This window comes from Diadema antillarum, unplaced genomic scaffold, assembly GCF_040938485.1.
Source record: "Diadema antillarum isolate AM-2024a unplaced genomic scaffold, OU_Dant_1.0 seq00000091_RagTag, whole genome shotgun sequence".
Taxonomy (NCBI): Eukaryota; Metazoa; Echinodermata; class Echinoidea; order Diadematoida; family Diadematidae; genus Diadema; species Diadema antillarum.
Window position 1 is genome coordinate 153,029 of NW_027271181.1, and position 128,904 is coordinate 281,932.

A 128,904-nucleotide genomic window follows, 5' to 3' on the forward strand; every position below is an offset into this window, starting at 1 on the left:
ACATTTGGGAATGAATCTAGAGTTAACAAACACATATAGTGATAAACAAATTTATTCAACTATTCACCATTGTTGATCATTGGACAGGCCTGTACATAAGTGCTTCATAAATTCATATATCATAATCATAATTATTTCAGTCATTTACTAAGGTCTAAGGGCTCGAAAGCTTAACTAAATTACACTATGCATTACATATAGTCAGAGACTCCAACTCTCCCGTTTTCGACGGGAGATCTCCCGCCGAAAACCCACTTTTGCAAAATCTCCCGTTCTCCCGTTTGAGATTTAATTTCTCCCGCCCTGGCTCTTTGTCTCCCGTTGGAAAGGATTTCTTACATATTTCTATCGTATGTTGAAAAAATAAGCCTTTCAGATAGCACCAGAGAGCATCTAGAACCCTGGGAATTTCGCGCTTTGCACACATCAAGTTGGAGTCTCCCGTTTGCTAGGGGTTTCAGGCGGGAGAATCTCCAGATCAGAAGGTACTTTGGGTTGGAGTCTCTGTATAGTGTACGTTTAGTACAAGTATGTCAATATACATACATGTGTAACACATGACGCACACAGCATTGTTTCCTACAATCTGCAATTTTGGATAATTCATGATTGCCCTTGAATGATGTTTTACATTCTGCAATCAAACTGCAAGTACAGTTTGTACACCCTACAGATTGGGGCAGGGTCTTTGATGATTTCAGACTGAGAGTTCATTTTGATATACTTTGTTATGAAATTAAAGGGCAATTAAAGTTAACAGAGAGTATGACATGTACACCGGTACTGTACTGTATACTATATAGCCTTACCAAGTGCTGTGCACAGCACGTTTGTGACTTGCTGAGGCAGCAACGACAAGGCTGTGTTTATTATCGACACAGATTAACAAATGACGCACTGCCGGATAATCAAATACTTTGTAGCACTAGTCTGCAGACCTGAGCATGAACATGTTACAGCCTCATACAGTAACAACTTTCAGTTTGGAGTGCATGATCGATCATCACATAAATACTCGGACAAACATGGATAAAATGTTAATCACCTAGTAACCTACATGTAGAGAGGGTCACTTCAATGCATTGCATTTGTTTTGTGTGTGTGTGTGTGTTTCTAGACTACAATTTCTGTACAAATCTCCAAGAACAACTGATCAATCTAAGTTACCTCAGCTCCACTTAGGCCTTATTGTTACAAATCTAGAGTGCTATACTCCTGGCTTAGTTAGGTAATTTCCATGAGACTAGACACTACGTCTACTCTAAAAAAAAGTTTGGGAACAGTTTGTTTATTTTTTGTCTAGGATCTGGATTCATACTGCTTGTAACTATAGCAATGGATCTCAATTACAGTGTAGGTCTAACTCCAACGGTTAGAGTTCTAATTCCTCTAACGTTTGATACAATATAGGTCTAAGCCTACGGTTCTAGGGTTAGACTTGACCGAAAGATCGGTCTGTATCTGTCCGTCGGGGAATGTTCCGCGGAGACTGCGTCTGGCTTCACGGGTCCCCTCCGTATACAGACCGAAGTCAATGATTGCGGCTCCTGTGTGGAGCAGTCGCGCACAGATCGAACGTTACGATAAACCAAATTTCAGACAGCTTTTTTACATTCAAACAAGTATGACATGACATGACACATTATGCAGCAATATTTGGGATAAATTTCTCACATTGTGCAATCGAAATACTCACATAACCTCGGTTATAATGCAGAAATTTTATCGATATTGCAACATCGCCGTTCGCGAGACTGTCGGCTAGCGCCAGCCGTGTTGCCATCCGTTCATTGGACCGTTAAGGACGTGCGCAGCACGTGTGCGCGGTAGACTGAACGGAGATTATCAGCGTAGAGCTGTAGCAATCACTTCGTCTAACTAACGCAACGTCATTGGGGTCAACTTGATATGAAAACGATCATAAAATCCTACATATCACTGTATCATTCCCAAGGAATCGATTTTCATCAATCACTTCTTTCAACCACGGTCGCAATCACATGCTAACAGAATGTTAAAAGATAATTCTCAGCATGAAACCATCAGTCAGTCTCCGTACTTCGCCACACACACACACACACACCGCACACCAGCGCTAATACGTATACTACACGCGCGAAGCTTAGATCTGTGAACCAGTCGTTTTCTTTAAATACTCACCCGTGTGCATTTTTCTCTTTTCCTGTCAGGCATGCTGGGCCGCGGCCGGGGTGCCGGTGGCAACGCGGCGGCCGGTCTCGTTATGTCCATCTGTCAACGAGATGGCAACTCGGCTGTCTAATGTTACGATCAGTAGAGTGCATTTCTGTCTGTAGTACGTTTTTATATGTCATTTTAGTACATCTTCATGGCTGTCTCTTATGAAGTACATTTCTGATATCTGTCTCTTATGAAATAAAGTGCATTTCTATACTAGTATGTGTCATTGAGATGGCAACACGGCTGTCTCTTATTAAGAACATTTCTATCTGACATTGTAGATGGCAACACGGCTGTCTCTTATGGAATAAAGTGCATTTCTATCTGTCATTGTAGATGGCAACACGGCTGTCTCTTATGAAGTAAAGTGTATTTTCTATACTAGTATGTGTCATTCAGATGGCAACACGGCTGTCTCTTATGAAGTAAAGTGTATTTTCTATAGGTGTCATTCAGATGGCAACACGGCTGTCTTTTATAAAGTAAAGTGCATTTCTATCTGACATTGAGATGGCAACACGGCTGTCTCTTATGGAATAAAGTGCATTTCTATCTGTCATTCAGATGGCAACACGGCTGTCTCTGATAAAGTGAAGTGCATTTCTATACTCTGTCATCAGATGGCAACACGGCTGTCTCTTATTGAATAAAATGCATTTCTATCTGTCATTGTAGACGGCAACACGGCTGTCTCTTATGAAGTAAAGTGTATTTCTATCTGTCATTGAAATGGCAACACGGCTGTCTCTTATAAAGTAAAGTGTATTTCTATCTGTCATTGAGATGGCAACACGGCTGTCTCTTATAAAGTGAAGTGCATTTCTATACTCTGTCATTCAGATGGCAACACGGCTGTCTCTTATGAAGTAAAGTGCATTTCTATACTAGTATGGATTGTGTCATTCAGATGGCGGCAACACGGCTGTCTCCTATGGAATAAAGTGCATTTCTATCTGTCATTATAGATGGCAACACGGCTGTCTCTTATGAAGTAAAGTAAATTTTTATCTGTCATTGTAGATGGCAACACGGCTGTCTCTTATGAAGTAAAGTAAATTTCTATCTGTCATTGTAGATGGCAACACGGCTGTCTCTTATGAAGTAAAGTGCATTTCTATTTGTGTCATTGAGATGGCAACACTGCTGTCTCTCATGGAATGAAGTGCATTTAGTATCTGTCATTGAGATGCAACAGGGCTGCCTCTTTTGCCCAATATATTGCTACGTATTCAGTATCGAGAAGAACATAGCACAAAGGATGCTTAATTAAGCTGACTTTGTAATTAGATGATGCAGATATGACAAAGGATGTTTACGAATACGAGACTTTGTTTAATTAGATGATGAAGAGAGCACAAAGGATGTTTACGGATACGTGATGATGAACGCAGCACAAGAAAGATTTTTTCATATGAGTGATTGACCATTCGGTGACTCGCCTGGGGGCGCAATGGAGATTCAACTAATCAGAATGCCGGATTAGCTGACAGCTGTTGTGCCTTGAATACCAGGGGGGCGGGGCGGCTAGCTCGCGCTCCAGTGCCCCCGCACGCCCTCATCAGTCAATCCAAGCATGAATATACTCAGTATAAATTCCGGGACAAACCACTGTATCGGTCATATACCACTTCTCATCTTCGCGTTGGAATCATCCAGGAGACCAGGACCATCCAGAAGAGGACCAGGACCAGGATCACCAGAAGAGGATCAGGAGCAGGACCACCAGAAGAGGACCAGGAGGACCACCAGCAGAGGACCATTGTCGCAGCTCTTAACACTCCAGTGTCCCTTACGAAAAAGTCCTGTGGTACTTCTGTGGTAATTACCACAGGACGGTACCACAGGACAGTACCACAGGAAAGTACCACAGGACAGTACCACAGGAATTGTCCTGTGGTATTTTGGGACATACCACAGGACAGTACCACAGGAATTCCTGTGGTATTTTGGGACGTACCACAGGGCAGTACCACAGGAAAGTACCACAGGACCGGTACCACAGAACAGTACCACAGGACAGTACCACAGGAATTCCTGTGGTATTTTGGGACGTACCACAGGGCAGTACCACAGGAATTCCTGTGGTATTTTGGGACGTACCACAGGGCAGTACCACAGGACTAGTACCACAGAACAGTACCACAGGAACTGTCCTGTGGTATTTTGGGACAGTACCACAGGACAGTACCATCACAGGCCGATCATTACCACACAGCATTACCACAGGGCAGTACCACACAGAATTTCCATGGTACCACAGGAGAGTACCACACAGGATAGATCGAAAAAAAAATCTGGGAGAATTTTAGCCACATATCAAGGAATATTCCTGATAGGTGAGTGATGGATTTCAGGACAAACATGGCCCTACTTAATAACCTGTCCTACTCCTAACATATAACCTCAAACGAGAGTCTAATGGCCAAGTGCCAATCTAGTCCTATAATAGATCTATAGTCATATTCTATTCCTAGGTAGCCATCGACTGTATCAGTACATATAAAATGGCCGTCTATCCGTAAAGCATTAAGGCATGGTTACTAACTCGATTATGCTTTATTATCAAGATATGAAATTACACTTTCATAACAATATCTATGATATTGGGAATAACATAACATAATTAGACAATCTTTCATAAAGTTCAAAGTAAGTTCCATCATTAATACTTTGACTTTTTAAGCCATATATGTATTTTCTAAAATCTAGAGTGCTTTTTATGAATATTCATGAGCTATGTAAAAATTTGTACCACATGAGTACCACAGGAGTACCACAGGAGTACCACAGAAGTCCTTATGAAATTTCTCATGCTTTACATCAGCACTTTCACATTGTGTGGTACTGACAAGTACTACAGGGAGTACCCTACAAGCCTGTGGTACAGTACCACACAGTTCCTGTGGTAACATCATAAGAGACAGCCGTGTTGCCATCTACAATGACACAAATAGAAATGCTCTTCACTTTATAAGAGACAGCCGTGTTGCCATCTCAATGACAGATAGAAATTTACTTTACTTCATAAGAGACAGCCGTGTTGCCATCTATAATGACAGATAGAACTGCACTTTATTCCATAGGAGACAGCCGTGTTGCCGCCATCTGAATGACACAATCCATACTAGTATAGAAATGCACTTCACTTCATAAGAGACAGCCGTGTTGCCGTCTACAATGACAGATAGAAATGCATCTTATTCAATAAGAGACAGCCGTGTTGCCATCTACAATGACACAAATAGAAATGCTCTTCACTTTATAAGAGACAGCCGTGTTGCCATCTACAATGACAGATAGAAATTTACTTTACTTCATAAGAGACAGCCGTGTTGCCATCTGAATGACAGAGTATAGAAATGCACTTTACTTAATAAGAGACAGCCGTGTTGCCATCTCAATGACAGATAGAAATGCACTTTATTCCATAAGAGACAGCCGTGTTGCCATCTACAATGTCAGATAGTTAAGAGACAGCCGTGTTGCCATCTCAATGACACAGTATAGAAATTTACTTTACTTCATAAGAGACAGCCGTGTTGCCGCCATCTGAATGACACATACCAGTATAGAAAATACACTCTACTTCATAAGAGACAGCCGTGTTGCCATCTACAATGACAGATAGAAATGCACTTTATTCCATAAGAGACAGCCGTGTTGCCATCTCAATGACACAGTATAGAAATGCACTTCACTTAATAAGAGACAGCCGTGTTGCCATCTGAATGACACATGCTAGTATAGAAAATACACTTCACTTCATAAGAGACAGCCGTGTTGCCATCTACAGTGACAGATAGAAATTTACTTTACTTCATAAGAGACAGCCGTGTTGCCATCTGAATGACACATACTAGTATAGAAAATACACTTTACTTCATAAGATACAGCCGTGTTGCCATCTACAATGTCAGATAGAAATGCACTTCACTTTATAAGAGACAGCCGTGTTGCCATCTCAATGACAGATAGAAATGCACTTTACTTCATAAGAGACAGCCGTGTTGCCATCTACAATGACAGATAGAAATGCACTTTATTCCATAAGATACAGCCGTGTTGCCATCTACAATGTCAGATAGAAATGCACTTCACTTTATAAGAGACAGCCGTGTTGCCATCTCAATGACAGATAGAAATTTACTTTACTTCATAAGAGACAGCCATGTTGCCATCTACAATGACAGATAGAAATGCACTTTATTCCATAAGAGACAGCCGTGTTGCCATCTACAATGTCAGATAGAAATGTTCTTAATAAGAGACAGCCGTGTTGCCATCTCAATGACACATACTAGTATAGAAATGCACTTTATTTCATAAGGGACAGATATCAGAAATGTACTTCATAAGAGACAGCCATGAAGATGTACTAAAATGACATATAAAAACGTACTACAGACAGAAATGCACTCTACTGATCGTAACATTAGACAGCCGAGTTGCCATCTCGTTGACAGATGGACATAACGAGACCGGCCGCCGCGTTGCCACCGGTACCCCGGCCGCGGCCCAGCATGCCTGACAGGAAAAGAGAAAAATGCACACGGGTGAGTATTTAAAGAAAACGACTGGTTCACAGATCTAAGCTTCGCGCGTGTAGTATACGTATTAGCGCTGGTGTGCGGTGTGTGTGTGTGTGTGTGGCGAAGTACGGAGACTGACTGATGGTTTCATGCTGAGAATTATCTTTTAACATTCTGTTAGCATGTGATTGCGACCGTGGTTGAAAGAAGTGATTGATGAAAATCGATTCCTTGGGAATGATACAGTGATATGTAGGATTTTATGATCGTTTTCATATCAAGTTGACCCCAATGACGTTGCGTTAGTTAGACGAAGTGATTGCTACAGCTCTACGCTGATAATCTCCGTTCAGTCTACCGCGCACACGTGCTGCGCACGTCCTTAACGGTCCAATGAACGGATGGCAACACGGCTGGCGCTAGCCGACAGTTTCGCGAGCAGTAAGTCGCCATTTTGAATCTGTAACAATTGCTAAGCCAATCACATGCGAGGTACGTGTTTTAGTAAAACAAACACGTAGAAACTACCTCGCATGTGATTGGCTAATAGATTCATAGTGTATGTTTCTGCAGTTTGAATGTGACGACGCGACAGGCTGTGTTTTACGTTGAAAATTCTCCTAAAATGTTGGATTATTCATTAATCTGGTGAGTGTAACGTATTCTTGAAAAAATAATTTCACCATACAAGCTTAAATTTGCCGACCTAGGGCCGTGAATTAGACGCAATCGAGAAGGGTGAGGTACCTCACCCAATTTTCCATAGAGACAGTGGTTAAGAACATCCACACAGCAATGGGTACTGCAACCTTCCGTCTGTCTACGGAGCTGAGGACAGCGTTAATGGCAAAATATAAAAGAGTCCTCCGGACAGACGGATCTTTCTGTCTAGGGTTAGACCACAGCCAAGGACAGGAAAGGCTAGCACAGCTACTGACAATCTAGATCCAGTAGGTGCCTAGGCCTAAGTAATAATCGACACTGTATTTCTGTAGCCATCACTAGCTTAACCAGAGTAGACCAACCGTATGATTTGGAAATCCATGAGCACATTTTGGAAAAAAAAAATGTAGACCCATCTAACGTTAGTACCCTTACGTTAGATCACCGTAAGGGACTAACATTACTATCGTTTAATGTTGTAGAACGGGTCTAAAACTAAGAAGAAGCCTGCTGACTGCGAGTAGTGCTAACGTTAGTGCATGCTACGACTGCTAGCGCTAGACTAATTAACTGTTAGATCTAGTGCTTAGGGTCTAGACAGACTAGTTTAGGTAATCTATATAAGACTTTAATAATAAAATGTAGATTTCTAGAGATCTTATCACTAATAATATCAGTTACATCTTGATGGGCTAGACTTTCAATTATCAATATCCTTTCCTATCAACGTGTAAAAAATATCTGGATCTGTTTCTGTTTCTGTTCCGGTTCCGTCGGTATAGAGGTCTACTCAGAATTAACTGTACTCCACCAACGTTTTGTAACTGTGTGTTAGTATGGTCGTATGTGCAGGGCAGGAAGAATGTTTCACATTTGAAGCCTCTAGACTAGACTAGATCTCTAACTGTTGGTTACTCTTTTTCAACGTTATGTCGTTAGACAGAAACCACGTCTAACGTTAGGCCCTAACGTTATGTGTTTACTGTTACTGTTACTAGTGTTAGTGTTCACGTCCACGTCAGTCGATCCAGTAGCAGTGCAATAGTACTAAGCCATTATGGTCTAGACTTACAAGAGCCTGTCCAGACCAGGGGCCTAGCCCTAGTAACTTAGTTTATACAACGTGTACTATAGACTATGTCGATTTAATTTATAAAATTCGACTGGAACACGTATGTACATAGATCTAGGGCAGACTAGGCCTAGAACCACTTCTAGGCCCACACACGTATTTAGGCCTAGCTAGATATGGGTCTAGTTTATAGCATACTCAGTAGGGCCTAGGCTTAGTATAATTCAAACATTAGACTAAAACACTTAACAAGTTAGTCCAAGGCTATGCATATGATACAGTACCGGTCCGGTGGTACGCAAACAGAATTTTAACCAACCCACAGACTGTGTAATCTGCCCTCGTTCAAACTCTATACATGGGACTACGTATGGACAAAACGGCTGCAATGGACGCGAGAAGCCCATATTCATGGTAGAATTACTCACGATTGCACTCTTAGTCGTTGTAAAACTCCCTCCCCATCTCATCTTCGTCATCATGTTAAGATAGATCAGTAAGCAATTGTGGAATAAAGGAAGCATATCCAGCCAAATCTTGATTTGTACTTCTTCTACCACCTTGCTTCACTGAAAGTTTTCGATCATCGTCGCAAGCAATTGTCGCAGAATTTTGAACATGTTCAAAGTTCTGCGATGGGGCTGCGATCCCTGCGATATCCCCAAATCGCCGGTTGTCGTATCGCAGACATCCTCACACTGTGCGATTTCTCGTCGTGCGACATCGCAAAGGGTAAATCGCAGTAAAAATCGCACAGTGTGAGTCCGCCCTTAAGCGCACTGCTGTCCGCTGGGTAACGACATGGCGTCCAATTCATGAGTTGGCCAGACTCTCTTAATATACGGCACTGACTTTACCTAGCTAGTTGCATGTATCGCGGCCTTTACACCTACTGCTGTGTTTTTACTTTTGACTCTGATCTGCTACGTGGACCACAGTGATCCCAAAATCAAGACTTCATTTCAAGTTGAGAAACCGTAATTTGATTATTTTTCTGTGTTTTTATACAAAATCATTTTCGGAAATAGACAAAGTCTAGACCTACTACTAGATCTACCGACATCTCAGATCGGCCTAACAACAGTCAGGCCTAACTCGATCTAACGTAAGCGTATAATGGGTATAGACCCTGCGGAGGTTGTGATTCCTGTGACTGTGTGGTCGAATCATGACGAGTGTTTGAAAGCAGTACACAGGGTGGTTTACAATTCTCTGCCTGATTGTTACATTTATTTTTGGGCCTTCCTGAGTTAGCGGTCACTAATTTAGTACTGTGATTGTGGACAAGGTGTTGTATAAAACGAATAATTTATGATTTTGTTCGTGCATTGGGGCACGTAATACCGCACTCGGCGCGAGATTCGCCACTGGTCTATTCAACGCGGCGCTACGCGCCTTGTTGAATAGACCAGTGGCTTATCTCGCGCCTCGTGCGATATTCGTGCCCTATGCACTCACAACTCATAAATTATTCGTATATAATGTACTAGTACTTGTACCTACCATCGACCATTTGCAAACAAACGCTATTGACTCGAACAGTTGAGTTGGTCTTGACCCTAACAAAAAAGTCCTGTGGTACTCTCTGTGGTACTTGTCGGTACCACACAATGTACCACACACTTGTAATGTTACCACAGGAACTGTGTGGTACTGTACCACAGGCTTGTAGGGTACTCCCTGTAGTACTTGTCAGTACCACACAATGTACCACATAAATAAATGTTACCACAGGAACTGTGTGGTACTGTTTTACAGGCTCATGTGGTACTCCCTGTGGTACTGGTTGGTACCACACAATGTACCACACAAATATATGTTAACACAGGAACTGTGTGGTACTGTGTCACAGGCTCGTGTGGTACTCTGGGATGTACCACAGGGCAGTACCACAGGACATTACCACAGGAAAGTTCCACAGGACAGTACCACAAGACAGTATACACACAAATTGTCCTGTGGTATTTTGGGACGTATACCACACAACAGTAGGCCTACCACAGGACAGTACCACATGAATTGTCCTGTTGTATTTTGGGACGTACCACAGGAGAGTACAACAGGAAAGTACCACAGGATAGTACCACAGGACAGTACCACACGACTTGTTCTGTGGTATTTTAGGACGTACCACAGGACAGTACCACAGGGCAGTTCCACAGGACAGTACCATAGGAAAGTACCACAGGATAGTACCACAGGACAGTACCACAGGAATTGTCCTGTGGTATTTTGGGACGTACCACAGGACAGTACCACAGGATAGTACCACAGGACAGTACCTCACGACTTGTCCTGTGGTATTTTGGGACGTACCACAGGACAGTACCACAGGGCAGTACCACAGGACAGTACCACAGGAAAGTACCACAGGATAGTACCACAGGACAGTACCACACGACTTGTCCTGTGGTATTTTGGGACGTACCACAGGGCAGTACCACAGGACAGTACCACAGGAAAGTGCCACAGGATAGTACCACAGGACGAGTCGTGTGGTACTGTCCTGTGGTATTTTGGGACGTACCACAGGACAGTACCACAGGGCAGTACCACATGACAGTACCACAGGACAGTACCACAGGAAAGTACCACAGGATAGTACATGACAGTACCACACGACTTGTCCTGTGGTATTTTGGGACGTACCACAGGAAGTACCACAGGAAAGTACCACAGGACAGTACCACACGACTTGTCCTGTGGTATTTTGGGACATACCACAGGACAGTTCCACAGGAAAGTACCACAGGATATTACCACAGGACAGTACCTCACGACTTGTCCTGTGGTATTTTGGGACATACCACAGGACAGTACCACAGGGCAGTACCACAGGACAATACCACAGGGCAGTACCACAGGACAGTACCACAGGGAAGTACCGCAGGATAGTACCACAGGACAGTACCACACGACTTGTCCTGTGGTATTTTGGGACGTACCACAGGGCAGTACCACAGGACAGTACCACAGGAGAGTACCACAGGACAGTACCACACGACAGTACCACACGACTTGTCCTGTGGTATTTTGGGACGTACCACAGGACAGTACCACAGGATAGTACCACAGGACAGTACCACACGACTTGTCCTGTGGTATTTTGGGACGTACCACAGGACAGTACCACAGGACAGTACCACAGGGCAGTACCACAGGACAATACCACAGGAAAGTACCACAGGACAGTACCACATGACTTGTCCTGTGCAGTATTTTGGGACGCCACAGGACAGTACCACACGAATTGTCCTGTGGAATTTTGGGACGTACCACAGGACAGTACGTAGACAGGAATTCCTGTGGTAATTTTCGATGTATACCACAGGAGAGTACCACAGGAACTGTCCAAAATCCCACAGGAAAATCATAATATGGTGCTATTCCACACAGAAGTACCACACAGCAAATTAAATTCGTAAGTACCACAGAAAAATGCTACAGGATATTCTTTTTTTTTTCTTAACATTTCATACCAGAGGACTATCACATCAGGAGAATATCACACAGCAGTACCACACAGGAGTACCACACAGGAAAATCGTAAGGCAGAATCAACTGAAATTTATAACAAAAATACAAACAAAAAAACACATATTAATATTCCTCAATTAATTGATAGATGAGTTATGCTGTGAATTATGACAATTGATTTGCCATTACTTATCCCGTCCTATACTCCAACAGTATTACCTATTTAGTGAAAGTGCTGATGTAAAGCATGAGAAATTTCATAAGGACTTCTGTGGTACTCCTGTGGTACTCCTGTGGTACTCCTGTGGTACAAATATTTACATAGCTCATGAATATTCATAAAAAGCACTCTAGATTTTAGAAAATACATATATGACTTAAAAAGTCAAAGTATTAATGATGGAACTTACTTTGAACTTTATGAAAGATTGTCTAATTATGTTATGTTATTCCCAATATCATAGATATTGTTATGAAAGTGTAATTTCATATCTTGATAGTAAAGTATAATCGAGTTAGTAACCATGCCTTAATGCTTTACGGATAGACGGCCATATATATATGTACTGATAGGGTCGATGGCTACCTAGGAATAGAATATGACTATATAGATCTATTATAGGACTAGATTGGCACTTGGCCATTAGACTCTCGTTTGAGGTTATATGTTAGGAGTAGGACAGGTTATTAAGTAGGGCCATGTTTGTCCTGAAATCCATCACTCACCTACCAGGAATATTCCTTGAAATGTGGCTAAAAGTCTCCCAGATTTTTTTTTCGATCTATCCTGTGTGGTACTCTCCTGTGGTACCATGGAAATGCTGTGTGGTACTGCCCTGTGGTACTGTCCTGTGGTACTGTCCCAAAATACCACAGGACAGTTCCTGTGGTACTGTTCTGTGGTACTAGTCCTGTGGTACTGCCCTGTGGTACGTCCCAAAATACCACAGGAATTCCTGTGGTACTGCCCTGTGGTACGTCCCAAAATACCACAGGAATTCCTGTGGTACTGTCCTGTGGTACTGTTCTGTGGTACCGGTCCTGTGGTACTGCCCTGTGGTACGTCCCAAAATACCACAGGAATTCCTGTGGTACTGTCCTGTGGTATGTCCCAAAATACCACAGGACAATTCCTGTGGTACTGTCCTGTGGTACTGTCCTGTGGTACTTTCCTGTGGTACTGTCCTGTGGTACTGTCCTGTGGTAATTTGTACCACAGGAGTACCACAGGACTTTTTCGTAAGGGGAAGGCAGATGTCATGCAGGCCGGAGTTTTTTGAGGGCATGATCTGACGGAAGCTTGACCAAGTTGCTTAAAGGTGAGCATATTACTGTATGAATGCTTAAGAATGTGTTTGATAACTCTGGGACTCAGTAACCAAAGATAAAAGATGTTAAGATGTGCACTAACCGCCCTACATTTTTGGCGAGTTTGAGCCTTGCCGCTGTATACAGCGCTGTCCATCCCTGAAGCGCCAGTGCTAACGTTAGCTGTTCATGGCTTTACATGTAGGCTAACCCCGTCGCGGGGCGCTGTAACACAGTAACGGTACGTATTTGTCCGTATGGGGTCGCTGCTGCGGTTACATGTAGGCTAACGTTATACTAGTATTGTGGGGGCTCTATTTCGGTGAAAGTGCAAGTACAAGTGTAATAATACAGGGACTCTTATAAAGCGCCCATTCTACCTAATGATTTACGATGTTGGTCTCTTGACTGAAAGGTAAAGCTATGGGCATAACAGGCTACTGTAGCGTAGGCCTAACTGTCGTCTAACACTGAGTAACAGTATGGTAACAAGTTAGTGTCAGTTCACCCCTTCCTACACTCTTGTAAGGTTTAATTTATCAATTTCTACGTAGAAAGGCACAGTTCTAGGCCTTATCATGCCCCACTATGCTGTGATAAAATGTAGGGCATATGCTGTTAGATGGGTTTTATTTTTAACGTTGTGTTTAGGCCACCAATAGTACGTAGACCCTATGGGCGCTACAATAGAACTGCGACCAGCCCAAACACGAAGCCCCCTGTGTGATGAGCGCCCCAGGGTTTAGGGCGCCAATGTTGCAATGCCAGTGCAGTGGCGTCAAGCTCTGAACTGTAAAAACTTCTATCGCATGGGCCATATTGGCTGACATCACCAATTTCCATTGACTCCCATATTAAAATAGGGGGTCTACAATTAATAAACAGTTTCTGTTCCATTGCATGACTAGGTCTACTGAGTCTGATGTCACAATAAACAATTACCTTTGGCGTGTGCACTCAACACTATTACTATCAAGCGTGCATCATGTCACTCATTTTACTGGAATAATCAACTTCAATGCTACTTGCACTCGGCTGCGTACATGTGTAAGTAATGTGAATGTGCTACTGATTTGCATTCCATGAAAATACTTCTACTATTATTACTACCACTCAGTAGTAGGCCTGGACACCTAGGCCTTATGGTTGCCATTTCTGCACTGAATTCAAGACTCTTTCTTGAACTAGTAAGTCTGTTAGTGTTATTGTTGAAGGCGTTGTATGAAACAAATAATGTATGGGATTAACTCGTGCAATGGAACAAGATTTCGCACCTGGATAAAGGTATTCTACTCCAGTCTTTCTCTTTGTAGCATAATCAATGTGGTGATCTGTGTTTGAGTAGAAGGATCTAGACTTAAAAATTCTACAGATCTATGCACTTCTGGCTGAGATGTATGCATTAAGCATCACATACACCAGTGAGAGAATGTAGTGAAGTTTTACAATATATGAGGCCTTTTTTTATTTTTTACTTTTAATATTTTTTAAGATAAAGGGAATGCAAATTACCTGTTATTTGTATAATTTGTACTCCAAGGAGTACTCTGTCAGGACTATCCCTTCTTGGTGTTTAGATATGCAAGACATCCCTGGTATTTCTAAAAATTGATTTTAACGATAACATCTGAAACAAAAATCAGAGATATCGGTCTCATTTTTTCCTCCAGCATGAAATACAACCCTCGAGACCAATAAGAAATAATTAATTACATAAAAATCTAGAAATGTGGCTATGGCGACCGTTTATACCCCCGAAGCATATTTGTTTTCTTCCTTCTTTTTTTTTGTCAAGCGTTTCTGTTTTTCATTTTCCACTTCCTTATCACTGATATTTCACAGTTTTTGTGTTTATTTTCAGATCAATGCGGACTTTGCCCAGTTGTACCGAGAAAAGTGCAGGAGATGGTGAACAGATGGGGGCCATTTTACGTCAATAGAATCTTGCACTTGCCAAGCGAAACCACCCTTAGTTGCAAGACATCGTAAGAAGATGTGAAGACATGGATGGAGACAGTAAGTCCTTCCGCCAATCCTCATAGATCTTGTGGCATTGATTATAATTACTGGAACAATTTCTGTCCAAAGTGTAAGAGTAAAACTTACTCATTTGTTTATGCTTCATTGCTATTACACCTTTCAGGAAAGTGAATGTGTACGAGTTTGCTCTTCATAGACTGATATTGATAATAAGTCGAAAACTGAATGTTAGGGATTGTCAGAGCTGATACAATACGTCATATCTAATATGTTAAAGAGAATGGGTGAAATACTTAAAGTTGAAAAAAAAAATTGTATTGTGTTCCATTCTATAGGAATTTTGTGGAATGTCACTACTTGCAGCGATGCTTCACAGACCCAACATCCCCATGTAGAAGAAAGGGAGAGGACCTCTCATGCTCCCGAGGGATGCCCAGCAGTACCTGGTGCAGAATGACTATGTGCCTGTAAGTACAGTATATGCTTAATGTTTATAGACTTGAAATCAGTTTATGATCAAATCATTGAGCTTCCAATTTTGAAAATTATCAATATGCATGTTTCATTGGGCTTTTAAGTACCAGCTCATGTTTAGAGAAGAATATTTGAGCTTCGTATCTTACAAAGCAAGACTCGTGTAGAATCTGCATGTACTCAGTAACAGGTGGAATTTAAAAATCTGAATTTCTCATGCTGTCGTGAGAAATGCAAAGTTTTCTTCTCTGATATATCAGTGTTTTTGAAGCGATTCTTCTCAAACAAACTTTAGAACATTCAGCAATGAGTATTGTGTAGGGGTATCTACCGTGTTTTGACAGTTTTCTTTTAAATTCATTAAATTACGGATTAAAAATGCATGCTGACTTCTATTGATTTGTAATAATACAAGTATGTACATCAAATATCTTATGAGTCTGGAACATGTAAATATCAAGTAGGCCCCACCCCGATGATGGCAAAAAGTAATCTGATTTCTGGGAATTTTTTTCAAGGCTTTGAGGTTTACCAGATGAGACAAAATGTTTTAAAATAATATGTTCCGAAATATATCAGAAATATTTACTTGTACATCACAAACTAAAAGTTATGTGATGAATATGTTATTAGTACATTGTATTTAAGATCAATATGTAAAATTATATTTTAATATTTTTTCGCTCCAGAGTGCCCTCTCACTGAGAACTTAACTTCCCTCTATGTGATGCAAAGTTTATTTGATAATAATTGTAGCCTTTGTCATTTGCTCAAACGATTCAAGTGAAATTTAGTTCGAAATATCAGTAGTGCTATACATGTTTAATCTCTTTTCAGGTAGGAACCAATGTTCATGGCATTGCTGATGCAGAGACTCCAACCCCAGCCCCAAGCACCTTCTGATCTGGAGATTCTCCCACCTGAAAGCCCTAGCAAATGGGAAACGCCAAGTTGATCCGCGCGAAACGTATACATCACGAGCGAGAAGCGCGAAGTTCAGTGGTGCTAAAGATGCCACCTTCAGCCAGCCCTGCTTAGTCAGATAAGGGAGTGACTAGACGTACATCCAGTATTTTCTCATCCTGGACAAGACCATACTAAGTCCAGGCTGGAGATGACCGGAAGCAAGAATTTGACAGACTCTTTAAAGCCCACTGTGTCTTCATCGTCAAATATGCTTGGGTGCTTGAAGCATTCTTTGATTTTGTGGCGGCATATTCATGTACTGCTACAATCCCAAGTGAGGGCTTCGTTCTGGGCATTAGCCACGAACTTCAAGAACACGTCAGTGTATGATGCTAGTAAGATTTTCCGACATTGTGCCACAAACCCATGCACACAAGAAGCATATCTGACTTGCCCTGATGTGCAGCAAAGTTTTCTTAATTTTTGGTGAATTCTTAAATCAAAGTAACACAGGTAAAATGCTGCAATGTTTCCTTTGAAGATACTATCATGCATAATGTTTGACTCATGGATATTGAGTTATGTTATGTGTGCCTCACTTTTCCATTTATATTGAGCTACAAATCCAAGCACACAAGAAGCATGTCTGTCATGCCCTGGTTGTAGTAAAGTTTCCTTGTAAATTTTTTTGTGTGTGCATTTTTAAATGAAAATAACACAATAAGGAAAGTTAATGCCGCAATGTTTCCTTTAGAGGTGCTATCATGTATGTGTGTGCCTCACTTTTGCATTTGCATTGCTACGTGAACATTTAAACAATATTTCAAGTTTTTATACATGTCCAGTTTCAATTTATTTATTGTTCATCTTTGGCTTGTTTTCTGTATATTATGTCTGGTTGATGATGAAAAAAAAAGTAATGCCAGATCAGCATTGATTTAAATTGAAAGAAGAAAGTTTAAGTTCCCCTGAACACTTTTGTAATTATTCAATGATTACCTAATTTTCATCACTCCCACAGTGTTGTTGAGCCATTGTCCATCACATTGAGCGCTGATTTGTTGCTATTTTCATTATGACGTTGTGGCTAAACACTTTAATATGAAACTCTCTATTTATAAAGAAATAAACTTTGGTTTTCCAGCCAAAGTATGTGCTTGAACCCACGAGGAAGGATAGATTCAGCGCAGATGGGCACCTTAAACAAATTTAGAGCATTTGACTTGAAATTTGGCACACATGACCACTATGGTATATAGATATGGAAACAATGTGGTGAGCAATGTGTTGCCATGGTAACAACTTTTTTTAAACCAAAAAACATACAAAAATATTGTGGATTCAGCTAACTTCCTTTAGTCTTCGAGCATTTAGCTAGAAATTTGGCACAAAAGACCACTGTGGTATGTAGATGTGTAAACGTATTCTTTCGTAAGTGTCGATCAATGTGTTGCCATGGTAACGGCATATTTTGAATGAAAATCATACAAAAATATTGTGGATTCAGTTAACTCCCTCACTCTGAGTAATTGGCTTGACATTTGGCACATGCAACAACTTTAGCATATAGATGTGCAAACTTAATCTTTCATCAATGGTGAACAATGCGTTGCCATGGTAACAGCATCTTTTCACTAAAATGCATACAAAGATATTGTGGATTCATGTAACAACCTCAGTCTTTGAGCATTTAGCTTGAAATTTGGCACACCTGACCACTATGGTACGTACATGTGCAAACTTAACCTTTCGTCATTGTTGATCATTGTGTTGCCATGGTAACAACATAGTTTGAATGAAAATCATACAAAAATATTTTGGATTCAGGTAACTCCCTCCGTCTTTGAGCATTTGGCTTGAAATTTGGCACATGCAACCATTGTATTTCAGAAATATGCAAACTTCATATTTCATCATTGTTAAACAATGTGTTGCCATGGTAACGGTGCATTTTCAATGAAAATCATACAAACATTTCGATTCTCCTGTCTCTGTTTAGAGCATTTTGGCTTCAAATTTGGCACATGTTACCTCTACATTACCTAGATGTGCAAAAAATCTTTTGTCAGTGTGGAAAATGTGTTGCCATGGTAACAGTATATTTTGCATGAAAATGATACACTAATGTGAATTCAACTAAACCCCTCACCCTTTTAGCATTTAGCTTGAAATTTGGCACATATGACGGCTATGATATAGGGCCTATAGTTGTGCAAACTTCATTTTTTCTTAATGTCCAACATTGTGTTGCCATGTTTACACAATTTTTAGTAAAAACCATAGAAATCGTCAGTTTATTTATCTTGCTCACTCAGTTTTTGAGCACTTGATTTGAGAGGTGGAACAGTGCATTGCCATGGTAATTTTTTTTCTTTATTAAAAAGTAAGAAAAAATAATCCTCGTTGAGCTAATTCCCTCAATTGTGGGTGGGGGTATATTAATCACAATGAGTGATAATTCTAGTTAAAAATTCAGATTGCATCACTTCAATATAGTGCTTTGTTACGAGATATGACATCAAAGTAATTAAGAAACTAGTGGTCCATCTCACTTGAACAGTCTCTTGAGATGGTTCCCTGTCATCAGTTGAGATGGATTCTTAAATATCAATAGATTAAGCAGGAATTTGTATATTCTTTTGTCAAACATTTTGTCTACCAAAATGCAGTATGGAAATGTACTTATGTAAATCCATTTCAGACAATCAATATTCAAGGAATTTTAGAAGTAAGTTTAGAATGTTAATTGTTATTTGAGCTTCTTAATGTTTTAAGGTGAATTTACTTCAGAGTTTACATAGATCTTGCTCCCTACTGTTGTATGTAATACAGTTTGGATTCAATTGTAAATTTTCCCTACGGAATAGTGGAAAAATTAGGGAAGTCTGGTAAGAAATAAGGAAATGTAACACGTTTTCAGAAAACATTTCTTGACTAGTCCGTATGAATATGCAAATACATGCAGGTGAAAAGTGTAAAAATATTTTGAAGGAATAACATCATCAATTCCCTCATTTGGACGTTCATAAAGACTGGACAAGATCTGTTTTCTGGAAATGTGTGAAATTGAAAGGAGGCATATCTTCCTTATTTCGTAGCTGATTTTCATAGTCTTTACACCATTCTGTGTAGGGAAATTTCTTCTCTTTTCTAATTTGATTACACTAATTTTGGCCTTTACTTCCCTCTTGATTAAATTTATACTATGCATCATTCCAAAAAATCAAATAATTCTTTAAATTGCATGCATGGGACGTACAAAGCGTGTAAATCTAAACGTCAACTTAATGGAGGCTGTATTGTTTATTACACAGCATCATTTCTAAAATTTAAGTTATTAGAATTCATATAATCTTATATTTGTTCATAGTTTCCATCTTACGACTTAACGATGCTCACCAGGGAAAGAAATACACAAAATGAAAGTGAATCGAGTCGTATGGAGTCATCTTGCAAGATTTAAAAAAAAAAAAGTGAAAAAAAGTAATCTATTTGGCAATGAAGGTTCCAGTCGTCTAGTAACTTGTTTACAGAACACAGTGAAAGAAGCATCAGTAACATGAATGTGAAGATGTGACCATCTGAGACTATTGCAAAATATGCTCTGTTTTCATCATGTCGTATTTCATTTTTTCTGGAGCCTACATGTGTATGACAATCATCTGTATATTTTGTAACTTATCGATGTTTGTGAAAAATGCATCAGTTTGATTTTGTTAAAATAAATAGACCTTTACATGTGAAGAAAGTGCATCAATTGGCTGTCATTTTCAGTAGTCTGAGTTTAAATCCATGATGGATTTATTTGAAATAAATCCAAGGAAGGCTTAAAATAAGTCTTTCGTCGTTTAAATCCAAGCTGGATTTATTCAAAAAACAAGTCTAAGAAAGATTTAAATGTAATCTAATAAGACTTAAAAAATAAATCCTATAGACTTGAAATTTAAGTCGAACATAGACTTAAATTTTTAAATCCTAGCTAAGACTTACTTTTAAGTCCTAAGGTTTTGTCTGTATTTACAGTCCGCTAGGACTTAAAGAAATAAATCCTTAGGACTTAAAAATAAATCCTAGAAATTAAGAGAGAATGTAATGTTAAAAAGAAATGTCCGAAGGATGACAATGGTAAGTTCCGATTATTAATTTCATTATTCCATTTGTTAAGTTAATTTCTAACTTGGTTAGAAATTCAAAGGTGCATTGATTCTTGCAGTGTCTAAACTTGGTCCCGAGTCCAATTTGACCCATTGTCCAAAAAGAATGATTACTCAGCCATCCATGACCGTGTATGAATAAATAAGATATCATAGGAAAGAGGATATATGTGGCTTTAAGATGTTATTAATGACTTTGATGTAAATTTAACACAATCTTCACAAATTCGAAATTACTGTAAATCTTGTTGCGTTTCTTTTTATACACACTGCAGTATTCGCCAGTGATGCCGTTTAACGCCTCAGCAACCTCACTAAAAACAAACCACACACACACACACACACACACACACGAAACAAACACAAAAACACCAATAATTAAACTCCGTAAAAATCGCTCACGTGTAAAAAAAAAAAGACCACTTCAGTGAATCCAATACTGATCAACACTCCCCTCGAAAGAAATAAACAACTGATGTTACTGCAATAAAATCCAAATTAGTGAAAGACATAATGGCCCGAAATCACGGAGGTCGTACAATCTTGTCCATGGTTTGTCCATGGTTTGCAGCCCAAGAGGAGGTAAAAGCAACCCACGAGTTCGACATTACAACACAGAACTTAAAGGGATCGTATAGTTTTGGTTGAGACCTAATCTCAGGTTTCTAACATTTAAGTGAAATAATGAGAAACCTCAAGAGTATGAAATATGAAAGAGCGTGTGATGAGGAATTCAACGTTTATTTTATGAAAATTGATTTTGAAAAGGCTGAGATATCCACAAAAAAAAGAGCGATTCTAATAAAGCGTGGGACCCACACTTTATTACGATCGCTTTGTGTTATTTTGTTTTTGGATGTTTCAGTCACTACAAACTTGATTTTCATCAAATAAACTTTGAATTCCTCTTAAAATGGTATGCTCTGTACTATATCTTAAGTGTTTTCTTGGTATCTCGCAAAAACTTAAAAGCCCAATTCTCATCTCCACCAACACTGTAACATCCCTTTAATGTGTTGATCTCGCGGGCCTTGTTTGCTTAGTGTCACACTCATCGGTTGTATGACTCGTGGCCTGTATAACTCGTGGGCTGTATGACTCATGGGCTGTATGATTCATGGGTGTCGAACTCGTGACGTGCACTTAAAGCGACGAACCATTCGAAAGGGTATTTTGTGTCGGTAATGCAGGCTTTCATCGTTTAAATGTCGTATTAATTTTTTAGGAGGCATTTTATTTCTTAGATGTTGTTTTTCTTTTTTTTAGCATCAAATCACCTTTAAGTTGATGTGAGAAAGTACTTAAGAATTACTTACATATCATAAGCATCTAGTGTAACAGTCACAATTGCAATAACTTGATGCCAAGGTATATTAGTATGATTATTAGTGAGATTTATTGCAATCCATACACAACTGGTCCTTACCATCGGTAGTTTTTAATCGTTGAATTCTTGTATCTCCTTAGCTCAAAACACATAACGAAAAGAAAAAAAAAAGCTAGCTGAATGTTTTAGTCTGATCGATTTGTGCAATTTCCTCTGAAGCGTGTCATAACAACATACCTTCGTATGTTGCTTGTCATCACTGAAGACAAAAATTAACCCCATTATTGGAAACCGAAGTTTATGACATGTTCTGATTTGCGCATAATTGATTAACTGTCTTTGTTACGTGGCCTAGATAAGCTAAACATGCTAGTTTATGTAATTTAATTCGTCATCATCATCAACAACATCATCATCATCATCATCATATTCATCGTCATTCCTTTCTTCTTCCCCCTCATACCGATCTACTTTATCAACAACACTGTCACAGTATGTCATTTAATTTCTGGTGTTTAAAAAAACAACAACATTAATTCTTTGCAGCTGCCTTAGCCACTGTAAGAACTCAACAAAGTTCTGCAAACTTGTGACGTAGAGGGCTCTGTACACACTTTGCCCGCAAGTAGACATTGACGTCGGGGCAATTAAATGGGCAATTTCCCGATTCCTTTACACACTTTGTATCAGGTATACAGATTGAAATGAAAAAGAATGATAATGAAATCAAAGGAATGTAAATCTCATGTCATCTCTATAATCACGTTTGAAACCTGCAAATTCCACGGAAAATTATGTTTTTCTAATATCCATTATTTAAAGAAACTTACTACATGATAAAGATAAGGGTGTAAATCTTTTCCAAATTAACGTGACTCAGAATTTACCTATTGGAAATGTAAAAACAAAACAAAACAAAACAAAACAAAACAAATCCCAAACATTTTCCTTGTTCTTTAAACTTCTTTTCAGACTGCTTTGTGACTTTATGTAAACTTCATATACGGAAATGATAGACGTAGACCTGCGAACTAGGTGGTATTTGGAACACAGTGTGTTTAGTTGTAACCGTTTCATGCCTAATCAAAACAAATTGTAATAGAATTGATCATGAGGATTTGTTGTTGATTCTGCAGCTGCAATGCACATATCTATTATATCTTGATGCAAACAAACACTTAAACAACAACTATAACAACTAACATTGAAAAAAATAATATCAATCTATTAAATCTGAATTTCTTTGTGACAAAAGAATGATATTAACGGTACACTGTCCGAGGAACAGAGTTAACACCAAGAGCGAAACGTTATAATATACAGAATTGGACTAACAAGAAACATTTCAATATATCACCATGAAAAAAATATTGTGCAATACACGAAAAATTTAAGGATACACTGAAAAGACAGTGCTTATAGTAATAACTATGTGCTACTATGAATATGAGAATCAAATACAAAAACAATTCTGGAAGTTCTCTTTAGAGACAAGACTGACCCGACAACAGGACAATATGAGACCAAGACTGACATAACAAGACAAATAATGAAACAAGTAAACACAACGACCTGAGACAACGACCTGAGCAGAAATATCACAAGAAGGTAATGTGGTTATAAAGTCTAAAGAGGGAAAGGAAAATAGAAGAATTGAGGAAAAAGTTGTAATAACAGCAAACTGTTATGATATAGGTTTTCCCATCCATTTTCGCACTTTTATCATTCAATTTCAAAGATTTATTGTTCAATTTCGTCCCGGGAAGCACGTGGAATGCAAATCCTAACTTCAATTTGGTCAATCGTCATTGTAATTCGTTTTTCGTCAAACATTTTCGAAGACTTGGGCTGCGTTTATCAACTTTCCCCTGTTTAAACGGCTTTCAAAAGCCGTTTCCAAAACCCTTTCGAAAGCCGTTTCCAAAGCCCTTTAGAAACGGCTTCCAAAATAGTTGCGTTTATCAACTCTTCGCGAACACGATAACTGGCCTGTCACTGCACAGCTGCATTGCGCAATTCGACCAGAGGAGAAGAGGTCATATAAGGCGTGCATTGTTCGTAACTGCAGTACAATACTACAAAGCCGTTTCAAAACAGCTTTGCGTTTATCAACTTCAAAGGCTTTTACAAACAGGTTTCTGAAAACCTAACTTCAATTTCGTCAATCGTCATTGTAATTCGTTTTGTCTGTATGTGAACGGTTACAGAAAAAAAAAAATCATGAATGACTGGAAAATCACACCGGATAGAGATATGAGACGAATATGAATGAAAATTTAATGAAAATGATTGACAAAAGACGAAGTCGATCCTGCTGTTTTGAGTGCTGCGAGTGAGACTGTCGACTTTGAACTGTAAGATAGTGACGAAAGTGTATACCAAATGACTAATTTGAATGGACTTTATTTGAAAATGAATGACGAAAGACGAATTTGCAAGTAATATTGGCCTATTCCCGACATCCTGCGACGAAATTGAAGTAAAAATTTGTGAAATTGAATGAAAATAGTTTGAAAATGAATGGGAAAACCTATAGTAGCAATAAAATGAGATGTAAACATGATAAAGGAGATTTTGTGAGTGAATAATAACAGGTCTCCGATTAAAGGACAAGTCCACCTTCATATACATTAGGATTGAGAGAATGCAGCAATATTAGTAGAACACATCAGTGAAAGTTTGAGGAAAATCGGACAATCCGTTCAAAAGTCATGAATATTTCAAGTATCTGTGCAGTCACTGCTGGATGAGAAGACTACTACAGTGTGTGATGTCACAGGCGTACAACTGTATAAGGAAAATAAAAAGAATTTCACAAAACTTTACTTTTTGAATAAAGTGCACATTTCTTCGACTTGCTACTGACGTATGTTAAGGGTAATATTATTCCCCCTGCCTATGAAAGAGAGAAGTCTTGTGTTCTTTTGTTATGCGAGAAAAATGGAAATATGTTGAATTTTCTTTATTCTTTCTTTATATCGTTGTACTCATGTGACATCACAAGCTTACTTAGTCTTTTCATCCAGCCGTGACTGAGCAGAAACTTCATAACTTTTGAACGGATTGTCCGAATTTCCTCAAACTCTCACTGATGTGTTCTACTAATTGCTGCATTCACTCAACCCACATGTCTATGAAGGTGAACTTGTCCTTTAAGTAGAATTATGTGAAGTAATGAAAGAACAGACTTTAATCTCTTTTTAAATGAATATATTGAAGAAGCTGTTCTGATATCGTTATTCAAAAAGTTGCAAAAACTACAGCCAATATGGATAAATGTTCTCTGAGCTAATAATCATAATCCCCGGCTAAACAATGAATATCAACTTAAAATGTGGATTCGGATCTACCTTATAATGTAATAAACACACACAAAAAAAAAACAGATTAGTTTGAAAGTATATATGCATACAAGTGTTAGTTAACCTATCAACCGTAGCAAAACGAAATACAGAGATATCAGATAGCGACTAACACTAAAAACTAAGACTAAGACTAACACGCGCCAATCGCTTATTATGCCTACTACGTTTACACAGCAGCCCCGTGACGTTTGCGGAATGTCGTGCGCCATGGGATTTTGGCCATTTTTGTTTTTCTCCGTATGAATTTGGCCTTCTTTCCTCACAACCTGGCCTTGCTCCTTGTGTTTTGGATGTTTTCGACAGTTTAACAATGTAACCGCGCATCCAGACAATCACGGCCCATCAAGTTTGCTCATCTCTTCCAACCACCCCCCCCCCCCCCGCGTTGTCTCACGTATAGATCCCGTTTTGTCCACGGTTCCCCGAAACGTGATCGCCGTGGCCGCGCGTCTGCAGATACATAATGTAAACTTGGCATAAGCAAGGCAGCAAGTTCCCAGTTGATTTTTAGTCACCGATCTTATTCAAATTGGACCCCGATATCCACTCCCTGCATCTCCTTCTGGAACCACTCGTCGAACTTTTCGTTTTGCGCGACCGTGAAATAGTTCTTCCAGCGACCTGTCTTTCCTGTGTATGTAAAAATATTAGAAAAAGAGAAAGCACTGGTCAAATAGTGAGTCTCAAGCGTTTAATATTCAGGTCATTAATGATTATGACCAACAATGAAGGGCTGTACATAAAACAATATTCAAAATAATGCATGTCTTCTAGTACGAGAAACGTTATACCAGCAGGTGTTTTCATTAAGCAGTCATATTATAATACTATAGTAACGCCGTTATTATTTTGAGGTTTTGTCTGAGGGCCGTTGTTATCGTGACTCCTTGGATGATTAGCAGCGGTATGATTATAAATAAAGCTGTACTGCTTTTTTGGTCACTGAAGCTTGTCAGGTTAACAAATTAGCCAGATCGTGATTAGCAGATGTGCACTTTGGTACAAATGATGTTCTTTTTTCTGAGTTGGTTAGACTTTTCAAAAAAGACATGATACTTGTTTATGCTTACCCAACATAACAATTTATGGAATTCATCTTTTTTTTTTTTTTAAATCAACTTGCATGGACCATGGTGACCAGAATGGTTCGCCTATTAACACACGGGGAAGCATCCATTTCATTGTTTCGCGTTAACGCATTAACAAACTTTTTCTTCCATCAACATTGCCAAATACCAGACTTGCTGTGAGGTGGATGTGCTGACAAGCACCATCTATGATTGTGTATAGGGATTACATGAATAATCACTACATTACAGATACTTATCTCAGTGAATTTAAAAGATCTGTCAGTGCACTTGACCTATCTCTGCTCATGCGCAAATTGGAACTACGAGCTGGCTAATTTGACATGCTTGTGCTTTGTTATGATTTTTGTATTATGGTTCTGATCAAGCTATCTTATCGAATTACGCCCACTCTTTTAGCGGATCTATAAACTACAAACTATTGTGGAAGAAACATTTTGACGACGATCGAGAGTGGCTCTTTGCTATAATCTCCCTTATTTCCAGCGTCAACGTAAGACATTAATGGCGATATTTGCTTTACCTTTGTTGAGGAATGGCAGCCGAATAAGCTCAGAATTGGGTTCCGCGTTTTCTTCAGCTCTTTTCTGGTAGGTCTTCCGCATTCCGGGCATAGAGCTGTTTTCAACAACCCGCTGCAAGGCTTCATCCGACAGAGGGCGTCCCATATGATCGGCCACAATCCGGATGTATTTCTCAGGGTCCTAACACAATAATGTGTTAAATTAGTGAATACCGCAAGAGTCTTCTCCTTCTTCTTCTCCCCTTTCCTTTCTCTTCTTTTCTCCCCCTTTAACTTCACCTCTCATGCCCCTCTCTCCCTCTTCGGTTTCGACCACTTCCACTCTACATTCCCCGATCAATACCTGATCAACGCATTGAACTCAAAACTTGCACCAGCGAGAACATAAATTATCAGAAGAAATTCAGATAAGTGAATGCGTTTGAAACTTAAGGAGTGCTTCAAGCTACGGTCACAAAGGTTCGTACGAACGATGCGTTCGTACGAATGTCACTGTTCTTACGAATTCTGGAGTTCGTCAATCGTAGATGGGGCACAGATTCTTACGGCCTTCTTACGAATTTCGTACGAACGCTGTTTGATTCGCAAGAACAAATGTCAAATTGTGTACCTACGCCTTACGAGTCCCTTACGAACGCCTTACAAACTCGAAGAGTTGTTCGTAAGAACGCCGTACGAATCTCTGTAGTCCTCTTTGAACAACTTAAAGGGACTGGGGAGGAGTGTTGGAACCCAAAATGCAAAAGTACTATTTCATGAAGTGAAACAGGCAAAAACAAGGGCCAATGCCTATGAAAGAACTAAGCAATGAAAAAGAATCGGTGAAAAATATGGCATTATGAAGATATCTATGATTTTGTGAAGAGCGTTACATGTAACGCTTGTCAAAATCACAGGGGGTCGGCTTAGAGGCTCTCCGTTCAAATGAGTTGTTATTTGCCTCCCTCTTTTGTCCGATTTTGGCACAGTGTCGATGTACTGCCTTCTCCTCGGCGAAAAGCAAGCCCAAGATTCCGCGATCGAAATACATTGTACTAGTAGGGTACTACCAAAATACCATGTGAACGCCACGCGGGTGGCGTTTTTTTTTAAAGACGGCACAGATTGGGGCATGGCGCGTGTTAAACCTATGGGAAAAACGTTGGGTTAGGGTTTTTGGTTATGGTTATGGTTAGGGTTAGGGTTAGGGTTGGGGTTAGGGTTAGGGTTAGGGTTAGGGTTTGATGGTTAGGGTTAGGATTAGGATTAGGGTTAGGTTTAGGGATAGGGTCCCCGATAGATTTTTAGTTTCCCCAATCTGTGCCGTCTAAAAAAAAACACGCGGCCAGGAGGCCAGCGCTAGACCTCGCGCCGCCCGGCGGCGTCAGCAGGCTGGAGAGAGCTAAAGCGCAAGCTAGCTAAGCTGCGCGCGTATTAGTTAGTACTGCTAGTACGGTAGTATCCAGCTACAAAGTAGTTCCGCAGAGTTCTGTGAGCTCACTCGGCATGTTGGCTTGCTATCGCTATAAGTTCGCTTGATGTTCGCAGTCAACAAGCATTACACTACAGGGGGCGCTATGTCAAAAAGGTAATTCACATACGACTCGTCATCGAATCGAAGGATCTTTTTCCAGAAGACTATGTTTTGTTTTTCACTTTTTAAAACATGTTAGAAGATTCCGATTTCCAAGATATTTTGACACATGTTAAGTTACATATCTACCCTTCATTTTATACCCAAAACACCTTCTCTTCCGCATGTTTTGCACAACCGAACACTCATCCCCAGTCCCTTTAAGGCGTTCTTACAATCATCGTAAGAATCTAAGGCTTCAAGAATTGTCTCTCGACCCTGCAAAATCTTGCGTAGATGTTACGATGTTTGTACGACGAGAGGGTTTCGTACGAATTTAAAAAAAATCTTGGACAAGGCCATCGACCAGGCTACGAACTTACGAACGGTCTACGAACGGTCAACGAACGCTGGTCTTACGAAATTGTCTACAAATCGTTCGTACGGCGTTCGTAGCAGTTCTTAATGGTATTTGCGACCGAACCTTGAACAATTCTATATAGCGAAATACGATGATGGTAACCATGATAGGGTACCGGTAAGTAATTATTATCGTAATCTCCGATAGATCTCCATAATCGTACTTTATAGTTAATATCAGATTGAATTTGCTACGACTTGCAAGAGGCAGTGCACGTTCAGATTTTTTTTTTTTTTTTTTTTGGGGGGGGGGATCTCTCTCACTGAGTGATAAGGCCAGGGATAGTATGATCGACCATTCACTTGCCATGAACCTATGAACGCGAAGTCCATAGACTAGATAACCAGGCATGCATATAATTTCCGAATACTGTTCTACGCCTTGTGGTTATAGATTTATTGCGACGCGCACTGTCTTTAACTCAGTTCATACCTGTAGGATGTCTTCGTAAAACAAGAAGAGCAGGTTTTCTTCCTGTCGGATTTCCCAGAATTCCTTGACATGGTCAGGCCATGGTCCGAATTCAATGTCTGGAAAGAGACATAAAAACACAGATGGAGAGAGAGAGAAAATAGTCTTGCTCTGTTTATCAAATTACCATTGTGTTATCTTCACGGCGCAAAAGCCGACTATATTTTTGTTAGTTTCATTAATGTAATCAGACAGAACAGAAGAAATCTCATCAGTGATTAGCATTCTATCACGAAACATTGACGCAAATATACGAAAATAAGAAGTTTAAACGATAATGTCATCCCCATCCATCTTTCGCCTTGGTTTTAGCGTAAGAAACATTCTGAGCAGATAAAAATTCGTGAAATTCATGATAAATAAAGTGAACATGTAGATTTGATACCATGTTCCCCTTCCCATAATTTATCTTCATACTCGCAAACATGAAATTAACTAGAGAAGAATGCGAGGAATACTAAGTATACACGCACTTCATATCACTTAGAACTATTTTGGAATTATAATCTCATTTATATTGTTAAACACAGTTAAATGTGAATTGAATTCTGGTGGTATACCATGATACTGCAAGACTATCTAAATAAGAATACTCTGTAAGACTATTAAATTTTAGTATTGAGTCGATACTCACTTCCGTTGATAACCAATTCAATGGTTCTTTCCCATGTCAAAGGAACTTCAAAGGGATAGTCCTTCAGAAAGTTGTACCAGGAGACAGCAGTATCCTTCGGGTTGCGGGCGACGTAGATTACCTATAGCAAGGATTAGGAATAAAATGTGAATGTGTTTTATTGACGAATGAAGATCTCTATATCGCAAAGTTAAAGGGGCTGTACAGTACTGGATGAGGTGGGGATTCATGGTTTTACAATCCTAAGTGAGATAATGAGAAACCTCTTATGAAATATGAAAGAGCATATAATTTTAAGAAGGATTCAACGTTTATTTGGTGAAAATTGGTTTTCAAATGGCTGAGATATCAAAAAAAGTGATGATAATAATAAAATACTACATGCCCCAACTTTATTAGGATCTCTTTGTTTCACCTTGTTTTTGGATATCTCGGCCGCTTCAGAACCGATTTTCATAAAAAAACTTTTGATACCCCTTAGAATTGCATGCTCTATGACATCTCATAGAGTGGTTTCTGAATATCTCGCAAAATGTTAAAAGCTAAATCCTCACCTCGACCAGAACTGTACACACCCTTTAAGTGAAATGTGAAATAATTAATGCAGTGCATGCCTACTCACAAGGGGAAGGTATAAGATATCGAAACATTTGAACTTCGATATCTATTGAATGATAATACAACGCAAGATAAGAAACGAGAGATTATGAAAAAGAGCAGCAAATCTATTTTGTATTCATTATTCTGAACTGTATGAAAACATGCAGTAGTGCATTATGTACAATAACATATACAAAATTGTATATACGATGTATGATTTATATCAATCGACTGAAAATAATATTAACTCTTACATCATGATAAATTGATCAAAGGAGATATCTCTTTCCTTATGCTTATTGTTTCTACCGTTTTTGTCTTCGAGTAATTGTATTTGTGTGCAATGTGTGTATGCTACACACATAGATTATTCTACCATGGTATTTGTATGTGTACGTATCATTATGTATCAAAATCATAATGTATTTGTGTGTGTCACACGGTTCAGTCTACTATACAACAACCTTGCCAGTCTTCAACAAAGCCTCGGGCATGTACTTGAGCCTCAGATGGGTCTGGATAACTCTCGGTGAGGGCGCTCTCTCGATCTTCTCCATGTTTGGCGCCATGTCTGGAGGGCTCTGCTCTTCTTCCTCCATGGTGTCTGGAAGCTTCTGGTCCAGGTCGATCATCTCGACGACGGTGGAGCTGGAAATGCGGTCGACTTTCTCCGGGTAGCCATCCGAGTTGATGAGACCGACAATTTCCAACATCCAGTGGGTTCCTGCATGGAAGTTAGACAAAATTCTTTGTCCATTAAAGGTCCTGTATACCGTCCCTTTTGGAGCATTGATTTTAAAAATGTTTCAGATATCACTTTTGATGCATACGTGTAGGTCAGTTGTATCACAAAACATCATACCATATAAGATTTAACGTAATAAAATAAAGCCTAAAATATAAGGAGATATCACTATTTTTCCTCATTAAACCGTAACTATAGACTGTTTAGTCTGGAAACATTTTTATCATAACTATTGTTCACATTTTGTATATTTAATAATACTTAACATAAATTATACTGGTTCCAATTTTAACATTGGTAGTTTCTATCCCTAACTCGCAGTTAAGCACTATTTTGAAGCAGTAATGCTGGGTTTTTGTTCCATCTGCAAATGTTTAAATTATGCCTTTAATTTCTTTTCTGTTGTGTTACATTCCCCTTGCGTTGTCCTCCTCAGACGAAAATTTTGTCATATCATTTAGTGGTATTGAAAATACTAAAGAAGTTCAAGTTATTCATATGTGTGTGTGTGTGTGTGCGTGTGTGTATTTTGTTCCTTCAGTTAAAATAAGGAGGGACTGTATACAAACCATAATGCCCAGAGGCCGTTATCCAAGTCCACTGACGAACTGCCTGTTGATAACGGTCTCCTCTATACCTGTATACATGAAATATATTACATAGGGCCTACGTATACTAACACATAATTACCTATTTCTATTAAATATGATGGTTTATAATCATATTGATGTGAAAATTTTTGATTTTGTCATCATGCTTTATTTGTACAAATAAAACCAAAAAAAAAATAAAACAAACTGAAACTATACGGCTGAAATTTTACCATAATAATCGTAATTCATTAACGTTCTGTGTGTGTGTGTGTGTGTGTGTGTGTGTGTGTGTGTGTTTGTGTGTGTGTTTTCAAAGCTGTGCAAATTCGACAACTGAGAAATATACCTGATTTGGGATAAGTCACTACCCAAGTATCGTCGGGGCGGACGTTAAATGTCCGCAAGGCTTTGATGCTGGAATCCAACACAAAGTTTAAGTAGTTGATTCCATCGTACTCGTGCACACCTCGGATGTAAGACGGCTTCGTTCGCTTCGCCATTTTCCTGCGAATTCCGGAACTAAGTCAGAGATCTGTGCGGAAACACAACGGAAGTGTTTGAGAACAAAGTATAGTGGTGCAGAGGATAAGTATCAGGACTTCCACAAGTGAGGGTCCTATGGTTCGAATCCTGTGATGTGCTTACATTCATGGACAAGGTGCTTTGCTGGCGCAATCATAACAATAGCAGGGCTCTCTGACTCAGAGAACAGCACAGCGGCACTGAAAAAGCAATCTTTCAAGCTTTCGACGCAAACAAACAAACAAACAAACAATTAAATGATAAACAAACAGACAGCTTCTCTGTCCGTCTGCTCGTATTTTTATTTGTCAGTTTGTTTTTGTCATCAGGGTATAAACGAATATTTCTGAATTCATGTGTAATCAAAATTATAATCATTATTATTATTATTATCATCATCATTATTATCATTTGCATTTTCATCAGAAGTATAGATTGATGCTTTCGCTGTGGAGTAATTCTGTAATCCAGCAGTCAAGCTAAATTACACACTTTTCTATTGCAGCTGTTTCATGACAGTAAAGTTGCTTTAAGTTAATGATTTTTTTTTTTTAGCTGTTGCTGTAATACCTCTGTGACCTGTCGGATGGGAGCTCGATCTTCTCATGCAGATACTGAATTCTCTTTTTTTTTATGCTTTGCTGTTGCTATTACTGTGTTGCTCTGACGCCTTTTGTTTTACATTTCACTTTAGTCAAAAATACTTGCAATATAATATATACTATATTATGTTCTTGCTCACGTCAGTTTTACCGATAAGTCGTAGCCATTCTCTTCTCTTTTTCAGGGAATTTCTGTAATTCTTGTAGCAATACCAAGGCCTCACAATGTAATCCCTAATTTTTTTTATTACAAAGATGTCATATACAATACATTAATGGTGCATGATATGAATTCATAGTCTAATTGAATATCAAAGATGTGCTTCAGTTATAAACATTAATTGACCAATAATGTTGCATGCTTTAGGATAGATTATGCCATTTCCTTTGAATGTATGAACTCAATGCTCAATAATTATAATTCAGTGCCAACATAATGCGTTGTAATATTAAGAGCAAAAGGAAAATAATGCATAATTAATTTTCTAGAAACAGAGATATTCTTTTGTTTCTAACAGGGGACAAAATATGGAGACGTTTGGAACTTTTTGTTTGTATTTTTAATCGTTACTGTAAACTCCCATAAAGATGTTAAAACTGCAAATTTGAAATTCACTTTTCTTCCTCTGACAGTATACGTGGATGTCATGTACGTTTCAAATTCTTATAACATGCTTGAAAGCCGATAACACATATTTCCGGTTTCTAGAATATTCAAATACAGTAGATCGATGCGTTTTGTAGGGCTCTTTAGATCTATCAAAAGGCAGACAGACTACAATAATATTAGGAGCTCAAAGTGGGAAACATATTATTCTCTATATCTACGACAGGTGACACGTTAAAGAAACATAGTTGGGTTGATGACAGTTTTGTTTTTTTAGATCGTTATTCTGTTTAATGGGATATCAGTCTTAAACCGACCTTGTGTTGATATTCATGCATAGCCTAACAACAATGCTCTTTAAAGGAGATATCCGTTTACAAAATGTTATCAATAGGAAAAAATACATCACTTTCGTCAAGTAAAGAGGTATTCCGAAAATGATACTGCGATAGTTGCAAAACGTTACATTTCTGCCAATTGTAGTTTATAATGAGACGCTACTGGGCCTCGAAAAATGATCATATATCGTGATAATATCCTCTACCTTTGACTTTTGTATGAAGAGAGAGTGAGAGAGAAAGAGAGAGAGAGAGAGAGAAAGAGAAATAAAAAGAAAAGACACATGATGTACAATAGAATTGCCGTAAAACAAAAACGCGCATTGCCAACAGAAAAGTTATCAAAACCAAGTTGTTTCCACTTACCAACTTAAATCACTTCACTCCAACTCGTCCAATTGCAACTGCCGCAACAGTGCTACCCTTCAAAATGAATTACAAACCAATGATGTGTTGTACATTTTAGGATATGTGACCCGCCGCAACAAAAAGACCCAAGAAAACCGCTTTAGAACTCAGATTGTCAGAATTAGTGAACCATTGCTCATATAATGTAGGAATCTTGAGGGCTTTTTACACTTGTAAATTTTTGCTTAGTCCCGTACCAACGGTGGGGCTAAGGGGGGGGGGGGGGGGGGGGGGGGCTTAGCCCCACCGTTGGTACGGGACTATCCTTAGCCCACTTTCTGTTTACACTCGTTTTTGCCAAAGTGGGCTAGCCCCACCGATAATCCCGTACTATCTGGCCCTGGAAAATAGCAGGGTTAGCACCGCAATTGCTGTGCCAAGCAAGTGAGTGTAAACAGAACGAAAAAATAATCCGGGGCTAAGCGACGGAGACGAAGTCCAACCCCCACTGACCAATCAGAAATGAAGAAATCAAGCGCTGCCAGTGCATGTACGTGTACAGTGCACAGCGCAATCATGAATATTCATGTGGTTTGGAAAGTACCGGACTAAGAAGTACGAGTGTAAAAAAGGTCAATTTTCTCCTTAGTCCACCGACAACAGATAGTACGGGACTAATTGGCGAGTGTAAAAAGCTGAAAAAATTGGTACGGGACTAACGATAGTCCTGGGTCAGAGAAAGTACGGGGTTAAGAAACACAAGTGTAAAAAGGGCTTTGGGACCACTGAAATCCGAATGCATGTTGATTTGTGTTGATTTATGATACCCTCAACATCACTTTTGCGGTGAAACGAATATCTAGTCATATTCCATATATTATTCTTAACGATTTTTCTTCTATTTTTCTTCAGATTACTTAGGAACGCCCACAAAAAAAAATCCTTCCAAATCAATATTCCTCAGATTACCTCATCTGTCAATCATTGCTAAAGTGCTGAAATGTACTGAAATCCCGAGCTGGGTCTAAAAACATGTTTCCTGTTTCATTCATGCGTATAGTAAAAGTTAACGAGTTCATCCTTTGTGACGACTTACAAACTGGTGTTGTGGTACAACACAGCTCTAAAGTACACCATCAAATCCTAGGCAACCTATGAATATGATAACAGCCTGCTAACCCTCAATTGCCTGCCCTTCTCAACGCTATTATTTTCATCCATGCTTTACAATGTCGGAAAAATATGTTTTCCACATGACACAATAAGCTGTTTGTACCTTTATGCATCAATCTCTGAAATCGACATTCCATGCCGCAGTGCAATGATTAGGAACTATTGTAGAGATATACATCAGACAATCACTCGACATGACAAAGAGAATGAAAAAAAAAAATCAAGGCATTAACATAACGGCAGAATTCAAAGTGAACAGTAGGGCGTGATAGCTAGTGAGGATTTCGTTCAAGTAACAGCGGTTTTCTTTTCTACGAGACCTGCACCTCATGAAAGGTACTGATAGGATACAGGCTCAAATCCTGGCGATTAATATAACAGGTCTCTGTTTGCAAAGTTATAATGTAGCTTACCCTTTTCCCTCTAGGTACATTTGTTAAATTTAATTTCATAAACAGTTATAACTTATACAAAGAAAATAAGTATTGAACATGGCATAATTCAGAACATGAATCAAAGTTAACTATCCAAACATAATGAAACGATTACTGTATTGATATGTTGCGAGTATTGAAAATTATAACGGTGAATAGCCCACTAAGCCAAGGGAAAACACAAAAACACACACACACACACACACACACACACACACACACACACACACACACACACAGAAATTGCCAGTGATATTGCAACAAAAGGCTCTGGTGTGCGATTTTAAGTTTAACAAAAAAGACAGTAAATTAACCAGATAATCGGCTCCATTGACACAATGTTTCTCCCACTCGTTATTTGTATATCTCTACCTCTCATCCTGTTTTTTCTCTCTCTATTTTAAAAGGTCCTTTGTAGTTCGCACGTCTCTTCCGTCACCGTGATAACTGACACCAGTACTCCTTTAACCCTTTGCATGCTATGACTGCTGATTGGCACAGAAAGCCCCTTAGCGTTTCACACACTGTCCAAAGGGGGTCATCCCACTAGACCGACACCCACGAGTCATGCAGCCCACGAGTTCGACATTGAAAACAGGTCCATGGGTCATACAACTCACGAGTCATACAGCCCATGAGGTCGACACCAGGCAAATAAAGTCCATGAGGTTCTACACTAGGTAAAAACAGCCCACGAGTTAGACAGATACAACGCGGGGCTTAATGTTGCGGTCTCGTGGGCCTTGTTAGCTCAGTGTCGAACTAATGGGCTGTATGACTCGTGAGCTGTATAACTCATAAGCTGTATGACTTGTGAGCTGTATGACTCGTGGGCTGTATGACTCGTGGGTGTCGGTCTCGTGACGTGCACTCGTCCAAAGTACCTGGCACAGTGAGGGTTAAACCGATATAAGAATTATCTTGGATAGCAAGTGCGGTGCCAAGTAAGTGTGAAAGGATACAAAAAAGATATAGTTATATTACAGCATATCAGTATAATGATGAGATATGAAATCATCAAAGGCATTTGAAAAATATGCTAATTGCATGAATCTATCTTAATTCAATTCAATTCAATTCAATTCAAATTTCATTTCATTTCATTTCATTTTCATTTTTCCCAATATGGCATAACACAACGTAATTACGAATGATCCTAGGTATACATTTGACTCTGAAAAAAAAAATAATGGTGGTTAACAAATGAAGATAATTACATGCATACCTATTTGAGTAATGAAAAATATATTTCTAGAGAAAAAAAAACCTAGATGTCCATGAAAAAGCATGATTGTATATTGCGAACAACTCAAGGAATTCTAGGAGAGTAGTATATACATAACATCAAATAATTCAAAACAGGACGGAACAAAACAGGAGAAACACAACAACATGAAATTATTGTGGGATAGACAATGAAAAGATCAGCAACAATCATTTTGTTTTACTTTGTTTTGGATATTCAACCATTCCAAAAACCGATTTTCATCAAATGAACTTTGAATTTCTCTTAAAATAAGTATGCTCTGTAAAATTTCATACCTGGTTTCTTGGTATCACGCAAAAAGTTGAAAAGCTCAATCCTAATTTCAACCAATACTGTTCCATCCCTTTAAACCCTTGATACCTTTTCAAAGAAGAATTTATCTAAATGAACCGCGCTATTATCAAATTAAAGCAAATGAATTAAAGGAGGAGACCAGAGATTCCGTGGGGTCATCCCACGAGACCGACACCCATAAGTCATACAGCCCACGAGTCCTACAGCCCACGAGTTCGACACTAGGCAAATTAAGCCCATGAGACCGACACTAGGTAAAAACAGCCAACGAGTTCGACAGATACAACACGGGGTTTAATGTGCCGGTCACGTGGGCCTTGTTTGCTTAGTGTCGAACTCATAGGCTGTATGACTCGTGAGCTGTATAACTCGTAGGCTGTATGACTCGAGGGTGTCGGTCTCATGACGTGCACCCGATTCCACCACTCCAGACATTTTGCCCTTTTTGTTGAAGGGCGTGGGGTCACATACTACACAACTCAGTAAGCATATTGAAGAAGTTTTTGATGAGAGAGAGAAAAAAAGAAAGAATAGCATACCGCCCGGGGACACCATTATAGTCTCTTTTCATAGCCTCTCTGTACTTGAAAACACATTTAGGAAAAAAAAAATCAGGGTCTGGGATAAACGAAAAGACTGAAAAGTCACGACAGCGTGGCTTTTTGTGGAACTATTTTTTTTGCACCTAACGTTCACTGCACGGTCATTAAAGGATGATGGTGTACACTTTTTGCTTATAGGAGAACTCTTCATAGATTGAAACTCTTTGAATATTATGTTAATTTTGTTTGGAATGACTTCTGTTTTTTTTAAGTAACTTTTGTCACAATGTAATTGTCACGCCTAAAAGGCTTAACAAATGCTCTCGTGTAGCAACCAAATTTAATATGAGTGATGTGTAATTGTAGATTGTGTAAATATTAAAATCATTATGATAATCAATTAGATATAAGTGTTGTGGTGTACCCTGTGTTGTACTGGCACTAAATTTGAGTAATAAAGCTGTTGGATACACAGGTAAGTGCGATCTCAAGTCAACAAGCATTTTGGCGAAAACATATTTTGTTGTGTATAGACCAAGTGACATTCCTTTCGCTCGTTACACCGTGACGTTGAAATTTGTTCATCCATGTTAGGTGTTCGACTGTCAGTAGTAGTTGCCCCTTGCCATGGTGTGTGTGTGTGTGTGTGTTTTCTTTTGCGTAGTTTTAAGTTTGTGTACAAAATAATGTAAGCTGTATGTGTATGTGCGTGTGTGAATGTCATGTTGCTGTCTATATTATGTCTATATTCCGTTTTATTTCTATTTTGCCTTATTCTGTTCAAATGCATGCAAATTGGTTGCTTTTCTGCTTTTTTGTTTATGTCTCATCAAGCCCTTGAAAAAGCTTGGGAGAATAAATGGCCATAGTGTACATTACTGCAACGTCTGCGAGTCATTCCTCCGTCACACACACACACACACACACACCCACACACACACACACACACAAAATATATATATATATATATATATATATATATATATATATATACCGAGAGTAAAATAGAGGCGGTAGACGTTGCTTTTGAATCCTCACAATTAATTTGATTTTACTTCAAGCTTGGCTCTGAGATGCACAGTTCACATTTGGCCTGGTTACATGCCGGCAGTCAATTGGCAGCCGGTTGTGGGGAACCGAAACATTCTGGTGGTATGTGATGGTGGTTGGAGTTAGGCGTGCTGAGGTGAGGTGTTGTGTGTATTAATGCTAGGATGGCAGCTCAGTATATATATATATATATATATATATATATATATATATATATATATATAAGAAGAATGAGTCTCAAATACGCCATCTGTAGATCCAACAAGAAGGTTTTTAAAAACCTTCTTGTTGGATCTACAGATGGCGTATTTGAGACTCATTCTTCTTATAATCATAACATTCGAAGTCCAACACGTGGAAAATTCCAAGATGAACATATATATATATATATGTATATATATATATATATATATATATATATATATATATATAATATAATATAAAATATTTCATACTACGTACATTTAGTTTCTAATCGTAGGTAGAGGGAAAAAAAGTTCTAAAGCATTTTGATATATATATATCGTTACACATTTCGATCACAAATAAAGTGATCGCGATCTTATTTGACACCATAAACATTGTCACCGTTTTGGGATGGTTGCTGATAGTTTCTTCCGATTTTGTACTTTCGGCGCATATTTGTTGGTAAGTAGATTTTGTAATCTATCTTATAACTCGCAACAGGGATATGTCTAGATGAAAGTAGTTATAGCTGTAGAGATATGTTTAGTAGAAATGAAGAGATGACCAGAAAAGCATCATTGTTGCATGTACTGTATGAGAGATTGGGTGGTGACCAAACTTGAGAATCTTTTCCTCTTGCAGTAGGCTTGGTTGATGTTCATGTTTCATCAGATATTGTCATCTCTATTTCTTTTAAAGAAATGCTTTTAGAAAGAGAAGGAGGCACAATGGATAAACGTATATTCACCCCACCACAATTCACTGGTTCATTCTTAATCGCTGATGCTGATACCAAGATCCTACGTGTAGGATCTTCGCTGATAAGCAGTGTTTTGATTGTCAATGTTGAATGGAACAGACGTGAGACAAGGCGAGGATAATTCGAATGATGCAATATATAAGGGTTGATCTGCCATGACCTTTACGTATATCCCATGCGTTTTGTCTCGGGGAACAAACACTTCGACGTGACTCTCCGGTTTTATTATCTGCTATATATAAGTTGTATGTCTGCCACATATTCCACGTTTTGTCTGACGGTACAAGCCCGCATCACACAACTCACTGTGTTGCTCTATCATATGACTTTTCCAACGAGTCTGCAGAAGTTCTTTTGAGGTTAATTTTCTTTCAAATGTTCTTCTGTTCTTTTTTTTCCCATCATTTTTTGAGTAGTGTCTGAGTGCCTGCAGCTGAATTGATGGCTGTTTGTTAACGTAGAATGCTGAGGAAAAATCGACGGGGTCATCCTACGAGGCCGACACCCACGAGTCATTGTACAGCCCACTAGTTCGACAATGGAAAAAAAAAAAAGGTCCATGAGACATTCAGCCCACTCGAGTCATACAGCCCATAAGTACTAGTAGGTAAAACAGCCCACGAGTTCGACATTACAACACGGAACTTAGTGTCGATCTCGTGGGCCTTGTTTGCTTTGTGTCACACTCATGGGTTGTATGACTCGTGGACTGTATAGCTCGTGGGCTATATGACTCATGGGCTGTATGATTCATGGGTGTCGAACTCGTGACGTGCAATTAAAGCGACAAACCATTCGAAAGGGTATTTTGTGTCAGTAATGCAGGGCTTTATCATCGTTTATATATTGTACTATCTTTTTTAGATTGTGGCAATATACCGAAAATACGTTTGTTTTATTTTTGTGCTGGAATCTATAGAATATGCCAAAAACATTCAAAGACTTAATTTCATTTCCTGTATAGTTGTTGTTTTCTTCTTTCTTCCTTTTTTATCTTCAAATCAAGTATCTAATAATTGCTTTCGTATCACGAGTATCTCGCATGATAGTCATAATTGCAACAAATTCATGCCAATGTATATTAGGATTATCAGTGAAGTTCATTGCAATCCCTATCCAACTGGTCCTTGCCATCGGTAGCTTTTAATCGTTGAATTCTTGTATTTCCTTAGCTCAAAACACATAACGAAAAGAGCAAGAAGCCAGCATAAATGTGCTAAGACTTTTAGTGTAATTGTTTGTCGTTTTTTTTTTTTTTTTTTGGTGCGATTTCCCCTGATCTGTGTCGTAACAACATACTTTCGTACAAGTTGTTGTACGTATACTTTATGTCACACGATGGCACGAAAGCTTGGACTGTTGAAAATAAAGACATACGAATGACAACGAAACCAACTGCTCACGTGAAAAATGATAGTTTTCGAACAGAACAATTATCTTATCATCGCTGAAGACAAAAATTCACCCCATTATTGGAAACCGAAGTTCATAACACAGTTCTGATTTGCGCATTTTTGATTAACTGTCTTTGTGAAGTGGCCTATCATAGATCGTTGTCTAACTGCCACTTCGCAGTGTAGCATCGCTTATCTCCTTTCTTCCTCTTCTCATTCGTTTGTCTAAACTTCCTCTCCCTCTATCTTCCTCTGTCAATTTGTCTTTTGTTAGTGTAGTGTTGCCTTCCTGGAAGTTAAAGCTACACATGATATTTTATGCAATTTACTTCGTCATCATCATTATCATCATTATAATTATCCTCCTCCTCCTCCTCCTCCTCCTCCTCCTCCTCCTCCTCCTCCTCATCATCATCATCATCATCATCATCATCATGATCATCCTCATCACCATCCCCCTCATACCCCTCTACTTTATCAACAACATCGTCTCAGTATGTCGTTATTTATCTCTGGTGTATATAAGAAAACAACAACATCGGTTTTTATGCCTCCCCCACGAAGTGGTGCCGGAGGCATTATGTTTTCGGGTTGTCCGTCTGTCCGTCCGTCCTTCCGTCCGTAATGAATTTTGTGGACAGCGTAACTAAAAAACCTTTTGAGGTATCCTAATGAAACTTGGCATGTATGTGTATTAGGGGGTGAAGTTGTGCCTATCAACTTTTGGGTGCACATGCTCAAGGTCACAGGTCAAAAGGTCAAGGTCAAATACATAAAATTTCACTATTTCCACCATATCTATGCAATGCCAGAAGATATTTTCTTAAAACTTAATGTATACATGTATTACCCAATTAAGATTCTCTGGTGAAAGTTTGGGGTCATGAGGTCAAAGGTCAAAGGTCAAAAGGTCAAGTAACAATATCAAAACTTCACTTTTTGCTCCCTAACTTGGAAATTGTTCAAGGTATCTTCATGGAACATAGTATATATACATGAACTGACTGGCAGTGATTATCTAGAGAATTTAGGGTTCATGGGGTCAAAGGTCAGGGGTCAAAGGTCAAGGGCAACACTTCAACATTTTACTATTTCCCTCATATTTATGCAATGCCAGCAAGATTATTATTTTTTTTTTTTACACTTGGTGTATGCATGTATAACCTAATAGAGATTCTCTGGAAACTTTTTTTTTTTGCCTCAAAGGTCAAAAGGTTAAAGATCAAGGGAAAGTGCTGAACTAACTTTTTCTCCATATCTCAGAAGTGGCTCAAGTTATCTTGAAACTTTCTACATATTTATGCATGTTCTGCCTGACAGTGATTATCCTATGAATTTTAGAGTCAAAGGCCAGATGAAAATGGTAATAATGTACTTTTCAATACAGAAATTGCACTTTTTCTCCATACCTTGAAAATTACTCAATGCATAAACTTATGAATGGACAAAGTCATGTTAAAGTCCTTAAATCCCCAAATACATGCTCTCCTATTCATCCAATTAAACCTAGGTCAAGGAAGGTGAACATTCAACACATTTGTGACAAACTTGTCATTTTAATATTTTGCCAATTTTGTGAAAATATAATCACACATTGTCCACATGTACTATAGACCTATTAGGAGAATCATGCATTATGGCGGAGGCATACCAGTCGCCTTAGCGACATTTCTAGTTAGCTACTGTATCAAGAACCCAACAAAGCTCCGCAAACTTGTGACGTAGAGGGCTCTGTACACACTCTGCCAGCAAGTAGACATTGACGTCAGTGCAATGGGAAATTTCCCGATTCCATTGCACATTCTGTATCTGATATACAGTTTGAAATGAAAAAGAATGATGATGAAATCAAAGAAATGTATATCTCATGTCATCATTGTGATCATGTTTGAAACCTGCAAATTCCACGGCAAAATATAATCTTCTAATATTCATTATTTGATAAAGTTCATTACACGATAAAGGCCCTAAAACATGAGGGTTTAGCGAAAACTGTAAATCTTTTCCAAAATAAGCGTGCCTCAGAGTTCACCTATTGGAAATGTAAAAAACAAAAAACAAATCCCAAACATTTTCCTTGTTCTTTAAACTTCTTCTTAGACTGCTTTGTGACTTTATGTAAACTACACATACTTAAAGTATTAGACATAGACCTGCGTACGTGGCATTTGAAACACAATGTGTTTAGTTGTAACCGTTTCATGCCAAATCAAAACAGAATGAAATAGAACTGCTTATTAGGATTTGGTGTTGATTCTGCATCTGCAATGCACATATCTATAAGGAAATATATTGGCGCAAACAAACACTAAAAAAAAAAAAAAACAACTAGCATTAAAAAAATAAACAGTAAAAGAATAATCCCAAATTTTGATTAACCAAAGAAGTTATCGAAGCAAACTACTTTGTTTAAACAAGTAGTGTACAATCTTTCTTTTTTATCGACCTACACACAGGATGTACGTGACCTCCTATAGAGTGGAATTGACCCCACAGGGAATAACTTCATGTTTGGGGCTGTTCAGGGAAAAGAATTTTTGTTGTGAGTCACTCTTAGTGGAGAATCTTTTAATTCTGTGGAGTCATCCAGCGAAAGAAAGCGTGACGTAACAATAGGATACGCGCCTTCGATTTTTTTCATTATACATCGCATCGTCTGTGGGGGGGCACTAAAAGCGATCGTTCGGATGATCGATTTTCAGACAATGCCTTTCGCCTATGCGTGCAGCTGGCCATTGTTGCCGCTTTAGATACAAATCTAATGATCTGTATTGTTAAAGACAACCCATTGCCTCTTTTCGTGTAACTTTTCAATAGACTTGTGGAGGATTCATCCACCCCTACCACAGCTCACATTGATTTGGCTAACCTCTGTACCGCAGACCCTATTTCTACCTGAACCATCAAATGACATTTTCTTTTCCATAATGATAACAAATCAACAGTGTTTCTAGAGTCATGCTCTTATAAAAGTAAACGATCGATGTTCAAAAGAGGTTAAATTCGTGACTTTTACGACGCTTCAAGTTGTAGCATGTCTTGTGATGCAAGGATGTGACACCCATTTTGTAAAACGCGAAGCGAAATTCTTGACACTTTTTAACTGCGACTGATTTTAAGTATGGAACGCCCATTGTTATCATAAGCAAAAACCAATAACACGGAAACCCAGTCCATCGCGCCAAATTTTACGTTTGACATAGGATAATTAATCTATCAAATCTGAAGTTTATTTATAAATATTCACTGCCTTTCAATAATTTTAATTTGTGACGACGTGTCGTGTCTCTTTGATTTTTTTTTTTTTTTTTTTTTGCATGCTGTTGCACTGTAGAAATGTTTTTGCGATGTTCCTAATATTGTTTCATGCTTATTTCAAATAACGTCAGACTATTCCCACGGCTATAGCATTCTACATGGAATGATAATAACGAAGGTACTCATTGCTGATATCTTAAGCCGTGATCTTGAGCATCATCGCTGCTGTTTTTATTATCACTGATACGTACCATTATTTGGTATCAACATTTCTTGGTACTTGAAGCTGACTTAGTAATATATTATTCTAATTTAGTATTCTTTACCCATATTAGCATCAGTGATTTATACATTTGACTATATACTATCATAATTTCTCAAGTATTTCAACAAGGGAATCTCTTTGAGGATGATTATTATTCCGTGACAATATTCATGAAGAAATAGAATGTTCTTTCCTGCGTCGGTAGTCAGATCGTCATTCATTATAGGCCTATGGTTGATGATAACTAGGATTTAACCTCATTCATAAAGTGCAATTAGGGACAATATCCATTCAAGGAAAAGCGCATAAAAATGAATGATTTAAGACTGCATTCCAATGTAAATATTCATTTGGCAATGAGTCGATTTTTATACCTAGAAAACAGTATTTAAAGAATTGTTATGGAAGAAGTAAATGATTCAAATTATCTCATCGAGAATAATGTTAAATAATCATAACGGCCATCCCCTCCTGTTTTGGCTGCAAAAATGCATCCCTTTTTATCTTTACTTCTTTGCGAAGGATATTTGCGAAAGCATGTAGATAGGAGCCTTGTTTGATATGAAAACTTCGGCCTAATGGCGATCCATAAAATAACGGTGCTTTTGAGACCATCCAAGTCAGTAGTCTTTATTCTAAACTAGTGCAGATCACTGACACACACGCATGCACACGCACACACAATCATCTTGGCGGCACGAACAGGTGCTCTCTCCGTATCGATCGCAAGACGCACCCCTATTCTTGCTCCGTGGATAGCTACGGGGCCGCCGCTTGACAACGCCACGTTGTTTACACTTCTAATACTTTGATCCACTTTAGATTACCGGGCGGGGATAGAGCACACACTTAGCTGACACCTCGGAACATTATTACTCCATGTTTGAAGTTTCCCCGGATAAGTTCGCTCACACCTGACCTGAAATCAACAGAACTAATACATTTTGATTGTACTTAACATTTGAAGTGAAATATATTCCTTGACGACGAAATGTTGGCAATGGATTTTCTGTGAACTTGATAACAGGAACGGAACGGACAGCTTTAGAAAGCACGTGTATAACCGCACTACAGTATAATAGCGATCTCAACAAGGACGAAGGAAAAATCCTTTTCCTAAATATACAACGGTGAGTATGACTCAAAATTATAAAATCGCACAATTTGTTTGATTTTACGGTGGAATATATACCGGCATCTCTCTTGAAATCTCGTTTATAAGTGTTAACCTTTGTGACTCGATCAGTCTTATCGTCTGCATGTCTGCATGTCTCATCTTCTTACTGTAAACAGTGTGAGTTTTTAATTCGAATTTATTTTACGGATGTTCGGAAAAAACATATCTGACATAAATGGAACTAATCGCTATCGAGAAATATCACTAATGACTATGTTTCGAACCCGATTGTGCATTAATATTTGGCTCATAATTGGAAACACTGACAAAAGTCTGAAACTGTTCTGGCCCCGGATCAAGTTCGTCCGTAAAAACCACTCCACCCATTAAGTGTTTCTCAGTACAGTGAAGATTTGAAGTAAGGTTCTTAGATTACTATCACATTCAACCTGCCATTGATCATCTTCATCGCATAACCGTCAATCTTGTCACGCGTTTGATATACATTTAAATTGTATGCATACGTGTGTGAGCATGTGTGTGTGTGTGTGTGTGTGTGTGTGTGGGAGTGTGGTCCTTTCCACCTGTACATGTCTGAAATAGGGGGAAAGAGTATATATTTTGTTCATTCAGTATTTATTGGTAAAAAATAAATGTCATTTACAACAAATAATAAAGAATCAATCGAATTACAGAATAACATAATAAAAAAGTGCAGCATAACAAATTGGGTACATTAAACATTACATATCAAATTTGACAAAAATACCTTGTAGAAAAGGTATACAGTTTCAAATTAAATGTCAAACCTCCAGTATATTTTGATTATCTATTTGCAAATACCATGTAGCGCGATGCTTATATATTTCATATGAATCATTCATATCATGTTTTATGATATCAAAACAAATTCCTTAGGATTACAATTACATTCAATTTCCAGGAAGTCATTTTGCATCAAAGGTGAAGGAGCGAATCGTCAGCTCTTTTTCCCTTTTCTTTCCAGAGAATATTAGGGAAATATTGAAAACCTATTTTGTTTATTTTATCAGCGTGCTGTTAAATTTAACAAGAAACGCAGCAAACAGAGTTTGTACTAATCCAATCTGTCATAAAAGTTGTCAGAACAAATCAACTGGACAGGCTTGTTCAGTCCTTTCCACCACGTTTTGCTCTGAAATAACCATTCAATTCGTGCTGTCTAGCATTTTCTGTGAACAGAACATAGCTGATTTACATTTGATAGGCACGACACATGACTATCAGTGTTTGTTTGAAAAAAATACTCCATCGCTGGGAAGTTAGGTCCACTTTTTTATCAGCTTATGTGTTATTGGAGGAAACGTATATCGTATTGGGTGCTAATCACTAAATGATTAAACGGGTAAATAACGCCACCCCTTTGATACCATCGTTATCAGCCAAGACAGCTCAAAGAAGAATCCTTTACTTCACTGTAGATTTGTGTAAAGGCAAGAGATTGGGTTTCGAGCGCTTGACATGTACACTGTACAACCTGCATGTTTACAGGTTAGATGTTTAATTAAGTGACTGGTTTTGTTTTATGTCTGTGTGTGGATTTCTGAAAGCGGGGGCGAGAACTTAAATGACGAGCCCTGCGTGAAGAGGAGGGATGCGTAGCGCAAATAATCAAGATTTCCGACCTAAAATGATCGAATCTCTTTCCACTCTGGGATATCCCCAAGCTTAAAGTGAACATTTGCTCCAATCTTTCACGAAGTGCATTCAATATCCCACGGTCTGGACCGACTTTAAGATGAAAACAATACACATTACGAGTGAAAAGATACAACATTTTAAGAATTAAGAAACCACAGACAATATTAATGACCTTACAAAGTGACATGAAATAATTGAAAATGCCAGAAACTTTCATTTTCTCCCATATTCTCTGATACTCCAAATAGAATCTTCTCGAAATTTTAGGCCATCTCTTGCGAGAAATATGTGTTCAAATAAAATTGATGCTAGGACAAAATATGATACCCGCCATATACCCTGTATGCTACAAAATTGCACAATATCTTGTCCTCGATTCAAAATCTCGCGCAACAAAGAAATAAGTCATACACCCCCCCCCCAAAAAAAAAAAAAACTATTAAAAAAATTAAAGACATTTGTCTACGCAGCATTCTACCAGCAACATGTAAAAGTTCTCATTTATCATTTTTTTCTTTTCTCCCTCCGTAGACATATCATAATTGAACGGTGATTAATCATATACCGCCATGACTCTCGTCATTAAAAAAAAAAAAAAATACTGACATGCTATAAATGTGGCGCAGCGTCGCCAGTTGCCATGCCAACGGGCATCTTGGCATGAAATCGCATCAGGATGTTTTGAAACCACGAGCAAACTCGCAGAACGCCAATCTGCCGTTCACTCGAGCGTAATGCAAATAGAAATAATTACTCGTTCATATCCTATTCTGAAAAACGACAGGTGGTTCTCTGCAGAGCTATGAGCCGTGTTCCCTGATCGTGAGGAACGGGATAAATATTTCTGTTGCTGCCCTGTACACTCAATGACTCGTGTAGTTGTGGGTTTCATCAGCATAAGATGTGGTGTATACAAAGACAAACACAACACGAAGAGACGGTAGATGTTAATAGGCCTACTGTTCCCGACTTTTCTTGTGTCACAGTAATGAAAGTAATAACAACGATAATAGCACTGATGATAATTATCTACTAATTCACTTGGGGCAGAATCTTGACTATGAGCTCGTTAGTGCTACTGACTTCGCTGCTGATGTAAAAAAATATCAGCGTTATCAGATACCCATTAACACATCTGGGTCACGAGGGACGCTGTGAGAAGAGAACGTCTTCTTTGATGATGAGAGCAATGAACACCATTTGAGTCCAGAACCCTTCATTTAACAACAACAACAAAAATAAGTCAAACAAACAGAACCTTCAGGTGTGAGTTTCTTCAATTTGTCTCCCTCTACAAATTAAATATCATTCAAACATAGCCTTATTTACTGAACACAGTGCTCTCACATATAAGTACTATACAACATAAATTGATTACATGTTTGCAAAAAGGTCACGTGTTAGCAGTTAGTGGAGGCTATAGTATACGTCACAGTAAAACCGCGATGTGTGTAATGTGTATGTATGCGTGTTTGTAATGTTTGTTTTTGTTTGTTTGTTTGTTTGTTTGCGTGTGTGTGTTTTTTTTTTTTCATTTACCGTCAATTCATGCATCCTGCACTCTCTCACACTTCTCCATGACAAGGAGATGATTTTACAAAAATGCGTTTGAATTTCATTGATCTAACGCGCATCTTCTCATGATGATGTCGCATCACCATTGATTGATACTGCTAACATCGGTTACTATTTTTTTTTCTCTCTCTCTTCCGCAGCACCCAGTGTCACTGATGACTAAAGAGATGACTGTGTGGTTAAAGGCGATGCTTTGAAATATCGCGTCCTTCGGGAGTTCTCTTCGAACAACACCAAAAGCCCGCCCTCATCATGCTCCGGATCTTTGTTGTTTACAATAAGCTGCGGTACACCTTCGACACCGACGCCAATGAGACCATCGCGTCGCTCCGGGACCGCGTCTGCGACACCTGTCAAATCGATACCCGCGGCGGTAACAATGGCGAGCAAAAGTTCGTGGTGCTACAGTACCAGGGTGCAGATCTCCAGGACACCTGGAAGCTCGGCGACATCGGCATCGTAGCCGGGTCGACCCTTCGTTGCTTTCTCCGCGAGGAGATCACACCGAAGCTATTCGTCTACTGCGCGTACAACGACGAGAAGGTGGAAATCTTGGAGGAGGTTCGCTTTGAGACGGACTATGTCGCCGCACTGCGGTCAATTATCTCGCGCCGTGTTGGCTTGCCGGTTACCGTCTACCGCATTGTGGATTCTGAAGGGAGGGAAATGTTTGACGGCAACACACTTCAACTGTATGACATTACATTCGGTTGTACCGTGAGACTCGAGACTTACGATGGGTGGAACGATTTCCTGAGAGCAGCGTCTATCGGTCATACTTCACACGTATTTCACAACCTGTCGCAGGACGAGTCGATTTCCAAGTTTCAGACGCGAGTGGCGCTCTTCATTGCGGCACACCACGGGCACATGGACCTGGCTTCCGCCGTGCTCAAACTCGGGATAAGGTCCGACGAGGCCGTTGGGGACCATCCGACGAAAGAATGGTGCCCAAGTTCGCACATCGAGGCCTTGAAGACTCCGGTCCACGAAGCTGCAGAACATGGTCAGCTTAGCATCCTCAGGATTTTCGTGTACAACAACATATGCTGCGTGACCTGCAAGGATGGCAACGGTCTTACAGCTCTCAACGTTGCCCTGAGAAAACAGAAGCGTGAGGTAGCACTCTATCTCCTGACGAAGCAGTGGTCCAATGTACAATACAGCGCCCTCATTCTGCCCTTGACTGTCTATTCGCAGATACGTAAGTGGTGCGATCGAGCAAAGGACAAAGTACTACTGGTTCACGGACCAGAGAAGTCAAGTATGCGATACAAGAGAACGACCCGCCAGCCTGGTGCTCTATGCGGTGAAGGTGTCCATGTTGATGGTTTCTCGAAGAGTGCTATAAATACCAATCCTAAACGTGGGTCAGAGATCAGTCGGACCAAGCGGAAAAAGCAGAGAGAACAAAGGAAACTCACCACAGCGATGACGGGTGTGACCGGACTTACTGGAATGTCCTCGCCCGATCTGAGACTTCCGCGGCTGGCTGGCGTGAAGACCCCATCCATCGTCACCGAGTGCCGAAATCGTCTTCGCAGGAAGGAAGAGGACGAGGATGAGCTGGAAGAGGACATCTTGCCAACTGAGGAGGATAAGTTCGCTCAATCGGGCCGCACCGACAGAATCCGTCCGAGGAGTAAAAGTTTGAATCAAGATAGAACCGTGGCGCTGCCTCAGATCAGCCAGAAGAATCGTCCGCGCAGCTCTTCCCAGCAAGGTAACGGACTTCCCGACGTGCGCACCATAAGCGCCGCGCCGAGTAGTATTGACATAGGCGCCGAGCGCAGCAAGATAGCATACATCCGCACGACAGGGACGGGGAGTAGGCGTTCGCGGCGTCCAAAGCCGCAGGCGTCAGAATCATTACCCACCAAGTCTATCATCGTCGAAAAGAAGCCGAACTCGTCCACTGAACGCATGGAGAAGTTACGGCGGCAGCGCAAGAAGGCCGCTAAGATGGACAGTAGCATCCCCCTACCTCCAGTCAGCATCAACTCCGTCAACCGACCATTTTTCTACTCGGTGGATGAGGCGGACAACATACCGCGCGTCACCGTCGACCTCTACGACCAGATGAACGGGAAGACGACGTGGGAGCGCGCACTCGACGCTTTGACGATCGCGTCGACGTTCAAGGAGAAACCGTGGCTGCAGCGAGTAAGGATGGCCATGGTGTTGTCCCAGAACCACGTAAGACGAATCAAAACGCTGCAGCGCCCTCCAACGCATAGCAAGAGTAAGGGAGTAGCGAGTGTCCCCAGCTCGAGGAGGGGAAATACTGCGGACGAGCGGGGCATCGAGCGAGAAGAGAGGGGACTTGGGACAGACACTGCGGGAAAACAGACTGAAACGAGACTATCGACGTCAGCTGTCGAGCAGCGTCACGAAGAAGCACTGGTGGCTGAAGTGAGCGGCTGATTGCTTGGAAGACTTCCTCAATCAACACAAGCAGCTTCCTCCTTGCTACCATACATGTGTCTTTCAAATAAATCACTTTTATCCTTCCAACTTCCAACATGTACGTGATTTTTATCATTGTATAATCAAGGTTTTTATTGATCTGTATCAGATGTTGAATGTAATCATTATCGCTATAGACGTCAAGGTTACTAATACACAGTCACGTGTGCTAATCAAGTATAAAGGAGAGAGTGAAGAAAATAAGTGTCCTTATATAATTCACCTATTCTATTTTACTGTAACCCTGTATCACTTGCTTTCTTGCCAGATGCTACCTCTTTTACATCACGTGATGTTTGTTAGGAGTTAACACTCTCTTGTGCTACTCGGCCTGAACTTCAAAATGAGGCACAATCAGAAGGGAGCTTGAGCGATTAGAATAAAACCAAAGACTCAAAGTCACAGACTTTATGCTAAATGAAATTATTTATGAGATTATTATGTAAAGTTTGTAGTAACTATTACACATGATACTCTTCGCTCAGAATTTGCCGATGATGCCGATGTTTGTTTTTTTTTAAAGAAATAGCCTATTATGACGAAAGTGTTATGTTATATCTATTATCCAAGCTACAATGTGTGCTATCATCTACGAGAATCATGCAGTATTAAATCTAATGCATTGAACTAAATAATGTAAATTTGTATTTTTGGTCCGTATACTGTTGTTTATTCTTAATTTTTTGTGCGTATATGTGTCGAGTGTATATAATTATATATATATATATATATATATATATATATATGTGCGTGTGTGTGTGTGTGTGTGTGTGTGTGCTTGTGTGGGAACGATCAAGAGAGAGAGGGGGAGGGGTGAGAGGAAAAGACATATAGGAAAAAAAACTGGTTGCTATGGACTCCAGAAAATCCACAATCATATGCAATGTACAATCAAAGAACGGCTGCATCCAGAGGATTTGTGTGTGTGTTGTGTGTGTGTGTGTGTGTGTGTGTGTACTGAAAGATTAAATTCTTAGTCAAGGAGAGTGCAAAAGCACTAACTCAGTGACAAACAGACGACAAGAAACCGTGAATTAATTCGAAGGAATTTCGCTCCTTTAATCTCTTGTTTGACGATCGGAGGCTGTTCCTATTGTCCGCCCGACAATGGTTGTCGCCCTCTGGTGAGCTGGGAAGAAAGGCATTTCATCCCCAGCGAATAAAGTCATGAGGATGTTAGAGCCCTCAGCATGAACAAACTAAAACGCAGTTCGCATCGATGTAATAGAGACAAGAGGGCTGAAAATTGAAAAGGGGAGTTAGAAGAGCCTCAATTCGTCCTTTTGTTTGCTGTATTTGCATCTTGGTGAGAGGATATAGTTGAGAAGAAGTACAAATGGAAAGATCTAAAGATTATTGGCTCTCAGATGTAAACAGAAACCTCTGAGTCGGCGGCAGGAGGAGAATGACCAGAGATGAAGGGAAAGAGAAAGAAAAAAGAAAGAGGGAGAGAGAAGGAGATGATCATAAGAGGAATGGAATTGGTTTATAACTTGACTGAGGGGTTATTCGAAAGTAACTTTGTCGGAAGAAAGTTGAAAGAGGGGCGAAAGTTGTGATTGTGGCGGTGGTGTAATTATACCGCCACCTAGAATGGCACCACTTATGCCGCGTGTCTCGAGCGAGGAGGTGAATAGTTCCTCCCCCGTAGTCGAGGGGGGAAGATTAAGTGGCGCTAAAGGGAGAAAATTTATCTAGACCAATGAGTATCATACTGGAAATTAGAAGAAGTAAGGTCATAGGAAAGTCGACTGAGGTTGTACCAATGACCACATAATGCTTAAAATTATGCGATAGGGCGTGCTGATGGTTACGATGACCGATGGTGGCCGAGTCTTAGTGTTGGAAGTCACCAAAACTTAGGAAAGGATGAGAACTCACATTTCGGCATCTTGTTTATCTATAAACAAGCCAGAAAAATCGAATGTAACATGGCTGACCTAAAGGGGAAAAATATATAATCGATAAGAAATTATGAGGTTTACTGTGGTTTCGCTTCGGGCTATGTTCGATGGTTTACCGACACGTTCCAAATGTTGTTAATTGACATTGCCATGAAGAGGTTGGAAATCGAAGAGGGTCGGAATCGATTCGGAGCTTGTTTGCTGGGGAAGGTCAAACAAGACTAACAACACTTCAGACTGGCTTAGGGGCGTAAACAACGGTGTATGTTGAGCTGTTCGTCCTTCGGACGTGTAAAGACTATACAAGCATTGGGGCTGCTCATTGCGGCGGATTTGGACGCAAATGTAAAATAGAGGGCGCCCTGGGACTGCCAAGGTACGCCGTGCAAAGAAACCATTCATGTCGTTGTTGCTTTTAAAGTTAAAGTTTAATGGAAAACATTTATTTGTGGAGATCAATTTATGGGTAAAGTGGTTGTACCTCAATTTAAAAACATGTGTCCAAAATACACTGTATTCTCACTCGCCAAAGCCAGGACTTCATGAAATACACTCAGTGAGGCGAATTTTCTCTTGTTTTCCTCGATCAATCTTTTCCTTTTTGCTGTATCCATAAAGTACACACTTGCCCCTACAGAGGACAAATACGCTAGCACACACATGTACACACACATAGGCCTACACATACTGGTAGAGCAGTGGCAACACTGAAGAGGCTACCCTGGGGAAATATTATCATCATCATCATTATTATTATTATTATTATTATTATTATTATCATTATTATCATCATCATCATCATTATTATTATTATTATTATTATCATCATCATTATCATCATCATCATCATCATCATCATTATTATCATTATTATTATTAATATTATTATTATTATAGCAGTAGGACTGTCACATGCAAATAACTTCAATAGGGCCTACAGTGTACATTCTTTTCAAAAGTGAAATGAATCAAGTACGGTAGATATGCTTTGTCATTGTAGTTTGGTCATTGTGAGTTTCGAACATTTTGAATGGTACAGTGTATAACAAATGCAGACGAATATGATCATTATTTCATTCTTGATCTAAAACATCAAGACATTTATTGGAATCACTGGTTCACATTCATTCAAAATGGATGACATTGCAAGAAGTGAGTAGTTAACTTGTCTTAATAAGTGAACAGAATGACATCACATTTCTTTTTTTCAATTTGCTATCACATGTCATACATGGGACATCTATGAATTACTCAAATAAGAGAGATTAATTAATTACTCCTCAAACTTACAAACATCTAATAAAAAAGCCTCTGGCCTTCACTCACAAATCAACATTAAACTGGTGTCGTGGGAAATTCTTAGTAACATGTACTCTACATCCACATGGGTGCACAAAATAAAGCTAAATGTATCATTCACACAGCAAAATCTGGTCAGGTCTTGTGTACATCACGGCATCAATCATAGGAAACTGGTAATATCTTGGAAAAAAGGGCTACCCAGGAATATCAAAATTTACTTAGGAGGGGGGGGGGGGGAAAGAGGGTGTAGGTGTGATGGGGAAACCTCAGTTGATAACATGATAACAGTATTTAAATCTATCCTAAACATTAATTATAGTACACATGTTGACCATTTCACTTCAAATTACATTTCAGCTCGATAAATTGCCAAAGAAATATTTAAAATCAACTGATTCTAAAGGGTTGGAGGAAAACTTCAATTTACTAGTATTACATGATTATCTCATTTAGATTTGAATATAAACATCACTGTATAAATGCAGACTATATCACTCACACTATGTATTTCAGCTCAATCTCTGACATTAATTGGTGAACTCCATTTACCTACGATGCCATTACATCTACCTTTAGGAAGGTTGTGAATTGTACATTGATACTGGCTAAAACACAGAAACTTATAGAATACAGTTCTTTACCCTAACAAGGGATCATTTTTATTTATTTATGTAAATTGGGGGGGGGGGTTCTGATGATGTGTGCAAATAAGAAATAATAGTAAGTTTATTGAAAATATGTTGTGTCTATGCTGGCAAGTCTATTACTTGCACCCCAATGGGCAAAAACAATTTACAACTCGGGGATGTTTTTATACACACCATATTTTCCTTTCTTTCTTTCTTTTTTGTCAGATGTAAATATTGAAGTTTTCAAGTGGGCGGGGGGGGGGGGGGGGGGGGGGGGTGTTCTTTGGAATCAGGGAGAGTTGGCAGCTAATTGGTGGAAGTGAACCAAAAGAATGGATTAATGATTTTACTTGTTACTGCTAAATGCTGAAGTATGCATTGGTAATTAAAAACTGCAATTCGATAATGCATGCTGCTTTCACATTATATCCAAGCTTCAGGTGGAACTAGACACATCATGTGTGTCTGTTTGTTTGTTTGATTGTTTTGGTAGAGAAGAGAAGACTTTGAAAAGAAAGGCATCTACTTTATGGTGGAATATCAATGAGTGTTCAATGAGTCTAATCCCACTGATGCATTATAGTTGACCACTTAACCCATCTCCTACCAAGTTCTTAGATGCCCATAAGCTTTGTACACGACTGCCTGGAATCTCAGAAGTAATGGATTAATGGAGCAATGTATGTCTCTCCCACCTGTTCAACCCTTCAAGAACTGTCTCCCCAAAATGTTATAGATAGCATCTGTAAAGTGCTTATGGATGGTGATCACAGGGATAAAGGTGCATGGTCCCGGTGTTTTAGTCAAATGCCTACGCGGGCACATGGCGCAAGTTTCCTATAGAGACCTACGCTATCGACTCCTCCTTAGCGCTTACGCTTTGGCCCACTTCCCCGAGTCCGAAGAAGTCCGATCCACTGTAGTCAGTGGTTCGATCCCAGTTCGGCTCATGATTCGGCTGAGGGGGATGACAGCTTTAGCAAACTTCTTTTGTGATGTCATAATAAAAAGCACATATGCACGCACCCTGGCATTACTACAGACTGCGCGATGCGCAGAGAAGACAATGAAGGCAACGTTACTTAGCAACACCTATGCACTTTACTCTTGATGACAGCTCAACTTTGGTAATCTTCGTATCAATGCTAACGGTGATCGGCAGTATCATCAACAGCGCCCTCTACACTACCGGGACTATGCCCCTTTAACATGAATTTCATTTACTTCTGTGGGCAGTGTCTAACAAAGTAGGAAGTGATGCCACTTATTTAACAATGTTTATAGGACAAACCTTAAAATAAGAAAACAACAACAACAACAACAACAACAACTGATGCTGCAGCCATTTAGACATTGCAAACGGCCTGATTTGATGAGTGCATGGTATTTAAAGGCATCATTGCCACCAGTAGTTTAAGATAACATTTTAGGCATGGTAAAATGCAGCGAGCACTGGCAAAAATTTCATATGGCATGCCCTACATTTGTATTAACAAACTGTACCATGCAAAATGAAAATCCTGCAAAAAGAACCTGTTAATTTTGAATCACCTGGAAGTATCAATCACATTGCATACCAAGTCAAAAGTTGAATCATATTTGTATAAATCTTCTATAAATACATGTACCTATACATCCCTGGAATGTCATAAACGAATGTAATACAACCTAAAATTCAGCACATTTGACATTTTTCACAGTTGCATTGCAAAATCAGCAAAATCAAATTTAAACACATAGCTTTCACAAAAACACAAATATAAAACTAGTGAAGTGGTAACAAAATATCAAACCAATATCAAAACAAGAGCACATTATCTATTCACACATTTGAACTTCAAACAGTCCTTTACTCATGGCAGGTGAAAATACAAACTCATAGTTGTGCAAAAAAGAGCAAAAAGCAAAAAAAAAAAAAAAAAAAACATAAATAAACCAAATAAGCCTTCAGAAATGTTTCATCAAGAAAGCCTAATTTGCCATTTTTTCTTATTCATTTATTTACTATTTATGGACTATTCATAAGAAATACATACACTTTTATTCTTTTATTTCTATTTTTATTATCACCATTATTGTTTTGTTTTGTTGTTTTTTTTGGGGGGGATGGGGGTTCATTATCAGAAAAAAATGATGTCGGGCACAATGTCTTACAGTGATAACTACCCACATACATAGATTACATCAATGTACAGCAATGGTGAACTTGTTTCTTTTACCACATGAATCAGACATAAGTGCCAGAGGGGCAATTTGAAAATGGGGGATAATTTTTAAGAAATCATGAGAAAATCTGAAAAATGCTCTCATTCCTTATTGTTTAAGTGATATGCCACTTCATGTTCAGAAAGAGAAAGTAAAAGCAAACTTACAGAATAGGAGAAGTTTTCCAGAGGTACATTTCATTTGGATAAGTTTCATCAAGATAAATTTCATTACGATTGGATGGAGAAAAAGAAATTTCCTGCATTGCATTTTTCCTAATATCCTCATTTTTACAAAACAGTGATATTTTGCATAACCACAAATGTTAATCAAATGAGATCATAGTGACATCGGGTCACTACTCTCTACATAGTTTGTACACATAAATGTTATAAAACTCTTGTTTTTGATCTCATACTGCCCCCACTCAGACTCCTCCCTAGAAACAGTCACCATTGCTGAGTTATTACAATGCTACAATGATTTAATGCAGAGGATACAACTTACTCTTTAAACCTTTATTTCAAATCAGGAAATTTGGTGAAAATCAGCATACAGGTCACTGCGAATCAATGAAATAATGCCTTCTAGTATGAAAATGTGGTTGTGAAAAAAAAAGTTTTTGAAAACATGTGCAAGTTAGGAATATTGTACTTTTCTTCTTGTATGTCCAATTCTAATGTAAGGTTTACCAGTTGATGTGTTTCATTTTATTTTATATACTAAAATCGACTTGAATATGCATTGGAATTTCAGTTAAATCCTGCAGGTGCATGTACAACTGTTTGATAAAACTGAATAAATGTTACTTCTTTTGTGAATGCGGCAATCTCTTGATGAGAATTCAGGGAGAACTTGAGAAGGCTTGTACAAGAGGGTTTATAACTTAATAAATTTTATCTTTCTTTATTTTTCTTTGTAAGGGCTTAGTTGCATCCAAGCAACTGCAACAATTCAATATGCCTTTTTCCTGCTGTCTCGACCTTATCAACGTAACAAAAGGTATACTTACTTGACTTGGCTCAAGAAGCAAACCAATGTCAACATGAAATTACACAACAGATTCATGCCCTTCAATTTACAATACAAGTTGAACCTTTATTTCTTTGGCGCCTTGGACTCCTGAATAGATCTTTTTAGCACATCACTCATTAACAACTTCTCACAAACTAATTTTCAGAGCAGAGCAGAGGTTTGCACTAGATGTTATTACCACCTGCATCAGACTAACCTGCCAAGATTGTTATGGAATCACACTTTCTTTACCACTTTTGTAGGAAAAAATTATCAGCCCTCTCACGAAAGTTAATTCATGCATCAAATTGGCAATGTCTGAATTAGCAGAACAGACAAAAAACTGTATGTATGGGCCTATCAACGTATCCACATTGAAGGATTGGTTCTGAAAACACATAGTGAACACTGATTTATAATAATGTCATGCAAACTTGAACATATTCTGGTTTCTGTCACTGCAATCTTAAAAGAGAACAAAGTGAAGTACATTGGGTGTCTCTGCTCTGCTAGATATCATTATTTGTACATATAAATGAGCAGTAAACAAGGAGTGTTAAGCCCCAGTCACATATAAACCTGGATCCTCAAGGATCTACACGATGATCCAGGGAGTTCCGGGATAGCTTCACCCTGGATGGAGCGTCGACGAGCGTTGATGACGGTACACACGGTATCAACACGGCAGCTACACGGATAAGACCGGAACAGCACAGCATCAGCACAGCATCTACATGGCATCTACACTGGCGCTTACACGGATCAACACGGCAGTCCACGGATAACGCCGGATGTTTTTGACCTCCTAAAGTTGCCATGTTGGTCTCCCGGATGTCCAAGGATGTCCAAGGCGTCAACACGGATCGCTCCCCGGATCATCCCGGATCAGATCCGGGGTGACCCAGCATGTCTATGTGACTGGGGCTTTGCCAAGGAGAGTGGGTAAAAAAGTTCAAACTCTGCGGTTGTACAGAACAATGGTTTCATTGCAGAGGAAGAGCACTGAATGCAGTATGCTTAGAACCTTAAATCCTTCTTTGATGGTCTTACTACAGTAAGATTAAAGACTCTGAGATAGATAGTAAGCAAATAATCAACGTTGGTGAAGGTGATGGGACAAATTATCACTTCCGAGGCGATCTGGATGTAGCTATCTTTCCGAAGCACAGCTGAGGAATGATAGCGTACACATTCAGATCGCCGAGGAAGTGATAGTTTGTCTCATTGCCTGAAACTAAAAGTTGATTATTTGCTTTATATTCCACATCTAGGGTCCTAGAAATTCCCATTTTATTCCACATCTGAAACCGTTTTAGCTGTCTTTAGGTATCCTTAATAGGGCTTAGGCTACGTATGCGCGTAGATGACAAAACAATGAATTTGCTGCGCGCACCGCGCGGCACCGAAGTGAAAGTGCGTTACACTGTGTACTATCAAGTGACCTAGGTCACATGATATTCCACAGTGCAACGCACTTTTATTTCGCGCGTACTCATCTTGCGTTAGGACTGTGTGGACAGTGTGGAGATCAGCGAAACAAAAGGGACTATCAACATAGAGTGTAACAAACTTTTCTTCTCACGTGATGTGATGGGCAAAACTACGCTTCATCACGTGATCAGCTCTGGACCAATCCTATTGCAACATTCTTAGTATGTGGAATATAATATTAAATCCTAGCACACTTTCCCTTGCTATCATAATCAGATAGTGATTCATGATAGACTCATATTGCTACACTAAGTCTTGTAGTGTATCATGATAGACAGTAAAATCTATCTCATGCAAAGCTTTGTTTTGGTTTTCTTTTCTTTTTTTCAAATCTATCTCATATGAAGCCATTTTTGTAGACTGTATACATGGCCGAGTAATTATCACCTTGGGGGTACAATTCTGTACATAATACATGTATGTTTTCTTAGGGAGGGGGGGGGGGGGGGAGAGCATCGGTAAAATAATGTTTTCATGCTGTAATGGATTAGCATGATGTAAGATAATCGTGAAAGTACCATGCAATATGCTTCAAATCACTGGCCAATATACATTTGGATTGCATTGCATTGCATCACAAAGCAGCGAGTAAGTACATATTCGGATCGGCCAAAAAATGACGTTTGTGGTTTAATTTGTCACAAATGTATGTAGATGATGGATAAAAACGTAGCATGGCAGTCATTTTCTCTCCCTCTGTGAAATGCACTCATATCTGCTCACAGCGTTCCTTGCCTCATGTCCTCTTGCAACACGGAACGGCAAGAAAAGTACAGTCTCCCGCTCGCTGAATGACTGACACCAGTAGAAGTGTGCCACCAATGGGTGGGGTGAGTGGGGGACTCTGTGTTAGGTAGCTGCCTCCATCCGTCGCTCCCATGCAACATTGCAGGACAGCAATATCTGTCTCAAGTCTCTCACATCCTACAGCTTGAATGATGCGGTGATCCCTGGCAAGTATATCAATCTACCTCTAACCTCTGAAGGAATCTTTGGCAAGCTTTCATTGAAAACTAGATGGATAGATAGATGAATAGATAGATAGATAGATAGATAGATAGATAGATAGATCGAGGAAAAATATATAGTTAGATAGATTGATGGATAGATCGATGGATAGATTGATTAGATAGATAGATAAATAGATAGCTAGATAGATAGATAGATAGATCAATACAGTGAGACAAACTGATAGATAGACTGATAGATAGATAAGCAGATAGGTAGGGAGGGAGAGATAGAAAGAGGGGAGAGACAGAAGGAAGAGACAGAGAAAGATATAGAGCAATGGATAGATAGATAGAGAGACAGAGAGGGAGAGAGAGAGATAGAAAAGATACAGCACTACCTATATTGATCCCAGCAGCATGCAAAGACAGATATCTACAATGTGTGAGATAAAAGAGAGAAGAGAGAAAGAAAATCATATGTCAATTTCTGGGCAGTGAGTAACTTTTAGAGCAGTCACATCACATAAACACTAAATGATCCACCATCATTCTTCACCTTTAATACCAAAAAATGCTAACAATACATATAGAATGTGCGACAACCAACTTTCTGTTGGGAACACTCTGATATGAATTGAGCATACATCACTATACACAACTGACATTGATACACATGATCAGATAAGATCTTACACATGATAAAATATAATAATTTGTTTGATATGGTTTGTAGAATTTTGCCAACTGTTCAGTATCTTAGTGGAGCTTCCAGATAATATCCTGTCTGACAACCAAAGACCATGGATGTGTTCCAGTGCTCTCCTAAAGCACAATGAACCATACCTGTGCCACAGGAGCGCTCAAAGTTTCCCATAGTGTACTGTACTGGACGTACGGTACAATGCCAGAGAGTGCTCAACGCAAACTGGTCCAAAAGTGCACCATTCCCGAAGTTGAAATGCAAAGAGTGCACATATCACACACTACATCACAATGCAAAGATTTGATTCTCTTTACAATGGACAATTGTATGTAGTGCAAGCGGGTAAGGTGAGCGTCCCCATTGCTACTCTAAAATCAAGTCCAAAAATAACTTGTGAGGTAGGCTATCTCCACAGACTGCTTGAACACTCCAAATGTGGCATGATATGGTATGGTTCACTTTTGAGCACTCAAACATGTTCTCATTAAAAGTAAAACTCTTTGAAGTGTTCTTGGCTCTATGTAAGGCCTGGGGGGGGGGGGGGGAGGGGGGGGGGAGGACAAAGGTGACAAACTGCAGATCAGAACTAGAAATGTCGCTATGGCGACTGGTATGCCTCCGCCATAATGCATGATTCTCCTAATAGGTCTATAGTACATGTGGACAATGTGTGATTACATTTTCACAAAATTGGCAAAATATTAAAATGACATGTTTGTCACAAATGTATTGAATGTTTACCTTCCTTGACCTACCATGTATGTTTATTGGATGAATAGGAGAGCATGTATTTGGGGATTAAAGAACTTTAACTTGACTTTGACCATTCCATAAGTTTATGCACTGAGTAATTTTCAAGGTATGGAGAAAAAGTGCAATTTCTGTATTGAACAGTAAATTGTTATCATTTTCATCTGGCCTTTGATTTATAAGAGAATCACTGTCAGGCAGAACATACATAAATTCGGCATGTTCTAAGTTTCAAGATAACTTGAGCCACTTCCGAGATATGGAGAAAGAATAAAGTTCAGCACTTTCACTTGATCTTTGACCTTTTGACCTTTGACCTTCTTGGCAAAAAAAAAAAATCCCAGAGAATCTCTATTGGGTTATACAGGCATACATCAAGTTTAAAAAAAAAAGTCCTGCTGGCATTGCATAAATATAAGGAAAATAGTAAAATTTTGAAGTATTACCCTTGACCTTTGACCCCTGACCTTTGACCCCATGAACCCTAAATTCCCTAGATAACCACTGCCAGTCTGTAGATGCATATATATACTATGTTCCATGAAGATACCTTGAACAATTTCCAAGATACAGAGAAAAAAGTGAAAATTTAACATTTTACTTGACCTTTTGACCTTTGACCTTTTGACCTCATGACCCCAAACTTTCACCAGAGAATCTTAATTGGGTAGTACATATATACACTAAGTTTCCAGAAAATATCTTCAGGCATTGCATAGATATGGGGGAAATAGTAAAATTTTAAGCATTTGACCTTGACCTTTTGACCTTTGACCTTGAGCATGTGCACCCAAAAGTTGATAGGCACAACTTCACCCCCTAATACACATACATGCCAAGTTTCATTAGGATACCTCAAAAGGTTTTGGTAGTTACCCTGTCCACAAAATTCATTACGGACGGACGGAAGGACGGACGGACGGACGGACGGACGGACGGACGGACGGACGGACAACCCGAAAACATAATGCCTCCGGCACCACTTCGTGGCGGAGGCATAACAAACAAAGACATTATGGTCCTACCTTGTCCTTGAGTTCTTGACAGAGTTGTATGGCAAACGTCAGACAAGCTGTGACTTCCTCTACCCAGGGTATAGCGCACTCTACTGTCGTCTGAGAGAACAGTTCGTACTTCACCGGACCCACATCTCTGTGACATGGAAAATATGCATAAAGGGAGAAAAAAAAGAGACACTTTTGTCTTACAGGGAGAGCATAAAGTTCTGGTTGGTCTTACTGGGATCAACAGAACAAAGTGGGTTGAACCTTTCTAAAGAAATTAGAAATGGGAAAACACATACTAAGAATAAGACCACACGTCTGGCCATTACACGGAAACATTGGATCCAAACCAAGTGATTTACTTCATGACATATGAGACATGAAACAGAAAGCAAATTGAAAATTCTCTTCATCTGAGTGCAGCTGTTGCATCTGTTTATCAAAATATAATTCAGTGTCAAGATTGGTATGAGTAATGGTGGTGCAAGAAATTAATGCATTCTCATTTTGTCTCTGAAACGTCATGATGATATTACACATAATGAAACTTTATATTAATCCTTCTCCTCTATCACATATTTATCCTGGCTTGCACTTGATGAAATAAAGTCTGTGAAGTTGGAATTTTTCAGGCTGAATTGCCTCTAGGTACTATTAGTCTCTGACATGAATCAGAAGTATCAGTTAAATGTGCACTCTACGCTACAAGGTTTCTCGGTACTTACAATAATCTGCTCTTGGACTCGGAGGATGACATTCCTTTCTGTTTAGATGAACAGAAAACAAAAGACAGCAAACATCAGACCAAACTTGCCATCATTAGTGGCCTGCAAACACCTTTATCAAGAATATACACTGTTGTCATCTACTTAATGGCCCAAATTCATAAAGGTGGTACAATTGAATCCATGGTTTAAACCATGGACAAAGATCATAGTTTTTTATGGGGCGCCAAGTGTCGCATGGGCTATTTCACTACGAAATCAGTAATTTCGTTTATGAACATTTCATCCACGAAATCGACGAAAAGACTGATTTCGTAACGAAATAGGCCATGCGACACTTGGCGCTCCATACAAATTGTCCATTGTTTAAACCATGGTTCTATTTGTACCACCTTCGTGAATTTGGGCCAATATCTGTGAACTCATTTTATCAATACACCCAGCTAGCTTCTTCAATACACCAAATTTTCAAATGCACATGTTTATCTTTTAAATGTAAATATTTTTTGATTTTGTTAGGAGGCATCTTGTATGACATATGTATACTACAATTATCAGTAAAATCATCGCATAATGAATTGCTCATTTGATGAATTTTCTATCATTAGCATAAGAATGATTGACAACTATCTCACAGTAACTGTAGTGACACATTACTGCCCAGTAAAAAGAAAGAAAGAAACAAACAGACAAACAAACAAACAAACTAACTAACTAACTTCCTAACTAACAAACTTTGTAACTGCCTGAATTGCAAAAGGCCAGACTTGACTAGCATTCATGCTAGTTTCTGGTTCCTATTTTATTTCGTGAGTTTACGCAAGAACTCACAGTGAGAGCCCGCTCAACGCGCGCGCAGTCATATCGCTTCTTCGCACGTTTTGCACGAGGGACTAAGTTCCCGTCATCGCAGTCTAAATCAAGTTTTATTCGTCCTTTTTACTGTGCATCGTCGCAATATCTTTTCATATTGTGGATTGTTATTATTTATAGCTCAGTTAGAGCTGACTTTGCTTCGGAAGAGGATTTTTATTCACGAGATATCGCGGGATGGAAATTCCGCTTTCCGCTCCCCCGCAGCATACAGCTAAGCCTGTCGTGGGTGGCACCACTAGTACGAGCGCCCTGCATACAGCTAAGTCTGTCGTGGCGATGGTGACTACAGCCGTGCATCATGAACCCAAGTGTTCGCCGGCTATTAAGGCTCTACCAAAGAAAGAAGGGAATGGGAAAACCCTTAAAAAACCCACCAAACCAGGCCTAAGTAAGAAGGCAGCCCCCCCTAAAGAGAAGACGGACGCGGAGGTGCTTTCCCGCCTTTCTAAACTCGAATCCATGTTTGAAAAGGTCATGGAAGTACTGCCGTCTCAGACTACTCGTATCCAACAACAGCAACTACGTGCCGGCCATGTTGGCACGGCTTGTACCGCAGAAAACCACGGTGGTGTGCCGTTTGGGGGCATGGATGCGTGTGCTACAGACGATAGTACGCAAGCACGCGGTACGCTGCACGACGACCACGGCGGCAGCAGCTACAGTGGGGATGAATGCAATTTCCCTGCGGCAGCAGCGGGTTACGCACCCGCAGAGCTCACGGGGCGGCCAGTACAAGTACCATCCTTTGCTGCAAAATTTGCGGTCTCCGCCTTTGTGGGCGACCCTATCAATGACGAATTGGCAAATTCTACAAATTATCTCATCTCCCATTGTCTGGAGGAAAAATCTATGGAAGAGTCAGCGGCAAACTACCCAGCACCGAGCAATTGCCCCAACTTACTAGTCCCTAAAGTCAATCCAGTGATTTGGGATAATGTGACACAGACTACGCGCAGCAGAGACGTTAAGCTGCAGAGAGTACAGAAATCTCTTACCCGCGGGCTGTGTGCGTTCCTACAGACTCTTCCTACTGACTTGAACGAGGCGCAACAGGACGCACTCGCTTTACTCTGTAATGCCAATTACGAGATGAATTGCCTGAGAAAGGAGCTGATCAAGCCCGATATGAACGCTGCTTACGCACATCTGTGCAAGCCTACTACGCCCGTGACCGCGTTTCTATTCGGTGATGACCTGGGACAACGTGTAAAAGATCTCAAGGAGGAGAATAGGGCTGCCTTTAGTGTGGTTAAAGGGCAGGCTAAGAGATCTACTCATCAGCCGTACCACCCATACAAGCGCGCGGCCAGCGGTGGATTCAGCCGGAAGCAATATCGGAATGTAGGCTGGCTCGCAGCTGGCGATACATCCAGGCCTTTTTTAGGCCAGCAGCAGCGGGGATACAGACATTCAGCCCCGCACACGCAGACTCGCCCACCTCCAGCTCATGCGCACAACCGGGGGCAGAGCTACTCGACAGCAACCCCAGCCAAGCCAAACACTGTGTCACGGAGAAAGTAACTGCACTACCCAAGGAGGTAAGTTGCAGGCCTAGCTCTTGTTGTGGAAATACACAATCTACTCACACTGTACAGTCAGTTTTTGACATTGAACATGTAGATGTTCCATTAGACCTGCCCGTTGGGGGTCGATTGAGGCATTTTAGCAAACAGTGGAATCATATTACCACTGATCCTTTCATACTTGATGCAATTAGCGGTTACAAACTTGAATTTCAAGAGGCGTATAGCCCACCTCATAGAGGTAAACCGCCTTACCACTACAGAGTGGGTAATGCTGAGGAGAGCAAGATTGACATTGAAATTCGAAAACTGGCCGAGAAAGGCGTAATCGAAGAATGCCAGCATGTGGCTGGAGAATTTGTGTCCAATATCTTTACACGCCCAAAGAAAAATGGGGACATACGCCTAATTTTAGATTTATCGGACCTCAATGACAGTCTGAATGTACAGCATTTCAAAATGGATAACATCCATACGGCTACAACCCTAATTTCCCCTGGTTGTTACCTTGCCTCAATCGACCTTCGAGATGCCTACTACTCTGTCCCTATTTACCCCTCATATCGCAAGTATTTGAGATTTGTCTGGCACGAGAAATGTTGGCAATTTAAGGTACTCCCCAATGGCCTTAGTACAGCGCCTAGGCTCTTCACAAAGCTTATGAAGCCGGTGTTCGCAAAGCTGCGACAGGCAGGCCACCTGGTTGTGGGGTATTTAGATGACACTCTCATAATTGGTGAAACTGAATCACAAGCACTAGAAGCGGTGCAAGCAACCACAAAACTGCTCTCTGACCTTGGTTTCGTCATTCATTCAGAGAAATCTATCCTAGAGCCTCAGCAACGGCTCCAATTCTTGGGGTTTATCTTGGATTCGGAAAGCATGACTATAACGCTCCCGCATGAGAAATGTCAAAATATCAGGGCAGTATGTGCGGAATTACTAGGGAAACAAAACCCTACTATCAGGCAGGTGGCGCAGGTCATTGGGAAACTGATTGCTACTTTCCCTGCCATTCAATATGGCCCCCTCTTCTATCGTAACCTAGAAAGAGACAAAATTCTTGCACTAAAATCAAGCAAAGGGCATTTTGATAGACCTATGAATTTGTCTGAAGCTTCTAAACAGGAGTTAATGTGGTGGTTCAATAACATTCCCTGCCAGTCGGCACCAATTAGTCGAGATCGGCCAGCTTTAGAGCTACGTACTAACGCCAGTGGGCAAGGATGGGGTGCCACTGATTTAAGCAGTGAAACTGGCGGTAGATGGGATGATCAGGAGATAGTGCATGCTCAAAACAATGAAATCAACTATCTTGAAATCTTAGCGGCAGGGCTTGGTTTGAAGTCATTTTGTGGCCACCTGCATGATACGCATGTGCTCATTAGAACTGACAACACAACAGCTGTAGCCTACCTGAACAATATGGGAGGCATTAAATCTCGAGCCTGCGACAGGGCAGCATGAGACATTTGGGTTTGGTGTAAGGAAAGGAATATCTGGATCACAGCAGCCTATTTACCTGGTCGTGACAATACAGAAGCAGACAGGAGATCTCGTCATTTTAATGACAGAACAGAATGGATGCTGAATAAGAAAGTTTTTACTGATATCACTAAAAAATGTGGTACTCCCCAAATCGATCTTTTCGCGTCCAGACTCAATAAGCAACTGCCTGCGTACGTTACGTGGCTGCCTGACCCAGATGCGGTTTCTGTGGATGCATTCACTCTGTATTGGGGTGATCTGTATTTCTACGCATTCCCTCCTTTCTGCCTCATCCCCAAATGTCTCCAAAAAATAGAAAACAACAAGGCACATGGTCTCTTGATTGTCCCAAACTGGCCTACGCAAGCGTGGTTTCCTCGCATGAGGAGGATGCTTAAAGATGAACCACTCTTAATTCCTAGACACAGGAATTTGATTACGCAACCAGTATCTGGGGAACCGCACCCTTTACACGCTTGCCTTGATCTGTTATGTTGCAGGTTTTTGAAGCTGCCGTTCGAGAACTCTGGCATGAGCAGCAGAACGGTGGACATCTTGGCAGCATCTTGGAGGGCATCAACCCAAAGACAGTATTGTACATATATAAGGAAATGGAGAAAGTTTTGTACACTTAAGAAGGAAAGTCACCTTCATGCCAAGATTAATTTTGTTTTGGAGTTTTTTACGCACATGTTTTATGAAGAGAACTTGAGCTATTCAGCTATTAACTCAGCACGGAGTGAGCTTGCTACCTTTCTAGTGTTAGAGGATGAACAATTTACTGTCAGCACTCATCCGCTTCTCTCTCGTTTTATGAGAGGTGTGTTCCAGCTCAGGCCCCCAAGGCCGCGGTATTCGGAAATTTGGGACGTGAATATTGTTTTTAGATATTTGAGAAGTCTAGCTCCCGCTAACTCGCTTAGTTTGAAGCAATTAACGATGAAGCTGTGCATGTTACTGGCCTTGATATCCACCCAGAGGGTACAGACTTTGCATTGCCTGAATCTAGACAGCATGATTCTCAAACAATCTATGGTGTCATTCAAAGTTAATGAACATCTTAAGCAGTCTAGGCCTGGGAATTTTGGATTGGACGTACTTTTGAAAGCGTACCCCCCAGACAGACGTTTGTGTGTAGTTACATACATTAAGGCCTACCTTCGGAGAACCAAAGAGATCCGAGGAGAGGAAAGTCATCTCTTCATTAGTTTTCGCAAACCTTTCAAGAGAGTAACGGCACAGACAATTTCTCGATGGATCAAAGAAATCATGACTGGCGCTGGCATCGACACCACAATGTTCAGCGCACATTCAACCTGAGCAGCATCTAGCTCAGCAGCAAACAGGGCGGATGCACCTATTCCTCTGATCATCGCAAAAGCAGGCTGGTCAAAAGAACAAACATTCCGTAAATTCTACGACAAACCTCTACAAGAAGAGGGACAGTGCCTGTCACAGCTCATTGTGAGGAAGTAATGACCTCAGACCCAGGTAATTTGAGCTTACATTTTGCTTGCCATTGTGCATGCCTGAGTTGTTCAGTTGGAACAAATGTGACTTCTGTGCTACAAAATCTCACTGTGAGTTCTTGCATAAACTCACGAAATAAAATAGAAAGATTAAACGAGAACTTACCAGTTTGAAGTTTGATCTTTATTTTATGAGGGAGTTGGAGAAAGAATTCACAGTCCCTCCTCTCCCTTCCCATGGCATGAATACTATTACAAAATGTATAGATCAACTTCAAGTAAGTTCTCAATCTTTCCACTCTGACAGAAGTCACATCTTGTTGCTACGAAGTATGACTGCGCGCGCATTGAGCGGGCTCTCACTGTGAATTCTTTCTCCAACTCCCTCATAAAATAAAGATCAAACTTCAAACTGGTAAGTTCTCGTTTAATCTTTCTATTATCCTTGCTTTTTTTCCATGTGACTTCATATTTGTAAACACGCACAATAGGCGTTTTCACATCAGCCCAATAAAAATCCAAGCTCGAGATATTTTTCGCGATCGCAAATTAGCGAGCCATTTCATTTCCTATTCACATCAGCCCAAAGAGAATTAGCCCGAAATTTTTTTGAGCTAATTCGACAGCTGAGCATGCGCAAACAGTGTCGGGTATACCAGTAGAGCGCACGCTTTCGGGTCACACACGCTAGGCATGATGGGATGCATCGCTCTAATGTCTTGAGGCGATTTCACATTATCAAATAGCGCGCTAGTTTGCTATGTTATCCCGCTATTTCAGAAATTTCCCGGGTTGGACTCGAGAAATTTTCTCTATCAGAGCGATACAATTAGCACGCTAATTTGTGTTCACATTATCAAATAGCCCGCTATTTCTAAACATCGGGCTGATGTGAAAACGCCTAATGATTATCATTGCATTGGTTAATGAATTCAAATTCCTTCACATTGGAAACAGCTGTCTCGCGCATGTGCAGACACCATTTTTTGCCTTATCAAAGGGGTATTATAGTTTTGGTTGAGATGGGGCTTCATGTTTCCAACATTTTTGTGGGATAATGAGAAACCTCTTATGAAATATTAAAGAGCATGCAATTCTAAAGGGAATATAAAGGCTTTCTTTGAAAAAAAAATTGTTTTGAAATGGCTCAGATGTCTTAGAACAAAGAGGTCATAATGAAAGGTGGGACCCACCTTCTTTTAGGAACTCCTTGCTTTACTGTGTTTTTGTATATCTCAGCCATTTCAAAAACATATTCTTATCAAACAAACTTCGAATTCCTCTAAGAATTGTAGGCTCTTTAATATCTTATACGTTGTTTCAAATCATCTCGCAAAAAGTGAAAATCTGAATCCCTCATCGCAACCAAAACTATACCAACCCTTTAACATCGTCTTAGCGTTCATGTCGCAGATCTAAAGCTTACTATTAGGGAGTTTTTGCTACACGATGGGAAGACCGAGAGTGCACGGAAGCAATCTGCTGCGACAGTTCCCGCACTCGGACTCCCGTCCCCATATCTGAGCAGTTTCGCTTTCCTGTTAGGACAGAGGCGTGGGGTTACGATGGCTGATTGGCTGGCAGGCTGGCTGGCTCAATCCTGCCCAGCATCGGGACCGAACGCTATTTTGGCCAATTACCGTACTCGTTTTCCCCAGGATGGGACATTTCTCTGGTTGTTCATGGGCAGAAGCAAATTTTGCACACAGCACGCTCAACTTCCGCTCGCTATTACCTGGTGGTGGTGAGCCTTTTGTGGGGCAGCTGGATGTAGGTAGTATGTGTGCAGCACCAGCTTGGTTCCCTGGATGTAAAAGTTCACCATGCTCTCGTGTGGCAGTGGAGGGGTTAAGGATTTCTGCAGAGACAAACATGCGAAACATTTCAAAGCAATCTTTGCGGTGATTTTGCTGGATTGAGTGAGCTGACTGCTCATAGCTTTCATCTAAAAAAGAATTGTAGGAATTTTAAACGAGGGATATATTCAAGTTGCTCTCAATATTCTCTCCTTTGCCTTACAAACCAAAAACAGGCTATTCATGGTGAAAGAGACATCATATTCACATAATACATTAGATAAAAGTTAATTCATGAATAGGTGTCGTTCACATCAGAATGATACACACACACACACAAAACAAACAAATTAAACAAACAAACAAACAAACAAACAAACAAAACAAAACTAGATAATAAGTCCAGGCTGTATCACTGTAAAAACTGCTTGGACATTATACATGGAATTTTAGCTATTTGAAACTACAGTACATTGTATTTGATGAAAAATATGTTTCAATTTCATCATACAACTAAAAATGTGATTGTAGCACAATGCCTCTGGCTGTACATATGTCACTTAGCAGAACTTCAAAAATTTGTAGAAACTTCTTCTGAAATTTATACAAAATGAATACTGAGGATTTTCTCCCCCCCCCCTTTTTTTTTTTTTTGGGGGGGGGGGGGGGGGAGGGGTTACATTCTTGCATGCAAATAAGAATTGTCATCATATAGATATTTGTGCTGCATTTTTTGCTTAATACCAGCTCCTCTGTCCAGTGAATTTGATGGATTGCTGACAGCATGATGCTATCGGCACCGTAAAAATGATCCTTGGCAATGCCAGAAACGTACATACATGAGCCGATGAAAGTAGTGAGTACCAGTAAAGCCTTGTTAATTTGCGGGAAACATGACACCAACGTTTAGCTGTGATTTGTTTGTGATGTGGGGAAGAAAAAAATGCTGGTACCTTTTATGTGCGATTACGGTTTGCTCAAGAGTATGTATCAACTTTCGCATGACATTGTAAACTCAGTGTTTACAGGAAAATAGTCCATCAATCACTTTGAGCTGTCATAAAATTTGCCACTGGGCGGTGACCATGTTTTTCTTTCCTACATGATATCAGGAACAGAGATATATCGTCGCTGGGGTGACAACACCTTGTATCTGCAAATTTGGCGAAAATGACTTTTTTGGATTAATGGTCAGATAATCAGTTAAGTGACGTCCTGTCCAAATCCTAGATGTCTTACCCAAAAGATGAAGCCACCACGGCATGTCATAGGAATGTCTACCCCATTGGATACAATGCTTTGGCTGCCATGTTTTTTTGATCTCCTGAACATTAAACATTTTGTAGATACGAGGTCTTGTCGCCCCAGCGACAATATGCTACTACAGCAGACTACATAGGGTAATTGGTCTATTTGCTGCAGCAAATCTTTCAAAAACTACAGTATCTTGGAACAAATTCTCAAGAAGTTATGCTAACAGCATCAGAACAGCATCAGCAATGCATCTGTTTGTTCCTACTTTAAACACAAAAAGAAATTAAATTGAGTTAAGATGATTTGAGGTCTCATATACTATAAATGGCATATATATTGCTGAGTTTTTATTTTCAAAAATTTTGTGAGTCTGGTGTTATTCACAAATTTTTACAAAATGCAAACATATCAACACTGATCCCTGTACAAATGTGATATGTATGGTTACATTTCTCCATTCATTAGTCTAAGATCGCAACTCTAATCACTTGCAAAATTGTCGGGAAGTCCAAATTCATGAAAAATAAGACTCGCTATTAAATGAATGGCATATGCATTACCTTGAATTAAGCTAAGCTTGATGCTTCCTTATTACTTTCTTTGCTCCTACAAAGTAACAGACAGGAGCTCTAAACCAATTAGTCCCAGTGATTATATATGATTTTAGTTGATTGGATGCTGTATCTTTTCATTATAATTTTATTTCAATATCAATTTTATGGCTTCATAAAGTTGTGTAACAAAAAACATTCTCTTTCATTTAAGCTATTGATGTTAATATATAATTATTTCAGTTTTGAAAAGCTTCTCTACTGCTACATTCAGCATTTCAGATAATGTTTGGCAGAAGCAAACAATGTTAGAAAGTAACATATGAAATCTTTGCAAGACTTATACACACTTTTGATGCAAAAGTGAACAGTGCTATGAAAACTGCTAAATGTTTATTCTTTGAATTTTTCTCTGATTTTGTGCAGATTTCATGCATTTAGCAGTTTCATATAATCTTCCAATATAGGATACGTAGGTAAATTCATGGGCGCCAATTTAATGATGGAAAGATGATTCTATCTGCAGCGGCAAACAATTATACATGAATGACAAAGAGCTCCAATGATTTCCAGAGTTTTTGTTAAAGGGAAGGTAAACCCCAAGAGCAATGTGGATTGAGTGAAAGCAGCAGCATTAGTAGAACGCATCAGTGAAAGTTTGAAGAAAATCGGACAATCGATGCAAAAGTTATGAATTTTTAAAGTTTTGACGTTGGAACTGCTGGATGAGGAGACTACTAGAGGTTATGACGTATGAGTGGACAACAATACCAAGAAAATATAAAGAAAATTCTGCAAAAATCCATTTTTCATGAAAACAAGGAAAAGTAGAAATTACGCGGTGCGTAACATATGTCCCCGCCGGAAGTAGCATTTTGTAACAAAATGTGCAATATAGGTAAAAAATCAAGGTCAAAGGTCAAAGAAGTCAAAGGTCAAAATTCTGTGTAGAAGTTTTGAAGCCCTCACCTAGTGCCATCACATAAAGCAAATGGAATCGAAATTGGGTTAGAAATGGCGAAGGAGTAGCATTTTGTAGCCAATGTACAATATAGGTCAAAAATCAAGGTCAAAGGTCAAAGAAGACAAAGGTCAAAATTCTGTGTTGAAGTTTTGAAGCCCTCACCTAGTGCTATCACATAAAGCAAACGGAATCGAAATCAGGTTAGAAATGGCGAAGGAGTAGCATTCTGTAGCAAAATGCACAATATAGGTCAAAAATCAAGGTCAAAGGTCAAAGAAGTCAAAGGTCAAAATTCTGTGTAGAAGTTTTGAAGCCCTCAACTAGTGCCATCATATAAAGCAAACGGAATCGAAATCGGGTTAAAAATGGCGAAGGAGTAGCATTTCGTAGCAAAATGTACAATATAGGTCAAAAATCAAGGTCAAAGGTCAAAGAAGTCAAAGGTCAAAATTCTGTGTAGAAGTTTTGAAGCCCTCACCTAGTGCCATCACATAAAGCAAACGGAATCGAAATCGGGTTAGAAATGGCAAAGGAGTAGCATTTTGTAGCAAAATGTACAATATAGGTCAAAAAATCAAGGTCAAAGGTCAAAGAAGTCAAAGGTCAAAATTCTGTGTAGAAGTTTTGAAGCCCTCACCTAGTGCCATCACATAAAGCAAACGGAATCGAAATCGGGTTAGAAATGGCGAAGGAGTAGCATTTTGTAGCAAAATGTACAATACAGGTCAAAAATCAAGGTCAAAGGTCAAAGAAGTCAAAGGTCAAAATTCTGTGTAGAAGTTTTGAAGCCCTCACCTAGTGCCATCACATAAAGCAAACGGAATCGAAATCGGGTTAGAAATGGCGAAGGAGTAGCATTTTGTAGCAAAATGTACAATATAGGTCAAAGGTCAAGGTCAAAGGTCACGACTGAAATTCTGTGTAGAAGTTTCAAAGCTCCCATGTAGTGCTATCATATAAAGCAAACAGAATCAAAATTGGCTCATAAATGACAGAGAAGTAGCAAATTGAAGATTTTGATCACACACGGACGCACACACGGACACACGGACGGACGGACAGACGGACGGACGGACGGACACACGGACGGACACACGGACACACACACGTACGGAGCCCGTTTCATAGTCCCCTGCTCGAACTCGTTCGGCGGGGACAATTACAAATTCCATCAACTTGATATTGACATATGTTAAGGGTAGCAATTATTCCCCCTGCTTTCTGAAAGCGGTTGGTCCATTGCTCTTTCATAATTCTAGAAAAGTGAATTTTTGTTGAATTTCCTTTATATTTTCTTTGTATTGTTGTCCACTCATACGTCATATCCTCTAGTAGTCTCCTCATCCAGCGGTTCCAACACCAAAACTTTAAAAATTCATAACTTTTGCATCGATTATCCGATTTTCCTCAAACTTTCACTGATGTGTTCTACTAATGTTGCTGCTTTCACTCAATCCACATTGTTCTTTGGGTTTACCTTCCCTTTAAATCTACCTTATAAAGGCATGATAATGAGTAGTAAAAAAAGGAGGAAGAAAAGAAAGAGCGCCAAATCACAAATAATTATAAAAGGACAGTCCTTGCTTCCCTTTAGTGATGTACATGAGGTGGTGATGTCAACTCTTTTTGTCAGTATACTCCGGAACCTAGCCGAGCAAACTTATCAGGTTTTCACCCAAATCTCTTTTTGTAATATCAAGAAGAAGAAACTACCAGCAAAGGCTCGTTGAGCAGTGTCATGTCCATAGAATGTGGTCTCGCTGGGTGTAACTTTCACGGAAAGTGATTCTCATTTGTGAGGCATTATGGTTCTTGAACTGAAATGAGACCCAGAAACCTCAGAAGGAAAGTGAAAGCGGTGAACATATCCAAGCATTCCCCATCTGTGGTCATTTGATGCACGTTCATCTCCTATAATATATCAAACCCTTTGACTGAACTGTGCTATAATATATTCTTGGATTGGTGCACTGGCTGAGATGTTTTCTTCGCCGCCGAGAACAATTTCCCACAATTAAATGTTGTTGAATGTGAGTCACATGTATCATATCCATCAGTACTACAATACAGTTCATATGGGACTCTCATTATATGAGTTGGTGCGTCTGACTTATGCTGAAGTCTGACGTCCTAGAGGAAATTCACTATGTATCAATCAAACCATTTTGCAATTTTGCAAGTACCTGATCACTTTGAGGATGTATCTCAATACAAATAGAACACCCTCAATTCCTTAAATGCAATAAGAGACAGTTAAACTTATTTGCCTCCTTTAAGTTCTCCAGGGAGTCATTTACGCCAATATCTTAAATGCAGGTTGATAACGACAAAAAAAAACATAGGCTTTGCAAGGAGAACATGAGAAACATTTGACATTCCTCACGTTTCTTATTACTTGTTTGATTCAGATTTCTTTTCCAATTCCGTCTGCATACTACTCAGCTCGCCTATGTTTCTACATCTCACGTAACACTTCTTTATTTTTTGTTTCTTAGCCAAGTTATTTAACCAAGAGAGAGAAACAAAAAACTAATGTAAAAACAACAACAACAACTTTTCATCAATTTTTGCGATGTGACAGTAATATCGTATGATTTTGTTGCATTCATGACATGTGTAAGCTGGACATGCACATGACATCCATTATATCCCAAATTCACATTGGTCCCTGCAACGTGGAGAAGAGTCCCGCGCTGTGGAAATTTCTCCTACTTCTTCACCATAATGTAAAAGCCCACTGGGACTTGTCCCCTCATCCCCGCGAAGTTAGGTCCAGGGACAGAACTGAGAGGGGACAGTGACTTTGGGGCGTAATTGATAGCGTCAAGCTGTATTCATCAAATGTGTTCTCACGCACAATGTCTGGTTTCAAGTGGCAGAGCTCATCACAAAGCCTCAATTGCCCCCGCAGCTCAGGGACAGTCGAGGTAGCAGTGTGGACGGTCAGTCGTACAAAAGACAAGATCTCTTGTGACTGTCTCTGTAACGTGGGGTCCAATGAGAACGCAGGGACAGACAATATACTATGTGATATAGTCTGGATCAGGGCAATTACCCCCTCCAGCTAAATACTGGTTAGTTGTAAGGTTAGAGTTATGATTAGGGTTAGAGTTAGGTTTAGGGTTAGGAGTTTGGGTTAGGGTTAGGATTAAGTTCCGGTTTAGGATTAGGATTACGGCCAGGGGAAGGGTCCGGGGTAATTGCCCAGGGGGTAATTGCTCGAGACCCGATATATAGTCAGGCTGCCCACTAACCTTTTCAGAGTGTCCACAGAGGTCACTTTTTATGTTTCACTTGTACTATCACTATATACAGTTTTGACTGTGGTGTGGTTGGCATCTGGTAAACAAACTATTTGCTCCTGCTATCATGTTTGTGCTGGTATCAAAAAGTACAAAATGGGTTGAAATCTCCACACTTCTGCAGCCCTCACATTTTATACTTGGTGCGGAAGTGGTGCCAACAGCACTCTAAAGGTGAAGTCAGTGAGATACTGGTGTGTCACACAGCAGTCAAGACAATTTCTATACGGTATCTCTTGTCCAGACATGACGAGATACCATACTTCGTCGGCCTTATGCCAAAAGGGCCTTAATACCATAGACTTTGTACACTATTAAGGCCCTTTTGGCATGAGGCCGACGACTTTTCAGGAAGACTCCAGGGGACCGTTTCATGAAACTTTTTGTCAGTGATTTACACTGACAACTGTTAAAAGCTACTGAAATCCTTGCGTCTGATTGGCTGATAGCAAATTTGTCGGTGAAAACCTCCGACGAACTCATTGATGAAACGCCCCCCAGGGGTCCATGTCATGAAGTCATCAGATAAAAGTCTTTACATAAATCTCAGAATGGTCAAAGTTGCTCATATGTAGCTATATGAGACTTCCAAATCCAGTTCATGAAGTCTCCCATAAGTGTCTCTTACGAGTGAAATGTCTCTCATAAGACTTTCATTAAAAGCAGACCCCTGAAGAATCAGGGAGACTTGGGCAGCTCTGGAAAAATGTTTTCTCACCGTGTATCGACTGTGGTAGAGTTCTTGCAGGGTCGGCGTTACTGGGTTCAGAAACCTTTGCCGTGCCCTCTTGAGCTGACTTAGAACCTCGTTCATCAGCTGGAAAGGCAACAAGAAAGTGATATGCAAAAGAAAAATGGTATTAATGCAGAGTATGATTCTTCAAAATCTCACATATGGCTGCAGATAGAGGCCTTTATTCAACTAAAAAAAAAAAAACTTACACATGTTTAAATATGTTTGAAGAAATGAACCCATTTACTGACAACACATGGTTACACAATGACCCAGTCTTATCACAATCAAAGAAAATCCTCTCTAATATCTGCATCAAAACTTTATCAACTGAATAAAGAGAGCTTTGAAGAGCACTCATTTGTTTTGTATGTGTGCTTTTTGTTTTTTTTTACTTGTTTTTGCATCAGGAAGGATGTTATTATTCTAGGCTTGGCATTTGTTAAGGAACCAATGTGTTACCAGATATTCAATCAACAAGGATGTAATTATGCATACTACTACTAATGAAAACTACCTACTTTACAGTGACAATAAAGACCCCCCCCCCCCCACAAAAAAAAAGGGGGGGGGGGAAGGAAAGAAAAGAAGCACAGAAACAAGCAAATTTTCCAATTGTGTTACTGGCTGTAATGATAAAGCCTGCCCTTTAATACTGGGCAGTAACCTGCATCTCCCCCTCCTCATCCCCCTATACTCCTAACAAACAAACACACATACAAAACAAAGAGAAAACAAGAACTCATGAAGTATGCTGCTAAAAACTGTCATTACAAAATCAAAGCAATGATTTCCTATTATTTCTTGGCTTGTACACCCCAAGGAAATATAATCACATGAACAATTCAAATGAACTTGAAAGCAAGCCATCCTTAGGGCCAACTCCCCTCTCTCTCCCCCATTCTCTCTCTCTCTCCCTCTCTCCCCCTCCCCCCCCCCCACCCCCCCCCCCCCCCCCCCCCCCTCCCCCCTCCACGTACGGGTAATCTTGTATCTGTCCTGATATTGGATAAACTTGCAGAGCTGGGTAATACTGGGATGATGTGAGCCAGGCAAAGGAGCATTTAGTGCACTTTTTTTTTTAACCACTCACACCCCATGCATACCCTTGGGTAGCTGGGATGGGCAGTTTACTGATATTTGAGAAGGGTGGTACAATACACCTGTACATATGTACAGGTGTCAAAGGGTTAAAAACTTTCAAGTGGCATGCTGGGCATTGGTAGAGACTTGATCTCCCTGTCGACTACCTTGATGACTTCCTCTGCCGACTGGAATTCGTAGTCGACGTCCTTGGCGTTGATGACTTCTAGAGTGGAGTAGATGTGGTTACCGACATCTTGTACCTGGGCAGGGGACGTAGCCATTTATGGAGCACATCAGAAATGATACAAACTTATCATTTAGCAATTAGCAATTCTGTGATGTCACACACAAGCTCACCCCCATTTGTGCTATAGTATGAAATAAGTCCTATCAAATAAATTTCCCATCGTACATGTATTCCTAATACAATTTCAAATGTTTTCCTACATAACCCCTTCATGAATAAAATACATTCCATCATCTATAAAACAGGAAGAAATATTGATTCTATCATCTCTGTACAGGGCAAATAGAATGTTTGTTCACATGCTGTATCTTGGCATTGCCAATTTCTGTGTGCTTGGTCACAAATTAAAAATGCCATTACTCTCATATATTTGATTAGAATTTGGTCAAACTTTCCCTGCCCTGTTTCTCTCGTTTTCCGGTTCTATTTGACAAACTTTCTTTTTTTTTTCTAAAGGGTAGACTTCCCCTATAACCTTGGGTTGGATTTGCACAAGTAATGGACTGGAAATGATAACAAAATGTGATCAACATGCTTTCTGGGGCTGATATAGGAATCCCCTTTCCTTTGCACTTTTTAGTAGGAGTGAAGAAGTGTGATTATGCACATTAAACTAATGCACATTCATGTTACATTCTCTCAACAGCTTACAGTATACATCAGCATCAGTATTTCAACACCTTTAACTGTATTACATCCTTCATACACACACAAAGTACTTGAGATTTGCATTGGACAAAAAAAGAAAAAGAAAAAGAAAAAAAAAAGCTGGAGCAGCTTTTCAAGGAAATATATTTTCATGAGGACATTTTGTCAAAGGTGTTCAAATCCATACGTGACATGTGAGGTTTTGCAGCTGAAGCATTGAATAATACAATGGCATTCCCACTTTTATGTATCATTGATATCAAACAACCAGAACCAATTCAATCATTTTGCTGGGAAAATAGAGAAAAGAAAAAAAGAAAAGAAAAAAGAAATGCTACAGTTTACCATACTTGTTCACAAGGTTACACCTGACAGAACTATGCTTTAACATTGCTTTGTGTACTTGTCATTGATCACTAAGTAGAAAGCAAATATGAACTGTTCTCTATGCAAACAATGTTTGTTGGAAAATGCTTGCTTCAAAAATAGCACAATCATCAGCCCGGAACTCATGCAGTGCACACAACTGGGAAAAAAAAAACCTGACAAAGCAAAACACCACACCCAAATCTCTCCCACAGATAAACATGCCAGAGACTCCAACTCTCCCGCTTTCGATGAGAGATCTCCCACTGAAAGCCCATTTTCACAAAATCTCCCATTTTCCCACTTGAAATTTAATTTCTCCTGCCCTGGCCCTGTGCTTCCTCCTGCTTAAGATGTATTTTCTCCTGCTTGAAAATATCTTTCTCCCGCCCAAACACCTTTTTAAAACCTGGAATTAATTTTTATATATATCTAAGGGGATCCAAGGTCGAGCGTCAACGCTGTGATCGAAGAGCGAGCTAGGTGTTCTACATACGCCCTCCAGATACAACATTGTACATTCATACAATAAACTATAGATCATAAAACACATGCACAGAGTGTGGGTATGTTCATACGGGATCAACACGGTACCTCCGTGAGCTTTTATAATCTTTGGTGCGTACGTGGTACGTACTGTGCGCTTCACGCGCACATCAAATTGGAGTCTCCAGGTTGCTAGGGGTTTCAGGTGGGAGAATCTCCCGATCAGAAGGCGCTTGGGGTTGGAGTCTCTGACATGTTTGCCAATATAAGTCGGGAAACAATGACAGCTTCTTTGTATTCTTATTCAAACCTGTTGCAGTCTCCACGGCATGTCATCTCGTATGTACGTCTTCACAAGCTGGTTGGTGTTTCTGTGTGGCTTCAAAGTCAGGTCCTGGGAAGAGCATAATAATAATCATCATCATCATGATAACATTATTGCATTTATATGGGGCTTTTACTGCTGTTTTTAAGTGCACTGATGCTATTCATACAAGAAGACTAGAAAACTCAATAACATTAGGACAATGCAAAACCAAAATAATAGTAATAAAAGAAGAAAAAAAATATACATGTGATACAGTGATACAATAACTAATAACTGACTGTGTGCGCCTCCAGAAAAAAAAAATGAAAGGGGGGGGGGATGGGAATGGGTGACAAGGGATGGGAAATGGGGCTGACAGATGGGAAGGGGAATGGAGGATGGAGGATGGTGGAAGGGGGATTGGGAATGGGAGATGGGGATGGGGATTGGGATTGGGGTGGTGGGGATGGGGGATGAAGGATAGGGGTGAGGGATGAGGGATAGGGGTGGGGGATAGGGATTGGGAGATGGATTGGGAGAAGGGGATGGGGTGGGGGGATAAGAGGGATAGGATTGGGAGATAGCGGATGAGGGATAGGGGTGGGGATGGGGATGGGGATGGGGATGGGGAATGGTGAAAGGGGGATTGGGAATGGGAGATGGGGATGGGGATTGGGATTGGGGGTGGTGGGGATGGGGGATGAAGGATAGGGGTGAGGGGTGAGGGATGAGGGATAGCGATGGGGGATAGGGATTGGGAGATGGATTGGGAGAAGGGGATGGGGGTGGGGGGATGAGAGGGACAGGGTTGGGGGATAGCGGATGAGGGATAGGGGTGGGGATAGGGTGGGGATAGGGTGGGGATGGATGGGGATAGGGAATGGTCGATGGGGGAGGTGGAGGGGTGGGAAAGGGGGTGGTGGATGGGGGTGGGATATATGGGATGGGACAGAGGATGTGGAGTATGGAGTATGGCGGATAAGGGATGGAGGATGAGGGATGCGATGGGGGATGGGGATATGAGATGAAGAAGATTAGTCAAACAGACAAGAAATAACCTAGATCAGCTTTTTTTATTTATTTTTTTTTTTTTAAACAGGCAGTGAAAATGAAGCTCACAGCATGTAACTTCTTCTCTTACGGAAAGAAGGTCACATGAAATTTTATATCACAACAATACAACCATTGTAATACTACAGGATGTCACCCATGGGCTTTGAAGCAACTTTATGTGGAAGATTGTGGATAATAAGTTTTCAATCTCCTGAGGAGGCATTCTACCTACCCCAACCGCCCAAAGATAAAGTACTCTTCAGAAAGAGAAACAGAATAAACAGTGGCCGATTCAGAGGGGGGTGCAGTGGGCACACGCGCCACCTCTTTATTTCTTTCTTTAAAAAAAAAGAAACAAAAATGGGGAGGCACGCACCCCCTTTATATTTAAAGGCGCCTCCCCTTTACGGAACTCCTTGATCTGCCCTCATTAAGAGAGAAATCTGAACTGAATATGATTTAATCTTTTTTTTTAAAGTTATGATAATTTGACAATGGTAAAGCATCTCAAATGGTCTCCTGTGGGCAGATGGAGACGGTTGCCTTGGTAACTGGACCAAGAGATCATGTGTGTGATATTCTTGTCTCGAGACCAATGCAAATATACGCTGAACAGCCTAACACAATTAAGGCTGTCACGTAAAGTTTGAATAACACGCTATTGCTACTTACAGCTTTGCATAGCATATCTCCAACCAGAGTCACGATGCCTTTCACGTAATCTGTGCCACTGAAAAAAAGAAAAGGAAAGCAGAAATAGGGTAAAAGAACAAAAAAAAAAACCAAAACCAACAGCAACCTAGGTGAACAAAGATCACAGGTATATTTCTGCACCATAATGTGTAAATTGCGCCAAAATGTCTGACGCTTCACAACCCTGCCTGAGCAGATAGGCGACCGTGTGTTGCTGTTAATCTCTTTAACTCTGCCATAAAAGCAGCAAAAATATGCGTGGAAACTGGACTACTGCTATTAAAAAATGCAATGAGATTATTTGTAGCATTTAACCCAGTGGCTTACTAGTGTATGATACTTCTCTAAATAGATGTTTCACTAAGGCATATGTGTTCAAACTGATCGGAACAACTGAATGCACAAATACCCATACTTCATATGCCAAGAAGTAGTGTGAAATATAATATACATTATTCGCAGACAATATTTCTTCGGTGAACCAATGTCACACATGAATTAAATGTGCTACTGCATCATATGGGCATGCATTAATCTCCAAACTGCTACCTTTTTTTATTTCCCTTTTTATATAGGAGTAGTTGTTTGACCAAAGGGGAAGATGACGACCTTAATATTGATTCAGTAATTAACGAACCATTTGCACCAACGACTCACAACTCTTACTTGATTCATTAGATATTCTTTCAGGTTGGTTCCAGCAATAGTCACATGCATATTTGGAAAGAAATGCAAAAGGGACCCAGCAACCTCAAATCAAAATCTACACACATTATTAAAGGAAGGTACACTCTGATGCATTTTCAAATTTCAATCACAATACAATAAAATCTCATATCAACAAATTCAAAGTTTCAGAATACAGGGCTGAATCAACACAGGCTGTTGGCCTTTATGAGGTTTTCTTGTTGTTCTTGTTGTTGTCTATCTTATTTGTTATTGTTGTTGTCCATGAATAATTTAATACCAGCCATGCTATGATTTGCAAACAGTACATCAAACAGCTACAGACGATTGAGCAACACACACTGTCTACACTCAACCTTGGTTTCCCCGACTGCTATTACCCAGGGCCACATGATCATATGTCTATTTTTCTATTATTATTGTTTCTTAATATTGCCTTGTGGTGGAGAACGAAACTCCTCAATGCATAGTGGCAAGGAAAACCAAGAGTGGATGAGTGGTTGAGTATAACCGTGTGACACTGGTAGTGCTAGTAAACAAAAGCGAGAGTATTACAGAAATGATGGTAGTTAAAAAGCAAAATGACAACAATGATGACTTTGGTGATACTGAAAATGAGTACGGTGATGACAGCACTTATTTGATTGACTTCTACAATGCTAACAACAGTCACAATAACATGAATTCTGGTGATATAGTGGAGGTCGACTGTGGGTTAGATTATTTAGATCGTCATGTATCTATAGAAAAACACATTACACAATGCAAGTCAAAAGTACTGAATGCCTGGCCTATGTTTAGTCTCCATGCATGCATACTGTGCTGAATAGACCAAGGAGTTATCAAATAATTGTGATAACTCCTTGAATAAACACAGTAGCTGTTTATCCGTTCATGTATGTCGCTCCCAATTTGTGGAATAATCTCCCTCTGTTTGCATATCCGCGAGCCGCTACAGTTAATGCGCTTAAACCTGTTTAAAACTCATCTTAACAATGTTATTTCATTTGAATTATGTATGTCATGACTGTAATTATTATTATTATTATTGTTATGTTTATGAGTATTATGATTATTAATATTAATATTGATATTATTATTATTATTATTATTATTATTATTATTATTATTATTATTATTATTATTATTATTATCATCATCATCATGATTATGATTATGATTATTAATATCATTATTACCATTATTATTATCTTTATTAATTTTGTTGTTGTCATTATGATTATTATGAATAATGTCCTGATCATTGCTATTATTGTTATCATCATCATCATCATCATCATCATCATCATCATCATCATCATCATTACTATCATCATCATCTGTAACTGAAGGAGGATGAAGTTTGCTGGTTTAGGGAAAAACTTACTTTGTGCTTGAGAGGACAAATGTTTCTGGTTTGATGAGTGATCCAGAACCTGAATAGAATAAATGAGAAAAACACAAAGAGATAAAAACACACGCTGATGCAGTCTCACGTGAGCAAAATATCATGTAAATTACTTCCTCTTTTTTTCTCTCTCTATTCATCTATTTATCATGAATTTTCTTATCCCTATTTTCTCCTATCTCTCTGCTTTCAAATATAGCTAGAGAAATAGTGTGAGCAATGGTTAGATAGGTTGATAAATAAACAGATAGATGGATAACTACAATGCTGCATACTTCCGAAGATGAAGAGGAAAATGTAACAATTGCTGTCACTGTCTCATCATACAAGAAGTAAGACTGAGTTTGTTTGTTTGTTTGTTTGTTTGTTTGTTTGTTTGTTTGTTTCATTTCCATCTGAAAAGATGGCTGGATAGCCCATATTCAGCTATGCTAAGCTGGTCTTCCATGGGGTCCAGTTGGATGTGAGGTGGAACCACTTCACCGGGTTAAACACCCTGCTCTTTGCAATGAAAGAATGAAGTGAGATGAGTTGTGACTATCTTACACATGGGACCTCAATTATATGTCCTATCCAAGGGACAAAGTGTTTTGCCTCTATAACTAGAGGGGATGGTATGGTTACTCACAACATTACCTGCACCTCATCAACATCAACAAATAAAATGTTGCATACAAAAGGAAAAATGACTCACAATAGGAGAATAAATATTTTAAAAATGTCACGAAGACAAGGAAGCCACTACTGTGACTATTCATCCTGACTATCATTAACCTGTTGAGGATGGTTTGATTTTACTACAACACGCATTTACCATAGACACCTGCCCGAGTATACCACATGACTCATCCTCAACGGGTTAAGGGACTTGGTATGAAATGAGTGATTCAATGAGCCGCTTGGAATCCTTCAATTGAGCAGAAATGTCACTATGATGCACAAAAATCTGATGGTATAGTCCTTTGATTCACACTAACATGAAATTATGACCCTGGTACAAATATGCATCATATGTTCACATGCAGAACCTGTGATTGCATTCTGTTAAACCATAGAGATCCACAAACCACATTTCTGTGGTTTGACACCTTATCAATTAATCATCATTTTCATCATTCATTGCTAGTACAATTTGTATTTCATGAGGCTGAATGAAAACTTTTTTTTCTTTTTTTCTTTTTTTTTTTCTAAAATCACTAAATTTATAAATTCATACAATCCTTAAACTGGAAACATACAAGGTTGAAATAAATGCTCCTGCATCAAATTAGCAATTACTTTATCTGCTTCATTTTGTGCACATTCAACTACTGTAATCACTTCTGTCTAATATTTCTACAAGATAGGCAAATTGAAATTGCATTTAAAAACTCCAATGTGGTCAATCTTAATAGGACAAGATAATTTATTTGATAAAATTTTCCCACGGTTTGATATATAAATTTACAATTTACATCATATGGCAGGACCCCCTTCCTATCCTAAGCATACAATGTACACTGTGGGTGTGTGTGTTGTCATGCGCTGACAGCACATACAAATATTGATTCAATCAATACGGCCCTCCTGGGTTGACCGTGTAGAGAAAAGCAATAATCACAGCGATCTTGACTTAATTTTTTTTTTTTTTTTTTTTTTAATAAGATGCCTGCTGGCAATTAGGTGCCTCTACGGAGGACAGTGGCTTCAGCCCAGCTTGCAAAAACGTCTCATTCAGATTAAAATCGGCAAACATGTTCTTCATTAGCGCTGAACAATCCGGCCTTTACGGCTTGCAATTTTCTTCCCAAAACTACCGTACAGCTGAGCTTTTAAATGAATGATCGAAGGCCCTGCTGTATGTATAGTAGCTCTCTTACCATAATAGAAACATTGCAACCTCCATAATGACAGCTACTTGGCTATTTAGAATTTATGCTGCTGCCATAGTGACTACAATTACCATCATGGTACCACTGCTGATTTCACTGTATTACATATTGAGGTGGGTTTTCACTATGTAGAAATTAGACATGAGTCTTCTTAACTTGTCCAACAAAAAAAAATGCACAACATATGAACAAATTATCATTTAAGCTCTTACTGATTACTCGATTGTTATGAAATTTTCAGTGTCCTCATTCCACAGATGAGACCAGCATTAGCAAGTGTAAAGAGGAAATACATCTGCCAGTAAATATGGGACAATATCAAAATAGCTGAAATTCACACACAAAAATGCATAGATGGGACTACACATGGAGAGAGAGATCATACAGTTACACCCCTAATGCTTGCTGCTCATGCATGAAACAAGGTGAAAGACAAACATGATTATCACATTTGAATATTACACGAATGGCTCTGGATCGAACGCCTAAACTCAGAGCCCTTCTGGCAGCATTGTATACAAATTAATATGGAATGTTTCCACGATCTAGAGGGATCTGTTTGCATTGTATACTTCCAGCTCACAGAAACATTGGAGGATATGTTATTCTGGATTGAGAAGCTGTTGTAGTTCAGTGGATATGACTGCAGACCATCACTCAAGAGGTCCCTGGTTCAAATCCCCTGGAAGCAGTGATTTGCAGCCCTGGGCACGGGTCTTAATCTTCATAATTGGCTAGTCCTTGGGAGGAGACTTACAGCCATCGGTCCAGTGGTTAAAATTGCCTTACAAGGATTCTTTACTTCTGTAGCAGCTTCATAAAACCATGGAAAAATAGGTCCATGATAAAACAAATCCATGATCCAGTAAAAGTCAATCCAATATCTTCAAAAAGATGTATATTAAACAATCTGGGATTCAGTTGATCCACTCCTTGTCCTAGCATTTTCCACATACTCAAACTCGTCCAATCATAATGCGACACCTTCCTGTTCAAAAGTCTGGACTCCTTCCGGACACTTTCATTAGAAAGGGAAGTGCAGTTATGCCCTTTCATATCAAAGATGATCAAGCATTCAAAATGAGGTGCAGGCATTTAACAACACTGCTTAAACTTGGAATGTATGAACAAAAAAAAGAAAAGAAAAAGGCGACAACAGCTCTGATTTTTGAAACTGGAAAAGTTGCCAAATTTAACCCTTTGTGTGGTTTGAGTGTCAATTGGCACAAAAGACCCCAAAGCAGTGTATACACCATCCACAGTCCCTGGTAAAGAGAGGGTTAAATGAAAGACTGTAGGATTGGAATGGGTGCTGATGGTCAGACATTGCACAGTGGCAAGTTTGGCAACACTGGTGTGAAGATGAATTTTGTGAGAAACTCCCTGAAATATTCTCTGAATCATGGGATTGCCTTCAAATTACAGAGTACTAGTAATAAACCTAGGCTGGTACATCATATGAATGCTGTTGGGCCATACACTAATCAAGAATTTATAGAAATATGCTATACACTATTTACATTTGATACTCTTCCTTATCATGTCCTTTAGTAAGGTTGTTTTGTTTATTACCTTGTCTTCCCAATGCACAAAATTGACAGCTCAATGATTAGCAAACATTGTAAAAAAACATTTTTTGTTTTCACCTGACCCATACATTTTCTTTTTGTCTCATTCCTCACATGAACATGAACTGGCAGAAAACTGTTGCAGTACTGTCATTTGGCAGATTCCCCATAGCTTTAAAATTATCCTGACAACGCTCTGTTTCTCAAACCACAAGACACTAAACACAGAGGAAATATCACTTCCTCATTCTTCCCATGCTTTACTCGACGCCTACATTAGCGTGACCTAACATACTTTCGGCGGAACACAAGAGTGAAGTGGATGGTACATTGCTCATTCACAATGTGCCCACTCTACCCGAGATCGGTTTGATTGCTGCGCAGCAAGATCTAAATGGCCACTTTGGAGTTTAATGTAGCATGCACGCCAGTCAGTTATTAAAATGGATCATAGCTGGATAGTTTCTCCTCGCTCTTGCCTCTGATTACCAATTATGATTCATGATTGCAAGTACGTGATTAGATTGAGTCCCGCATAAAGCCTTCGAGATTAACAGAAGTGATATGGACGGACTGTCTAAAGACCATGAAAGGATTTTCTGGTAAACAGCAGACAAACATTGCAGTGCATTGCTAGCACTGTGTCTAACGCCAAAAGAGACAACTTTGAAGAGTCTGTTGAGGTTTGCATGGTGTAGAAAAGTCAAATGTAGCTCTGTGGGGTAATTGCAAACTTCCATGCAAATGAAATGTGAACATTCAATTCATGAAATTCTTCCATCGAGATGTTTTCATTGCAACTGATTGACAAATTGCCCTACATCAACGTAAATAAGCACTGAATTAATCAGTGTTTTAGTAGTAGCCATGATACAGTATGGGCGTACATACTCGATTCCTGCTCGAGTATGTACGCCCATGATTTTTTATCATGGCTACTACTAAAACACTGATTAATTCAGTGCTTATTTACGTCGATGTAGGGTGATTTGTCTATCAGTTGCAATGAAATGTGAACAATCTGAAAATAAACACCCCCTCCACTTGCAGTTTTAAAAAAACCCTGTGATCCCTCTTTTTCTCAGGATGAAAATAAACAATGCCCATGCTTGCTCACCTAACAGCTAGTGGAAAAAATTACAGTTTTTGGTCTCATTTCTCAATTTGTTGTGCACCAGAGTTAAAAGTTAGATACATGTATATACATAAGTGGTTACTTTTGTTCATGTTCCGCACCTGTTGTCAAGTAGGGTGCTGTTTGTTATTCCGAAGGTTCGCTATTCCGAAGGAGCGTTAATCCGAAACACACAAATTCCTTATACCTAGTGGTTCGTTAATCTGAAAATGAAAAAGGGTTTGTTAATCCGAACATTTGTGGCGTTATTCCGAAGATTCGTTATTCCGAAAGATTTGTTGATCCGAAAATGAAATTTGGAATAACAAACTTTCGGAATAACGAATCTTCGGACTGAAGAGCCTTCGGAATAACGAGCTGTAACCGTCAAGTATACTGCATGCCTCCCCTCCTCCCCCCCCCCTATAAAAAAGAAAAACGAAAACATGAACACTACCTACCAAAAAACAAAAGAAAGAAAGAAGCAACAAGAGTTTCAAGGGGAAAAAACTCAAACTGGTTTTCCTGTCAGTATTACTGAGAGCAGAAAAGAAAAAAAAAAGGATTTTATCCATGTTAAATTACTGTACCTAAGACTTTCACGAACAGAAAATATTATGTAGGATCACCTGTGCCTACAAATTATGAGCACCAGGCATAATACATCACTACTTCTCTTTTCTAGTTCCGATAGACACACAGGAGGAGTAATGTCACTTTTATTGCACACCTCCACATTTTCACTCATGTGGAAACTTAATTAGCTTGCACAATCAAATCTGGCTGACGATACAAGCCACAACAAATGTCTTGTTGATATGCAGTCTAACAATGTTTGCTGACACATAGCATGTTTATTTGGGATGGTTACAAATTATCTAAGTGAAGCAAGTGAAGCACAATTCTTGTGAGCTGTACTAAGAGTTTTGTTTTTGTTTTGTTTTTTTCCAAATGCAATGTTTAATGTTGACCATGATTGGTTCCAACCTTCACATTTTGAGACAGATGGCACAAATTACTCTACATGTCCACAGTAAAATCTCTTCTTCAAAACTCATTGCTCACTTTTTATTCAGCAGGGTGTTATAAATCCACTCGCCTGCTTGCCAGGGGCAACTGGAGCTCACTAGGGGCGCATTCACATTGGAATTACTGCAAAACCAGAAATTTTCGCATGCATGAAACTTTTGCAAATTTCAAGAGGAGCCAAGATTCCTGCAAGTGAAATGCATGCAAAAAAGTTCATGTCTACACAATGCATCAAAAGCCAGTGGCAATTCACGAAAGTTTTGTGCCATGAAAAAGGCTGACAGTTCCCATTTACGAAAGCTGGTTGCCACGAATGTTTCTGGCTTTACAGTAAATATCATGGTAATTTGTTGTTACATTTTCTCACTGGCGAAATACCAAGGTAATAGATACAGTAGTCTTTCAGTTTGTACCATTCTCATTCACAAAATACCACGGTGTTTCTGGCCTGAAAATATACCTCTCTAGAGGTAAGCAAATTGTATTCAGAGACTCCAACTCTCCTGTTTTCGATGGGAAATCTCCCGCCGAAAACCCAGTTTTTCAAAATCTCCCGTTCTCCCACTTGAGATTTAATTTCTCCCGCCCTGGCTCTGTGTCTCCCGGTGGAAAGGATTTCTTACTTATTGCTATTGTATGTTGAAGAAAATAAGCCTTAGATAGCACCAGAGAGCATCTAGAACCCTAGGAACTTCGCGCCTCGCACACATCAACTCGGAGTCTCCTGTTTGTTAGGGATTTCAGGCGGGAGAATCTCCAGATCAGAAGGTGCTTTGGGTTGGAGTCTCTGTGTATTATGTGCATATCTCCTCCAGTGAGAGGACAGGAAGTGTGTCGGTTCATGTGAATATGTTCACTGTTGTACAGTGGGTGGTGCTATATTGTAACATAATTCACACACAAATCTCACATGGGTATTTCGCGAGAAGTTTGAATTACTGCCCTAAATACCACGGTATTTTGTGGTGTATTTGCATTTGTATATTAAAAAAATATACGAAATACCATGTGAAATACCACAGCATGTCACCATTCTTGTGAGTGGGCCTAATTTTGGGCAAATGAAATAAGTGTGCCCTAGCCTGTTACAAGAACTGGGCGCTTGCCCAAGTACCCGTCTGGGTAAGAAGGGGAATTTTTTGTTCTACTTGGTAATGGTGTGATTCAGTACCTTTTCCAGTCTATTCTGACACCATAGATGGTGTCTACAAGTACCCATACACTACACCAACAAATGTAGAATGCATGATTTATGTAAGCTCTTGGTGGCTGTTCACATCTTGACAAATCATCTCAAAGTCATAGGAGATTTAGATGACATATCTTTTCAAATCTGAGCAATTGGCCAAACAAATGAAATTAAACGCATTCTCAAAATCTGGTTTGATGATTCAATTTTGTTTGAAAGTGTTACAGCCCCCTTTTAGACATAAAAACAACAACAGCACATTATAACCCTTGGCATTTTACAAGATGCTATTTGGGATTCAGTTTTGCCTCAATGACAATTTCCACTTGCAGCCATTGTCCTTTTTTTTTAAATCCACCTGAAATAAAAGCAAATATTGCAAGAATGTCACTCCTCTCTCACACTTTAATGAAGGTCATAAAATGTTCCAATGCAGGGTGTGGACAAGAAAAGTGCTTTCAGATGATCAACAATGAAGGGATGGTGAGAACAAAAATACTCAACATCATGTATCTGGAACTACTCAACAAAGTGCTCAAGGTCCATTTCAGATAATTTGATTTGAAGAACATCCTTTCATGCAAATTTAAATTGATGAGCAATGTGAAAGTTTACTGTTTTCTTTAATTAAAGGACAAGTTCACCTTCATAAACATAAGGATTGAGAAAATGCAACAATATTAGTTGAACACATCAGTGAAAGTTTGAGGAAAATTGGACAATCGATGCAAAAGTTATGAATTTTTAAAATTTTTGTGTTGGAACCGCTGGATGAGGAGACTACTACAGCTTGTGAGTCATATGCGTACAACAGTATAAAGAAAATATAAAAGAAAATTCAACATATTTTCACTTTTTTCGCATAATAAAAGAGCAATTGACTTGCCTCTTTCTAAAGGCAGGGGGAATAATATTACCCATAACATTTATCGGTAACGAGTCAGGGGAATGTGTTCTTTTTTCAAAAGATGGAATTTTGTGAAATTCTCTTTATATTTTCCTTATATTGTTGTACGCATGTGACATCTAAGTTATTCATACAATGCAGTAGTCTTCTCATCCAGCGGCTACTGCAAAAAAAACTTCAAAAATTCATAACTTTTGAACGGATTGTCTGATTTTCCTCAAACTTTCAATGATGTGTTCTACTAATATTGCTACATTCTCTCAATCCTTATGTTTATGAAGGTGAACTTGTCCTTTAAAAAAAAAGGAGACCTCCAATGATACACCCTGTAGTTCAGTAAATAAAAAGTTCTACATCTCTGCATTATTTGTACACCCTGTAGTCCAGTAAATATAAAGTTACAGCTCTGCACTGTTTGTACACCCTGTATTCCAGTAAATATAAAGTTACAGCTCTGCATTGTTTGTACACCCTGTAGTCCAGTAAATATAAAGTTCTACATTTCTGTATTGTTTGTACACCCTGTAGTCAAGTAAATACAAAGTTCTACATCTCTGCATTGCTTTCCACCTGTCTAGATATAGCCAGCCTAGTCTATATGCTTCTAATGCTCTTGTACTGAATATATCAAGTCTCCTTGTACTCTTTTTGCATTGCGATGAGTATCTAATATCTCTAATGGAACATATAAAATGTCAAAATACAATATCCCATCAGCTGCATGAGGAGTGTAATGAGGCCCACCACGGTGGCAAAAGTGCATTTTAATCCCCTCCGTGTCCCGAGTAATGTGATCAATGCAAAATCAAAATTAAATTACGATCACTTCGTTACACGCATGCTCGATGACGAGGCTCAAGCGGGGTTGTTCGTACCTAACATGCTGATGAATATACTCTACGCAATGTATACTCAGTACACAAATACAGGTGCCTGACGAGAGCCTACTCCCCTAACCCCCCCCCCCCCCCCCCCACAAAAAAAAACAAACAAAAAACATGTACTTGGGATCACATTGTGATCAGGTAGGAAGAGGCACACTGTAAAGGATGGGGCACTAGTCTATTTTGGGAGCATTCCCCCACCCCCTTTCTCTGTTTTTCATTTCTAAATCCCGGAGCTGTCACTACAGGCTCTTTGCCAATCTCACAGATAGACGGGCGGTGAATAGGCAAGGTCTGATTTCATTTTGGCCATGAGCAGCGATGCCGTTCTTAGTGTGGATGGCTTCTCTTATTGCAAAGGCAATGCCAATCACACACTGCATCCTCTCAAAGAAAACAGGACAGCTAAAATAAGATACGTTTATTGCCTCCAACACACATACACACACACTCTCTCTCTCTCTCACACACACACACACACACACAGACTCTCTCCCACTTCACCTGTCCCTATCCTTTTCACTCTTCACTGTGAGTGCTGTGACAATATACGGGACATTTACAAAGAGATTCATCTTATGAACCATGTAGGGGATCAATAATTACGTCATGGCAGAGTGTGGAATTTCTGATTCAATGTGAAATTGTGATTTTTTTCTTTAGAGGCGCACACATTTAGTTATTATATCACATACTTTTGTTATTTTCTATCTTATTCTGTTACTGTCACTTTGGTTTTGCATTGTCTTTTATATGTCATTGTGCTTACTAGAATAGCACCAGTGCACTTAGAAATGCCCGTATAAAGCGCCATATAAATGCAGTAAGAGAATTATTATTATCATTATGATCATTATTATTCAGTGAGATACATGCTTATACAGTGCACTCCCGTTATAACGAACACGGTTATAACGAAATTTCGTTATAACGAAGTAAATCTTCTGGTCCCAAAATTATCACCATTAAAGTCTATGGTAAAAAATTCGCTTATAACGAACACGGTTATAGCGAAATTTCCGTTATAACGAAGTCTTTTCCGAGCGCCACAGACAAAGAAAAACAAAAGAAATATGCTCCGTTATAACGAAATGCGAATTGCTTTCGAAAATACGTAGCGGAACAAGCATTTATAGCGTCTCTACATGGGTGAACGCTTCACACCACTGTGTGTTCGTTCCACAGTTTCTGAGGGGAACTTGCGTTTCTTATTGTGATACAGTTATCCCATCACATTTCACATAGCTTTCCAGTGTATGATGAGTATTCAGCAAACAGAATATGATATATACAGTGTATATATGTGGTTTCCTTGTTTTCGTTATATATTGTATTTGTTCGGTTATAACGAAATTTCGTTATAACGAAAGAAAACTGCCGGTCCCGAGCATTTCGTTATAACGGGAGTGCACTGTACATAAAATATCTACTGTCCCAGTCATCTCAAAGGACTACAGTATGCATGACAAAAGCAAAAACAAAACAAAACAAAACAAAAAACACAAAAACACAACCAAACAAACAAAAGCTTTTCTGCTTCTCTTTCAACACTTCTTTTCCCCTACCCTCTTATCTCCTACCATTACCCATCTTTCCATGAGTCTAGATTTTGTTCTCCCCTTTTCTTTTTTCTCTACCTCATCTTCCTCTCACTACCCCTTCCTCTACTTCTACTTCCTCTTCACTTTCTGTTCTTTTTCGTTTGCTCACTCTTAGTCCACCCCAACATTTACCCCTCCTTTTCCTTCTCTTCCTCTTCCTTTAAGTCTTCCCTGGTATTTTTTTTTACCACAACCTTCCCTTTCTTTTCCTTCCATTGCTTTTTCCTCTTCTTCTGCCTTTACTTATCGTTTTCTTCTTTTTATTAGTCTCTATCACAAAATAAATTCTTTCCCCTACTCCTTCTGTACCTTCTTGTTCCTCCTCCTCTTCCTCTTCCTCCTCCTCCTTCTCCTCCTCCTCCTCCTCTTCTTCTTCCTCCTCCTCCTCCTCCTCCTCCTCCTCCTTCTTCTTCTTCTTCTACTTCTTCTTCTTCTTCTTAACTTTCATCCTCTGAGCACTCTTCTCTAATTGTCTCCTCCAAAACTCTCCCCTCCCTCTTTCTTCTCCTCTTCCTCTTGCTCATTCCATCTTCTCCTCTTCCATGCCATCTCCTCTTCCCTTTTCTAACCATCTTCTTCACCCTCCTCCACCTCCTTCCTGGGGTTCCTTCAGGGACTGTATAATGTCACACCTCTTTTTCTGATGCTATGAGTAAATGGATGCATATCCTAAGATGGAGTGCTGTTCAACTGGATGAATAATTCACATTTACACACATGCCCAACAAAGGTCTGCATCTGTGTGGAAGAAGATACAAACACAAGGAAGCCGGTTCCTTTCTGACCCTTACCATCTACACGTCCAATCAAGAAGGATGAGTTTCGCAAATGAAACTGATCCCTGGGGATGAATTAATTTGTACTCAGCACTGTCTTTCTCCCTCCTTTTGGGATCTCTACTGGCCTGCCTTTTCCCTCACTCATGCAAAATGCAGGCTGGAGGAACCACATATGAACTGCTGTTTCAGCTCAGAGTGATCTGTAAAACTCTTCGCTGCCATGTCTGCGCGTAAAACCATTTTGTAAACATTACCCTGCTTCCACGGGAACGATGCATCAAGCGGCTCACACTTTAGTACTTCACAAACCTCATTTAATGCTCTTCATGTGTGATTTTCTCCAATAAAGTCAAACCAGCTGTGAGTGACTGTCTGCAAAGGCCCTTCCCTCAAAAGCAAACGCTTAGAGAACAACAGCATACACTAGTACATGGGACACAAAGTTTCTGTGATTTATGATGACGACTCCTCCCTCACTACCAGAATTACAACTTAATTCCAAATTTTATTGATGTAGTTATGGAATACCCTGAGCATAATCATTAGGTGCACTGTTTTCCTTTATTATGGCATGAGGGTGGCACAATAAATCTGTCAAAATTATGTCAGTTGCCTCCTTTTCTCACTTTGGGAGACAAAATCAAAATCTGTACTTCTGTTAGTCTTTGTGATTTTCATGAAAGATGTGCATCCCCAGCAATATGAAAGACAATGATCTCCAGTTAATATAAAGATGGGTAAATTTCTTACCTGACCCTGGTATGTTGAATCTCCTTCCCGATTGCTGCACAAAAAATGACACCAAACAACATCCAATTGATATTGAGTACAAGAAAATGCAGGTAGTTGGAAAAAACTGGTCCCCTTCTATTAACCCGCTGAGGACGGACTGATTTAAATTTGCTACAACACGCATTTCCCATAGACCCCTGCCCAAGTATCTCTTGGGACTCCTCCTATGGGTTAACCAGTTGTGTGCTTTGAGTATCAATAGGTACAGAAAACACTGTCCATGGAAGTCCATGCCACAGAAAGGGTTAAACAATATGGTATGTGTCCGGGCATAAATCATGCATGGGACATAAGTAGTATATATCATTTACCTTCTCTTTCTACACATTGGTGCTACTGATCTCACAAGGGATAGTCTTTATCAAGACTGAAGCATGTCAAAATGTCACACGATCATGCATCCGTATGTCCTTACATGTCAACCCCTGAGCATCTAGAGCTTTCTTGCAAATTATGTCTGTCTTTGCTCACTCACAATAACAGTAAATTTCACTTTTTTTGCCTACGTTAAGACCAAACTGACCATGTATTTATAAAAATGAGCTAGCAGACAAGAATGAAACAAGTGTCAAAAAAATATGCATACCTGTACAGTAAATCATCAACAGGCATGAAAGCAGAAGGGTTGCTATGTACTTACATCCAGGATAGCATTGAGCTGCCTCAGGACGGCATGGACCTCCTCCTTTAACAGCCACTGGAACTCATCCTCCTGTGGATCAAAAGAAATGTTCTCTAGGGTCAGTTCATCTGTTGCTGTCAAAATCTTTGACATCACTATGTCTCACAGTCAAAATCTTTGACATCACTATGTCTCACAGTCAAAATTTTTGACATCACTATGTCTCGCAGTCAAGATCTTTGACATCATTGGCCCGAATTCACGAAGGTGGTACAAATGAAACCATGGACAAAAACCATGGAGCGCCAAGTGTTGCAGGGAATATTTCGTTACGAAATCAGTCATTTCGTCGATAAAATGATTATTTGGTAAGGACATTACAACATTTTGTAACTAAATGAACATTTCATCCTCGAAACGAAATGGTCATTTTGTCGACGAAATGACCAATTTCATAACGAAATATTCCATGCAACACTTGGCGCTCCATGGTTTTTGTCCATGGTTTAAACCATGATTTCATTTGTGAATTAAGGCTAAATGTCTCACAGTCAAGATCTTTGACATTATAATATTGTCTTACCATCTAGATCGTTGACATCACTATGTCTCGCAGTCAAGATCTTTGACATCACTATGTCTCGCAGTCAAGATCTTTGACATCACTATGTCTCACCGTCAAGATCTTTGACATCATTTATCTCTTGCTCTCACAATCATCAGTCGCCCTACAGAGCTATGACAGCATGTCATCAGTTGCCTTCAAGATCTATGACATCATTCATTTCAGCTATTACCCTACAGATCAGTATCATCACTGTCCTTACATGTATTATCTTCAAGATGGTTGACATGCTTTCATCTGTCGCCCTCAAATTCTTTGACATTTCATGTTGCCTGAAAGATCTTTGATATCATCTCAATTTGTTGCCATCAAGATCTTTGACATCATTTTTATTCTGCCCTCAAGACCATTGACATCATTTCATCTGTTGCCCTCAATGTCTATGACACTTATCTCTTACCATCAATATCTATGACATAATCTAATATCTGTTGCCCCAAAGATCTACAATTTAGTGTGACATCATTTCAAAATTTGTTGTCCTTGAGATCTATGACATCACAATCATCTGTTGCCCTCAAGATCTATGTATAACAACATTTAATTTGTTTCCCTATGAAATCATTTGATCTGTTGCTGCCAAGATGACTTCATTTCATCCATTGCATTCAATATCTGATATTATTTCTTTTGTTACCTTTAAGATTATGGACATGATGTCATCTGTTGTAGACATGACCTTTGACATTGCCTCATTACTTGCCCTTATCTAAATTGAACCACACCCATTATGATGCCCTGAAGACTGATTATTTTACACTTGCTGCAATCATCAGGTCAATACATTGCACGAAAGACCTTGGACATGACTAAATTTGATGCTCTCAAGACTGCAATATCAAAACCTTGCGGTCATTTTTGTTTTCAGATGCCTTCAAGTCTTGGCCATCAATTCATCCACTGTCCCAAAGACAATCATTATCATTTAACTAAAAAATAATAATAAATAAATAAAAACAAGCCACAAACATGTCAAATAAGCCAGCGTCGTAGTTCCAAGTTGAGTGTGGGTAGAGCAAGGTCATTTGTACTGTCAGACAGGTATACTGGTTTGTTAATTTACCAAGATAAGTGTCTGTTAGGAGTGTTATGTAATGATTACCCATGTGAATCCTTAAATACATATCGTCGCTGGGTTGACGAGACCTTGTATCTGCAATTTTGGTGAAAATGACTTTTTTTTATCAATGGTCAAATAATGGGTTAAGTGATGTCCTGTAAAAATCCCAACTGTCTTACTCCAAAGATGAAGCCACCACAGCATGTCAAAGGGAAGGATATCCCATTCGCCACAGTGCTTTGGCCGCCATGTTTTTTGGCTCTCCTGAACATCTGACATTTTGTAGATGATACGAGGTCTTGTCGCCCCAGCGACGATATACAATGTACAACGTATCTAGATGTAAATGGTTCTTGCTAGCACATTCACTTTACAGCAAGCCTAGTACAGCTGTTGCAGTATATGGTTATGTTAAATGAAGGAAAAGTTTGTTAATGCATTCAATGTAAAACAATGAAAGTGGTATTAAATGGACCATTCTGGTCATCTGGGTGTATGCAAGTTCCTTCTTTGTTTGAACATGAATTCCATGAATAAATTGTTTTGCTATCATGCATTACAGTTTGTATGTCGCGTTGTAGATGACTGACGTGTCTAACTAACTGAGAAAAAAAAAGGAAGACCATTTGTACAAACATGCACATGATCTATTTATGAACTGGCTTATTCGCGACCCGTTAAGACCTTTGCCATTATTTCATCTGCTGCCCTATATCACCTTTTTGTCCACCATCCATCTGTTACAAATTTGTCCTAAAATTTGTTTTTACCACCACAACACACTTAGGCCCATATTGTGAAGCAGGTGGTATTGTGTCAAAGTTCTTGTGCTCCAGCACACATTCTCATTTGTCCGAAGTCGCAGGTGTTACGCACCTGCTTCAGAAATTGTGAAGTGATCAGCCGTATCATTGAATTGAACCGTGATGCCTGACCTGAAAACATATTTGTGGCAGAAAATACAGTGTACTTTATGTAAGCAATCGTCAGATAAACTTTAATCTGATTGTGTGATTTAAAAAACATTGTGCTGGTATTCTTCACATCACACTCAAACATTAAAGGCTTTTAGTGGACTGGCCAAAAGTAAATGTACATGTAAACTAAAATGCTCACGATAGTGAACTCTGTAAGGCTACCTACCCTCCGCAGGCACGGGTACATGTATGTGGGGTAATGTTTTGTAAATAGGATAGTTTTTCTTCTGGAAATGGTCACTTGATTGCTTTAGTTCAAAAAGAGTATGGTATGCAGATCTTGCCAAGCCTTCTCTAAGTTCTATTTGTTGCACCATGTCTTCTTCAAGACCAATTGTCATCCAAGTTCCCAGCCCTATCTCAGAGTTCAAATTGACAGCAAGCTTTCGTGGGGGGGGGGGGGGGGGGGGGGGACATGTAGACAACACTGTCGCTACAGCAAATCGGACACTGGGATTCTTGAGAAAGAACCTCTGGTTTTGTCCCAAGGAAGTAAAAGCAACAGCTTGTTCCACACTAGCAAGACCCATACTGGAGTACGCATCTTGCGCCTGGGATCCACACAAGATAGGCTAGATAGAGAAGTTGGAAAGGATACAAAGGAAAGCAGCACGCTTCTGCTTAGGAAACTACAGCAAGAGTAGCAGTGTCACACAGATGCTAGCAGATTTGAAATAAGAAACACTGGAAACAAGCAGAGAAAGGAACAGATTGACCATGTTATTTAAAGATACAGTGGGAATTGGTGGGGATATCAGCCAATAGTACATCACATATTTGCCAGAAAGGAAAACAAGGAGGAAAAATGACATGCAAATTCAAATACCATTCGCAAGAACGGATACATATAAGAACTCATTTTTTGTAAGGACTCCCATGGCATGGAATAAACTAGAAAATGATATAGTTACAGTGTCATCGTCAGAGAGCTTCAAAGGGGCTCTTACAGCATAACCACGCATGTGTATTCAACACCAAAGTCAGCGATATGCAGTGTGCTGCCCTGCTGGCTATAACTTTCAGAAGGTTCAGAATTGGGTTAGAAATACAAGATTGGAATATACAGTGGGGAAAATATATGATAAGATCATGATAAATCCTTCCTTTTTATGTTTGTGATTTACAACATTTTTCAGATTGTTTCAGATCATTCAATGTCAAAAGCGTCAAGAATCAAACTGTCGGAAATAATAGATTCGATTAATAAAAATTAGTAATCGAATGTCAGACCCCCTAAAGACAGCATTGAATCAACATAAAACCTTGTAACGAATACCGTGCATGATTTTTTTCCCAAAAATTGTTTTATACTACACTGTTTTAAAATTTTAAACTTATGAACGGCTCTTCTTTGTTGTAAACCTTATAAAACAGATATAGTACTCATTGCTCTCAACTACAAAAAAAAAGGATGATTACAGAAATTATTTTTATTTAATAAGGAAACATGTACTGCACAACCTGGTAACCAACTTCCACGTAACCAATCTTGCTCATGACACCTGGGATTGAAAATGATTGACTACAGATATGATACCTTTAGAAATGTACTGAAAATTGTGTTATGACCTTGGAATGAATACCTTGCCTGTAAATCCACTATGGGAAAAATTTTAACATACATGTATGGGACCCTTTGAGCCTTGAAATGATAACATTATGGTGTTACGGTTATTTACCTGAAGTATAGCCTTATTAGTTTTTACCATGACGTCATTATACATCTTTTCTGAGGGCTGCACTTAACTCTTACTCCAGCATACATCCACTTTTAAAGCATTGTGGCACTTTGAGAAAAATAACATCCTTTCACAAGATGTTCTCCATGGAAATTTTTTTAAGTTTAAATCTACTGTTTCAACCCTTGATAGGCCCATTATATGATCACCAGAAATTAACAGCATTTGAAATTTCTTTTTTCAATACTATTGTAATACAAAATCGGTCTGTCTTGACAATTTTTGATAGAAAATTTGCCTAGTGCAGTGTTTTAATCCCTTGATGTCACTCACTGCACTACATCTGAAGTGAGGGTACCTTGGGTCATGCCACAGTCATCGTTTGAGCATGTGCAATTCTAAGGCTTTTAAGTGCTTTGCTCACAGCATAATGAGTTTTTTGGCCTTGTGTGAATGGCGGTGAATAACATCAAGTTCAGCATGACGATCCAAAGACCAATAACTCTTGCGCATGAATGGGCCCACATTGTATGTGATTGTTCGCTGATTAGCATGTAAGCTGTCCTGAGTGCTTTCTTTGCAAATTGACAGTGTGGAAACTAACTGTCAACTAGAAAAGCACTCAGACAGCACAGACCTCTGCCAAGCCAACAAATCATTTCAACAAAACATGCATGCAATTTCCTGATAGAAGCTTTTTGTTTATGTCATTAGCAGAGCATGTGCTTTCGTGCACGTATTAAAACCTCCAGTGCGCGCGACTAGAACTCCTCAGTTCATTGACCTTTGTAAGCCAAAATATCAAAAACCCTTCAAAAATCCATTAGAATTCCCAGATCACTACCAAAATTTAATCATCTGTGCATTGTGTCATTATCGACTTACTGCAAGTTTTATTCAAATCCATTCACAACTTTTTGAGTTATTTTGCAAACAGACAAACCAACGCCCATGATACAAACCTCCTCTTCCCTTGGCGGAGGCAATGAACAGATATGTACCTAATCCCCTTGATCGCTATTGTGTCATCATGGCCTTCTTGTAGGACTGAGGCATATTGTTAAAGGTGCCTGGTCCCGGTGTTTTAGTCAAATGTGTACGCGGGCGCACAGCGCAAGTTTCCTATAGAGACCTATGTTATTGACTCCTCTTTGGCGCTTATGCTGTGGCCCACTTCCCGGAGTCCGAAGAAGTCCAATTCACTGTAGTCAGTGGTCGGATCACAGTTCGGCTCATGATTCGGCCGAGGGGGATGACAGCTTAAGCAAACTTCTTTTGTGATGTCATTATAACAAGCACATATATGCACGCACCCTGGCATTACTACAGACTGCGCGATGCGCAGAGAAGACAACGAAGGCAGCGATACTTAGGCCAAGTAAAAAAAGAAACCAGTTTCTCGTCCTCGCGCGCATCGATTTTGGCCGCCGCATCGATTTTTTTACTATTTACTATTTTCAAAATGGCGCTGAAAATACCAAGAAATTCATAATTCTCGTCCCAGCCCGCTCCCCGCCCGCCTCGATTTTCAGTTGCCGCATCAACTTTTTTGATATTTACTATTTTTTCGGCCACCGAAAAAAAGATCGACAATTCACCTTCCAATCGTGATGTCATTTCTAATACGCCTTGCGTCCTCTACTTAGCTGTAGTACAGCTGTAGCTTCTGTAGTGTGTATGTATAACGCGCAACGCATGCATTTCACACTGCGAGCTCGGCAAGAAGGAATGACCCACAAAGCAGTCGAACTGTAGTTGGATGGGCGCGGGCGCGGGCGGCGCCGGCCTCGGCCGGCTAGCTGTGATGAACAGCGCACTCGGTACGTCGTGAACGCGATAGCGGCAACATTTTTATTTGCGATCAATCGCTGATATTCCACGCATATTTCGCGCATTGTTCGTATTTTCCCCCGTTTCTGCTCATATTTCAAGCGGATGAATTGTACTGTACAAATGCTTGTGAGGATTGTATCGAGTTTGTATACATTTTCATGTCATTGTGACTACAATTGTATGTGCATGTGTGTGCAGTGTCGGAAGGTACGGTGCCGGTGCAGTGGCCGTGCCGCACCGTATTGGCAAAGTGTGCGTGTCTGTATTTAACATATTGATGCATGTAGCTGTCCAGGGTCGGTCACCGGTACCATCCCCTGGGGCCTGTTGCATAAAACTCCAACCGGATTTTTTTCCGGTTGAAATCACAACATTCCGGTTGGAAGCTCCCAACCAGAGTTTTTATGCAACGGTTGCTAAAAAAGTTTTATGCAACGGGACTTGTCTGTCAGCTGTCTGCACGCACGCATGAACACATTCGAATGTGTAGAAGCCCGTACACTCTGCTCTGTAACGTCGCATCGCTGACGGCGATTTATTGTTCTATTTTGAAGAGAAAGTGAATGCACTTTTCCAGCAAATGTAGAATTATCAAATGGGTGTATCTGCAAAATAAATAACTTTTCCACGGATTCTGGTTTGTCTCGTATTTCTGCGGGATACTTTTCTTTACGATGTAAATTCACGGACACGGCCGTGAGTCGGATCATCTGTAGTGTGGTATACAATCATTCATCATCCAAATGATGAGTGATTTTCAAATGTCTTTTTAGAACATGAAGAAACATCTTTAAACGTTTAATGCTATAATGCCATATCAGTATCATTTTGACATCCATCTGCAATTGTACAACAGTTTCCAGTTAAATGTGCTACAATTGTACTGTGAAGAAATGCAGATACATACCAGCTGTGTGGACACAAAAAGTCATAAACACCAATGATGAATAAAGCACTGTTTTGAATATCATAGAATTTATTTCAGTCGTACATTCTTTGTTGAAAGACATGTTTTATACCTGTTTCTGAGTAGCACAATACATCAGAATTGCAAGTATAACACTGGTATCAGAATTTAATGCCATTACAACACTAATAATACCAGTATTAAGATGGTCATTTTCCCTTGACATCTGTAGTGGAAAGAAAAAGCAAATGTATTTCTGCATGCATGAAGTTTCATTTCAAGTATGGTACATAATCTATTTGTTTGAAAATGCACAGAGTGCAGGCAAGACATACATGTACTGTACACTTGGGACCTGGTCTCTCATAACACAGCTAGCTACCAGAGTGATATTTCATTTCATAAATTGGATATAAGAAAATAGTAAAGCCCTCTCTCGTTACCTTTCTCAGAATTACCGGATGAGAAACACATATTACTTTCATTTTGACAATCCTCGAAATAATAGTAAGATATCAAATAGTAAGGACCTCCCTCATCGCCTTGCTCAAAAAACCCGGACGAGAAACTACTATCTTTTTTTACTTGGCCTTACAATTTTAAGTAGCAACACCTACGCACTACTCTTGATGACAGTTCAACTTCGGTAATCTTCGTATCAATGCTAACGGTGATCGGCAGTATCATCAACAGCGCCCTCTACACTACCGGGACCATGCACCTTTAAATGCCCCACTGGGCTGCAAATGGCTACCTTACAAATGGGTCAAGTTTGGTGTAATTCACTGAAAGCTGATGAACAGCACAGCAAGCTACAGCTAAGTGCCTGAGCACTTACCAAAGGGTTAAAGGGTTCATAGCTCTGTCCGCAATAATGCAGTGCTTCCAATTTGGATTCCACATAAAAATTTTGTTAGAAGATTGGATTCCATCTCAATTTTGTCTGAAAGGTTTATATGTAGGCTTACTGTGCATAAAAAGCACTACTTTGACCTTTCTCTTGTATCTATGGTCAACTCAAAGTTTCAGTGAAGAGAATACATGTGGACACTGAGTGTATGAATCTGGTCAAATAATTGCCCCTATTTTTCTACTCTGTAAAGATTAAGGGGTCAGTATTCTCTGCAGCTTAAATATTAATCACTGTGAATATTTATCAGGTTGATATTTACATGTATGTATTGCTGCTAAACAAGATAGAGTGACCTGAGCTTGGAACTGTAATAAACTTTCAATGCATACCAGTACAATAATGGCTCTTTATGCTGATTAACACAATTTATTAAAATATTGTTAATTTGTTTTGACTAAGTTGAAAAAACATGCTTGTTCTAGTAAAAAGTCTACTGATTAAGGTATGACATTCTTACTCTAATGTATTCAGTTTGAATCTCTGACTACATTTGTACCTTCCACCATTATCTACTCTACTACCCATTCCACCCCACCCCCTTAAGCTTGAGAGCTCTGCACAGTATGAATGGCAAATTAGTGGACTTTGATATCATGATTAGCCCCAAGGGCATACTGTATCAAAAGAGATAACTTGTACGTGTCGTAGGAGGAGTCAAAGATGACAGCACTTGGACCTTGCGGTACCACGGTCCATACACTGGTATAGGGAATATAATCCATGTCAGACTGCCCTAGCTTACAATGTACATGATGCATGATTTTAGCAAGACAGGCAGAAATACACAAAAATACAGCCTGTTTTACCATGGATCACAACAATGTCTTCAGGATTTGACATGTAGTTAGAGACAGAAACTAATTTCTTCACTAACACAATTAAGTTCCAAATAAAATTCAAATCTCTAATTTCATGTCCAACTTAATATGTACATAAGAAAAAAAAATGGGCGAGAGGAGAAATAAAATGACATTATGAAATTTCATAAAGAAGTAGGAGAGAGTAATAAGGTCGGAACTATGCTTTACTTCTGCAATTTATTGATTTATAACTATAACTCCATTTGGGGACTGATTCCCGCCATTCAAATATGGAATTATGCATACATTACAAGAAGTGCATAAATGCTAGACTTGCAGATGTATTGAACCACTGAAACTTTAGCAGCTAACATCTTGGTTAAAGATTGATTATAACAAAATAATTAGTGTACTAGTACACTGTGTGGTGGTGAGCGATGTTTGTGAGAAGAAATGAAAACTTGCTGTCAGAGTCATCATGAAAGCTGCATTCTGTTAGCAATTTCAAAAAAAAAATCATACTTTCATGGGTGGATGACTTATTGTTGAAATTGACAAATCTGTTACCAAATCAAATTCAAATATTGGCAAATAATACTTATGTATGTATATATAATACAGATGTTGCACTTAGTGGTATTGAAATTATGGGTCTGTGTATCATGAATAGATACATGTACATATACATTGCAGTGACTTACAAATATCTGACCTATGATGTATCTATAACAACATGCATCATCATGCAATGGGATCATGCACGATTCAAGTACCGTATTTCAAGTAATTCAAGAGCAAGTACAGTTTTAGTGACCCCAATTCATTTCAGGACAAACTGTCTGACCAGTGCTCTAATAGACTAATCACCACTGTTTTGTGACAGGGTGCCTATTTGTGGCAGGGGCCCCTTCATTTGTTGATGAAAAGGCCCAATCAGGTGTGAGAGTATTCTCACCTCCCATTTAAACACTTGTGAGTACAATGTACTTCTCACTTTGTTCTGAAGTGGGACTAAGCACACTTGATGCTCTTGTGCTGTTGTGTCAATGAATGAAATAGCCCCTGCCATACAACGTTGTACATAGGCACCCTGTCCCAAACAGGAATGATTGCTTGACAATTGAAGCTGATCTTCTCATCTCATTACACTGCAAAACATTTCTTTCAATGTTTGCTTTTGTGTGACTGACACCATGGAGCTAGGTAGCTCCCACAGAGACCCAGAAAAAGGTAGTTAAAACTCATAACTTTCTGCTTGTTTTAAACTCAAAACTATACTTGCTCCATCAGACACATACCAGGTAGAAGTACATGATTTGTACATATTATTAGATACTACAAATATGTGATACAAAGTTTGTAACTTACAGCATCGAAGAGACTACTGTAGAAATCCATCACCTATTAGGCAAGAGTAGCACCAAAACACACAGACCATGCTGATGTGATTATGTTCTGAAAAGCTCATTGCGGGGGACTACTGGGTCAGCTGTAAACGGGCGATGGTAAATTGCCTTCGGTTGTCATGGGACAGGAAGGGCTTATTTTATGGCGTACTATTTCGACTCGCATATGAGGTCAACTACGTAGGCTGACTCGTGCAGTCAGGAAATGTTTAGGGCTTCTTTTTGCTATGTGAAATAACACTACAAGTCTATTATCATCCTGCTTAATCAAGGGTCTAGATCTAAACCAAGAATCACACTGTACTGCAAAATACTGGTACAGAATTCATGAAGAAATGGGAAAAATATATATGGAAAAAAGTAGAAATTATCTTACATTTTGTATTGAAGACCACACCCAACACCCAGGGAACACTGAATAATGAAGAAAATGCTCCTCCAACCTTGTGAATTGATACTCTTTTACACTCACAAATTGTGAAGCGTCTTTTGGTAATGACTGTGGCCAATCATGTGACCAGTTTGGAACTAACTGACAACTTTATCAATGCCACCAGCTGCCTCTTTGTGTACATTATTACTAGCGATGGCACTTTGAGATGAAGGTCCCAAATGAATTGCTGCTAATACTCCACCACAGACACATTGTTCTTTGGCTCTTATGTTTATTTGCTTGTCTACTTTGTCGTTTTTGATGGAGGAAGGGGAGGCTAAACAGGATTGTTATGAGAGCTGTAACTGCTCTCGTTCATGTTCAGGATGACAGAAATTCATACAAGAATATATCACTGAATGGTTGAAAGCATCTTGATTACATTGTAGGATCCTCCATTTTTCATTGATCTGTGAAATCTGGTATTGTCTCATTGTAGTATAAAAAATCTCACGATTAGGCCTGCTTTTTTTATCAAACTATATATGTTTTTAGTTTCTAAAAAAATCATTGCAACTTATTGATGAAAATTCAATAAGGCTAAATGTTAGTACAAAGGTAAATGACATTTGTTGTTGTTTTTGCTTTATTGATCAGAAAGATACAATGAACCTTGTGTCTTACTGGAAAGAAAACTTCATTAGGCTGTTCATCACACCTCATACCAAAAGACCCACAAACAATTATCAAGTTATAGCAGTATCTGTTAGTGTATTATCTCAATATCAAAAATATGTACCACATACCAGTTTCAATCAAGTTAATTGACAACCATCTGCATGAAAGCAAAATGATAAAATCAATATTTGTTAACATCCTTATCACAATCATCAGATGCTGATAATGGTATACCACTAATATGACAGCACTCTGTACAATTGTATAATTGACCCTTGGTACCACTTTTCCAAAAAGAGCATGAGGTCATGAGATACACCAGGAACTGATGTTTGGCAAAGCAAACACTTGTAGACCATCATGTTTTCCTAAGATGGAATGTTGTTGATATGTTGTGATTTCTAGAGCTACAGTAATTTGTATTTGTTTTACAAGGTGACAACCAATCAAAGAACGCCAAACTACGGTACCAGGTATTGATTATCATGCCACTGATAATGAAGCTAATATTGTACAATTACTCCTGGAATTAGAAACTATCAGTGTTCATCTCTTCTCAGACCACCAGTTCTGAATTTGTATTGTATGGCTTAATTGTCATTTTACCAGTACTTTAGACTTTAATAGAGATAAATGTGTATCAGGATTTTTATCAACCCTATACATCTCTATTAACCACTATGGAGTTGACTTGGTCTCACAGTTCCCCCTTATTACCACATGAAGGATAAAGAAATGTCAGGCAGATATTAAAGATGCCCTCTCAACTACAATGTATATATGATTGGAACTGGGCAGGGGTATGTGAAGTATTGTTGAGGACTTGTCAAAGATGTCACATTTATGTAACTTGTATGATCAATTTGCTAATCATTGTAAATTATGAAATATCATTCTCAAAGCAGGCAATATTTTGTCATGCTGTACAAATGTGTATTTCTCCCAATTTTTCCTCTTTTGCTAGTGGCTTTGAGCTAACTGTATTACTTCCTACAAAATTTCACTCTGGTTTGCAAATAAGAAACAACAAACAACATCACATTTTGATGGTTACAAAAGATGATAGTGATACTGTAGATTGGAAGCTACCTTAATTTTTCCTCTTCATATTTGCAAGCGTCATAAACATAGAAAATACCTCTGATTAAACCAATTAAACACAATTGGCCAGAACTTAAATATTTGCGGGTTTGCTTTGATTGTACTATGATTTTAAAACTATGTGAAATAAAATTGAGCAGTCATATCTCCATTTCAAGATCTTAAATCTGTATTTCTTTGGGCATGGAAATCTGGCATGTCAAGCCTGTTCAAATAAATGTAGATGCTCAAATGGAAGCGGGGGGGGGGGGGGGGGGGGGGTTGGCTGGCTAGATGAGGACTTCCAAAATGACATACAAAAGTACTGTAACTGAGTAAATCTGCTTTCAAAAGAGAAAACAAAACCAAACAAACAAGCAAGTTCAACCAGTGCAAATCAAGACAGTTGACCCCCCCCCCCAAAAAAAAAGCACTTCAATGAAAAGAGGTATTTTTCTGTTTTGTAAATTAGGAAACAGGTCACACTAAATGCACTCTAGCAACATTTTTTTTTTGTACTGACAACATGCAATGTATAGATAAGAGCTGGATACTGAAATCCTTACCATATTTCTCTCTTCTTCCTCACTGTCTATATCATCTGCCATCTACTCTCTGCAAACAAACAGGGTGAACAAGTCTTTCGGATCCTCAAAGCTGCTGTAAACAGAGCACCTCCAATGTGAGGAAAATGTCAGACTTTAAGGGTGTAGAAGACAGTTGTCCTTGCATTGCAACCAACAGTGTTGACGTTTCCAGCCAGCTAGCCTCTACATCATACATGGTAGCCCGTCAGTCATGATTCTCCTCTGCAGTTTGTTCCATCGAGATATTGATATTTTCAGTCTTTAATACAGAGTTATCCTCCAACTCCGCATCTGCTGGGTGATCAAACAAGCTTGGAAGTTACAAGCTTCTTCTCTAAGTAAAAGTACAGTCGTATGTTTAAAGGCCCTTCATAATTTAGCTCTAGGCAACTGTCAATTTACCCTGGCTGTCTTGTAAAAATTTGAGCCCACCAGAAGGCTTTTTGCCAAGAAATGTATGTTTTTACAAGCCTGCTGCTACAAACAAGTGCTATATCTGTACCAACTGTAGATTTCACATACCTTTTCAATGTTACATGTACACATTTTTTACACATTAATTAAATACTCACTCTCACCAAAAACAGTGTACTACAGACACTACCGGGTACATAAAGACAGACTTTTGCATTTTTGGTTCTACTTCTCTAGCTCTAGATCTTGTGATTCAGATTTCACTTTAAATGGCTTGATGGGCAATTGATGAATATAAAATCCGACTGATGACCTCACTTCACTGTACCTGCGATTATGCGACGCGCCACAATATTGACTATAGTTACTTGAGTAGCACACTAAAGTCAAGGAAAGACAGGCTGAGAAGTCAATGAATGAAATTACCGAATTATGGAGAGACGTAAAAACAAGTGAGTGGGACTACGCATTGCACCTCATCGCAAGGATTCCCCGAAATAGCTACGCCCACACATCACACACGTATCTCACGAGCTCCGTCCGTCTGGGTCTTGCAAGAAATATCCTTTGTGGACGGTTCTCTGTGCAGATATTAACTGGCTAATTGCAAGTTTCCCGTCAACCTAAGCTTTGTCCCTCCAGAATATCCAGCGTACTCACGTAGTGTAGCCGTAGGGTCTAACAAATGTTAGTCACATTAAAACGTAGACTGTAACTGAGTGATACTACCCACCGCGGGATGAGTACACGGGATCCGACCAGGGTCTGGGGACACGTTCATTTGCTCCTATGGCGATCTGGATCCGCCTCGCACCAGCATACAATGCATTGCTACACCCGCGGCGCCGCCGTGGCTGTGACCGTGTACATTACCTGAAGTCCGGTTCCAGAGCATGCAATCTGTACACAACAATACTGATACCGGTACCAGTATTCATGTTGACGAGACAGGATTGCCGAACAAGCAGCAGGTGTGGCGCCTCGCAGAGGACACTGACGGACGACTTTCTCCGGCGAGAGGCGAGGAACGACGAAGGGCGCACACAATGTTATTACCACATTTTCTTGTCTTTCTTCATATTTTCTTCAAGCGGAAGCCTGATGCATAATATGCCACACCAAGTTTACAAAACAACACGCCGTAAAGCAATATCAGGAATATCTGCAATGAAGCAAAAAAAAAAAAAAAAAAAAAAAACCCCAAAAAACCAAAAAACCAAAAAACCAAACAAAAACAAACAAACAAACAAACAAAACAACAATAACAACAACAACAACAAAGAACACCATCTCAATGTCAATCATCAAACTTTGATCATTTAATGAAAAAGTATTAAAACCCCACCATATTCGTTCACTGATGTGGGCATATAGCCTACTAGAACGGCTCAAATTATAGCTTCCAGCACAGCGTCCGCCGGAACTGAATGACAATTATTCATCAGGGCCTATGCTTCTTTTATTATTAAACTTTCAGGGGTACACAGGAATGAAATTCACTCTAAACAAAAAAAAAAAAGTCAAGAGAAGACGAGAGGGGGTACGCAAAATCATTATGCATGTATCATTAGCAGTTGAAAGGTTTCTAAGTGTTGTTGTGTGTTTTTTTTTTTAGACCTTGAACTATTCACCAGTAGGCCCTAATAAGAATAAACCAATGTGAGGAAGAACTTTTTACAGGAAAAAGGAAGAAAAAAGACTCAATGGGAAAAAAAATCAGTGCAACCGAAAAATAGAAAAATATAAGGAAGAAGAAAAGGAGCAAAATACAAATCAAAATGACCAAGAGTATCTTTGGTGGCCGTTTCATTTAACTTTGACTTATGAATTTGCCGTTAATGAAAATTAATGGTTTCCAACGTACTGAGGAGAAATGTTTCAATCCTTTTATCTATATGTATCTATGGACGCATCGGCAGTTTTAAAACCACAATTACTTTTCTTTTTAGCGAATCATACAGAAAATTATATCATTGAACGTGTAATGGGGTTTCAAATTTTGAAACCCCATTACACGTTCAATGATATAATCTTCTGTATGATATCAGGAGATAATGTTTTTGAAATACTCAGAAACATTATCCTCTGATATCTATTGGCCTATACTTCAAAGGGTTTGTCACAATGATTCTTGATTCCATTCTCTACTCAACGTAGGGCCTACATCCCACTGATCTCTGTAGGAAATATCCTATAGCGATCAGTGCTACCACTGAGGAATAGGTGGAAGAGATTGTCCACCTCCCTGGTGCTAGGCAGGATCTAGGGCAATTACCCCTTGCATGGGCAATTACCCCCGGACCCTTCCAATCGCCATAATCCTAATCCTAATCCTGAACCTAATCCTAACCCTAACCATAATCTTTACTCTAACCTTACCACTAACCAGTATTTAGCCTGGGGGGGGGGGGGGGGGGGGGGATTACCCTCGGGGGATAATTGTCGCATCACTTCCAAAAGGTCAATGAAGGCATGATAGACTCAGCGTTCGTGGCAGTGAAAACACAAGATGGCGCTATGCATAAATCCCTTGCAGACAGAACCTCCGTATATAATAGAAAGGGCATTCGGTATTTTATTTTGGATAAAAAAATTATACTCTAGTAATTGGTTGAAAGAGCTTCACGTGATCATAGGTATTTTCAGCTATGTCCGAGTGTTTGACATTCCATGAAGTACTATTTGAAAAATGATGTCACAAAGCAATTATAAAATTGTGCACAGCTCTGCACCATCACTGTATGAAATGAAGAGTTCATTCGCAAAAACCAATAAGTCCATTTTTGAAGATTTTGAAGTACGGTCTCTGTCATAACGTACAAAATAATACCTTTTAAATGATATATTGGTCACTACATATAAAAGTACATTTTTGAAGTTATGGTCAAAAGAAGCAAAAAAATTCTTATTATTCTCTATATTTTTCTTGACCTTTAATCGCAAATATCTCCATTTGGCAAATATGGACTTATCGGTTGTTGCGAACAAACTCTTCACATGATTTTAACAATATTTTACAAAAACAATTGTGACATCACAAAGCGATTCCGGCATTGCGCACTGCCGTATCGTCACTGCACTGTGAAATGTTGCAAATTTCTAACAAAACAATTGTGACGTCACAAAGCAATTTTGACATTGCGCACGGCTTCGTATCGTCACTCTATGAAATGTAACAGTTTCTTACAAAACTATTGTTACGTCACAAAGCAGTTCTGACATCGTGCTCTGCGCGGCTGTCGTATCAAATAAACGTCACAAAGCAGTTCTGACATCGTGCGCTGCTTCTAGGGTCCATTCACAAGATAGCATCCATGACACGACTACAGAGTGAATGTGTTATTTGTTCATGACTTACTTGTACTTGCTAGGCCCAACTATGTTTGTACTATTTCGCTTTGGAAAAAAAAAAATAGCCTGCATGAGGAAGGCCTATGTTGTTGTTAACAATGTTATGACGGTGAAGTAATTTTTCAAATTGTACCAATCATGAAAGCCAATGTAAAAATACCATATATTGTTTTGTAAAAGTTTGTTTCAATGTCGGAGGGCAAAACATTCTTCAAAACAAGCAAAAACTAAAATATCACAATGAATTATATAACATTCTTTGAAAGTTTGTGGCACAACCCCGAATGTGTTGAATGTTTATACATTCCTTGAACCAGACTTATTGGATGGCTTAATTGTTTCAGAGAGCAAGAATTCGGAAATTTGAGCATCGATTTTCACTCATTGACCTTTGATCATTTCCCTTGGACCCTATATAAATCATTTGAAATAATGACCTTTTGCTATATATCTAAATTTCACAACAATACTTTGAGCCATTTTCAAAATATGGGGAATGTAGATTATCCTTACCCCAGGCCTTTGACCCCATGGCACATTCCTTATAGAATCATCGTGCAGTAATGCACGTTTATATCTAGTTTATGTAAGTGTATGCACTCAGTAGTGTTCAAGGTGAATAGAATATTGTAATCACAGAATTTTAGCATTTCACCTGACGTTTGATCTATTGACCCCTTGACCCAAAACTTCTCAAGAAAATCATTGTCATGCAGTACGCCTATCATATACATGCATATACTACTATTACTCGAGCCATTTCCGAGATATATATCATTATGAACAGAAAAGAATTAAGTGTTGATATTTTTCACTTGACCTTTGAACTTTAGACCCATAAACATCACATAGGTCCCAACAAAAACTTTCCTTCATGAATGTTGATCTGGTTGATTCATTGCATGCACCTTAGTTTCATGAAAATTCAGGCATTGCAAAGATATGGGGGAAAGTGAAATTGTAAGAATTTGATCTTGATCTTTGACCTTGATGAGCGTACACCCAAAGTTAATGGGCACAGTTTCGGGTCGATGCTTTACACATTTCAAAACCAAACATGCCTAGGCCGGGCGACCTGAACCCTGAGGCATTACACGGAATTATAAACATACCCTGATACCGTGGATAATGAAGACCTTATATTTCATCCTTCACATAATATTACTATAAAATCTGAACTGCCCAACTAACATTAGGACTTTTTCTGACCGTTCTTGAAACGTTCTAAGTTCGTTGTTTGGACTTTTGTGAGAACGTTTTCAGAGTGTCTTTTTGTGGAAGGTTTTCGACGTATTGAAAATGCTTCAAATAGACGTTATAAAAACTTTTTTAAACGTTTAAAAAACCAATAAAAAACCTTTCGGAATTTTCAAGGACCTGAGAAAACCTTTTGGACATTATAGACGTCAGAAAACCTTTACACACCGTCAAGAACGTTCAAAAATGTTTTAAGAACGTCTAAAAAGTCTTATGATCCGTTCCAAAGAACCTTTCATATCCGTCTATAGAACGTCGAGAAAACCTTTTTAGATCGTCTGGTTTTTTTTTTTCATTGGGTGTTGAAAAGACATACATGTATATGTATTTATGAGATTATACAGGCACAATCTGGGATTAATGTACCCAGATCCTAATCCTATAATCCTTTCCAAGCCTGTTCCTAATGTCCTATAGGTACCACCTATACCTATACTATCGTCTTCATAACACAATTTGAAATTGTGAATAACTGAACAATAACATAGGTAAGTTTATCTTTAACACGTACAGAAAGTTTGAACCCAGCTTAAATCTTTATATTTCAACGTCTTTTATCTATTTCCGCTAGTTTTCAAATCTTATATTTTGTTATTTGAATATTCATAGATGGGCATGAATATTCATGATAAAGAAACCAATGACGAACACGTAGAGGACCAAAATAATAAAAACGTTTTTTAAACGTTCATTAAAGATGAAGTCGACGGTAGCAGACCTAATAAAAACGTTTTGTTGACGTTTATGAAGGACGAAGACGTAGCAGACACAATAAAAACGTTTTGTAACGTCCATTGACTTTTAATACGTTTTCAAAAAAAAGACAACAACACAACAACTGTGCTTTGCGGTAATGCTAAGTCCCAACTTTGACGTTGTATGTATGTTTTAAAAACGTCCATCTTATATGAAGACGTACCGAACCTCAAAAAACAAAACAAACACGTTTAGGAAACGTGACTAATATTTCTGGTCCCACTTCCGGGTTTCATTTCATTGTTTTTCTTTTTATTTCTTTTGTTTTTTTTTACGAAAAATAAAGGGGGGGGGCGTGCGCCGGTTGCGCCCCCCTCTGGATCCGTCACTGATAACATACCTCTACGTACTATTCATAGACTTGCGTTGTTCGAGGGGACCCGCACACGTGCAATCGTGCCTAATAAAGCGGAGCACCCGATTATTACAATGAGGTCACTCACACGGATGGACCAGTCTGGCATACGGCACGCAGTGTGCTCGCATTCACGTGCACGGTACTCTACTGCCCGTGGTGTACCAAAGTACATTGTACATCACAATTGTACCTACACAGTGCAACATGAGAAATATATGTACGGTAACGAGCTAAATACTGCACGCCGTTTACAGTAGTCGGCACTCGGATACTCCTTGGATAAACCGCACAGACTTCCTCGCTGCACAATATTCCCATTTCTCCCTGAAAATCACCAAGAAGGGCTTGTTATTGATGCATTATAATTTATAGAGACATCGCTGCTGACACCCTGAAGAAATTTACCATCAGATTACATTATGTGACATTGTCAGACAGTATCTGGGGATCGAGGCACTGCACCGGCTGTTGAAGGACAATGAATGGAAGGTGTACTACACTGTAAGTGGCGTAAAATTTCCAGACTTTCCGATGTCTGCTCAGTCGTAGAATCTCTTATGCACATGTGCTGCGTGACTGTGAAATGAAGGCCTCTTCAAATACACTGTCCATCTATCGAGTAGCATGTGTAGGTGACCTAAGGACTGCATTCGTTCCCAGCTTGATACTGCCAAGGTGTTTACCTATATCATGAGGCATGGAATTGTGATGGCTTGAACTCCTAGGAGAGGGTTCATAAGCGACGTGACGCTGAGGCGATGCTATTACAGTGCATGTCGTGAAATTCAGCTCGTGAGTTCGTATAGGGTCTACGTTCGTGTGTGGATTGATAAATCACATCGGCAGTGTATGTATGACAAGAAAGAGGAAGGGGGATCCCTCACCACCACCCCGCCTGTTCAACTTATTGCATGACATCAAAACAATAATTGCCTGAACTCGCAGTGAACGGTGAACTGTGACACCACTCAACTATCATTGCGACCATGGCTTCTTCGTCGAGAAGACGCGTTGAATTGCCTCTTTCAAAAAAAGTTGAACTTTTGAAATGTCTGGAATCATCTGGAATGAATCAAGCAAGAGTGGCAAGGAATTTTGGAGTGTCCACGTCGACGGTATCGAGATTGATGCTGTCAAAGGACCACATCTTGCAATATTGTGAACAGGGAAACAAAGATCGAAAGCGTAGGAGACAGGGGAAGTATTGTGACATTGAAAAAGCACTATTTGTTTGGGCCAAAGAGAAGATCGGTCAAGGCGTACGCCTCTCGACACCACTCTTGAAGGAAAAAGCAATAGAGATTGGTTCGTCACAGGGTCGCGAGTTCAAGCCATCTGAGGGCTGGATGTGCAGGTGGAAGATTCGTCATAATATTTCGTTTAAGAAAGGACGTGGTGAAAAGCAAGACGTAGACATGGCAGCTGTTAAGGAGATGGAGACGGTAGGGGATAAGGGAGAGTATGACATGAAGGGGACGGAACTCTGCGGCGGGAAAAAGGCCAGCAAGGATCGATGCAACAGAACGAGTGGCACCAAAAAGTGTAGGCCTAGTGTGGTCGTTGAAGAGAAATCCAGCAAGACACGTTCGCACCCTCCTGACCTTTGCACACTTCCTGTCATGTACGACGACTCCAAAAATAGGTGGATGACGGGCGACATCTTCAAGAAGTGGCTTCTGGACTGGGATGCGGACCTCCAGGCCCAAAGCCAGCAGGTTTGCCTTCTGGTCTGTAACTCTGCTGTCCATCTCAAGGACGATGAACTTTCCAACATTATGATGAAGTTTGTACCTCCCGCGCCATCAACTGCAGTGCGACCAATCCAGGACGAGGAGGTCATCAAGAACGGGAAAGGTCACCATAGGAGCAAACCTACCGCCAGGATGACACCAGCCCGTGACGAGTTGGAGACCATATACGTACATGATGGTGCTCGCCCAGTGCCCCAAATCCTCGATGCCCTTCGCCTTTCCATGTCCTCAAATTCAATTCGTCCTAGCACTACTGTGAACTCCACCGAGAAGACTGAGTCCTATGCCACACACGCATCTGACGGTGAGAATGACCATGATGACAGCCTTGGTGATGATGCAGAGTACCTCGAGGTGGAGTATCAGCAGCTCACCGATGATGAGGTTTCCACTCGGAGTGATGGTGAGTCATCCAATGCCGAACTGCCGGTAGAGGGGCCAGCAGGCTGCTCCAGCACCCACGACGAATGTGACCATCACGAGTCTGAGAATGACACTGAGGATGACCTGCCCTTAACGAAGGAAGAGAAGGTTACCATGGTAGACCTCCTTGGACGCTTTGTTGTTCAAAATGATCTCGACCCAGACAATCTGTCTTATATGGACATTGAGACTCTAGTTTTCTCTCAAATGCCAAATGCTAAGAAATAGTGCGCCTTTCATTACTTCCTGAGAAGCCTTTTGTGCCTGAAAAAGTATTATAAAATAAACAGTACATTGTGTTTTGAAATTATTTGTTCGCTTAGCTCCCACGTCTTCTAATAAGTTCTAATAGCTATGAAGATCACTATAGTGATACTCATTTGGCAGATGGTAGCATGAGACATTTCTTTAACTATTCTTTCATTTTGGAAAGACCAGCAATTTAAAAGAACCTGAGATACTGAAACAAATGTAGGTTTTGAGCTTGTTTTCGAAAAGAAGAAATTATATAGGGGATCTCCATTCTTATTTTCACAATGTGTCTTGCTTCTGTTAAAAGTATCAGTATCAGTATGATTATTTGCAGTGAATCAGTACACTTGTACTGAAGCAGTCCTAAATTGTTTGACCTCACATTTTCATTTCATTATCACCAAAAACTTACTGTAGTATGAATGGATGTCAATCCACAATCGATTCATTCGTCAGGTTATTCTGGTGAAACCGAGAAAATGCTTTCGGAAGGGTTTCATGTTTATGTTTGTGTGTCCCTTTTACAACCCTGAAGATTAGATTTTTTTCCATATTGTACAGATAGGTAAAACAGACCGTCCTTACAGAATAATAAAACTGGAAACTTCTTTATGATGGAGGGAGAACAGATTTCCATTGGGTTTGTTAGGACCCCCCCCCAAAAAAAAAAAAAAAAAAAAAATCCAACCTTTATTCTCAGTACTGTACAAAAGGGGAGCGTATTCTCGAGTGGCATGGATTAGTTTTTCATTTCCTTCATAGAAACTTTGAGGTGAATTACAGTAAGATTTTATACGCGATGTTGAGAGAATGGATATTCTTCAACAATACAAAATTTTGTGACGTTTGCAAAAGGTATATGGCCTAAACTATTAAAAAACAACACTTTTACATTTACATGAATAACGATTCTATAAAGGTTGTTTCTATGAACATGTTACAAAGAAGAATCGGTTGATCTTAAGCGGTTGCTGGTTATTTGCCCATAGATCAGCCAATATCATACACAACATGGTCATCACACCAGTTTTTCACAATCCATAGCACAAAACAATGATTGCTGTATTAGACCTCTTATGCCAGCTGTATAATCTACAGTATTATCATTTTTTTAATGGTGATAATAATTCAATCTTGAGCATAGTCATAGTATGTTATAGTAATATAGGTAAATAAGAATATAAAGGAGTATTGATTTTATATACAGCTGTGGCATTTTAATTTAAAGTCATAATTTACCATTTGCAGATGAAACAAAACCCAGCATGAGTGCTTCTAGATAGTTCTGAAATATGAGAGGGCGAGAAATAACCGCTGTAAAAATTTGAATCCGTATAATCGATGTTAAGTGTTGTTAAATACACTAAATGTGAACAATAGTTATGATAAAAATGCTTCTAGGCTAAACCGTCTAACAGTTACGGTTTACTGAGAAAAACACCGATATCTTATTATATTTTAGGTTTTATTGCGAAAATTTTATATGGTAGCATGTTATGTGATACAACAGACCTACACATATAAGCATCAAATGTGATGTCTTGAACATTTTTGAAATCACTGCTCCCAAAGGTAAACTGGACCCTAATAGTACATGCTGTATGGCAATGAGCAAGTGGCTACACTAGTACATGTACGTGTATTATGTTTTGCAGCTTAAAGTTGAACACAATGTACTGGTTGAAATATAAAGCTGATCGTAACTTCAAGCAATAACGTAAATATAAAGTGATGATTTCCTCAATTTTTATTTTGTTTTATGTTTCTGCGGCCATGATTCATCACATTGGTTTGATTATCAGTCTATCTAAATGGTATACACTTGGGGCGAAGTTTGAGTCACTGTGATGTCACGATTGTGGATAGCACAATAGCCTGACCATATGGTTGTATCCTTCATTGTTCATATTGCAGCTGATTGTACCCTAGCATAATCATTTCAAAACCCCATTCTTTCTGATGCTATATAGACCTACTTTGTCTTTTATTCAGATACATGTAATTGTGATCATATTCCGACTTTCTTTTTTTTTCAGGCTGGTGATATTCCATTTGTATCAGTTATTACGATTGCTGTCTTTTGTGATCATAACCTGCATTTTGTCTCTCTTGTTGCACTATAAGAGTAAAGGAGATAGTGTTCACCCTTTTTCATGTCGTTATTAGAAATTTTATATAAAATGCAAGAAATTTCGTTCGTCCTAAATGCGTGTACCAAGTGTGTTTTTTTTTCCTACTTGTTTGTTCCCTGTAAAAGACATTCATAAGCGGAGTGGAGAGTTGCTGAGAGGTATAAAGGAGAGAGATTATTGTGGTTTGTATCACGCATGCTTTGATGAGGGTTAAAGGGGTGGTATGGTATTGGTTGAGGTGAAGATTCAGCTTTTAACTTTTTGCGGGATACTTAGAAACCAGTCTTTATGAAATGTATATAAAAGAGCATACAATTCTAAGAAGAATTCAAAGTTTATTTGACAATTTTTTTTTTTCGAGACAATTACAAAACCACTTTTGAAATATTCAAGAGCATGCAATTTTAATTAAGGAATTAAAAGTTTATTTGATGAAAAGTTTTTTTTTAAATGGCTGAGATATCTAAAAATGAAAATAGAACAAATCGATCCTAATAAAAAGTATGTCCCACCTTTCATTAGGATCGCTTTGTTTTGGATATCTCGGCCATTTCAAAACCAATTTGCATCAAATAAACTTTGAATTCCTCTTAGGCCCCAGTTTATGCTTTTTCATAACATAAGAGATTTCTCATTAGCTAAAAGATCGTTATCAAATGTTGGAAACCTGAGGCCTCATCTCAACCGAAATTGTACCATCCCTTGTAAAAGTGTGACGCCACGGGTGCATGCTGGCTCATGAAGAGATACCTCCTATAGCTATTTTTTCCCCTGCATGTCTTTGATCAGATAGAGCAGCTGAGAGACCCCAAATTGGCAAAATCCTTCGGCAGCCTCCAAAACCAGATAAAAAACAGTGTCTAATGTGGAATGGCTCATATAGAGACCCTTGAAAGATATTGAAAAAAAAAAGTGATTTTCCAGCAAATCTCTCATGCAGGGATCTTTGTGGGACAATGAATATTGCCGAACTTTCACGTACATTTTGTATACGGAGAGACAACACTTGTGGTTGAGAGATCACGGAGTGATATCACCTGACATACCCCCAGATATCTTCTGGAGATCAATTAAAATCTTTTTGAGACTAAAGACTTTAAGAGATCCCTCAATTATCCAAAAATATATTTCAGTGATCTTCAAAATTAATCTGGCAATTCTTGAGAGACTCTAGAGACAATTGAAAGACTATAAAAATCTCGACCCTTGAAAGTTCGCTGAAAGACCACTGAAAGACATTTTTTTTCATTAAAAAAAGATTGCCGAAAAACTATTGTTATATACAATTTCAACATCGTTTAACTTCCATCAAAGAGACCACAAAATTTCACTGAAAGATTCATACTTAGCAGGCCCTTGTAGAATTTGTATATATAGGGGGTTCAGAATTTTAAAAAGTGGACCTTTTTAGTTCAAGTTTATGTTCAGTTCCGTTATCATATTTACACATACCTATAGTAATACCAAGAAGTAAACTAGGGGGGGGGGGGGGGGAAGCGGGGGCTCCGCGGAAACCACTGAGCAGCCGCCCCCCCTCCTGTTACGGGCTTGCTTAGGAATCATCGAATTAAAACCTCGAAGATATTTAAAAGTTCACTGAAAGATCATTGAGAGATCTGTCAAGTTTTTCGGTCTTTCAGTGGTCTGTCAGAGGTCTCGCCCCCCTCGTATAATGTGGAATGGGGAGTTGATAACCGGCATGATTTCCAGTTTCCTTACAGCCTGGGGAGCCTGCATGCATTTTGCGGAGGCTCAACATGCGTTTGTTTGTTTGTTGCCGTTGTACACTCTTAAAAAGAAAAGGGTATACCAAATCAACATTTAAAAGGGGCGAGGAGTGACAGCGTTTTTAAAATGTCGTATTCACCCTTTTGTCCAGCTGAATCCAACAGATATTTGTGCATGCTATATAGATACAGCAAGAAAAGGGGTGAATGCAACATTTTTAAAACGCTGTCACTCCTCGCCCCTTTTAAAACGCTGATTTACCCTTTTGGACTCAAAATATTTTACCCTCGACCAACGAAGTATTTGAACGATATCTCCCACACACATACGTATAAACACAATCCCATGCAGTCTGCGCTTTTTTCCCCTCAAAACTGATGTGGCGCCACACAACTGCTGTGAATCATCATTATCACCCATCCATCCTAGAAGTTTCAGTTTTGGGGTATAGTGTGGAAATAATGTAAGGTCTATGCAAATTATCATCAGCGTCACGACGCTCTGAGTAGATGTCAAAGGCTAACAGTAATATGCTCGTTTGACGAAAGGATGAGGTGTTAAAAAGTTGCAAAATGTCGCCCCCCCCCCCAAAAAAAAGCAAATACAACTGTAAAATATACAGATTGATGATAATCAACTCCTTGTCGTAACTTGGCCGAAGAGCATGAAAAAGATGACCGAAGGAGGGGCAGCGAAACAGGCTGCAACCCCATATATTATATACCCTATAGGGCCTATACTGCTCTAATTTAAAGATAAATAGATAATAAAAAACACGAACAAACAAAAGAACCCATGACTTTAAAGGGGAGGGGGGCATTGCAGTGGTGGATCCAGAGGGGGGCGCAACCGGCGCACGCCCCCCTTTAATTTTCGTAAAAAACAAAAGAAATAAAAAGAAAAACAATGAAATGAAACCCGGAAGTGGCACTAGAAATATTAGTCACCCCCCCCCCCCCCCTGTACACAATTCCTGGATCCGCCCCTGCATTGACCCGACCAACTGCAAGTATACAACCACCTTCCCCTCCCTCAAAAACAAAAACAAAAACAAAAAACAAAAACGTCCCTCGGCCCCTGGACGTTATACCTGGTATACATATTTTTTTATCATGGAGCTATACGATAGCTCCGTGGTTTTATCAAGGAGGTGTATGATACATCCTTGTTTTATAGACCAGAAGCGCAGTATGTTTGTGGTGCATTTTATCTAAAAGTCGAATAGGCTTACTTCTGTAGTATCTGCCTTTAAATCAGCATGGAAGACAATGATGAGATGGACAGGCAAAATATAAATGGAAAAGTTAAGTTTATTTCAGACTTTTATCTCTATATACTAGGTGTTACAAAAACATTTCCCACTTTTGATCCTTAATAGCTCAAAAACTATGCATCAGATAACACTGTCGTTGATATGAGTAATAGCTGAAAAGTGTACAATTTAGTTGGATGTGATTTGAATATGAGAGCATGAATCGGTTTCGTTAAATCCACGATTAATTTTAAAGTTAAGTTCCAGATTTTGGTCAAATTTGAACCCTCTGTACAAATTTGAAGTTTACACAAGAACCAATGATGTGTATGTGAGTGTGTGCTTACAAGACCCTGAATGAATACCACGAATACCATCTTTTCAGAGCTCAGCTGACTAAATGCTTCTGGACTCTTCCTCCAAGGCACATGAATGCCTTATTACTAATTCACGATGAATTGCCCTGGACACTGCTAGTCTGAATTCATGATAAAGGGTAAAATGCATGCACATGAAAAAAGTAAGCAGTATATTTTCATGTGCTTGCATACACTACATTACAGGATGAATAAAGACTATAGCTGTTATAGTGGAATTTCTTGAATATGTAATAGAGCATTTCAATGCTGGCCATGTTCAGGACCATTGTTTGGGTGATAACCACACACTCCCTTACACACCAATTGGCCCCTGTGCAAAATTAAAATTTTGTACAGGGGGTTGAAAAACAGAGCAAAATCTGAAACCTATAACTTAAAAATAAATCTTAAATTTAATGAAACTGATTTATGCTATCATTTTCAAATTACCTCCAACAAAATTGTACACTATTCAGCTATTGCTCATATCAATGTCAGTGTTATCTGATGGATAGTTTTTGAATTATTAAAGATCAAAACTGGGAAATGTTTTTTGTAACACCTAATTTAGTACATGCAGTTAGTTTTCGCTTCGTTTTCAGCTCGGACACGACACGTGCATTATGTACGATCGCAGCATCAGTGAAGAAGGCGACTGATTAGTTTTCTTTTTTTTTTTTTTTTTTTTGAATAAAACAAGGTTTCATACATCAACCTGTAGTCTAAGAAGTGGAAGTTTGGAAAGGGTTGCAGTCAACGCAAAAATCGATGACGACAAAGCTGATTATGGTGACAATGAGTGTAAATACTATAGAGCAAGAAATATATTCATTACATTTACTGTTCTTATCATTCGGCTTAGGTCTACTTTATTGTGTTTCATGATCTACAATCTTATCATTTAAAAAAAAACTAGAATTAATTGTTATCTTTACTTTGTGGTATTTCGTTATTTGAACATGGATCTTCTGTGTCATTATTTTGAAAGATTTACAAGTAGATACATAATACTATGACACCATTATAGTGATACCTCCCCCCCCCCCTCTCTCTCTCTCTCTCTCTATTTATCAATCTATCTATCTCAACACGTGCCAAATGTGTGTATGTGTGTGTGTGTGTGTGTGTGTGCGCGTGTGTGTTCGTCTGATTTTGCTCAGAGACTGTGTGGCGATCTATGCTCTGACCCCACAAACCTGCACGGTGAACACGCCCCCTAGATTGCGAGCGCAAGATTTTTTTTTTTTTTTCTCAGAAAAACTCCTCAGGCAAAGACCAGCACCAATAGTCTTGATTCAGACCTCTTACTCTGATAGTGTGCTAGAAGTCTGACACTGTTTTTGTTGTTGTCGTTGTTGTTGTTGCTGCTGTTGTTGTTGTTTTTCTTCTTATTGTTAAAAGTTGCAGTCTACATCATAACGCAGTCAGCTTGCGGGCACTTGGTTGCATACAAATCGGTGTCAAAGTTGAGAGTTCAGTTAAAAGTTGACAGTTGAAAGTTTATTATACTCTGGAACCCATTCTGCTGGGTATCGGGGTCCAGTAGGCCTATATAGACTTTGAAGCTTTTTTTTTTTTTATAGCAAATTCAATCACACAAACGGAGTTACGGAGGCTTTACAAAACTTCTTAAATAACCATAATGAATAAGCAAATATGAGTGAAATACGATTGATAAAGAGAACAAAATGTACAGAAATACAACATAGCTATAGAGTGAACATAAAAAGTAAACTATGAGGAGAGAAAGAGGGATGGAGAGGGTGAGGGAGGAGTGAGAAGGCGCTTAACGGACAAAATCAATTGCAAAGTACCTATAGTCACATAATCTACTATTTGCAGATGAAACAAAAATCCAGCATTAGTGCGTTCTTAAAATAGTTCTAAAATGCAAAAAAAAAAAAGAATCTGTATGATCGACGTTAAGTATCATCAAATACACAAAATGTGATCAAAAATTTAATTAATAACAAACATGTTTCCAGATTAAACCGTCAACAGTTATGGTATAATGAGAAAACTACTGATATCTCTTTATATTTTAGGCTTTATGTGGGAAATTTTATGGTATAGGATGTTTTGTGATACAATTAACAACTACATATGCATCAAATGTGATGTCTTGAACATTTTGTAAATCACTGCTCCCAAAGGTAATCAGGACCTTTACACAGCCGGCATAATACTCAAAGTAGTAATCAAAGAAACACATTGAGTGCCATACAATGAGAAAAAGAAAAAAAAATCGCAAAGATGTGAAGAAATACAAATTATAGCCCGATCACATGGGCCTACGGTAAGTGATCCAAACATCAAATGAAGGAAATAATGGACACGAGAGCGAGAGGAGGAGAAATTGAGAGAAAGGGGGTAAAAAAGTGGGAATTTCAAGTTAATGGAGACACTGCCTGAAAAAGACATGATGATTTTACGTAGTAAAAGGACGGAACAGATAATTTTAAACATGTGCCATTATCTATAACTACTTGTTTTTTCCCCGGGTTTTATTAGAAAGAACTGTCTGCTTTCCATCTTGAATATTTAGCCTGTCCTCATAGAATCTGGATATTTCCAGTAATATCTTTTTTTGGTATTCATTTAGGACTTGTTCATTAAACAGGTTGCACTGATAAAGGTAATTAAGTTCTTTCCCAATTGTATCCTCATTGCAACAGGTACAAATCTAATTTCTTGGAATATATATCATATCTTTCAGTAACAACTGGAGATTTGTGATCAGCATATTGAAATTTGCATAAAATTTTCGCCTGCAAATCATTCAAGCATATTGGAAGTATTTCTCAAAATGAAGCTCCTGCTTGAAAATTCGATGATTTAGACACTGGAAGTATTCTTCAACATTTATTAATTGATATTTATACTCAGGTTGAGTGGAGTTGTCACGGAATGAAAACAACTAATAGTAGCTGTAAAATCAGACTAGACACAGACGTAGTCTAGTATGTAACCTAGTTTATAGTTTCGGTTTTTATATGTTCTTACACGATCGATCAGGGATAACAATCATATTTTCCAATAAAGTCACGACCAGCTTCTCTCAAGTGTCCAGTGTTGACACTGCAAAAGGAAAACAATACTATGGAGGTGTTACACTCTTTCATTGATAAGCCCTCGAAAGAGTGTTATTACAAAAGGTTTAGAAGTATTACTCTAACATCTACTAGTATTCGACACGCGTTGGGGCCTCACGCACCCAAACCGCAGCGCAGTAGGGGAATTTTCTCTCTCCCATCTTATCATGGGGTACAGATCAGAGATCAGTATGCACAGGTACTGGCACCCTCACGCACAGACACACACACACGTCCCACGCATGCACACCAAGTACTCCGCCCGCGGCATACACACAATCAACGCACAGCAGAGTCCGTTGAGGATGGTTGGTTTTGTGTGTGTGTGTGTGAGTGTGCGTTGTGTGTGTACTTGTGTGTGTGTGTGAGTGTGTAGATGTGTGAATCTAGGTATTCATGCATATTGTGTACAGCAAAAGCACGACGGGTGCGACCGCTCCGCACACATTTCACAGCGCTTCGATTATTTGCGATGCTGTGTAGTCTACATACACACCGCATTGCGGATGCAGTGAGTGAAGAGTGCTATGCTATGCATGCTGTACTCAAGATTCAGTCTGTTGGCCTATTCGTTGTAACCTTCTGTTCTTGAACGTACGTTCACGGCGGCTGTGTACGTATTGTATGTAGACTCCAGTTTCATTCAGTGGCACATTTTCGAGCATTGTTTTGTTTCCGATCGGGGGATGATGATGTCTTCCTCACGGTCTTCTCGCGCTGAGACCCGCAGCCGCGCCAAAGATGAAATCAAACGGGTAATGCAAGCGATAGATAAAGTGAGGAAATGGTGAGTAGCAATGGCGGAGCGGCCGCTTTTACCTCACGATTGTGTACCTTTCGTAGATAGTCAGCACTGTGTAAAAAGCTGCTTTGTCTGTGTGTGTGGTGACTGTCTGCTGTGGATATGGCGAGCTACTGAACAAAAGGTCAGG

At 39.4% G+C, this 128,904-nt stretch overlaps 5 protein-coding genes and 1 long non-coding RNA gene across 6 annotated transcripts in view; 3 read left to right on the forward strand and 3 right to left on the reverse strand.

Annotated features, from left to right (window-relative positions):
• LOC139726589 (uncharacterized) overlaps nucleotides 1-114 on the reverse strand; it is a 1,757-nt gene extending 1,643 nt beyond the window's left edge. Inside the window, exon 1 of the long non-coding RNA XR_011710710.1 lies at nucleotides 1-114. This exon is cut by the window's left edge and continues 275 nt beyond it. This is a non-coding gene — a long non-coding RNA (uncharacterized lncRNA).
• Nucleotides 115-25,974: 25,860 nt separating this feature from the next.
• LOC139726596 (sulfotransferase 1A1-like) lies at nucleotides 25,975-32,581 on the reverse strand. The gene is made up of 6 exons (XM_071637587.1): nucleotides 32,428-32,581; nucleotides 31,208-31,467; nucleotides 30,144-30,264; nucleotides 29,471-29,568; nucleotides 27,066-27,246; nucleotides 25,975-26,084 (listed from the first exon to the last, which is right to left on the reverse strand). The coding sequence occupies exons 1-6, from the start codon at nucleotides 32,579-32,581 to the stop codon at nucleotides 25,975-25,977; spliced, it is 924 nt and encodes a 307-aa protein (XP_071493688.1).
• Nucleotides 32,582-49,745: 17,164 nt separating this feature from the next.
• On the forward strand, nucleotides 49,746-51,917 carry LOC139726597 (uncharacterized). The gene has a single exon (XM_071637588.1). It carries the CDS (start codon nucleotides 49,746-49,748, stop codon nucleotides 51,915-51,917), a length of 2,172 nt encoding a protein of 723 aa, XP_071493689.1.
• Nucleotides 51,918-61,157: 9,240 nt separating this feature from the next.
• Nucleotides 61,158-111,329, reverse strand: LOC139726602 (protein rogdi homolog). The gene is made up of 12 exons (XM_071637592.1): nucleotides 110,827-111,329; nucleotides 97,948-98,019; nucleotides 97,266-97,299; nucleotides 85,553-85,601; nucleotides 83,458-83,515; nucleotides 81,736-81,819; nucleotides 79,843-79,938; nucleotides 78,578-78,676; nucleotides 71,728-71,850; nucleotides 64,637-64,674; nucleotides 63,933-64,059; nucleotides 61,158-61,887 (listed from the first exon to the last, which is right to left on the reverse strand). Exons 1-12 carry the CDS (start codon nucleotides 110,866-110,868, stop codon nucleotides 61,849-61,851), a joined length of 861 nt encoding a protein of 286 aa, XP_071493693.1. The 5' UTR covers nucleotides 110,869-111,329; the 3' UTR covers nucleotides 61,158-61,848.
• Nucleotides 111,330-117,979: 6,650 nt separating this feature from the next.
• On the forward strand, nucleotides 117,980-119,385 carry LOC139726598 (tigger transposable element-derived protein 4-like). Its single transcript, XM_071637589.1, has one exon. It carries the CDS (start codon nucleotides 118,051-118,053, stop codon nucleotides 119,383-119,385), a length of 1,335 nt encoding a protein of 444 aa, XP_071493690.1. The 5' UTR covers nucleotides 117,980-118,050.
• A 9,241-nt stretch (nucleotides 119,386-128,626) lies between these two features.
• LOC139726590 (uncharacterized) overlaps nucleotides 128,627-128,904 on the forward strand; it is a 12,716-nt gene continuing 12,438 nt past the window's right edge. The window contains exon 1 of the mRNA XM_071637581.1: nucleotides 128,627-128,759. Within this exon, the coding sequence (XP_071493682.1) occupies nucleotides 128,659-128,759 (101 nt within the window). The 5' untranslated portion in view covers nucleotides 128,627-128,658. The remainder of the gene's footprint in view (nucleotides 128,760-128,904) is intronic.

Excerpts from the sequence above, each read along its gene's own strand:
- LOC139726596 (XM_071637587.1), bottom strand. The coding sequence starts at position 32,581 with ATGGCGAAGCGAACGAAGCCGTCTTACATCCGAGGTGTGCACGAGTAC. Across the intron at positions 31,468-32,427 it reads AGTGACTTATCCCAAATCAG|GAACCCACTGGATGTTGGAA; the intron begins GTATATTTCTCA and ends ACTTCCATGCAG. Across the intron at positions 30,265-31,207 it reads CTTTGTTGAAGACTGGCAAG|GTAATCTACGTCGCCCGCAA; the intron begins GTTGTTGTATAG and ends TCCTTGCTATAG.
- LOC139726597 (XM_071637588.1), top strand. The coding sequence starts at position 49,746 with ATGCTCCGGATCTTTGTTGTTTACAATAAGCTGCGGTACACCTTCGAC.
- LOC139726602 (XM_071637592.1), bottom strand. The coding sequence starts at position 110,868 with ATGGCAGATGATATAGACAGTGAGGAAGAAGAGAGAAATATG. Across the intron at positions 83,516-85,552 it reads TTTGTCCTCTCAAGCACAAA|TGGCACAGATTACGTGAAAG; the intron begins GTAAGTTTTTCC and ends TCTTTTTTTCAG. Across the intron at positions 64,060-64,636 it reads GAGTCCAAGAGCAGATTATT|AGATGTGGGTCCGGTGAAGT; the intron begins GTAAGTACCGAG and ends TCCATGTCACAG.
- LOC139726598 (XM_071637589.1), top strand. The coding sequence starts at position 118,051 with ATGAATCAAGCAAGAGTGGCAAGGAATTTTGGAGTGTCCACGTCGACG.